This window comes from Dreissena polymorpha, chromosome 1, assembly GCF_020536995.1.
Source record: "Dreissena polymorpha isolate Duluth1 chromosome 1, UMN_Dpol_1.0, whole genome shotgun sequence".
NCBI lineage: Eukaryota > Metazoa > Mollusca > Bivalvia > Myida > Dreissenidae > Dreissena > Dreissena polymorpha.
The window spans coordinates 209,708,450-209,852,628 of NC_068355.1; the positions used below are offsets into that span (position 1 = coordinate 209,708,450).

The window sequence follows — 144,179 nt, forward strand, 5'->3', positions numbered from 1 at the left end:
TTATACATGTGATTAGGTTACATATCTATTTATAATAATAGTTGATCCACAAGGGAAATCTCTCTGTAATGGTTCGTTGACCAAAAGACATTTAGCATAAATACTCTCAATGTTGTATTGCCCTTTGAAAGGCCAGCTATTTTCCTACTGATAACATTAATAAAACAACAATAGCTATAACGAGCTAGCTATAGTCCATAACAAATAGACTCGGCGATTATACCGCCATCGGGTGCAAACAGGTACCATGCGAAATTGAAATGAGAAGGCATATGGTATCTTTTTGAAGACATGTAAGGCACTGTAGGTAGCAACATGGTATGTTGGTATGCTATTTTATTCTATTTTCAGAAATATTAAAAAATATTAGATGCTTCTTAAATTGTTATACATCGTCTGTTTTTTTTAGAAATAGAATATAAGGATAGCGTGTTTGTGAATTTAAATGTATTCGACGAGTTGAAGAAAGGTTCAAAGGTTCACACAGCGAGTCATGCCGTATCGTGGACGCCTTTCGGAGACGAATCGGATCAAGTCAAGCACACACAGACATAAGCCTAATTGTATATGTTAATGAAAAAAGAATATGTTTTGCAAACCAATTTTGTCCTACATTTCTTCAAATGTTTTGAAAACGAAGCTAGTTTCACACACTTTTTTTCCAAATTGGCACAACAAGTAAAACCTCGTCTGACATGTGTTATTAACCAAATTATTTGTATGGATTAAAATCAACATAAATAGTTTTGTTAGGTTTGATTTGTCATTATGAGTTGAAAATCTGCGCACAACAAAGGAGATACATGTGTTAATCGCCATCTTCCTTTTCCTTTTTTAACACCTGATGTAAGCAGACAATTATCTGTTGATAGACTTTTGTTTTCCGCAAACAAATTACTGACTTCTTTAACAAAGAAATCACCTTTAAAAATTCCACCTAACAATAATTATTAGATTTACAAATAATGAAGGCACGTACCCTGTACTCAATGCGTAGATTGGTCAACACAACACTTAATTTAAAACATCGCGATCTATATTATTTTGAATGGAATATCACCCGAGCCATATATTCAAACAGCTGTATTTATATTTTAATATTCAAATCCAACATAAATACGTCATATTTTAATGCGAATGCATTCCTTATTCCCAGACGCTCGCGTTCTCTAGAGCAATGATGTAATCAAGGGATTCCTTAAGAAATCAAGCGCGTGCAGTTTGTAAATTAATTTAAAAGTTAATATAAACGCTGTTTTACGAATTTCTAACTTACTATAATCATTCTTTTACTGCAAATTGATTACATTCATACATTAAATGTACATAATCAAACTTAATAATTAAACTAGCATCGTATTACGTCCATCGAATATTGATATAAACACCGGTTATATCACAAATGTACTGCCAAAGGATAGTCCGTCGAAAGAATCTATTGTGGATGACGGACAACAATTGCCTGTCATGAAAAGCTTTTTTTATACTCATATATATATAAATGATATCCACGTTTTGATACTCACACACGTTGTCTGTAACAGTAAATGGCTATCAAATATATTAAAAATATTTACACTGAAGGCGAATAATCAATTTAAACGGATGCAGCAGCGTTTACACCATTACACTCCCTTATTAACTAACCATGTATTTATTGATTGTGAAGTAAGTGTTTTGGAAATATAATCGAACGGCATCTGTTTACTCGCAGAGTTAAACAATCGATTTCGTTGTCTCTATTTTATCCAAAACATATTTAAATGTAAATGCTTTTAGCTGAAAAAGGATATCCCATTGTTGAATATTGTTTAGCTATTATTCATCGGCTGGAAAGCTCTCTTGTATCAAAATAGTTCGTCAATACAGGATATTTTGTTCAAATAGAAATTTCGATTGAAATCTTGTAAACGCTTGACTTTTTCATTTACTGGTTGTACAAACTCCAACGTGGTTTTGAAAACAAATGTATGACGACACTACATCGTTAATAATTGACCATATGGAAAGTATAAAGATACTTCAATGAGTTGGTTTATTTAAAACAATCTTTTAAAATAATTACACGACGAGTGGCATGGATAACAAGCAATGGTACATAAAGAGATAGAAGCACTGGAGCAATTCAACTCGCTTAATATAATCACCAAGAAGCCGACTGCTGTCGATACCACGTATACAGAGATGGAATGTGTTAAGGCCGTAGTTGCTGTCATCGTTTTGGGATTTCTCGTCTTACTTAACGTTATTTTCTACGTCATTTACAGACGTCTGATTAGCAGACATTTTACGTCGAATATGACGATAATTGTCAAGCCTTCGGCAAACAAACCGGCCTTTCTACAGCCATTTGGTTATAGTACTAAAAGCAGATCAATATTAAGAAGTAGAAGTGAAACAGATGTGTGTAGATTTACAAAACAACCAAAGGTTATAGAACGGACTTCCAGTTGCAGTACAATCAGCACGGTATCTACGCCTAATGTGAACACATTTAACATTTTTAAAAAATAAATGATACAACTTTTTATTTTTCAATCTTGATCAAGTTATCCTTGAGTTAAATGATCGAAGCATACAACAACAACGTAGAATGCAAATACGAGGGGATATAATAAATTATCGTTTATAACAAACAACCTATTGGAATGAACTATTCCACCAGTTTCAAGCGAGGAAACAAACAATTATGCATATAGTTCAAACATATACATCGACTTCTATTAAACACATACACATATGAAGAAATATAATTTCATGGCAGGCATCAGTTATGAACATGAGAATGTATATCTGAAACACTCTGACATTGAGTAAAAATGAATTAAAAAAACAACAACAAATAATTGCAGTGTATTCGAACCAGTTATTATCCCGTTTGATTTGCATTAACTATATTTTTGCCATTGAATAAAGTTTTAGTCATGATTGTAATGGTGTTGTATTGAGTGTTTTAAAAGTATGGTGCAGTAGCAACAAGTAACATGAAGTGAAGATATGTGGATAAAAAGAGGGTTGCCTTATATGTGATGTCTCGTAGACAACTATGTATTTCCTGATAACCTTTTTCCGGATATTTATTTTTTCTATGTAATATTCTGCATAATTCACTTGCAAAATGTTGATTATTGTGTCGTTTAATATATGTTTGCTCAGCACAAACATACCCATAAATGTGTCCTATTTATTGTATTGAACACATATGCATCGAATGTCATAAAAACAAATGTAGTATTTAATAAAATTGTCTGATATGAACCATTTTGATTTTTGATTACACATATGTCGGAGTTTCTATGACACATTTTGATAGTTAAAAATCCAAAACTTCATTTATATTCAAATAATTGGTTGTTAGTGTATGCCGTATGTGCGTACGCGCTTTCGCGGACTTGACCTGTTTGTCTGTATCAAACATATAAGGTATATAATAAACATATTATTATTCAGCGGGATGTTCAATATTGTGATGCTTTTTTCATCGTAAGTGTACTCGTATAAAGCTGGCATACTATAATTTTGGACTCGCGTTTAGGCTCTTCCAGCTATGCAGTATATAAATATATCACCGTATTTTACAGACCATACGAGACAACATAGACGTGTTCGTGGTATATAGACGTGCATTGCCAGAAAACAACAAAGTGTTATTGAAGAGACAAGAGCGCAGAGACCTTGTTACAATTTTACTTGCTCGCTGTAATGATGGACATTTACGCGCTCTTTACGTAAATGCTTTTCAATTAAATAGCCGTTCCGTAAGAAACATAAAAACGCAGAGCCGTCAATTGACGGAACAATTAAAATAGACACAGTAAACGCACTGCATTCCCCATAGATGAGCTGCCATACCCCGATATTTACCACCAACTGCCAAAATTAAGAAAGTCGTAATCTTAGATGACTTTGTGACCTGGGTTGGTTTTAAGGATGTAAATACAGGCCATGTTGTGAAGGATTTGATTCAATATTAGTAAGGTATAAGTTGTTAACAACCTTAACTACACACAATTCGAAGTTTATGTTATACGAAAAATGATAAAACAAGATATACAAAAACCAAATAATAAGGAAATAACATCATACGTGTTGAAAAACATAATATTATGACTATGTGAACACAACACTCACAAAAAGACTGCAATTGAGAAAAACAACAGCGCTATTGCATGATTCTAGACTGAAATTTAATGGTAGCCTGAGTTTTTGAGGATGCGCTACAGCATTAAATTTGTTTAACTGGTTGCTTTACGTACTTGTTGTTGGTTTGTGGGTCACCTGTGTTCGTTCTGTGTCTAACTGCATGGCCGTAGGTCCATTGTCTTAAAGTCTGAAACATCCTCAAATGACAAAGACCGTGTAAAATATTTTATCTACTTTATTTTTAGAGCCTGCACAGAAAGATTCTTTGAATTTTAGGTGCAGGTTTTTATCAATTTCTTTTTTTTTTAATTCAATATTTCTTTTGTTGAGGATTGATAAAACCATTGTCCAACCGAATAAGGTAAATACTTTGTTCGCTTATATCGAAAAGAATTGATTAACACGTATATACACCCCCGAATTAGCCATTTTTCAGAGCCGGTTAATATAACGTGACATGATACAACATAATTGCCGGGCCTTTAAAAAATATAGAAACGTAATCACAATACAAAGTAAGAATTTAATATTTTGAGCTCAGAATCAGCCGACAATACTTCACAGTGCCGGTATGATTGATAAACCTGTAATAGGAAACTACCATCAAGTTTATATCAACAAAACTATTCAATTATACAGTCCGATTCTCTTGATCATTTCAATGCAAAACACTTCACGAAAAATAGTTTCATTGTTGTATTTTGTAAAACTTAAAAATAATAGACACATATTTTAGAGAGATCGTTTTGAAAAAAGAATATATATTCACATGAAGGTTAAAAAAGAATACAGTATAGGAATTATTTTGTGTTACAGTTATATTAAGCATTTATACGCCGATTATAAAACACTGCATGACAGGGTGCACTGACGTACTGATTTATTCATCACGTTTTGCGGAACCATGTCTTTTCTAGCCGCGACCCCAATCTAACTGTAGCCGCGGCCCAAAGCTGAAAGTAGCTGCGGTAACAATCTTAATAAAACCACGGTCCCAATATAACTGTTGCCGCGTTCCCAATCGTATTGCGAACAAAATAAATATATTTTCAGTAATAATAATCATTTTCGAAAATACTGTTTGTGCTCCCAAACATATGTAAAATGTTGTACGTCTGAAGCGTGTGTGTTGTTTATCACATAACACAAACAACGTTTTATCATCGGCTTGTAGAACAAATGCGAACTAAAAGGTAATTTCTTGCCAGTTGTTGCGTTTTCAAAAAAAGATTGAATTTCTGGTAAGCGCGCTTCGCATGAAACAAAAACTACGTATAGATTTTTAAATATGTTTTATGTTTCTTGCTCGATATTGGTTGTAAACACCGTTAAACGACTTCACAATCATAAGAAACCTCCGGTAAATATTTAAGTTTCAAATTTGGTTACAGTCTGATTTCCGTTTTACAATTTAGCTCAACTCATTGGTGATATTGTGTTAAAAAAATATACGAGACATATCAAAATATTGCCATCTAAACTTTTATAGAAAGAATGAAAATGCATTGACTTGAACGACAATTTGTACGTTACAATAATGAAAATAATTATGTGTCAGTATTTTTATCAATAAGATCTGTTACTCGAATTGCTATTGAAATAGAAAATACAGGACACTTTTATTTAGTTTACACACCTTCATATTAAAATTGCGTGTTTCATTATGTTTCATAAAATATTAATTTGATCGAGACGGTCATATATATTGTAGCTTTCAATTACACTTTTCGTTCGGTATTCACTGTGATGTCCGACGAATCTCATACGGGCACCCGCTAGGTGGAATTTGATTTACTTATAACTTAAGGTCCGTTTCAACCTCTACTAGAATCATCGAACTTCAAAGGGATTTGCATTTCGGAAGAGGATTTCATATTCGATTTAATTTCAACGCAATATACATCGTTTGATTTATGTAAACATTTTTAATCAATTAATTGCTTTTAAGATAACTTGTGTTGCTCCCATGTGTTGCTTTGATTTTGTAAAACTGTATGTTGATACAATCGTATCTAGTCGCTAAAAATTCTGATGGTGCATTCGAGTTCATAACATGTTAAGAGTGGAGAACGGGATATCAGCTTTAAAAAAATAATATGTTTGTGCATAAAAAAAACTTTTAAATACAGATATATTGTGACTGTATTACTCGTCATGCAAGGTAGTTCAACCGCAATACATGGCAGATGCAGCCAGTTACCCAAATCAAATTTCTTAACTAAAGGATACACGAGACAATAATTGTCTTTAATTGGAATACACCGTATATGTAATAAATATTACTTTATATTGCGAGTTTGTTTGTGATACTTTCAGGGACCACATTGGCCGTATTTCGCCCTAAATATTTAAATCTATTTAAACAGAATATCTATACTATAACAACCAATATGATCCTTCAATAAGAATCGAAAATGCACCTACAAAAATAGCCGTCTTTTATACGAATTTGTATACCCTTTTGTCACCTTAAAGCCGCTTAAGTCCGATTATCGATAGTTCCAATTCTCGTTGCAATATTTCGTGTACAATAACTTGATAGCTGTTTAACTACCACTTCTACTTTTCCTGTTAGGCTAAAAACAGTACAAGGGTGAAAGCTTTTTATAATTCGTTAAGAATATGATGAAGCGTTTATTCAAATGAGACATTTGTCCTAAGTAGTCATTTATTTATTTTTTTATAATCTTTTGTTTTGAAAATTTAAAACCACAAACACCGTAAAGATACTCGTTTATTTGACCCATTTTATTGCCAGTGCTATTGTCTTGGGCCAATAAGACTACTGAAACTTGATCTGGGGTACACTTTATGTTAAACGAAGGTAGTCTCTTATTTAAGGCAAAGCATTTCCTCATAACGTTTTACAGCTACGAGGTACAATCATTTAAATGTACAGCTTTGATAACTTTGGTATTGAAGAGCATGAACGTAAAACCTTAAGTATTGCTTAAGTCAACTAACCGTGAACAGTAGAAGTTTAGCAAGGAAATTATTTACACCGGGAAAATTTTCATACGCATACATTTGTTCCGTAATGAGATTTTTATTATTATTATTATTATTATTATTATTATTATTATTATTATTATTAGTAGTAGTAGTAGTAGTAGTAGTAGTAGTAGTAGTAGTAGAAGTAGAAGTAGTAGTAGTAGTAGTAGTAGTAGTAGTAGTAGTAGTAGTAGTAGTAGTAGTAGTAGTAGTAGTAGTAGTAGTAGTAGTAGTAGTAGTAGTATTGTTATTATTATTATTTTTATTATTAGTATTAGTATTATTCCGTATAGTAGTACTATCTTTTACGTTTATAAGCAAATTTATATGAAAAAATAAACCATATTAAAATATACTGTATTGTTAGAGCCTACATTATCTTCAAAACTGTAATTTTTATTGTAGTTTATACTCATTTGTATTGATTTGAAGGTGATATGTTATGTTTGTCTTGTTACATCGTATTCTTTAAAGAGCTTAATCGAACAATGTGTTGTAAATATATGACCCGTGCTCGAGGAAAAATTGGCTGAATAAATGTATCATCCCAGATTAGTCCGTGCAGTCCGCCCAGGATAATCAGATAAGGCACTTTCCGACTTGTCTAGACTTTCGTTAATGAAAATATCCATTTAACAAAACATAATATCAAAGCGGTAAGTGTCTTTTCAGATAAGCCTGCACGGACACAGTCTTTCATCATACCACCGTATTAATATCTGCCTGATATAACGTTGCCTGGTATATTTTTTATATCATGGTCAACAGGAAGTTTTTATATCAGGCATGTGTGGAGGATAGTCATTTTACTCGGAATCAACTATAAAGTAATCATTGTTAGTGAATTCGAATCAGATTCAACACAACAAACAATTTGATACCAAGTTGTAATGTATTTTAAAATCAAAAAGCAACACAAACAGCAAAAAACTTTGTTTTACGAATATTAAGCGCGCGTGCACATACCGTCATTATTAACACGTCAATCGACAAATGTCATATTCTTTCCCGCTAAAATTTTAGCTTTTTAGCGATTTTTAGCGATTTTTTCATTTTTTCTTTCACTTCGGGGACGTGACGTAGAGATATGTTAAACAGAAAAACAGGTTAGTGCCTGATCTTTTTGCAATACACAGATCGGCACGAATAAAATAACGGCTCGGCAAGCCTTGCCGTAATTTTATTCTAGGCCTTGCCTGATATATTACAAAAAGATCAGGCAGTAACCTTTTATGCTCTATATATAAGACGATTCATTACGCGCATACATAAAGGTCGGTTTTCCTTAAGCGCAGCTCATATGTATACAATTTTAAACTTGTAATTTGGGAAAGTTGTCAATTGATGTTTCTTACTCTGAATTAAAGTGTTTTCTATTTAATTCCTAACACTGTTTGCTTTTTAGAAACTATTAATGATACTACTAGAAATATCTTAATTCTAGACCCGTGTGATACAATATCGTTCCTTTTCAGGTTTCCATTGGCACATACGCTTGTAGACTTTTCTATCGCAACACTTTTCAAACTTGAATATCTCAGTAATGAGTTAAGATTTTGATTTAAAATTGCAAATATGATCATTTGACTACATTCTGTGTAAGATAACGATAACATTATTCATCCGTGACAATCGAACGCTTTTGCACGTGGGGTAGGTATGGTTTCATCTTTCTGCACTTGAAAATGGTGACACGCGATATGATTCTAATTTTATTTTTAATTCTTCATTTTAGATGGGATTTTACACCAGGAAAAAATTAAGTTATTTAGACAAACAATACGGCTCGTATGAATTTTCATGAGCGCAATGTTAATACGTTTTACATTTTACATTATTTTTTTACGATGTACGATTTTGAGAATTTAAGTTTGTCAGTGATTTTTTTAATTTGTTATTTTTGATATTTCAATGTTGATCAATTTCAATTAAATTACCATGAAGTATTAGATAGGTGTTGAATTAGTCTGAGTAAAATAATTCCACAAAAAACGTTCTAAAATAAGGGAGCTATATTAATTTGAATACGTATTGCGTTAGAAAAGTCCACAAGTGTATGCCCATTATGAACATGGGATCTAAGAGACACCGAGCCGTTTACAATTAATGTAATGTATGCATATACTACTTATATATGACATGTTATGCGACATAATTATGCATAGATTGATTCGAACATTTTATGGACGTTTTATTTTAGATTATTCGAAATGAAACATCGATAAAACATGTAAATTCAATCATAACGCAATATAAAAGTTTATTGTACCTTTTATATTTAAGTATTTTTATTCGGATAATTGCTGAAGGAGGTTTCCGTCGGACAGAGTTTGAGTATGAAGGCAATTTCAGACACAGCAGCCTATACAGTCGGCCCTCTCAGGCAAGTCAGCAAACACTTATTGTATCAAGGACAGCCGCTAGCGACATAGGGGTTAGGGTTAGAGTTGCGAGATACACCACACAATGTATCAATGAAAAGTTTGTGCACATAATTTCAAACACAAATCGTATACTTGGTGTACAAATTCATTTCAAGTAAGAAACATCTAAGCCGAATCAGCGTCTCAAAATAGACAGCAACACCTGAGTGACTTGGTCCATTTGGGGCTGGTCTATTCATGAATATATCTAAGTGTCTTCAAATATCCGTATCAGCACTGTATGATATCATGATCTTTATTTAGAAGTGACTACGGATTTCAACGGAATATCAATTAAGGGCCATCTTCAATATAGTGTTTAATAGCTTCATTGTTACAATCATAAATTAAGTATTGATAATTGGCAGTTTTGTTTTGTTTTAATGGAGAACATTTAACTTTGCATGTAAATGGAGTCGGGGCAATAGATGTCATTGACACGCCCATGTTTTTAACGCGTGATCAAAGGCAATACATTTTGGCTTTGTCTGCTTATTTAAAGTTTTGTTTACCAAACTGCCAGACTGATTGCTCGCCAAATATGAGAATTTCATAATATCGATGGTTATATAAATATCATTATTTATTGAAATTGTATCTATAAACGATGCCTACACCACCGTCTTCAACAATTTGTAATTAATTGAGAAAGTAGACAATTAAACTAGTCTTATTTAAAAAAACACACACAAAATACAACTAAAATAAACCTGAAGTGGGTGAAAACAATACAGATATTCAAACAGCTAGTAAGCATTAACTCTTAGAAAATTAAAACGTAAAGAACAAAAGACTCAAACATTACAACAATTGATTGAAGCGATACGACGCGAACGTTATTCATCACATAAAAGGTACATACTAAAGAACATTATTACTGTGTTCATGTGTTATCCATATGCTTTGGGACCGGATAATTACATACAAAGTCCGCACATATTTGCAAATCTATGTTATTGTATGTGTTATAAAGTATGGTATAAACGTACATCGCACCTACTTAAAAAATGACATAATCTTATTAATAATACCATGCACATTATATGGCCGCATATGTAGCCAACGTAAGCGACATACATTTCTTTCGTGTTTAAAGCGAGTACAGGTGCGTGCAATATGACATGTTTAAAACTGCACTTTATTTTTCATTTGGTTTATTTAATAAAATTTCATTAACCGGTTATTATAACAGTTAAGCCGGATAATGTTTAGGCAACCTCGAGCATTTGATTATATGAGCCCTGACAGCGAATGAAATACAATGTATGTCACACAATCACAGAGAGCGGTACAACAGACCGTATCACAACAGTATTGTAATATTAAATTATGTATATACCTCCTTACGATAAAAACTACTGGTAATACTCTTAAATAAAAAGTATTTTATTTGAAATCGGAAGATTGTCACACAAGAAGAAAACACGACATTCTATAAAAAAAAGAACGTGTTTTATCAAATGCCCATCGAAACATTATCAATACGATGCATAACACATACATGGCTTTCCCAGCCGTTAAATTCGGAAATGGTTTTCACACTGTACATAACGGCATTCCAATCTAGTAGCTTGTATTTTTATTAGAAATAGCCATTATTTCAGTAAGAATACATATCAGATAATAATACAGAAATAAATATGATTACGCATAGGGTTGGTTATGACGTTAGCAAATGATGAGCAATTTGCACAATAATTACGTAATTCACTACACCTGATCACCGTATCCGAATTCATAATTTTTCTAAGTTATTTTCTGTCCCGTTTTTTTCGTACATACATTATAAATGTAATGCCTGAACCAAATTATGCGGTTTCGAATTATTATGATTATTTTGAATTTATCACATTCGGATACATCTCAATTTGCTTTGTTTTTTGAATACTAATTTATTCCAAGCGCAAACACAGCAATCAAAGTCTATTTTCGCGCATATTTTTATTAACACATTTGTTTAACTGGTAGCCAAAAAAAAAGAAGCCAGAGCGTGAATGTGACATAACTTTTACGAGCAACACACACTAAAATCATACAAAACATACGAAACAATATTTCATAAACTTACTTAAACATTTTGAAAATGAGTGGCAATAATAACAAATTTACGGTTGCTTTATGATTTAACAATTATTATTAGAGGTAAGTAAAACATAAAATTGTTGCAAAACGCGGGATGTCTGTCCTGTTGCGAGAACGTTTAATGCATATAGTTCCATTTGTACAATAACCGACGATAAACAAAACAGTTATTTATTTGATTAACAACCCTAAATAAAAACGTTGTACACGTTTAAACCATCGCTCGTAAATACGTTTGAAAGCTCGTTTATACCATATACATATATAATAAACAATGTAAATCGTGTTACAATCTGGATATAGGTGCATACAATCGCGTTAGATGTTCATTTTCCAGCGGCTTTGATTTCATAAATAAAATAAAATGTTCATTCTGACTTAAGTTGTGAAAACAGACGGGACTTTATTTAATATCCCTCACATTTGGGAACCACAGGTGGTTAGCGTGTGGCTATGATATTAATTATTGAAAACATCATTTTGAATGATAAATAATCATATTATAGCGAACAATAAACTTTTCTGTTATAATATGATTATTTATCATTCAACATGATGTTTTAACTAATTAATATCATAGCCACACGCTAACCACCTGTGTTGGGGACTTCGAAAATGACTTTTTGCAGTGTTGTTTTTGGTTGGTATACATATTTACAATTGTAAACTAGCTTCATATGGTAGAAAATAATTTCCAAAGTCATCCGGGATTATATTTAAAACTTGCAGTGACTGGCAATGTCAATCGGGGTTCTCTGTTTAGAATGCTATATAATTAGCTCGGCGGAACGACTAACATTTGGCGACTTCAACGCAATAGTTAATTCGTGTCTGTCAACACTATTCATTTAACCCAATGTTGATATATGCACTATGATGGTAGTACACTATATTTATAAATAATCAACACCTTTTTAAGAAACTATGTTTCAATAAACTTCTGAAAGTGTATGTGTATGTATTAACAATTTAAACAAAAGAATATTACCATTCGATAACTGACATTAACAGTGAGTTCTTTCGGTTTTTAGAATTATTTAGAAAACGTGCCCGTGGCGATCAGTACTACAATTACACAGCTGGTTTACGGCGAGGAGATCCGACGTTGGCCGTTTAGAGAAGTACATGGAGATTTTTCGGTCTTGGATTTCACGACATCCTGACACACATGAACATGCTTATGTAAATATAGCTGGCAGCAAGGCAGAGAAGCGACTGCGATTCAATAAACGCGCTGAACCATGTGTGAAAAATGATATCATTCCATACCAGACGACATTGAAGTGTACAGGATGGATACACTCGTATATCCAGGACACTTGTTTCTAGAAAAAAGTGCCTTTGTGTTACGATGTAATCATCAATGCTTTGTGTGATAATGGTGATGGAAATATTATATTAAGTAGAGGTTTATGTTTAGATGAATGTTTAAAACGTTAAATAATATTAACATATAATCCAGAACGCTTAATACATAAATGCGCGGGGCTGTCGATTCCGATATCAATTAAAGGTGTATTTCATATAGACTGTGTACCTGCACTACCTTGTCACTGCCCCAGAATCCTCCGAAGATGGCCTGCCAGACCCCGAAATTGGCCGTCACAAGTCATAGTTAAGACAGTCGTATCATTAGGAGCCTATCTAACACCAGTAGGTTTTAAGTAGGGATGGGACCGAATATCCGAATATTCGAATATTCGAAAATCGGTTTAATATTCGAATCCAAAATTCATATTCGAATATTATATATATATATATTTTTTTTTTCACATTTTTTTTTATATTCAATATCATACATACAATGTAAACATGTATATGATCATACAACATAGTGATTGTACAAAGCAATAAAGTTCAGACATGTTATACAATATATGCTAATATATATTTTTTTTTTTGAGAGAAAAGAAAAGAACAACAGAGAAATAGTTATGAAAAATGATGAGTTGTATAAAGTCGGAAGAAAGCATACTGGACTTGTGTGTTTTGTTGTATATTCACAATGATCTTGTCAGATTGAAAAATAAAAATAAAATAATAAACAAAACTATTTTAGAAAGATAAACTAAAATTAGAGTGAAATGTATATAAGTGGAAAAAACATTATGAGAATTTAATCCGATTCCATTTTTGTTCAAAGATTTGTAATGTGTCATTACTGAGGGCTATTTCTTTCTCAATCTGGATTTTTAGTTTAAGACTATGGACAAAACAATTAAAATTTGGTACTTGTTTTTTTATACTTCATGTTTAAGATAAAATATTTCATCAATATAACCATAAAATTCACAATATTATTACAGTCTATTGATTTCAATGAGTTAATTCCGAAACTTACATTTAAGAAAGATAGTTTAACGTTTAGTTGCTGTTGTTCAAGAAAAGATATTAATTGATTCCAAATAGGCTGGATGTGTTTGCACTCCCAAAAAAGATGTTCTATAGTTTCAATGTTTTCACTGCAGAAGTCACACAGATTTGAGTTAGATAATTTGCGTTTAAAGAGATATTTATTTGTAGCTATAATTCTATGGATGTATTTATATTGAAAATTTCTTAGTGTGCTTTCAATAGTTGCTTTATATGGCATGGTAAATATGTGTTTCCAATTGAGTTCATTTTCTCCAAAGAGGACTTGCCATTTATTTTGGATTTTGGAGTTTTCTGTAGGGTTTTTAATTTGTAGTGAGTAAAATATTTTATTTGTTTTGTTTTTTCTTCCAAATATGTTTTCTACAAATGTTGTTTGAGTACATGGTGTATTATTTGTATTGATTTCAGATTTAATATGTATGGGTATGCTTTTGATTAGTGTGTAGTACTTCAGAAAAGTATTTGAAGGTATTCCGTATATGTAGCATATATTATCAAAAGAGTAGAAATCCTTAATTCTGTAGTCATATAATTGGTCGACATATTTAATGCTTCGTTCAAACCAATCTTTATAGAAAAACGTCTTATTGTTTGAAGTTATGTCTTTATTGTTCCATAAAATTGTTTTACTGCTGGTTTGGGTTTCTAAGTTATGAGTGACATCACTCCACGCTGATAGAACATCAGACAGAAATATGTTTTTGTTTGCAATTTCATGTAAGATAGTATTGCTGATGTTACATTCAAAGAGTAAGGAGTCACCATATTTTTTTAGGATTTTCTGGTTTAATAATTTCCATCTACTCGTATTGGTATTATCTATTTATCTTTTAACCCAGCTGCATTTGATTGCATTTAAGAAAGAGTCAATGTTTGTTAATTGGATACCTCCATTTTCTACAGATTGAATTAACTGAGTTCTTTTTATTTTATCATGCTTACCGTCCCATATGAAATTAAATATTGCTGATTTTATATCGTTAATAACATCATTTGGTGGATTTGGTAGAACTGTTAATACATATTTTAATTTAGGAAGTGCAAAGGTTTTCAATACTGTGTTTTTTCCGATTAGTGAAACTTTACGATGAGGTCATGATTTTAAGCAGTTTTTAAAATTCTGTAATTTAGGTAGTATGTTTTTAAGAACTGTATCCTTTTCATTATTTGTGAAAGTAATTCCTAACGTTGTGGCTTCATCGAATGTCCAATGAAATTTCATTTCTTTTTTATATTGAACATTACTTTGTTTTAATTTACCTACTCGTAGCACAGTACATTTACTTTTGTTTAGTTTAAGACCCGATGTCATTCCGTAAAGGGTTAGCGACTCTATTAGGTTATGGAAAGAATCGTAATTGTCGTTTAAAAAATAAGTTGCATCGTCAGCAAATAGGGATTGTTTGATTTCTTCGTCAGGTTCTAGTGATATGCCTTTTATGTGTTTATTTGATTGGATGTGATGTGATAGATACTCGATGCAAATAATAAATAGCGATGATGAGAGTGGACATCCTTGTCGAACCCCTCGTTCGATGTTAAAACTGTTTGAAAAGAAGCCATTGTTAATGATTATACTATTAATATCGGTATAGAATAGTTTGACCCACTGAATGAGACTTTCACCAAAGTTCATATTTTCTAAGCAAGAGAACATAAATGAATGATCAAGCGAATCGAATGCCTTTTCAAAGTCTGCAAAGAATATTAGACCAGGATTATTTGAATTGTTGAAATAGTTTATGCATTCTTGGATAAGACGAACGTTTTCACCAATGTAACGTCCATATATGAAACCAGATTGAGATTTTGAAATGATTGATGGTAATATTTTTTTTAATTCTGTTTGCTATACTTTTAGTTGCAATTTTATAATCATTGTTCAGTAAACTAATCGGGCGCCAGTTTGATAAGGATTCTAAGTTTTTTCCAGGTTTTGGAATAAGTGATATAATACCTTGTTTTTGTAGCGTAGTTAAGTTTTCGTTGTTAAATGAATAGTTAAGTGAATTAATTAGATGTGTTTTAATATCATTCCAGAATATTTTATAAAATTCGATTGTGATGCCATCAGATCCTGGGCTTTTGTTATTTTGCATTTCTTTTAGGGCTAATTCACATTCATATTCATTAAGCAATCCGTCGCACAATTGTTTTTCCTTCTGGTTTAAAGTTTGATATGTATTTTTAAAAAGGGTGTTATTTTCAACATTTTTTCGTTTATAGAGGGTTTCGAAAAATAAGCGTTGTTCTTCTAGTATTTGAGTTCTGTTTGTTATATCTTTGCCATTGACTACTAATTTGTGTACAGTTTTTTGTTCACTTCTACGTTTTTCAATGTTTGCGAAATATTTTGTATTTTTTTCATTGTGTTCAACATGCTGTGCACGCGCTCTTAGTATTATTCCATTGAGATGTGTATGATAGATTCCATCTAATATTTGTTTTTTTAATGTTATTTCATTTTCAATGTCGGTGGTATCATTCGTGTTTGTTTGATGCAATTGTTTTTCAAGTGTTTCAATGGTTTTGATGGTTTCAGTTTCAAGTTTGTGTGTTTCTTTTTGTTTAAATGATGTGTATCTAATGGTTGTATTACGTTTATTTCCTTTAATTACTTCCCATAAGGTGTTTGGGTTTGCATCTTTATTATTTTGAACTGTATTTAATATTTCCTGTTTTATTTGTGTTTGATATTGTGTATCTAATAAGATGCTGTTGTTAATTTTAAAGTTTTAATATTTAATATTTTAATATTAATATTCGAATATTATATTTTTATGAAAAGACACTTCCAAAAAAGTACATGTCCAAAGTCGCAGTTTTGGTTTCCATTATAAACCATTGCTTAGATAACAGTTGCCACCAATGAACGAGGTGATAACTGGCAAACGGTAGGGTATAAGGAGAGGGACCAATCGTCAATTTTCTCTCGATTCAGAGTTATGCAATATGTACACATTCTTTTCTGAAAAACATTCAAATATGAGAGTCAATTTGTATAAAGAGTGGTTAATATTAGCTGTAGTTACTTGATTACCGCAGTTATTTACATGGATATGTTACCACCATAAAGTTTTTTTTTGTATAAACAATGGTTACTTCGTTATAACCTAACCATTGAACTTTGTTTACTTACCACTGTAAAATTACCAACAACACAATCCTGTAAATGACATCGTTTTCGCGCAATTTGTCAGACGAACATTGCCCTATATAGCCATTGACCCTGTCACAAAAGAAATAAGCGAACCTTTAGTGACCGAGAGGTGGACGTTTTTAAGAACTAATTGAAAGAAAATCTTTATAAAATCAAAGCAAATCAAGTCGGTCACTCGTTACCTAATAAGTAATGGACACCATGCTCGTTGTAGTCAGAAACTTGGTACAAGACATTATTTAAAGCCTCATTAACACTCAAAATCAACGAATATTTCGTAAACTATTTCATAACATAAAGTTAACCCATAAAAAATCAGTGTTCCTTAAACCAAAAGCCAAAATTTAAACTCTATATGTGGTCTGGTAACATAGATTTAACAAGATACAATGTTACCAGACCACATCTATCGTTGAAGTTTTGGCTATTATAAGTAACACTGATTTTGTTATGGGTACACTTTATTTTGCGAAATAATTTACGAAATATTACGAAGTGAACACAAGCACATGGAATCGAGGATTTGTTTTAACACCGGCGAGACAGAATGAGTGAACAACCTAATGACACACAAGCGAAAGTGTATGCTATTCTTAAAATTATCATCAAAGATATACTGAAACCAAATAATATACAAAAACAAATGCACTTGTATAGCGCAAAAACTATAATATTGCGTCCTATATACACAGATTGAGATATCCTCTAGTGAGCTTGCAGGTTACATGAATGCATCTAAGTGTTATGGAAACGCTCAAATAGGTAGGTTTTGAGCTTGCTCTTAAATGTTGTTTCCGAGTCAGCCGATTTCAAATGTCCGGGAAGCACATTCCACCATTATGGTCCTACCACTGCAAGTGACCTGTCGGCGATCTTTGTTCTATGCCATGGCACACGGAACTTGATGCCTACTGATGATCGCAAGCGGTTGCTGTCTTGTGCATGTGTAAACATCGATCGGAGGTAAATTGGCGCAGTGCCCTTAACGACCCGGAAAACAATGACAAGCACCTTGAACATTATTCTAGCCTGCACTCGCAGCCAATATAATCGTTTTAGCAAGTCGGAACTACGTTCTTCATACGATGCGCAGGTTACCAACCTGGCAGCATTGTTTTGAATTCTTTGTAATTTGTTCAGCTGATATGCCGGAAATGTCAGCAAAGAGTCCATTACAAAAGTCAAGATGGGAATGAATTAGACCATGAACAAGAATTTCAGTGGATTTTTGTGTCAAATGTTTCCGGATACACCGCAAATTTCTTAACTGGCAATATGAGACTAGGCATTTCTTACGAATATGCAGATCAAAATTTAAGGTACTTGACATATGCAACCCAAGGTCGCGAACATTGTCAACACACTTCACCTCACAACCATCAACTATCACACTAGTAATGTTTAGCTTTTCTAATTGTTTTTTGTCCCATAAGCTATATTTTCAGTTTTTGCATTGTTCATTTTGAGCTTGTATCTAGTCATCCAGTTATTTTCAAGACAGTCATTCAGTTGTTTAATGATGTTAGATTCACTTTGTTGATTTCTAACTTTTATTTTAAAGGCAACTTTATGGTCATCAGCATAACCGTAAAGGTCAGCTGAATAGTTTTTAACAACCCTGTTTAGCCCAGCGATATACATTCTAAAGATAACCGGGCCGGCGCAAGAGCCCTGTGGGACGCCACAGCGTAGTGGCATGGTGTATGACGAAGCATTGCCAATCTTGACCTTCATGGTTCTGTCCGTGAGGTAGGATTCAATCCACCTGAGTGCAGTGTTGGTAATACCGAAGTCATCTTGCATCAGCTGAAGAGCTGAAGGAATGTCTATGGTGTCAAATGCAGCGCTAAGGTCAATATCGTCTATAGTAATGAGACTGCGATGCAAAACCACTGATAAGTTAACATCGTTTTAAACATTCATTACGCGGTGTTTTAGATGATAAGTTAACTTATATGTGCAAAGAGCGTAACTCGAGCATATGGGTCTCGAACTTACACAAGTACCACTACATAATTCGCCATCTTCATAACAATACTCGTCTGTAAGAACGATCCAATGTGAACACTTTTGTTTGGCCGAAAAATCCATACACTCGAGCGAGTATTTGCAAATTACATTTCTGTTATGGCAGTCAAACACATATTTTTCTCCTTGCGTATTTGTTGTATTTACCCTGATCATTATCGTTTATCTATAAGACTATAGTTTTGTATTTTTGCAAAGTATGAACCTGTAAATTAGAATGTCATTGTCATGGTTTGCTCGAAAGGATATGAGCTCGTTTAAAAAACAACCAATACATATATTGGTATTGTATTTGTAAAGTGTTTGCTAAAATTGTCATGGGTATCTTTAGGCCGAATAGTAACATCGTTGTGATGTCAAAACGTAGACTTTTTAGAACATAAAGTAAAATTGACAGTAGCGCCGCAGCAGCAAATATGGACAAAGTAAACTGATATAAATTCAAAAGTGAATTGTGGACATGATAGTATTGATAAAGACTAATGAAGCCCATCAAAAGAATGTCCATACATATACACATAACAGAACACATAATTTTGAATGTTACCATTAAATAAGTGAAATGTGTGCACCTTAATTTTACTATGGTGTGATTTGATTTTCAATAACAGCGGTACGTTAAAAATTGTTTGTAGTTTATACAAGATAAGTATTGATGCAAAGCATCAAAGGGCGTCAAGAATTTCAGTGTAAAAGGCACTCAATGAAGTTGCATGGAACGATTTTTTTTCTACTGTAAATATTAATATATTGGCCGATTATTTTAAACAAAATAGAAAAAGATACTGGTATAACCATTATCTATGATTTTGTGTTATAACCCCCAAATAACCATTATCTATGATGTTGTGTTATAACCCCCAAATAACCATTATCTATGATTGTGTGTTGTAACCCCCAAATATTTCAAATTTCGTTTTATTTACATTGGTTTCTTTTTTTTTACTGGTATCTGTGTGCAGCTTTTATTAATGGAAAAGAATTGTGTAGGTTTTAACAATTCTGCTTTATCTTGCTAGCGTAAATTCATATTTTTCTCAACTTCAAGGGGAGATGATTCTGAGCTTATTCTTACGTTGCTCATTTACGATAGGGGTTGAGTACTCATTGATATGAAGACACTGTAAAAGTTTGAAAAAAAATGAATGAAACTGTTAATTGTATGAAGAAGCTGCATTTCACAATACTTTGAAATTCAGTAAAATATCATTATAGATTTATTGCTCAAATATTCATGATTTTCAATAGGGTTCGAGTAATACTGATATAAAAACACTTAACAAGTTTGGAAAGATTCAGAAGACAGTTGTGAAATCTTTTTAACAAGTGAAAATTGTTTATTTTGTCAAATTTAATAGAAAAAAATTCTGGAAATATTGTCCCGATGTTTTTCATTTTAAATGAGGTAAACATGCTCATCGATATGAAGACACTGTAAGTTTGGAAAGAATCTGATGAAACATGTTGACATAATCACCTAACGAAGCATTTTTTTAAACTTTTATTTTTAAATTCAAAGAGACATATTTCTGGACTTATGGTCCGATATTGCTCATATAGAGTTTGGGTTGGGTCCTCATTGATAAAAAAACCCTATTAAAGTTTGAGAACAAACGGATGAAAATTTTGGACTTCGAGGATTTCAAAATTTCTCAACTTCTAAGGAAGATAACTATGGACGTAATGGTCGGATAATGCTAAAGGGCCCATACCACCTGGATAACAATACGTGTCGCGCTTCGCGCTCTATATGTGGTTCTTAAAAAAAAACTCCGAGAAGTGATTGACTCAAGGGAAACGGGTTGCTGGGACACAGCTCCTCCTTGATAAGCGGCTGCTTCCTTTATCGCAACTCATTGTTACAATCAACAATACGTGTCGCGCTTCGCGCTCTATATGTGGTAGGGATAGGCCTATGATAGACAACCATAAAAATACATGGATAAAAGATGTGTTGTTTGCATTTATTTGTTAATATAAAAACACGTGTATTTTTATAAGATATTTAAGTGATGTAAGACATTTTAACCACGTTGCATCCATTATTATAATAAAAATGCCAAATTGTAGTAAAATGGATTTTAAAATGTCTGCATAAAATAAAGCTTTATTATTTTTATTAACCTGACTGAAACAATTGTCAGCAGTCGAACTGTTCCGTTCATGCCAGAACCTGGGATTGAACCAGGGGTCTTTAGATGACTGTTGCGTAAGTCTAAAGCTCTCCCAACTGAGCTATTCCGGCTGACATTCACCTATGTACTGCTATTTGGTGAAGTTGTGTATAGCGATCGTTATTATATGTCTATTAATAAACTAATACATTGTACGTTTTTGTACCACTACGCCTTCCAATAAACTTGCTTGCGCGATAGGTCGTCAAATATCGTACTACAATGATTCTCCACTAAATAAGCAAATAAGAAAAACCACAAAAAAATTTGATTATGTTTTGCTTTAATACAAAACATCATTTTTTTATACAAAACCAGAAAGTTTCGCGTATTTGCCCAGTTCCTGTGATCTTTCCCCTGTGATCAGTTGTGGATCAGTAATTAATTAAAACAATTAGCTTTGCATAAATGGCAATAAATGTTGTAATAAATGTAATAGGTACAATTGCAGTTATTTACTATATTTTACACTATAAATCACCACTATGCAAGATATTCTTAAAACAAAAATATATACATTGATCCGTAAAATAACTTCTCCTCCCATAAGCGAAAAAAAGCATTACATACTAGTCGCCGCCCTCCAGAGCGACGCCAATAACGTCTTAATATTACCAAAGAGTGGATCAATTCGACGTTTTATTTGGTATAGATAACTTGGTGATATCAATGATTTGTTAAGATAACTTATAATGCTCAAATTATGATGATTTTAATGAATAACCATAAAAAGTAATTCGGATGCAGGTGTCTGAAAATCTCGTGTTCACTGCAAACAATTTTTAAGATGCATTATTTGTTGATCTTACATATGTATGAGGATGGTTATTTGAAGGCATATTTGTATGCCCTTTTACATTTGGTATTCAGAACAGTTACGCTTCGATGTCTTATAAACGAGTTAAATAAGCAACACTATGATGGCAACAACAATCCTATTTCTTTAACTCAGCTAATTTTAAACGTATTGTTTTATAACATAATACACATCAAAGCAGACGGTATCTCAACTATAAAATATAATAATAATAACGTAATTGCATAACACTAATTCAAATAATACAATTATACCATTTCACCATCTCCTACTTACACTCCTACTTACACTCAATGGTTTTCAAGTAAAGTTTGGTACTAAAATCAATTTAATGTGTACATAATAATTATTATACAGACCTTTAAAATATTTACATAAAAAACGGTTCTTTCGAAGGACAATTAAAATGGAATTTGGATTAATTGCTGTTTTTGATGAGCACACTCATCGTTGCAAGTCGTGTACTATTGTTTCAACGCTCAACTGTTTTTGATAATTGCTTGGATCCTTACTAAATTGATGATGCTGTTTATATGTAAATAATAAGATATACCTGCTGCCATTAGTGACTTGGTTTTAGGAGAACAATTCAACACGTTGCTCGGGGAAAACTCTGAAGTTATTAGATTGTATTGTTTTCACTTTATAAATATGGGCCTTGCTCTGTGAAAAGGGGCTTTAAGGCATGTGCGTAAAGTGTCGTCACGTTCTTTTTGCCGCTGAATTCATTTTCGTATAATGTGTTCACCAATGAATTATTTCGTAAGAACCAAGCTATGCATACTTACCGAAATTAAAAAGGTTAAGCTCAAAAGGAACTTAGACATCATCATCTCAGTAGCAGCAGAGTATAAAACGCTGACCAACACTGTGAAAAGGACGGGACTGTTGAAGAGACCGTAGTTACTACCAAACATTAGTACGTGTTCTGTCTCGTGTGCTTATTGTATGATATATTCATTATTGTATGTGGTAAGGTAGTACGCTACAGATGAAATAGTTTGTAGTCTACACTTCCTGGTGTACAATTATGTATTTAAAGGTAATTTAAGCGAATTGTTTGATTGTACATCGACTATCTCCGGAACCTCCGTTAGATAGCTCTCGTGTATAATGGTCACCATCTTGGTTTGTTACTACTTTACTAACCAAAACGTTATCAGTCTATAGTTATAAAGCTGTATACGACGCGCGTGGAACTAGTGCGAAAACTTTCTACCGATATTTAGATATAAACAACACTATCAACACTCATGTATTTAGCATTTTGACCTTTTATCCAAACGATGTATTTTTCTTAGCTTATTTTGAAACGTTATTGTCCTATTTTGGAAATAAATGTTTTACAAAACCATCCAAACCTAAAGTTCAACTTTAAGTAAGCACTACACAATTGTTCAGTTTGGAGAAGAGAATCGAAAAACGGCGAACACAGGTGATGTAATATCTATGAAATACAGACTATCATTGCCGAATGTAGGTCTAGTAAAAATATCTTTGAAAGGTCATGTATTTAACTTTTATAATCGATTTAATGAAAAGGTTGATAATTAATAATATTATAAATTAATGTGCATGTTATAATTGGGTGTATTTATTTTCAGATGCCATTATGTTGTTCAAGACTACGACAAGTTTTCTTAAATTAGCATTTATGTTTAATTATATTTATGAATACAACTAGACTTTATAATCATTAATATTTATCATTTAGCATCATTATTTAATATAAACCTGAATTTGTAAATTATATTTATTATTATTAATGATGGTCAACCTTTTTTTATTCAAATAAAAATGTTTTCATCAGAATGTTAGTATTTCAGCATTATATAATATAATGTTGCTTACAAATTGAGATGTGGTAAATTAGTGAAGTACTAAATAAGTTAAATAAAAAGATTTTTAGTTAAATATACATTTCATATCAAATATGACATTGATGAACATTAAAAAAATTGGTTGATTTTCCCAATCTTTTTATTTGATAATATTTAATTTCTCAGCCATCTGTGTAAACAAATACTAAATGATGTAATAGAAACATACATGTGTTAAACTGGTGTTCAAAGTATATATCTTATAATATGTTTTTATCAATGATAAATCAATATCAATGTTAATAATAGATGTTTGCTTTGATCTGAGTTTTCTCTATTTGATAAGCAATTTCAATCATGTTATCTATATTACAATCACAGTAGTTTTCCCTACTTTTATACAAGTTCTTTAGAAATCAGGGCTTATTACTTTTATGAGTAAGCCTAAATCCTTATATTATTGCTGTAAATACAGTTACGTTACATGTTTATAATTCAATTAAAGATGCATCAAGGTTATTATGATAATTGCGTGAATTAATAAAGCATCAATAACAAGTATAAACTGTGTTATTATTTTAGTATTGTACTAAAGGATTTGAATTTATTTTTGTTCTTATATATATATTTGTGCGTTGAATTAAACCGAGTTCATGGAAATCGCTGCACAATTTATGAAAGTATGGCTGTTTAAAACGATGCACCCTGTTTTCGGGTGATTTTGAGTTCAATGCCTGGTTAAATACATATCTGATAGTGAATTGTTTTTCAGAGAAGTAGATTTTTCGTTGTAATTTGATTATTTTTTATTGAAAATGATGATTTACTATTTAATATCATAGCCACACGCCAAACACCTGTGTCATTTACCAGTTTGTAAATGTTATTGTGAAAAGTGACACTAACAAATCGACATTGGCACCACTAATATGATATATATTGTGCTTATATGCATGTTCATTTTACTATATTATTTTCCTAAAAAAAATATGTTCTGCTTAGAAAAAAGGTTTATCTACCACTTCGGTTTTGTGGCTTCCAGCAGCTGGAGTTTCACGTCTTTATATTGAACATTACCAACAAATCAAGTGAAAAATTAAGAGATACATTACAAGTAGCCACACCCAGCTCCATTTTTATTCCACCTCATTATCATTCTGACACAGAAATGTGTTCATATGTTTATATGTTATTTTAATTGTGACTGTATTAAATTTTAACCTGGACTATCAATTATTATACATCCCTTAATAATAAAGAAAACATGAAGAAAAGTATTGCAATCTATATATTATAAGTGGGGACAATATCAATGATACTTTAAGATATATAAATATCTAGATATCTTATGATACCCATAATATACACAGAGACGGTTACAACATACCAACAGGCTAGACTTTGCACTGTCCTTATCTCTAAAACTTTTTGATTCTTAATAAGAAGATCTACTATTAATATATCTTACAAAACAAATAATTTCATTATTGACCTACTAATAAGTTTTGATGATTAAGAACATCGAAAAGTGCACATGAAATTACACCATTCACTTTAAATGAATTATTTTTTATAATAAATATTCTGTAAAATATAACTGATTAAAAATTAGTGGAAAAATCTCATTATCATCATGTAAAATAAATTGATAAAAAACACAAATCTGCAACTAATTCAGACCAATTTTTTACCGATAAAGTCATACAGAATATATAACGGAAAATAAACCAAACAGGGCTCCTCATTCGTTCTACAGTAAAATAGAAAGACGTTGGCAACTTAGAGGCGTTTTCAAATTCAATCAAAGAGACCAAAAGTATAAGATGTTTCCCTATCTTGCAAAACCATATGGTGTATATTAAACTGCTGCCAATAAGACATTCTGATGATATTATGGCTATTACTTTATTTTTTAATCCTGTTTTTCAAATATTCACATTTATCTAAAAAGTATTCATAAAATAGGTATTCGTTTTGTAAGATTTTTTCTTATAGAAAGTAAATGATGGATTTCCTAAGAAGCATTTGATTTACATTTCGGAACAAAAGTAACTTTCTGATTGAAAAAATGCTTGATTAACATCATAAGTAAAGATATTGAACTTTTAGAAGAAATGTACAATGTTCACAATATAACATAAGGGTCTATACTACCAACTTACGTAAAGAAACTAGAAACCAGACATAAAGAAGAAAACATGTTTATACAATATTATAGGCATATGCATGCTAATATCTAAAATTCTTTATAGTATTAAAATTGTATTTGCAAGGTATTTTCTGTGTATAATGTTTTTAAATATAAAACTGTTTGTAAAATATATGAAAACATTTGTTTAACAACTGTATATTTATTAATTGAACATCCATGCAGTACATATACATGAACTGCTCTGTGTATATCATGCATGTATGTAATATCTTATCGTAAAAATAATAATTTGCATAAAAACTACTTTCCTTTGTGAATAAAGTTAATAATTGAAAATCTGTTCCCATTTGTACTTTGACATTAACTGTAAGAATGCTTATTACCTAAACTGGTACCCTGTAGACATATACTGATTCCCTTATAAATAGTAATTATATTGTGTACTATATTTTTTAATATCTATATTAAATAATATTGTCCCTATTTTAGTAACTGTTAAGAACAACAAAACGTTGACTTACTACTGTGCTTACTTCTATTCTGTTTACGCTTTGAGCTTTGTGTCTCTTAATATTCCTATTTTGTATCAGTATTCAATTTATTTAAACTGTTATTATGACTTGATTAAAAATATAACAGGGTGAAGTTCTTTTCGTCATCGGAACATTTGTACCCGGGCTGTGTGCAAAAACTACTGTTGATTTAGATCTTAATTTGACATCGTTCGTTTGTTTTTGGGCATGTTTTCTTTTATGATACAGCTGGTAATTGGTTTTATAAAACCATGATCAAGTGTTACTAATACGAATTATACGGTGTTTGTGCGGCTGGACGGAGTTCACAGAAAATTAATATGTATGTTATACTTGTATATTGTACTGAATATTAAAGTAAATAGCTACACTCTCTTAAAGGACATTTCGACAAGAGAGAGGTGTTGTTAAATTTATACAGAGTGTCAGACCTTTTTTTTTAAAAAGAATATACGCGCATCAGGGTGCATTGATTTAAAGAACCTATATTAGAAACAAAATGAAAATAGACTGAGAGCATTTTTAATATAATTTTATGTAGCGATTTTATGTGTTGTTTTAGGTAATAAACTGTGTACGTCTTGATACAATATTCGTGAGTTGCATGTATTTGATTTTAAAATGATCAAATTCAACATAGAATCACTTTATTACGCACACATGCGGAAAATGTAGGCATGCACATTGCTTCTTTCAAACAGCTCTTAACGTAAGATACAACCTTTGTAAGATAACAGTTGATATGAAGCCATGTGTTGCGTTAGAGTGTAAATGGCCCGTAATGAATCGCATGTGTTTATCAAACATGCTTCCGTCTGGCGAATTAAGAATTCCGAAAACGATACTGATTCAGTTCGTATAACCGTTTTGCAACACAGTTATTTTACGTGCTCGTTGGTGAATCTGCATATAGACTTTTGGATATAATTTGAAATGAAAGTGGACTTATCTTGGACATGATCTTCTTGCTTCTGATCGCGATCCAAATTGTGGGAGGACATGGGTATGTATAAGGTTATTTCGCTTTTAGTCCTGCATATAACATATATTTACAAGTTTACTTCACGTGAAATTCGTGTTTGTTTAGCGTGGACAAAAACGAAAATGCAACATTATTGTTTATGTTTTATTTATAACATAGTAATGCATTGCGTTGAACGCATACAAATATTCATTGGACTTGTGAGTTATATTATATAAGTATCATATGGCCGCGTGTCTGACACCAATATTGTTAACGAGAGAAACGGATGTAATCCGAGTTAAAAGCAGAGGGTACGTTTATATGCTTTGGCAAATCAGAGTCCAACAAAGTACGCTTTTGACATAAATTGTAAATCATCATCATCATCATCGTCGTCGCTCTCCTCCACGTCCTTCTCCTCCTCCTCCTCCTCATCATCATTATCATTATCCTCCTTCTCCTTATCATCATCATTATCGTCATCATCATTGTTTTGTTTACATTTTATGTTCGTTGAAATACAAACACAGTAAATATTGTATATTTAAGCTGACGTCACGACTATTCGGATCCATTTTGAGCTTTGAATATAATTTCTTTGTTGAACTGCGATTTGACGTTATGTTTCAAAGCAAGTACTTTGGAATTAACACGTCATTAATATAGTTTTGATCTCATAGACATAAACTTGAAAATAAAGACATTCAAAAGTAAATAAACAATACAGCTTATTATGTATAACCCGAAGTGGTGGAGATGCTTGTTACATTTAAACGTCCATCACATTATATACGACCGTTGTTTGCAATGTACTTATTTTAAATAAAGTGTTTACTAATAGAACAAACTAATTGTATAGCCTAATTATCAGAAGATACGCTGGATTAAAATTCACACGAATTCGATTTGATTTAATATCAACATTAATGACTGCATTCAATATGTTTAATAAATCTATTTATACCTAAAAAATACAATTATTAGCATCATTTTTTAATCTTTGTACTTTTTGATTAATGGTGAACAGCATTAATAACAAATAATATAAGTGCAAACTACTTTAACATGTATGTACCCTTGCGCATGAATTGATGAACTCCACAAGTGACAGGAAATGCACATTTGAATTGAAATCAAATGATATGTTGTCATTCATGCCAGCATGTTGTTCGCAATGATTTTTGTAATCTAATATACGAATAGTGCAATGTTTTCATGTCAAAAATAAGTATAGATACCAAAATACAAATGTGAATGTTTCTCGTTAAAACCATATATACTATGTATAATACCTAGTAGTAGACTACAGGCGGTGTGCGTGCGCGCGCTTGGAGCAGATACGTTTCGGATATATACACTTGTGTAGGTCTGCTATTTGTTTTAGTACTGTTACGTTACCACTATGAATTGAAAACATTAAACAAACATTCATTAGCTTTAAATTATGTAAAGTGCAGTTACGTACTTGAAAGCATTTTATCCGCGCATACAATTGAACTGTATCTTACATGTCTATATCATGAAATAAAAACTAGTTATGGTTTTGAAAATAGATTGGGGCGTTATTAGAAAAATAATAAAATGTTACTTAATACAATTACATTATATCTTACTTGTGTATTGAAAACTGAAAACTATGTTTGCTTTTGCCAAAACCATCAACATTAAACTATTTTAATTTTAAATTATACAACTTATATTATGTGATATGTATTTTGATATTGAATACTTAGGTAACTTGGGGGAAGTAATTGCCTGTAGATGGGTTGAATTATTCGTCATTATTTGACAGATTGTTTCATAAATTTTCATGAATTGAAAACATTAAGGACACTGAAAAATGAAATAAAATAACAATTTTTTTTTTCCATTGTTAATTAACTTTAAAGCAAAATTGTCCATTTTATTTTGTTTCTACGTAGTGGTGTATTACTTCAAATACGAATAAATTACAATAAACGTATTGGAACATGAATAATTAGGATAACACTTTTAATGCAATAATTTTTATCTGGTTATTGTTTAACTCCTTTTTTCGTATTCGATAATGTATTGAGTGGGAGGTACTTTCTTTAAACTCAATCGCATGGACACTGGCTGTGCGCTGCTCTTAACCAGGCCACGTTTACGAAAGGCAACCACGTGGAACATTTCGCGAACAATCACGAACTGAATAGTCGTTTTGCGATCGATAGCGAACGCACTCGGCAGTAGCTGGTGAACACAACTTAAGAATTAAAAGACGACAAGAATGGTGTTGCAGCTAAAAAAACACGTTTATGTACTTAACACATACAGTATAATTGTTAAACATTGTTGTTATAGATAATCACTTCAATGTTTTCAAAGGTAAACGTTATTTCGCAAGGTCTCTGTCATTTAATTTGAAATCTAATTGGACCGCCATCTATAAAAGTTCACGGCGGTCTTGTAGCTCAACAGAGCTAAATACGAAACAAAGTGTCCTATGCGAACGTTTGCTGAAACTGAACGCACGATATAATTCAAATACATTAGCCCAGCATTTTAGCGGTTACGTATGCTCAATACTCTACTAACCATCCACGTCCTGTTGGTCACTTGTTTTCTTGATTATAAGACTTAACAATTTCTTCTAAGAAATCGAAAAAAACTAGATGTGTTGTATTTGGCATTATATATCGTATGGAGGTGTTTTCTTTTAATGCACATAGTGATTTTGTTTGTACTCTATAAAACCGGAAAGCTAAGAGTTTGGTATCTGGAATTGAACGTTGTACGGCGGTCCACTACAAAAGTTGTTCAAACCATGCCTATTGGCTTCAAAATTGGCCCCGACATGGGAAAATTGGCCCCGACATGAGGAATACCTCCGTATATAAATGAAATGTATAAAATCCTCTCTAAAAAATTAAGGCCCAGATGTTTGGTATTTGTGATATTCCATTGAATGTGAGTCTTCTACATTTTTTTTTTCAAATCATGTCCTCGGGTTCAAAAATTGCCACGTCAAAGGGTCCTTCACTTTAACAAAGCCTTATATAGGAAAGGCCTACACTAATCTACCTGTATAAAATATCAAAGCAAACGGCTTACATGTGATTTATGAAGCATTATCTTGAGATACTCTAGACAGTTTTTCCTATTCTATTAAACGTCCATCACATTATATACGACCGTTGTTTGCAATGCACTTATTTTGAATAAAGTGTTTAATAATAGAACAAACTAATTGTATTACCTAGTTATCGGAAGATACGCTGGAATAAAATTCACACGAATTCGATTTGATTTAATATCAACATTAATGACTGCATTCTATGTGTTCAATAAATCTATTTATATCTTAAAAATACAATTATTAGCATCATTTTTAAATCTTTGTACTTTTTGATTTATCGTGAACAGCATTAATAACAAATAATATAAGTGCAAACTACTTTAATATGTATGTACCCTTGCGCATGAATTGATGAACTCCACAAGTGACAGGAAATGCACATTTGGATTAAAATAAAATGATATGTTGTCATTCATGCCAGCATGTTGTTCGGAAAGATTTTTGTTATCTAATATACGAATAGTGCAATGTTTTCATGTCAAAAATAAGTATAGATACCAAAAAAACAAATGTGAATGTTTCTCGTTAAAACCATATATACTATGTATAATACCTATTAGTAGACTACAGGCGGTGTGTGTGCGCACGCTTGGAGCAGATACGTTTCGGATATATGCACTTGTGTAGGTCTGCTATTTGTCTTAGTACTGTTACGTTTCCAAATCAATTGAAAACATTAAACAAACATTCATAAGATTTAAAATAATGTAAAGTGCAGTTACGTTCTTGAAAGCATTTTATCAGCGCATACAATTGAACTGTATCTTACATGTCTATATCATGAAATAAAAACTAGTTATGGTTTTGAAAATAGATTGGGGCGTTATTTGATAAATGACTACAATGTTACTTAATACAATTACATTATATCTTACTTGTGTATTGAAAACTGAAAACTATGTTTGCTTTTGCCAAAACCATCAACATTAAACTATTTTAATTTTAAATTATACAACTTATATTATGTGATATGTATTTTGATATTAAACACTTAGGTAACTTGGGGCAAGTAATTGCCTGTAGATGGGTTGAATTATTCGTCATTAATTGACAGATTGTTTCATAGATTTTCATGAATTGAAAACATTAAAGAGACTGAAAAATAAAATAAAAATAACATTGTTTTTTCCGTTTTTAATTAACTTTAAAGCAAAATAGTCCAATTTATTTTGTTTCTACGTAGTGGTGTATTACTTCAAATACGAATAAATTACAATAAACGTTTTGGAACATGAATAGTTAGGATAACACTTTTAAGTGCTATAAATCGTATCTGATTATTTTTAACTCTTTTTTTTCACATTCGATAATATATTGAGTGGGACGTAATTTCTTTAAACTTAATCGCACGGTCACTGGCTGTGCACTGCTCTAAACCTGGCCACGTTTAAGTTAGGCAACCACGTGGAACAGTTCGCGAACAATCGCGAACTGAATAGTCGTTTAGCGATCGATAGCGAACGCACTCGGTAGTAGCTGGTTAATAAAACTTAAGAATTAAAAGACGACAAGAATGGTGATGCAGCCAAACAAAAACACATGTATGTACTTAACACATAGAGTATAATTGTTCAACATTGTTGTTATCGATTCTGAATTCAATATGTTCAAAGGTAAACGTTATTTCGCAAGGTCTCTGTCATTAAATCTCAATTCTATTTGCGCCGCCATCTTTAAACGTACACGGCGGTCTTGGAGTTCAACGGGGCTAAATAAGAAACAAAGTGTCCTTTGCGAACGTTCATTGTAACTGAACGCACGATGTAATTTCAATATATGAGCCCAGCCTTTTAGCGATTGCGCATGCTTAATGCTCTACTAACCTTGCTCATCCTGGTGGTTACTTGTTTTCTTTGTTATTAAACTAAACACTTTCTGCTCCGAATTCGCAAAGACCAGATAAGGTGTATTTGGAATTTGGTATCGTATGGAGGTAGTTGTTTTCTTTTAATGTGTATAGTGATTTAGTTTAAAAACACGAAAGCTAAGAGTTTAGTATCTGGAATTAAACGTTGTTCGGTGGTCGTTTACAAAAGTTGTTCAAATCATGCCTATTGGCTTTGAAATTGGCCCCGACATAGTGAAAACCTCCGTATATAGAGTGAAATTTATAAAATCATCTATGCAAATGTTAGACCCAGATGTTTGGTATGTGTGATGTTTCATTGAATGTGAGTCTTCTACCATGTTTTTTAAATCATGCCATTGGGTTCAAACCTTGCCACGCCACAATGTCTTACCCTTTAACAAACAAAACTTTATATAGGAACAGCCTACACTAATCGTCCTGTATTTAATCTCAAAGCAAACGGCTTAAATCAGATTTATGAAGCATGATCTTGAGGTACTCTACACAGTTTTTTGGCCTGGTGCAAAGCCCCTAGGCCATAGTACTGATACCGATTTCTGAGACAAGCTGACTTGGCTGGTTGCCAAAACCAAATTTGTGAAACTCCGATTTACCACTTATAATAAGTGCGTGCGCAAAAATAGTAGTTCTTTGCAGATCTCAATAACCCGGCTTGTAAATACAGAACATCACTATATAACATGACAGTGTCATACAAAGTGTAAAAAAATATTATTGAATCAAAATTGTTAAGCATTGGCTACGACATAGTCTTTATTGTTTACATATTCATGCGAGAATAAGTTCCTCACTGTACGGTCTCTAATTACCGTTTCGCGGAGTTTGTCAAAACAAGAGCAACTTGTTTGCCATTAATAATAGTTTTACTTTGAACTTTAATACATGTAAAAAAATATTATTGAATCAAAACTGTTAAGCATTGGCTACGACATAGTTTTTATTGTTTACATATTCATGCGAGAATAAGTTGCTCACTTGACGGTCTCTAACTACCGTTTCGCAGACTTTGTCAAAACAATAACAACGTGTTTGCCATTAACCTAGAACTATAATCTAAACCAATAAAAATAAGTCAGTGGAACTTCAATTTTCCGTATTTTCTCTTGATTTTTGCATGGCTTAAATTATCCTCAGCTTTACTAACAATGAATACAGTAGGGCACAGTCGACAGTGACAATTTTCGGATAAACTTCCTGGTTTTTGTCAAAGGTTAATTAAAATAAGTTTTTCATTTGTTTTTCTCATTAAAAAAATCAAAGTAGGTCTTAAAGGATGGAATTACATGCTTAATGAATCTATTACACCAATCATGATGTTTGTATGAGCCGTTTTGGCGGACATAACGACGATTTTAGACGCTGTTTGTGTGTCTGTTTGTCAAGGTAGTTGTCAAAATCTTAAACACTTCTCAATTTATCATTTATTGTTGAACTTTTCTATTATGACAATATTAACATTTCGTTGAACAATTTACGGGCATATATTCCCTTAGACGTATTCTACTTTCATTTTACGTACTTAAATTATTGTATTACATTTAACACACTGTGAACTGAGCAAGGTTGTATTAAAAACTAATATTAAATTTATAATGCAAATCTTTGTGCAATCTCACAATGACAGGTTAGCGATGACAATTGAATTCCATGCGAAATGATAGCATTAATGCATATGTCAGGAATGTGTTTAATTACAATATATATTTGATTATGTTTATTGGTACATATTTAAATGTTTCTATTTTTGTCAAAATGTATAGTTTTTGATGTCAATATTAAGTGTAGTGTTCATGATCAAGTTTAACATGAAAGCAATGATGATCTAAGATTCATAACAGCAAATAAAGAAAGTAGAAAGAAAAAATATCTTTCTCATAAAGCACGACCAACTACACAAATATGTGGTAATGCTTTGAAACTTTATATTTTCAATGAATTTTAGACATGACCAAGAGGTTGCAGCTTAAGAAAACTGATTAAATGTTCTCAGTAAATATGTTTCTGGACTATCGGAATATCGTAAAGATTGTATTGAGATTCAATACTAAAGCAGACCTTTGTTTTCATTGTCATATATTATTTTCAACTATAACACAATCATACATATTTTTTTTGCTATATTTTATTTATTCAGGGGCGGAACCTACTACCTGGTAGTTTCAATGATAAACTTGTATGATATAGTGCTAAAAGATGGATGTGCCAAATCCACCTCATGAAAAACAGATTGGGCAAAAGTGGAGTGCGAACACTAAATGATGTGCTGCTAAATTGCAGGTTTAATATGATTTACACCTTACATTGTTTACACTGCACCTTCATGTTTACCATGTGACTTTAAGATCTGTGTTGGGAGAATAAGGCGCGACCCAGATAACATTTTAAAGGATGTCGTTTTAAATTATTTCACCATTTGTAATGGGATAAAGTCGAGAGCTCGCTCAATTGTGAGAGATTTCTATAGATATTATGATTTTTTAACAAATAAGAACTTTTCAGTAAAGTGCAATCGCGCGTTTGTAATAAGAAGTCCCAACACTGATCCGACATTTTCCTAACCGTTCAAACGCGTCATTGCACATTAATGAAAAAATACTGATTTGTTTAAAAAAAAATCATGATTTCTATAGAAAACTCTCACGAATCAGCCGGCTCTCGACTTTATCCCATTTAAAATAGTGAAATATTTTAAAAGAAATCCGTGAAAATGTTAACTGGGGTGCGCTTTATTCTCCAAACACAGATGGTTTACCTTTATGGTGTTAAGTATAAATACTATTTTTTAATATTAAACATTGACAATATACTATTCACTATGCATATCTTGAGGGTTCAGATTGTATTATGTACCAAGCAATAATCTTTTTTTCGTCTTGATTATATAATTTTAATAATATTTCTTGTGTTATTTTCACATAGAGTAAGTTAAACAAGCATTAAGGAAAAACTAAAACATGACATGGTTTTCAATTTCAATAAATTGTTGAAAAGCCTATGGTACCTACTTGTGATATGTATTTTTTATGTGTTTGTTTAAGGTTTCTAATCAGTCATTTTTATTTTATTTATTGCAGATCTTTACAAGTGAATTTGGCAAATCCTGATGCAGCCTGAGCTTACCAAGTTTACTGACAGTTTGGACGCTTTGTGGATGATAATATGGACAATATATTATGTTCATATTGTGTTGTGATTTTCATATTTTAACAGATAAGATTTTTTAATCCAGATTTAACAGGTGATTTTTCTTCAAAAAATAAATACTATACTTTTTTTATTGATGTGCATAAATTTGAGTACAAAATATCAACAATGTGTATCTTGTGTTGTTTTTCCAATCAGTCTGTCATCCATAGGTTATATATTAAGTATGAGAAGGGAATATGTTTTTACATTTCTGTTGTTTCTGCACACCATGTCAGATACATGAAAATATATTGCATGCCCCCAACGGGCGGCATATTGTTTTCGCACTGTCCGTCTGTCAGTCTGTCTGTCCTCCGTAACACTTTTCGTTTTCACTCTCTAAATCAAGTAGTTCTAATCCGATCTTCAAACTTGGTCAGAAGTTACATCCGGATAATGTCTAGGTCAAGATGAACATGGGTCATGCCGGGCCAAAAACTATGTCATAGGGTCACTTAGTGCGTTTCAAACATTCAGCATTGTGTCCGCTCTCTAATTCAAGTAGTTTTCATCCGATCTTTTCCAAACTTTGTCAGAAGTTGTATCTACATAATGTCTACGCCAAGTGTGAACATGGGGCATGCCGGGCAAAAAACTAGTTCACTGGGTCACTTAGTGCGTTTTAAACATTCAGCTTGGTGTCCGCTCTCTGATTCAAGTAGTTTTCATCTGATCTTAACCAAACTTGTTCACAGATTTTATCTAGATGGTCTCTAGGCCAAGTTCGAACATGCATGCAAAGAATTGGCAGGAAAAAAAACATCTACAAACTGCAGCAGATGACATATGTAACAAACAAAATTTAAATATTGAACACCTGTTATGTAGCAGACTAATAGTTAAATAAAATAAAGGCGATGTATATATCACAAACATTTACACACTTATGCTTTTATGTAGTGACAAAGTTACAGTTGGGGGCATCCGTGTCGTGTGGACACATTTATTTGATCAATGATAAACAACTCATTCATTGTGAACTAACTATAAATTATTCTTTACACGATAAGAAATACATTGTATTGTATGCCTGCTAATATTGTGGTCTTAAAATAATATCACTAATACTGTTGTAGTTCATTTAAACATCAAGATATGTGATGTTAACGTATGTGTTCATGTTATGCTTGTATTTGATTCATTTTTACATGTAAATGAATATTTTGGTGCTTAAAGTTCAATCTATAGTGAGTTAATTAGTGACGTGTGCCATTAAATATGTAGTGCTTATTGCTTTAATTTTGTTTTAGTTGAAAATCATGTTTTTTAATCTCTACATATGAAATGCACTAGTGAATTTGGTTTGACACTTATGCGAAGACTAATAATATTTTAACTTCAAATACATTGTAAATCACAAACAGCATGTATATGCAATCCACAAATTACTGTTACCATAGCAACTGTTAACTTAATGTATTTTTTCTACTTATTTTTATCAATCATGTAACAAAACTGAATTGCTAAATAAACTAAATAATGTCTGGCAGTACAGACACACAACAAAAATTGTAGCTTGAGGAGTTATTCGTTTAAGTTTTAAGTTCATAGCTGTACAAAATGTTCAATTTCTGAATACACACCTTTTTCCAAAAATGTGCATATATGTATGTATATAATAAACATGTTAATTATGTTCCATATCCGTCCAGAACATATTTTGTTGATTTTCTGTGCTTTTTTTGGCTTAAATTCTTTAAAATAGTAATAAAAATGAAAAAAGAACATTTTTTTGTTCCCATGGCAACCATGAGTATTTACGGATTAATATTACTACAATTAATTCCGTACTTCGAAATTAATTATGTTCATCCAGATACGCGATCAATGGAGATATTATCAACACAAACTGATCAGCATAACATGTACCGATACTGGTTGAATAACGACGTCATTTCATCCAAAGCGGGCATTCAGCATTTATGACATACAAAAAGTGACAGACCCAGATGGGTCATAATCTCGTTTCCAGCCACATATCTTCACCGCCTATGTAGGATGTCCATGATTTAATGATCGACTATCCATTGTGACTTTTTGAAAAATGCAGCGTCAGCCTTGATTTTTATAAACCTGTTTATAATAATGCATACACATACTAAATCAATAAAAAACTTCCGACAAAACGTCTTCTTAAAAAAAATAGTTTAACTAAGTATAAATCTATATACATAGTCGAACTATCTCTTTTTAAGAACTAAACTTCTTCCCAAGCACACTAAATCTAGCCCCAGGCCTTAAGCGCCTATGGCGCTTTGATTTCTATTCTGCAAACAACTAGCTTCAACCTGGGAGTCCCCAGTATTATCTATACTTATATGGGGAAAATCTTTAGACATATTGTTATCTGAAACCCAAAAGTCCATGCCTGTCATACCTTGTTTAAAGCCCATCTTGAAGTCCCCTTCAATGATTGTTCAAATGTTGCTATGACCAATTTTATCTAATTTTAGATTAACCCATGTATACAAAACCTAAACATCTTCTTTTTCGCCACCGCAAAGTCCACGAATTACGTCATGGTATGACAAATCATCTGTATATATATTCTACAAAGTATTTTAAAATTATACACCTGAGGTAAAAACTGGGCTCCTCTTGAGGTCACCAGTTTTACATTCAATAAACTAGTTAACATCTTTAAACATCTTCTGTTCTGAAACCGCATAGCCTATGGTTTTCATAGTCGGTATGTAGCATTACCAAGATGTTCTTAACAAAAAGCGTTCACATGATGCCTCTGGTGTCAAACTAGACCAAACATGCGTGGATTGCTTGTACATTTAGTTAATTGTACAACATTTTCAAATGTATCTTTTTATCACGGCGGTAAATTCACAAACATACAATGTTCTTATTCAGTTGACCAGTACTCAGTGCACATACGAATGGCAATTGCTGAAAACTGGCCTACTTGCATAAGAAGTGTGGAGTCGAGCAAAAAATGTCATGACCAATCACACAAGTTTAATAACAGGGCAAGAAATCAAACCCGTATCTTCGGCTTTGTAGTCCAGCGCTCTACCAATTATCTAGTGTAGTGTTGTGAAAGATTTAATACTTATGTATAGAAAGATATATGAAAATAAGCCTTTTTTCACAAGTAGTCCACATACAGGAATCTTGAATTATTTTTCACTGAGCTTCAGTTTCTTGAGAGGACAGTTATCTTCAGGGTCGTCTTGTTAAGATCTATATCAGACCTAAGGTTTGGTTTTATTAATAATAAGATATGAAATGATGGCACGTTAAAATCGTTGAAAAATCGAGGTACAATGACATTAACAATTATGTGCCCGGTTACGTGTAGATAAAAATATTCTCTTATATATTTATCCCTGAAGCGGGGAAAACAAACCACCATCGATATGTTTTGAGATATAAAAAGATGTTATCACTGTTTTGTTAGAAAAAATAGACACCGAAATAAACTCCCTTGATAAGATCAGTATTAACACAACCTCTGGTAAAGATAACAAACGAGGTCCTCTAGCACAATATTGTGGTTGTTCCAGATGAAATGTCTGCTGTATTGTATTCCGTATATTTCCAAATTTGAAATTAAAAATAATGAGATAACACTTACAAAAGGTGTGTATAGGACACACATTCGTTTTTTTTCTTTGCACGAAAACATGAACATTAAGCTATTTGTGTTAGGCTTCGCTTAGTTTAAATATTTTGTAAGTATCCAAACGTTGATCATAAAATAACTAGTTCATGTTTTTTACAGGAGATACCACTATGTACTAGCCCCAAATGTAATAAGATTCGAAAATGAAGAAACACTCGTCGTTGGCGTTTTGGGGGATGTACGACGTCAGCAAATATCGGTATGTCGGAGTGTATGTTTTGAAATAAGTAGAAGCATAGCGTTGTTGACATGAATTGAATTTATTTTGCACAATTGCGATATCGAAAACCGTCCGCTGTGTGCTTTTTACAGCAACTAATTAACGGATTAAAATATATTTGTTTGGATTAACTTCAGATCAATTTTAAGGCTATATAAATCAATACATTTTAACATATCGTTTAAATATTGCTTTTGAATACTTTATAAAACTTGAACAAATGAATGTCCATCCGACATATAGGTCTCGTTCCATTATGTCTTTTCTGTGCACACTATTTAAGACATACGACACAAATGTAAACATCGTCAATTTGAAAATATCGACTTCAAGGCAATCGTTCTAATTATGCACTGCCCACTATGCACTAGAAATAATAAAATACCATCCGGATTCACACGGGGGCAGTTCTCCATCATGTAGAAAACAGGGAAAAAGTTAGTTGAGTTGTGTCATTATTGTGACTTTCCATAAAGTCTGTAAAATAGGCTTGTGGTACATTTTGCATTCCAAGTGTAATCCGCAGTGATTTCCGTTCAATTATTATCTATGTTAACATATATATTATATGAAATACGTTTCAACATTAGAGGAATACATGTTCAAACAGGTATGGTTGGAGTATCTGGATATGGCGTTCAGCAAGAGCACAGTGATCGTACCTGACGCAGGTAGTGTTTTTCTGATTTTTACTAATACTAAATTGTATCACGTTCATCTTCTTCTGATACTTCTTCTACTTCTTCTTATTGATCTTATTGTTATTTTTACTTGTTGAGTTGTTTTCGCAGATGTAGTAGTAGCAGTATTGGTTGTTGTAGTAGAAGTAGTAATAGTAGTAGCAGTAGTAGTAGTAGTAGTAGTAGTAGAAGTAGTAGTAGTATTATGTATCCGACAGCTGCTGCTTTAATAAGTCAGTATTTCAATTCTCTGTAATAATAGCTGAAGTTGTAAACCGCAATAATGTTAAATCAAGTATCATTGTCACTGTTGCTTTCCGGTAGAACATCCATTAGAGGTTTCGATCAAAGTTACAGAACATGATTTGTTCTCTGACAAGCCTTCTTCCGTCCGTTTGATCTGTGATGGTCCATATGGTAAACAGACAAGGGATATCATCCTTAGTTACGAGTCGGGTTATGTGATCGTACAGACAGACAAGCCTTTGTACAATCCAAGAGAACCAGGTACACTAATTAAACAAGAATTGTGAAATTATTGCAAAAAAAACCTTTTGTACGTGTCTTATCTTTAAGAATAATATATGACACGATTCAAATATAAATATCTTTAAAAATAAATAGAACACATACAAATTATAATTATTGCAATGTACATTCAAATGGGAGGTGTGCAAAACAAAACCAATTGCCGTTGTTTTTATTGAACGCCGAAGAAATCGTCAGATATAAGAACACAATACGTGTATTAAAGAGAAATCCCATGTACATGTGTTTAGCACCTATTGCAGTTTATGTTCGTGTCCTGGCAATGGATGAGGCTATGAATCCAATCAAGCACAATCGATTAGAAATCGATTTGATTGTAAGTTGGATGAACATTTGATATTATCAACGATTCCATTAAAAAATATATTCGACACATAATTAGCGTTCATATAATGATTATCTGCTGTTATATTGTGTTCATGCCTTATATCAATTATCTTGGTATGGTTTAGCAAAGGGAATTAAACTGATGTATGTAATACGCACATTTACCTAAAAGGAACCGTCAACCGCGATTGACGAAAAAAGAAAAGTTCTAAAATACCGTATTTTTTTTTACAATTATTAGTTTATATTGATTAAAATATCACGACTGGTATTTTACATTTCTTGAAAAAAGTTGTTTAGTTTGCATATTTTCAGTATATTCGACAATAAATTGTACTGGGTACAGGTACCAGGTAACTACCGCTTAACTATAAATAACGCAAGTAGATTGATCATCATCGTCACGTGGTAAAGCCAGGAATGCAGATTGTGCCTGCGTAGTGAATTGTATATATTTTATATATAAAATGATCAATCTACTTGAGTTATTTATAGTGTGTATATCGTTATGTCACCTATTTTCGCTAATGTACTTTCGATTTCACATCGCGAAATTATATTACCAATTATACTGAAAATATGAACTTTTGTCAAGAATGTAATATACCAATCGTGATATTTTAATCAATATAAACTAATAATTGTAAAGTATACGGTATTTAAGAACTTTTCTTTGTTCGTCAATCGCGCTTGTCGGTCCCTTTAATTCAGTTGTAACATATTTTCTAACACAAATTAATTGAACAATTCTTTATCAAAGGCAATCAAACTTTATTTTAGAATCCCCTAAATAGGACTGTTGACAGAGTTACATTGAAGCCGGGAAAAAAGAACGGCATTTACAGATGGAAATTTGAATTTCCGTCCGTCGTAGACTTCGGGACATGGACAATCATAGCAAGGATCGGTGGAATGGTATTTTGTTCAAACTGCATACTTACACTATAAATGATGGTACCGATTAACAGTTGTTAGATCATTGATTACAATGGTTACTAAATAATTGGATTATATAAGTATATATTATTGGGTATATTTGCAGTTTGAAACGTGGGGCGTATTTTCAATCGAAGTACGGGAATTTGGTAAGGCGATCAATAATTGTGCAGCTTTTGTTAATAAATGTAGTTTTTATAAATAGTTTATAACGCCCTTGTGCAATTAAATTAAATTGTATTTATAAATGTTAGTTTACGAAAGCATGTTTGATGTAGTAAACTGGTCATGAAGATGCTTCTTGTGTGTTCGCGTTTTTAAGTGTCAAATATGAGCATATATTCTAAGTATTAACTATTCATTTTTTTTAAACATATCCTGGCTCTTTAACCTTGACTTATTGTGTAATGTGTATATGCTCTACTGAAATAAATCGTAGTCATAATACGTAACGCTTACATCTGGATTGCGTCTTGATTATCTTCAATGGAATAAACTGTATGCAAAAAGATTTCGTTTTAAAATCAACGATGTTTATTTCCTCAAGATTTTTTTATTTATTTTTACCACATGATAATTGCTTACTTTAAGTTCTTCCAACATTCGGAGTCACGATAACGCCGTCTCGAACGTACATACTTCCTTCTGATGACACGATACTAGTAGTTGTTACTTCAGAGTAAGTCATTCTCTTCATAACTTCTATATAACATACGACGTCAAGCTACTTAATGAATGGATCTGAAACGTGGAATCACTTTCTAAGTTGTCACTTACATGAATGCAAAATTAATTAGCCAAACACATTCTAATGGCTTATGATAGTAATGAATCAAACTTCGATTTACACCAAACAACGCCTTCATAGATAAATGTCCGACATACACGGATACATGCAGTACATGAACATTTCTAAGGTCATGAAGATAAAATATCAATGAGCACCTATCAATTTATAAATTAAATAGAATATTATTTGCATGAAACAAAAGTTGTGAACATAATACAGCTGCACAACATGTGTTTACCGTATATAACGTTAGTCATAAGTGATTTGCAAATGTCACACCAGCGAAACAGTTTGAATTGTTTAACTGTTTGAGTGATCATACCATTCGAACATTCTCAAGAATTGTCGTAATAGTTCTCCTAATGAGAGAAGTCCAGAATTCTCGTTGTCTAAAGTATTATATTATAGAATCGGAAATACTAACAAAGAGCATACATGGCATATATTACTTATGAAAAAAAAAGAAAATAATAATGTTTGCAGGTCCATTTATTCAACGTAGCGGTTATTTAATGCACGGCGTGTATCAAGCTTATAATGGAAATACTTTCGTTACGTAATTGTAAATTCATTGCATTCGAGGACAGATACTCGTAAATGCGTGTATACCAAATAACGTTTTCTAGTATGTCACCATGCGAAAACAACCATGTTACATTTTCTCAAGCAATTACACAAATAATTGAATCCAATCAATTTAGCATCTCGTTAAATGTATATATGTAATAAAGCTTGCAGTTCGATTGAATAACATTTTTAAACATCCTTAATCATGTTATAGTCAAGATGGCGACGTCCATGGTGAGGCTGGTATTTTTCGCAGTTTTAGACCCGGTACTACTTGTATTAATTTTTTAAAGTCCGCTCACTTTCTAGCCATATCAGCAAGAAAGTAAAAGTAGTAGTAGTAGTAGTAGTAGTAGTAGTAGTAGTAGTAGTAGTAGTAGTAGAAGTAGTAGTAGTAGTAGTAGTAGTAGTAGTAGTAGTAGTAGTAGTAGTAGTAGTAGTAGTAGTAGTAGTAGTAGTAGTAGTAGTAGTAGTAGTAGTAGTAGTAGTAGTAGTAGTAGTAGTAGTAGTAGTAGTAGTAATGTTATTTACTCGCTGCGAATTTTAAAACAAAATAAGAGCTTATCACCTTTTTACTGATATGGCTGGATTTTGAGCGTCATTTAAAAATTAAACAAAAATAATAAAAAATATATAAAACGGCGAAAAAAAACTGTCTAGGCATTGACGTTGTCATCTTGACTATCACGTGATTACCCCCTCTGTTGATAACATCATATTAATTTCGAACTACATACAGATATGTATATGGCAAAGAAGTTGAAGCCACTGTCGGACTTGACGTTGGCGTCAGGAAAACGGGGAACATATCTGAGCCTGACAGGGGTAGATCTGTAACAATGGCAAGACAACAGGTTTCAATAACATTTATGATTCCTACTTTTGACATTTCTAAATAACGGTTCTTATTGTGTTTCATTTACATTTTAAGTGCACATTAAAACTATCATTTAACGATATATTTTCTGTAAAATAGAACTAGCACAACATTGAGTAGGAAATCCTGTTTTAAATATCTTTTTGCAGTCTTTAACATATTTCGGTAACATAATAATTCGTTTTCTTTAATAATCACACAAGCATATATGTTGAGAGTGTGATTAAGTATTATTTAACCTCTTGCATTGTGCAATTTATGTATTTCACTTCTTGAATAACAAATAATGTGTCTAAATAATGAATATTGTAGTTAAAAAATGGGAAAGCGTCATTTGTCGTCGAACTTGATAAGTTGAACAACGATCAGGAAGCATTTGCCGTTGAAAACGCCGTTTTAGTGTTGACTTCAACAGTGGTTGAATCTGCAACAGGGAAAGAAGAATCCAGTTCAGATCACTCTGTCACGTTCGTGAAATACCCTTTCAAATTTGACTTATCGCGTTCAAAGAAAACTTACCGATCAGGAGTTCCATACTTTTTGCAAGTAAATAAGAAATGGTAGTTTCACCGTTGTCTGATATGTAAAACTGTCACACCGTGTCATGAAGTAATGTAGTTGAAAAAGTCATGTCACTGCTGCACATGTATGTAATGAATAGTATGCCTTTGAGTTGTTCAACCTTACATGTAATTATATCATTCATTATGATACATTATTTGGAATCCACGCTTTTTAACTAATTTTTGCGATACCAGTCTTGAGGCTGCGTTAAATTACTTAAGCTTAAATGAAATTGAATAAAAATAACGATTCGTTTAATTATGTTTAGCCTTAAATACTTGTTTTGAAAATCAAGTGAGTCTAAATGATCGTCAGTTGCATACATACTGAATAATCACATGAGTTTAGTTATTGTACTATTAAGATTGGTTATCAATACGAAAAAGAAATATTAGTGTGCTATGTTTGTACTCATATATTTTCAATGACAATATCACCATTACGTTCATTTTCATTTGGTTCTCAAATACACACAATTGTTATTTCTTATCTATACCCCAACTGTTTAGTTATATCGCATCATGTTCCATATAAAGCCCATTTCAAACGGTTCGATGGTATAAGCCATCCTTAGTTACAGTTTCTAGTACATATTGTTTTAAAAGTGCGCATCTGACGTAACAAGTTTGCGACAATAACAACCAGAGATATAACTGGATATTAGTATTGCATAACTGATATAAATATTTGTAAAAACTCTTTTATATGATATATTTAGTGTAAGTGAAGTGGTTAACAAACATTGGCATTAATGGACAAACATGTGAAACGACATCGTTAAAAAGATATCGCGAAGGTTGCCTACGTTCGTGTACAGTTAATTGTACTTTTTATTTAATAGGTAGACATGCTCTATCCGAACGGAACTCCAGCTAAACGGTATGATTTCATTCTAGAGGTTTATAACGGAGGACAATTGGCTTCAAACACAAGTCATATAACAAACAAAAAGGGTCAGTGTGTTTATTTAATAGCACCAGTGTTCGAGGAAATGGATCGGATGTTAAAAGTGAGTAAATGTCAATTGTATACGTCATATTATTTGTATAAATTTCACCTCTGCATTGCACACATTGAGCGTTTTGGATCACCTTTTAACCGTCTGAATCTTGCATAATCATTGGCCAAAGAGCTAGCTTCAAATCTTTCTGGTTCCGGTTATATCCCTAGGGCTATAAATATATTGTGAAATAAAAACCTCAAACACTTATCATATACCGAAACGCCATGAGTTTTAATATGTGGTGTGAATATTGTATTGTGGTCATCTATAAATAATTATCGCTGAAAATGTTTCATAATATACAACTTCGCACCATTGATTTGATTATTGGAGCTTTTTAGAGAATATTGCCTTAATTAAAAAAGTATATAATCGACCAGATGCATGCTATCAGTGCTTCACTTATGTATATATATCTATTTTCAGTTGTATGTCCGCGGCTTTGAAGAGTTTGCAATCGAATATCAATTAAAACACGACAGTCGAAAGAAACCCCTTATTGTTGAGCAAGTTCAAGAAGTAATCACATTTTCATCATTATGATAATATCATGTGTTTTAACCAACGGTACATTATATAAGGCATTTAAATGATCAATGAATATTGACACGTGAATGTGCTCTTAATAACAAATCTAACTGAATTTTCGACTGATGATATATCTTTATATCATTTTTATTGGATTCTTTATAATGATATTTACCATAGCCGAGGCTGTAGAACTGCAAAATGATTCTTTCTGTGTTTTCGATAGGGATACGCGTCCTTTCAAGTGACAAACACCGACTTCCGTCAGGTGCACCGAATGTCTGGGATAATAATTCTGGTAAGTTAACTATTGCGATTGTTGTATTGACTCCCTCTTCAATTCCGCCACTAAAAAGATCCTGCTGATGCCTTAAGTTTTACTTGTACACATATTTTGTGTTTTTGGACCCCACTAGTAGGATTGCGCAGTAGGAGTCTGTAATTTGGAAGTATTGCCTATGATCAAGACAAAAAACATACTGTACTCATGAGGACAAACGATGAGTGGATAGAGCGGTGTGCAGTTGTGCACATAATGCCAGTACTTAATGAAGAAATAAAAGTAACAGATGCATAGGGAACATTCTTAATTCTAAGGTACGAGATACCCTGATAATCAAATTATGTAGTGGACGCAGTATAATTCTGCACGTTGCAAATGTTGCATATACGTAGGCTCGTCGACACTGTATAACAGCGAAACCTTCGCAAACAACATCGCGACTCAGTGACATAACATTTATACCAGATCAGCTACAACGTCGAGGACTTCCAAACATAAGGACTATAACACGACAATTGGTCAAAAGAGTACCGGAATACCATGAACAGCTACGGATGTTAAAAGCATATGGGTTCGACCACAAAACTGATTCTAGACTGTATTAAATTCATAGAATTTGAACATGGACATATTACATCACAACGTGACAATACATCTTTTGGTCATTCGAAAAAAAAAATCGCTGAAGAAGGCGGCCAAAAGGCATCCAAACTCCGATGGCGTTTTTTAGACATATGGGCATAACATCATCATAGTAGAAATCACTTTTGGTTGTACTCTGTACCTCTGTAATTCTGTTAAAATCAATGACTCTGATTACATATTTAAATACTATTTGTCTCTGTAGGTACTCTCTAGAGGCAAGATTGTAGAGAAATTCTACTCAAACGCTCAAAAAACAGTGGTGAGAAGGTTGGATGAAACGGTTTTAAGGAAGACTTTCCCTCGTGGGCGTGTGATTGCATTTTATGTGGACAACAGGACCAACGAAGTGTTTGTGGATTCGTCTACTTTTAATGTAGATTTAGCATGCAATGGACAAAAGGTAATGGTGTTTTGATTTTGCTATGATGTGTTTAACACAAATACGAACATTCACCTCACCAGAGCATGTCATGTTTCGTTGGTACACCGTCATGACCGTTTAATATCCGCCCGTGCGTGTAGTAAATGTTGATCTAAAACAAACATTGTTCTATATCATTTGGCAGATCCAAGAAAAAATGAAGGACTGATTATTATAGTTCACTCTTTAAAATCGCCAACACTTTGTTAGTCCTATGCATATGTAATAAATCAGACGAATAAATTTAGTATGTGCAATCGTATGCCGTGGACCTTTTCAAAGTTTATTCCAATCAGACTCCTTTGATCAAGACTGGTCATGTCCCAGCGATCATATTGTTACAAAAACTAAAATGAAGAAGAATAAATTTAACAAATGCAAATCATATAGTTGCCCTATACTAATTATTTTCAATGCACGATCATGTGGTCAAATTTGGAAACGCTCGCATTGAATTTAATATTGAATGAAAAACTATAGATTGTGCAATATAACCATATAACCACCAATCTTCTTCTCTAAAAGACAACATTACCCATTTGTGTACTATTTGGAATGAAACATATTTATGTATTAGCATTCTACTACGTAAAATCATGATTATTATTGCACAGTTTGACATGACAGGGGTGGCTCAATGTATAAAGAGTTGTTTATATAGTTTTACTTAGTAGATGAACATAAACACCTTATCTGATAAAACAATTAATGCTCGCCGCGTTGATATTTTGTTTTTTTACTTGACATCGGATGATGGCTCTCTTCTAGGATTGCTCAATTCGCCAACACTTTTTCCTTTTAGTCTTTTATAATTTTTCTAATGCAAAAAAAACGTAGCAACTTAAATGTCGGTATGGCACTTAGCTGCAGAGGGGTCCCAAATGATAAATGTATTACACATAGCATTTGCCTTGTGAGCCCAAAACCATAAGCAAACGCCGAACATTTCTATACAAGCACATTCCATTATCTACTTGTAAGAAATCAAATTACCAAATGCGCTACTCTTTTGCACCTAAACTAGCAATTACATTTTAGCTGGAATTAATTCCGAAAAGACTGATAGTACAGCCAGGATCGGTATCCAAGTTAACTGTCAACCATCATACCGGAATGTTGATTGGATTAAATGTCATCGACAAAGCCTTGCTGCTCCTAAATAGGGAGAACATTTTGAAAGTGGACAAGGTAAAACGTGTTTGCAATATTTATTGTTGTATACTATAAAACAAACAATCAAACAATCCCCTTAAAACCAGTACATAACACTACGTACACATATTTTAATGAAGAACAAATAGGTGTGCTGTATGAAGATAAATAATAAGGCCATCATTTAAGGTTTATATTAGACCTCAACATATGACACAAGTTGTTACTTTTTCTAATTGTAATAGAATCTTAGTTGTTTCAAAGTACGAAGAAATTGAATGTATATTTGTTCATCATTTTATCAGCAGCGATAACCACCGAAAGGTTAAGTACTATCACGCAATTTTATTAAGTTTTTATAAAGTTAATGATGAGCAATTCCTAATATAATATAAATAATAACACTATGCGATTACATTTATCCAATAAGTATTTTTTATGCGGCTATGTTTTGGTGGTAATTAATCGGCGTATATGGATGATTTTTACACTAAAATTATTAACTATAGTTCGTATATATAAAACATGGTTTGTTTGTAAACTGTATAATGATGCAAAAACTTAATGCGACAAAGATACTTCATAAAAATTCAATTTCAAGCGATATTCACATATTTATATGTGTCGCGCACACGACGTAAATAAACGAGATATAAATGATTTGTGATCAAAATAGCAAATGTTCTATTATTGTTAGATACAGCAAGAAATGGAGTCTCATGACCTTGGTTGCGGGGCTGGCGATGGTGAAACTAGTGAAGATATATTCACGGTATGTTATTTACTGTAAAACAAATTGAAGTTATTACTGTTGACGTGCTGACTCTTATGATGACATTTACGTTTAGTTACTATAAAACTGTTTAAACGATCATGAAAACATTATTTTCAATGGATACCTACACGTTAGAACATAGCTTCTCTACAGTTCATTGTAGCTAAGATGAACATATGAAAATATTGTGTTATTTTTAATTGCCAACTTGTACTTCTGTTCAGAACGCGGGGCTCACCATTCTAACGAATGCCAATATAAACGCCACACGCATCATAGAAGAAACAAAAGAGTGTGCTGACAAGAAAAGAGCTCGTCACTATGTTTACAAAACAAGCGGTAAAGATCTAGATTTACATACAAGTTACCAATACTATAATCGATGAAATTGCCATGTATAAACATTTCACAATATGATTTATAGAAATCGAAATATCAGCATTACTGCCTTGCAACTGAAATCGAAAGCTTTTTTTCACAGCAATTTAATGACATCCAACTCCACAGTTAATGCTGTCTTTAGATTTAGATTCAATACAATTAATGTGTAGCATCGATACTTTGTATGGCTAGACTCATATGGTGGCATTCGACGATACGTGCCGTCAAACGATGATCAGCAACTGCTGGATAACATTGGGTCATGCGGATATGTATCGCTTAAGAAAGTCCGAGACAACTTTAATACCACTGTCTTGTTCGACGAAATAACACCCCGGTAAGACTGGTTTCAAGCTACATTGACAAAGCAAGCAGAAAATGGTGGAAAGAGTAAAATAACCCGTTTAAAATAAAAAAATTATGAAACATTTTTAAACATTGGCGGTCATCTTTTTAAAATAATTTTTTCAATTCAATATTGATTTCAATATGTGAGGCTCCCAATTTGTGACGCACATCTATCAGTCTGTCTTCTGTCCTGTCTGATCTGTCTGTCTGTCTGTCTGTCTGTCTGTCTGTCCTGTCTGTCTGTCTGTCTGTCGTATGTATTATGTATGTATTATTAATATTATATATTTATATATATCTCTTTATCACTCATCACAATGGACTCTATCTATTATCTATCGATCTATCTATCTAGATCTACGATCGATCTGTCTATCGAGCTAGCGAGCGAGCGAGCGAGCGAGGAGCGAGCGAGGAGCGACTAGCGAGCGAGCGCTAGCGAGCGAGCAGCGACTAGCTAGCGAGCTAGCGAGTCGAGGATCTATCTATCTATCTATCTATCTATCTATCTATCTATCTATCTATCCATCCATCCATCCATCCATCCATCCATCCATCCATCCATCCATCCATCCATCCATCCATCCATCCATCCATCCATCCATCCATCCATCCATCCATCCATCCATCCATCCATCCATCCATCCATCCATCCATCCATCCATCCATCCATCCATCCATCCATCCATCCATCCATCCATCCATCTATCTATCTATCTATCTATCCTTCTTTCTTTCTTTCTTTCTATCTATCTTTCTTTCTTTCTTTCTTTCCGTCTATCTAACTATCTATCTATCTATCTATCTATTTATCTATATATCTATTTATCTATATATCTATCTCTATCGATCTATAGATCTCTCTCTCTCTCTCTCTCTCTCTCTCTCTCTCTCTCTCTCTCTCTCTCTCTCTCTCTCTCTCTCTCTCTCTCTCTCTCTCTCTCTCTCTCTCTCTCTCTCTCCCTCTCTGATCCAACCATTAATATTTTTGGCCGATTTGGTTGAAATCACGTGTGTTTGCCAGAAACATTACTTATTATGTAAACGTTTTTCTTAGGATTTCTAGTCTGATAATTGTTCTAGAGTGTCATCATTTCTTTATTTTATTGACGTTGAAAACGAATTAGAAATATGAATTAGAAAAACATAATCATTTTCAGAAATTTCGCCTTATTGCATTTTCTGTATTACCATGTAAACATTACATTAAAATTTAAAATGCGGTTGTTTGTTATCAGCGAAACCTGTTTTGAAACCAAACTAAGTCATAGCGATTCAATTACAACCTGGACAGTTCAAGCTATAGGTAAAAGCTTATTTTTACATGATTTATTCATGTCTATTACCAATGTTACATCATTTGTTTTAATGAAAATATTGACTGACAAAACATGACCATAGAAGTGTATAGTCATTATCATCTCGTGTTTGTTTGTAAAACTTTTTTTGGTAGACCTCGCCTATATTAACCTTAAACGTTTTCACTCTATAAGCAAACACAAACCACTTGTGAAGTGAATTCATACTCAATCTAATAGGGTCGCGAGCACAACAAACTAAATGCCGAAATACTTGTTACTATGATATCTCGTTCTATATTTAGAAATATTCAGTACTACAAGTGTTACATCCATTACAACGATATGTAAAAAAGTATTGCTTAAAGGTCAAGGTCAGGTTAATGTATTTTTAATTGAATACAGGTATATCCCCAAGCAACGAGGCCTGTTTAATTGAGACTCGGAATGAAGTCAAAGCATTCAAAGAATTTTTCATACAGGTGAACGTGCCATACAAAGTAACTCGAAACATAACCTTTCACGTTCATGTTACGGTATTTAATTATTTACAGAAGGAAATAAAGGCAAGTATATGTTCTTTATGTTCATGTACGTTACATATTTTAAAAAAGTGTGTAAATCATTAAAGCATTACTTATATGTGTTATTGCATTACATTTGAGAAGGTGACGGATTCGAAATGCTATGCGTTCGATTTTTGACAGCTATTTACTGCTCTTCAAATGATATTTAACAAAGTGTACCAAATCTTGATTTGCACAATAAAGCTACTTCGCAATACGTATTTCGACCTTTTTATAAGAAGATCTTTATTAATTAAACATTTTTCAGGTGCGCGTGTACTTGAAAACCGCAAACGAACTTTGTTATGGCATTTCGAATGAAGAGACTTTTCAACAACAGCTCCTACACATGGTTGAGTACTCTCTTAATTTATTCATTTGTTGTGTTTATATCTGACGAATAGTTAGGTGAGATGATTAATTTAAAAGTACGCAGTTTAAAATGGAAATAATGGTGAATTTCATTAAAATGTTTATATGGTGAACATATATCGAACATTTTGAACTAAAAACAATACTATTGACAAGTCCATTTTTAACGATATATTGACATAGCGAAACGAATGGCATACACATACGACGGAGTTAATTTGCTGCTTTATGTAAATCAGCCATGCAATAAACCACTTACATATTCACCCTTTCATGACCAACAGTTACTATTCTTATATTTAAATCATCATATGTTCCAGCTTCAAAATCCAACAAAATCGCCGTGTTTGGTCCTTGATTGTATGACATTATACATTCCAGCTTGCTTTCAAACATGTCGTTCTCAATGTCTGTCTCAATACAATTGATTGGACATTTACCTATTAAGATCAGAGTCATTGATCGTTTTATCTCGACAAACATGTAATACGACATTTCAACAGTAGTTTATTAAGAAGGCGTTTATGCAGTTGAAAATCCTTGTGTTTTGATTAGGTTATGGCTGGCGTACCTTACTTGGTACTGTTATGTGACCGGTTATCGTCGTACTTTCTGTTCAATATTGAGTCTCTGTTAATCACATCTGGCAACTTAAAAGTAAAAAATATCTTCTCTTGTTTCTAGTCACAAAACAGCGCTACTACTTTAGCGTTCCCCTTCGTTCCATTGGAATACGGTACCTATCCAATCATTGTGTCGGCATTTGCTTCGAACGAGCACACATCCATTTCAGACATTGTGCGTAAAGAAGTTGTTGTGGTAATACTTTTTCTTATTACAAAAATGTGTTTCAGTAAATTGCAATAACTATTTAATAGGCCGCAAATTGCGCACTGTTAATACAAAGTTACTGTAATATTGTCCTTCTTATTTAATATAAATTCCAACAATCGACTAATATCATATGTTAGACATAGTCATGTTTATATCTAAGGCGGAATTCGCACTACGGACATTGCCAACGGTAATTTCAACAATCGACTAATATCATATTTTAGACATAGTCATGTTTATATCTAAGGCGGAATTCGCACTACGGACATTGCCAACGGTGAACATCATGTAAAACAATTAACAAATGCAGAATCAATATTGTTTGCGTACACAACTAAAACATGTTCATCAATATATATGTTTTTAATATACGTGACAGTGTTTTATTATATGATGAGTGAAGATATTGGCATAGATAAACCGTGATTATTTGACCTGCGAACTTTGTAATTCAATCATTAGCTTTGTGTGTATAGGGTTGTCTCTAAACGTTGACCATTGTTTGACAATTGTCTAAATATTCATTTTTTTTATAGACGACAGCATTTATTTATAATCAAGGACACTTAATCCTCATTAGCGCGTATTTGGACTGGACTCGGGTTTTAAACGATACGTTTTTGCCATTCAATTTGTAAACAGCTTGTAATTTTAAACTTATTATTTGTTAGAAATAGAATTTTAGAGTTAAATTGATTTGTAAATAATTTCGCTAATATTATTTTCTTTATTTACAATAACATCACCAGAGTTATCAATCGCTGTTAAACGTCTTGAGACTCCTCGGACATTGATCCAAACGATTAAGTTGACGTGACCAAACCTTGGAGTTTTAAACTTTGACAGTGTGTCAAGAATGTAATTTTAAGCAATTGAATTAAATGTAAGCTCGTGATAATGATTTTGAAGGTTTTGTTCATTGAGTCATGTATACGATCTGTGATGTGGCAGTTTCATTGGTTAGAACATTATATGGGCAAGTATAGTGCCATTATCAATACTATTCTATTTTCTATCAAATTACACATTAAACGTTTCGACCTCAGTTTGTATTGTTATGTGTCCTTGTTTAGTCAGAGGCAAGACCAATGACGGTCACTGTCGACCATTCAAACATCTTTAATATATGTCTTGATACCGATGAAGAGCCTCGATGTCAGAGTTCTCCAGACGGTGTTTTAAGAGGTAAACTTGTATCAGCTGGTCTATGGATGATTAGTTTGTCCTTATACATGATTCGGAATTCATGTAGTTCCAATTTTAGTTTTAAACACTCATAGTATGTAGAACATTAGTAGAATAATATTATGTAAACTAAAAAATTAAAATGACTGCATGAAGATATACAATTTCAAATATCGCATGTTGTCAATTGTCAACTGGCCTTTCAGCTCATTCAAACATGGGTGAAACACCAACTGTATCGATTTATTTTGAGATACCCCTTCCTGAAAATTATATTCCCGGTACGAATAAAGCAATTGCACACATTAAGGGTGAGTATATTTAGTTTGCTATGTGAATGCTATAATTTATACAAAAAAATCGTTTTTAATTTTCCTTATTATGTTTTAAGGTTACACATTCAATATACTTTTTATACTATTTCTACAAATTTAGCAATTCATTATCTTCATCACTGTATTTATTTCGAATTGGGTTTTCCATAAACAAAATAACATAATGTTTTACTATTAAATTGTTCTGTTTTTCTTGATCTTTTGAAATGTATGTGAGTTGAATTAAAAGAGTGAAAACAAATATAACCAGCATTTAAATTAAAAGTACTTCCAGTGCTCATTTATTTACGATGTATGCAAACAAATTTCTTACAAACACTAGCGAAATACTGCGTGAAAAATGTGATATGGCGTGTATTTATGAATAATACTTTTTTCAAAACGTATGCATGTTGCATTCGAAGTAATTTAAACAATGAAATTATTGTTTAGTAAGAAAACCAAGTTATAAAAATTCAGTATACGTTTGATTTCAAAGGCTATGACTTATGTAGTTGATTTCAATACATGTCCAATAATGAGTCATCGTTAAATGAATGTTAGTTCAAATTTTTAAACGGTACTGTTTTTGTAAACAGAATATAAGAGTGAACAAAGGATATGGTGTTTAATTAATGGCATTGGAGGAACATTTTATCAGCCAGGAGGAAACGGAGCAACAACTATGAGATACGTTTCCCCTATCGCCTATGGATTGGATTTTCTTAAATATACAGACACACTCGATATACAACAAATGGAACAATGGACTGGGTATTTGAGACAAGGTATGTACATTACGATCTGCAATATTCTCATACATAAGACTACTAGAACAACAGTGTATACATACTTCCCAGCACTATCATGAGGATACACTTTTGAAAGCGATTGTCCGTGAACAAAGAGAAGCGTAAGAGAAATCAGTTCAAACTTCATGGACATATTAACTAAAATTATAAAACAAAAGTAAAAGAAAATGTATAATGGTCTCATGAAACGAATTTGCACAGTATCCATTTACTGATCCTGTATCACACTGTACGTTGTTTATATAAGTTCTTACAACTAATAATATAGCTTTTACTTAAAATAGAATTATATAGTTTTAGAACAAACACGCTAGTTCTTATCCATCCACACATTATATCAAAATGCATTTAGCGATCTAACAATATAGCAAACATTGATATTACAGAAATTATGTGAGGAGAGAAGTTCTTGTGTTTTTTGACTACTTATTTACTAGCTGTTAACATAAAATGATTAAAACTGGATACACCGTCTTCGAACGGCAAATGTATTGGTGGTTTACAACGGTTCAAAGACTGGCCAAAGTTATGTACTGTCCCTAACAATCAGAGAGCGAGAACATTTTAGCAAGATATACAAACACAAATTATTTTCTATATTTTTACGATTGATCTGTAAATAAAACCTATCTATTTTATTCTTTCCGATGGTTTATAGCAAAATATCAGTGAATTAAAACTACAAATGACAGTGAAAATTGTCGATAATTTTCATTGTTTAAAACTATTTTAGATATCTTTGGTTACCCCATTATGACCCATCTAATGTTACCAATAGCGATTACTTGAATGTTTATAAAAACATACGGATAAGCATCCCTTGAACATATATGTTATAACATTTCGGGGCGCCCAACGGGGAATTATATTTTCCGGAAATGCAAAAATACAAAAATAAGCGTTTGTAAGCATAAATTAAAAAGAATATTTGTTGGATTTGGTGGAATATCGATTTTAATTCACTCGTGATCATAGAAATAAATATATTTTCACTCGTGTCGAAAATATAATTTTCTATGATCACTCGTGAATTCAACTCTATATTCATCCAAATCCAACAAATATCCTCTATATATTCCAGTCCCTTTTTAGAGAAAGTCTTACCATTATAACTAAGAGCAAAAAGGTCGTGTTATCACATAACTTAATAGTAGATCGTGGATGTATTTCTGCCATCATAACTTTATTTTAAAACCCGCTTTGTTTTGTTTCAGGAATAGTTCGAATGGTAAACATGTACAGAAACAATGACGGCTCATATTTCGCTTATAACGGCTATCCTACCAGTTTATGGTAAACGCAACTGTCTGACCTAGTAGAACATTTAAACAACGCGACCGATATGCGCTTACTGAACTACTTTTTTTTTAATGTGTTGAAAAGCGTTCATAAAGAAACACGCTTTTTAGCTCAAGCTTATATAACTTCAAACATTTTTTTTGTAGAAACAACATTTCATTATATTTATATCAAAATTTCTTGATATTAGTGGAATAGAGACTTAATTGTACGTTTGGTAAGGATGTATTATACTTGTTTTTGGATTAATTTGGGCTGGGAATTGACATTAAATAAAACTGACATACGTATTGAATATTATTAAATTCTGATAAACATCATGATAGGTTGCAACAATACCACGATGAAATACGATCATTACGAGAAAATGACAGGCTTACGGTATACAATCCGTCCGCATTTAACTTCGTCCACAGCTAGAAGGATTTCGGGATGGTTATTTGCTTACTGAAAATGCTTAATTCTTCCTTACATAGTTTTGTGTAAACTGTGTTTGAATCCAACAATACAAATGAGAATTAACAATAATAACCAAACGTAATAAGCAATTACAATGATATTTGAATCAGTCATCCTGACAGGTTTTTTAGATCGGTGCGAAGAGATTAAATGCGTAAACTATGTTTTGTTAATGAGATGTTGCTTGCGGTCGTACTAAACACTTTAATGTCAATTAAAGTATAGAACGTACACATAGTAAGACATAGTCACGCAAATTTTATAAATATTTGCTATTTTGAATACAATAATAACGACTTTTCTCTGCTTAAATCAATGTAAACTTGGGTTTTATGATACGAATTTAACAGAAAAAGTGAATATTAATAAATTAAGTTTAATTTTTTATACGTTTGATAAATGCAAAGTTAAACAATGGTTGAATCCGCTCATGATTAATATGCACTGTTTATAGATATCCCGTTTACTAGCGAAATATCGTCATGTATGCTACTTACTTTAAATAAATGCTAAATTGTTCATTAAACCATCATGTGCGGGTTTTATGGTTGAACATGTAACGAATCTTTTTCGAAGTAAATTGTTAAACACGTCTGTTTTAATAATAGTACAGCTTCAACTGACATTTTGAAAGGCATTCTAAATAAGAAGCATTTAAATACGCATACACGTTTTGGAAAATCGGGCAACAATTTTTACTGAAAGTTCAAGTACAATAATCATACATATGCCCGTCAATATTGTAAAGGTTAGAAATATCAAGGAGTTATGATTTCGAACGATGTTATCTGTGTGTTAAAATTGTCTGAAAGTCATAAATCATACAATTTTATTCAAAATGAAACAATCGAAAGTACCTATAACGAGAATTTCTTAACATGTTTATTGTTCACTCAAGCGAGCGATTTTGATGCTGGGTCAGACAATTAGCACCATAATCGTACTTTGGAGGATACTTTACATATTGTCTTTGCATTTTAATTAAAAATGTATCGTAATTGCTCCTGTGTATTGAGTTATCTGTAGATTTTAGTCAAACTAAAATACTGATTAGCATCTTAAAGTAATTCATGTATAAAAAGTGGTAAATGAGGCGAATAAAATGAATAGCTCTGACAGAAACTAAAATTGATTTGGCTGTAAAACTTAAGTTAGACTTACAGCAACTGCATTGTATGGAAAGAAACATTGAAAGGGGATTGAAGGGGATTTTAGGTTTAAAACGCGGTCAAGTCACGCGGTAAAACATATCATACAAATGAAAACATTTTTTTTCTGTTTGCTTATGTTGGAATTTCATTCTTTAAAAGCTAAGATTAATCTTTAATAGCGTGGAATGGGTTTTAACCTTTTCGTGACATACCCGGATATGTCGATTATTATAATTTAACATTCATTGCAGGTTAACGGCATTTGTTGCCAAAGTATTTTGCAACTCATATAAAGTTGTGAAAGATGTTGGCTATACTGAAACTATACCGGGAACGCTTTCTTACATGGCAAAGAAAAACAGTTATGGAGGGGGAAGTTTTCAAGACGATTCAAGCTATCAATATTTGCACTATTTGCAAGTATGTTGCATGCCCGTTTATTTAACGCACTGAAATGTTTTTTCAACTTTATAATTTATAAGAATGTAAACTGACGCAAACACATTTGAGAACATCTTAAGAAATAGTACTTGAATAAATTCACTGGTCTCCAGAAGTACAATTTAAATTTATCTAGTGATTACAAATAAAATAGTAAGGAGACTAGAATGGACTCCTTCAAAGCTGTTATTGGTTGCTGTTTTTCTAACTAAAACTAACATAGCCCGCGCCAAATGTATGTGTCATCATGAATTGTGCTTTTTAATAGTGTATATGCTAACTGAGCATGACGGTCCACGAAATTTTTTTTAGTTCATCGTTGTTGATGTTAGCTATTTATATTTCTAGGGCGCGTGGGGAATGCAAAGTGACCCCCAAAATGACCCATCATTGACGTCATTTGTTCTCATATCATTTCAAGAATGCAAAATTTGGAACGAGGTTAGTAATTGATGAACTAATAGAGTAATATAATTTTTACTTCGTCAATGCAAATATCCAAGCAGCGCCACGTAATGTACATTTGTTTAAAGAAACGTTTAGAGATTTAATCCACTGCACGTTTTTCCAAGGTTTCTGAATCAGTAAATTGATAATTTAATCAATAGTTATCGCTACTAATTATACATAAAGCAAAACGTTCTTAAGTTAGAAATAGGATCAAATAATCGTTTTCTGGTCATAATAAAATACTTTTAAAATCAATATATGATTTGAAACATGAATTGAGTAAGTGTTTCATGCATCTCTACAGGAGATAACTAATTCCTCTCGAAGAGCAATGGCATATCTAGAGCAACTTTCAGAGAAGGCATTGCGAGAAAATCCTTTTCTTCTGGCTATTACAGCGTATGCGTTAGCTTTGGCAAACAGTGATAAAATGGATTTTTTCAGAGACTTGCTATATGACACCCGATCTGAGGAATCAGGTAAATCAACTATATGACTAAATTGAACAAAATACCTGATAACAAGAAATGTCTTTATATAAGACATTACTGTTTTGAAATTTAATACTTTGATGATATGAACATAAAATACAAGATGTTCAAGATGACAGGTAATGTGACTTCTCAAAATTCATAACATACCACACTTCGTGTGATCTGTACTGAATATTTCATCTACGCAGATGATAATAAAGTAACATGAATATAATATCGATGCATTACCATAGATCTTTAATTACATCAAATTGCACTAAGTACATATTTAAATTCCATTTATGTTTTTATATTCTATAACATCAACGGTAGGTGTTGAAAGTAAGATTCAATTATGACATATATTTTTTATTAAAATGCAACCACCCATCATATATAAATAACAGTGGGTAATGAGATTTTAATTCCCCATTTATTGAAACACATGGAAGGATTAATGAGTCCTTATTTGCAAACTGACGCTTTTATTTGAGCAAACCTTGAATACACATGGTTTGTTTAATAAATTACAACTAGTTTTTTTCACGGGTTTTAGCCTGTTACCCACATACACAAAAGAACAGTTATTAAAGTACACGTGCCGCGATTTAAAGAACCCGTAAACCCACTTTATTTATCGAATTTAGTGCATATTCAAACCATTTCACACCTCACTTCAATTTAATAACGGTGTTATTAGAGCGAACGAATGGGGCAAAGTCGTGAATTTTCACACATTCCGATCTTCTCGTCATTTTCATTCAAACCGTAAGTGACGTCACTTTCTCCCTTTGTTCATTATCTCAATAACGAACCGGCGTTATATGGCTTTGGATGTATTAGCTCTCGCAACTTTAGATAGAAACAATGATGAAAAAATGAAGATGGTAGTGATTATGATGAGTTTTCTGTTCAACCGTACATTTATGAGCGACAGTCAATCAGTTTTTTCTGATTCTGACTCGGACAGCGAGGATAATTTTGCCGATGTTCAAGACGGTATCCGGAGAGGCGCCCCCTCGAAATCTGAATTGGTGAAAAAAAACATCAATTATTGTTTTCAGATTGCATAAGATTGTATTAAATTGCATGCTAATTGTTGTTGTTTTTTTTAACTACGGGGAAAATATCTTCGAATAATTCAGCCGCGAAAACTTTTAATAAGCGAAAAAGGAATTTTTTACTTTGGTCACATAGAGGAAAATCACGTGAAGATGGCGACGTCCATGCCGAGGCAGGTATTTTTCGTCTTTTTATACTCTTTATTAATTGTATTTATTTTTGAAATTTCGCTCACTTTCCAGCCATATGAGTAACAAAATTACTGGCGTTTTGTTTTCATTGTAATACTCGCTCTTTATATCGACTTTACTCGCCGCGAAATTTCTTTATCTAGGGGGCACTTATCCGGGTCATCAATTCTAACAAGAGGGCACTTATCCGCCCCCTATTTTTCAACAGGAGGGCAGTTCTCCGCCCTAAAAAAACAGTGAGGAGGCTAATCTCCGCCCAGTGAAAAATCTTTGAGGGGGGGGGGGCACTTCTCCGGGGGGGGGGGTGGGGGGCGCCTATCCGAGACCCGCTCAAGACGACCATCGTGTTGGGAATACGGATTGGTAAATATATTATTGTGTTTCATGCAAGTGTCGGGAAAAAAATCTTCGATTGTTATTCTACAGTACAAGCTTGTTGAATATGACTAGGTTACACAAACACTGGTTAATAATAAAAAAAGAACGGATACTTGCACCAGTGCTGATAAAAAGGAATGTAAATATTTCTGATAACAAGAATTTAAATTTGAAACATTGTTTCTATTAATGATATTATAGTTTCATGTGAAGATTTTTATTAATTGTTTAAAGAAAATACAAGAATATTATTGTTTGTTGATATAATTGGACTTGGGCTAATCTCTTATCTGAAACCATACTCTGTCTGCAATAATCAACTTGTGATATATCCACAGATAAGGCACATTTCAACAGCCAAATAGCCACTAACTCCATGACACTAATGGCAGCGCTGTATGGACTAATACACAACCTTGGTAACTGGTGTTAATTCGACTGGTAGCCATGGAAATGCTCGAAACATAAGAAACTAAGAAATCAATCATAATATCTATGTATACATTGTTTTCTAATACTTTTAAAAACTGGAAATTCGAGTAAGAAATGGAACTCATCTTCGAGAATGTTAAATTGTTTACATATAAACCGCTTTAGAAGTTGAAATATGTGTCTTTATTTAACTTGTATTTATGATAGTATGCACAAAGTAAATTCAGTTTTCGGCTAATTATAGGTGTTAACCTTTGATCGGCGTATACTATGTTTTAAGGTTTCGCATGTTATTGTATGAACCAATTGTCGTGGCGTCAAAATTATGTATGAGCGACTGTCCGGGTTGTCAAAACTTTGTAGGAGCGACTGTCCGGGTTTGTTAAAAGAATGAAGGAGAGATTGACCGGGTTGTAAAAAGCATGTAGGAGCGACTGTCAGGGTTGTCACAACAACGTAGGAGCGAACGTCCGCCTTGTCAAAATTAGCGTAAGAGCGATTGTCTGTGGGAGCGATTGTCCGGATACCCATTTCAGAGAAATTACAATCTGTTCATTTTTTATGAATTCAATAAAGTGTTCTGATAATTACAATCCATGCACAAAACCCTTCTCAAGTTACATTTTTATCTGAATATTTTATGATATCATACTGAATGGTGTTAGTAAATAATATTAATAAATTTTATGCTATTCCAATTCCATTTTAAAATGTCTTTTAATAATCTGTGTAATAGACAGTCATTTATTTAAGTTAAATATCAGTATAAGAAAGTTTACATATTTTTTTTTACCAACATTTTGATTCTCTCATACTTTCTTAAGTCAGGGAAATATTATTGAAACAAACCCAAATGATATTTTTGATTCTTTCTATTGTTTGGTTAGTTAGCTGTAGCCCTATTTATTTATCAAATGGAATGCATTTGTAATAGAAATTAAATTATAACTCTATCAAGCTTTTTAAAGCAGCACGTATGATACGATTTATTAGTGGCAATATGAAATAGTACGTTGCTCCGGACGGTCATAAGTTTGGACATTTTAATATAAGGTTTAAAAATCGAATATTTGAATATATTATAATATTGACAAAATAATATTCGAATATCATTTTCAGTATTCGTTCCCCTCCCTAATTCGTTTCTTTTATTGCAGTTCCACTGATTCACCTATTTGTTCCTTATAATACAAGAAGGGTTGTAATTTATTGTTTTTTACTAAGCCATTTATACATGCATGCGTCTAATATATTATTAATCCATTTCTTACGAGTAACATCATCCATGGCAAAACCGAAAGGTCGCTTGTTTTCCTTTCCGCACGTTCTTTGCACCCGAAAACAACACACTGAACCATGTCAAATAACGATTGTCATGAAAAAACACACAGAAGAAGCACACGTTCTTAATAAAACTTGTATAAAAAGAATTGTTTTAACATAACACGCGCGATATTGAGTGTCAAAGTTTACGTTAAGCGTGAAGTGCTCACGCTTCGACCCGTAATAACAATAGAGTTTCCGTGTCATGCGCGTTGTTAAAAGTGACGTCACAACCACAATAGGTGGCGGAAATACCCGAGTTTACGGGAAATAAAATCATCGTTTTAAGTATCATAAAAGGTTTTGCCATTGCATTTGATGATATCACTCGTTTTTGAATAGACATATTTTTAAACTAGAAATGGCGCGGCAGAGGCCGACGCGTATCCCCACGCTGAATATTTGACCTAGGTGTGCCCCAGGGTTGGTAATGGGGCCATGCATAGCTTAGATTGACCGTATTGTCATAAGAGAAGTTCATCATCAATTAGAAGTGAATTGGTGTAGAAATGAAGAAGTTATAGTAAAAGGCAATTTTGGGTGGGTGTGACATATGTGGGCAGGGCCCCCCAGGGTTGGTAATTGTGCCATGCATAGTTGAGATTGACCGTATTGTCATAAGAGAAGTTCAGTATCAATTTGAAGTGAATCGGTGTAGAAATGAAGAAATTATAGTAAAAGGCAATTTTGGGCGGGTGTGGTCTATGTGGGCGGGGCCCCAGGGTTGGTAATGGGGCCATGCATAGTTGAGATTGACCGTAGTCATAAGAGAGGTTCAGTATCAATTTGAAGTGAATCGGTGTAGAAATGAAGAAGTTATAGTAAAAGGCAATTTTGGGTGGGTGTGACATATGTGGGCAGGGCGCCCCAGGGTTGGTAATTGTGCCATGCATAGTTGAGATTGACCGTATTGTCATAAGAGAAGTTCAGTATCAATTTGAAGTGAATCGGTGTAGAAATGAAGAAATTATAGTAAAAGGCAATTTTGGGCGGGTGTGGTCTATGTGGGCGGGGCCCCAGGGTTGGTAATGGGGCCATGCATAGTTGAGATTGACCGTATTGTCATAAGAGAGGTTCAGTATCAATTTGAAGTGAATCGGTGTAGAAATGAAGAAATTATAGTAAAAGGCAATTTTGGGTGGGTGTGGTCTATGTGGGCGGGGCGCCCCAGGGTTGGTAATGGGGCCATGCATAGTTGAGATTGACTGTATTGTCATAAGAGAAGTTCAATATCAATTTGAAGTGAATCGGTGTAGAAATGAAGAAATTATAGTAAAGGCAATTTTGGGTGGGTGTGGTCTATGTGGGCGGGGCCCCAGGGTTGGTAATGGGGCCATGCATAGTTGAGATTGACCGTATTGTCATAAGAGAGGTTCAGTATCAATTTGAAGTGAATCGGTGTAGAAATGAAGAAATTATAGTAAAAGGCAATTTTGGGTGGGTGTGGTCTATGTGGGCGGGGCGCCCCAGGGTTGGTAATGGGGCCATGCATAGTTGAGATTGACTGTATTGTCATAAGAGAAGTTCAGTATCAATTTGAAGTGAATCCGTGTAGAAATGAAAAAATTATAGTAAATGGAAATTTTTGGTGGGTGTGGCCTATGTGGGCGGGCGCCCCAGGGTTGGGAATGGGGCCATGCATGGTTGAGATTGACCGTATTGTCATAAGAGAGGTCCAGTATCAATTTGAAGTGAATCCGTGTAGAAATGAAAAAATTATAGTAAATGGAATTTTTTGGTGGGTGTGGCCTATGTGGGCGGGCGCCCCAGGGTTGGGATTGGGGCCATGCATAGTTGAGATTGACCCTAATGTCATAACAAAAGTTCAGTATCAATTTGAAGTGAATCCGTGTAGAAATGAAAAAATTATAGTAAATGGAAATTTTTGGTGGGTGTGGCCTATGTGGGTGGGGCGCCCCAGGGTTGGGAATGGGGCCATGCATGGTTGAGATTGACCGTATTGTCATAAGAGAGGTCCAGTATCAATTTGAAGTGAATCGGTGTAGAAATAAAGAAGTAAATGTAAAATAACCTAAAAAAATGAGTGATAATTTCTGACGCGGCCCCACCCCAACCGCTATAAGTTTTGACCCAGGGGTCAGATTAAAATTCCAAATAGTGCAGGGTCGCACATATGCTCATAGCTACCATGTGTGTAAGTTTCAAGGTTCTAGTGCTTTTAGTGTAGGAGGAGATAGTGGCCAGGACGGACAGACGGACGGACGGACAGACGGACGGACGGCGGAGATAACCACAATATCCCCACCTTTTTTTCAAAAAGCGTGGGGATAAATAGCATTTTTCGTTATAAAAGCGAAATTGGACGCGCGGTCCTAGCGCACCGAACAGATGCTACGGTCTTGGCGGTTATGCTTTTGTTTAGATACCGGCCATTAAATTTCCTTTGCCATGATTATTATACTTTTTTTATGGAATATATTGAAATATTTTGCTCACGAAACATATCAATAAAGCTTATTATTAATGACGCTTAATAAATTAACGATTTCAGCTCTTGTTTTTAACACAGAAAGGATGAATGTTTTGACACCCATTTTATCTGAAGTAAGCAAAGCCGAAAACTATCAAGAGGGTCCGCTATATACGCTGTCTCATCATAAAATTAACACCCTTCCTGTGTTATAAAGCGGACCCTCTTGATATTTTTCGGCTTTGCATACTTCTAATAAAATGGGTGTCAAAAACATTCATCGTTTGTTGTTTATTTTGCAAGAAGGTAATTATGTACAATTATATGAAAGGTTATTTACCTTAAATTATCAATTCATTAAAATTATGTAAAGAATCTTAAATATCACGGCCGAAAAATATCAAGAGGGTCCGCTATATACGCTGTCTATCATAAAATTAACACCCTTTCAGTGTTATAAACACAAAAGCGGAAATCTTTAATATATATATGTGTCATAGGCTACAGAAATCAGTACAAACGAGGAAAAATCACATTTTCGTTTTTTTTGTCATTTTGTAAAAGATGAATGCAAGCATAAGTCAAATCCAAAATTTTAGGTTTCTATCTATAATAGTTTTTGAGATATTGAGTTTTGAACACATGCACCCTTTATACGATCTTTTAGCTAAATAATGGTTTTCTATATCAATTGACATTGACAACAAACTCTTTTGTAAATACAGTATACATGTATTTACCGTATAGCATTCACACATAGATTCAATGCATGAGCTACACTGACCATTATTTTTACATTTTATGTGCGAACAAAAGCAATCATTTGAATACAGCGGTTGATATGGTAACGAATTTACATAAAATACATTAATTTCATTAAAATTGTTTAAATATCAGGAAAAAAACTAAATATTTACGTTTTTGTCAAATATATGATAAAACTGCTTATAGTCAATGATCTTAATTTCAACATGGTGTTTATTTAATACATAGTAACACAAAGAATCTAAGAAAATAGGTTGAGTTAAAGTGCAACATGTCCTTTTTTTAGAAAAGATCCACATATTTGACAGTGTATTGATTTCAATCCATTTAAGACTTTGCACAACGTAAACATCATATATGTAATTTAATAGTGCCATACATATATGCTGGTAAAAATGTTTATGTACAGACATTTTGCTGATGGTAACCATGGCAACAAATAGATAACATATCCATTTTAACTGTTTTGAACAGCAAAAACACCAAATTTTATGAGTAAATCCTTTCCCATACATATCAAACATGAAAAAGAACAATATTATTTGACCAAACAATTTAACTACAATTTGTTTACGAAACCCACATAGTAAAACCGCCATAAATAAACACAAATAATAACAACATGTACTTCTAATTCAGAACAATTAAAGATGAACAAGTATTATTTTTAAGGCATTAAGATACCTTCTATAAATCAGTTAAAATAAACATAATACCATTATCATATAAATAGAATTAATTCCATCAACAAATAAGTAAATGCCAAAATAATGTTTCCATAGCAACCAACATTCTTATTTTACATGTAAATGGGTTTCGCAATCATGGGTATGATGAGCTTCAACAAAACTTATATATTTCCACCTGTCATAATAAATGAACACACATGGACAGTGGTTTATTTATATGGCTAAATGTTTTGACAAAAATTATAAAACATGTTTCAAGACATGACATTTCACATTAATAGCATCACATCATAAGTTTCAATTTAGAAAATACCATGCCACAGGCCAATTTAATATTAAAATTTTCACACTAGTAATTGTTGCTGAAAGTTCACCAATGAACAGTTTATATGGTAAACAATAACATAGAACTTGGTAATCAAAACAAATAATCTAAGGCTATTTGAAAAACAGGATCATACAATTTTCAACCTTAAAACAAACAAAGATAGGATAGGGCACATGTTTTTTGCAACTTCTGAGTTACACGGACAGTTTTTGTTATTATTACTTCGGCTTGGGACAGGTAGCTTGTCTACTGAGGTCCGATTAAAAAAAGCTGCCCTATTTCCTCATAAAGGTACCATTGTCAGGCGATACTGAGTCAAGGTCCTTTTATTCAGGCTGGGCAAGACTGGCTAGACATTGATGGTAAGAGGTCAGCACTCTTTAAAGTTTAACAAACAGTGAGTTTCAACTGTAGATTTTTCACTTGTTTTACAAAATACCAAGCCTGCTTTACCAGCATCAATGAGGAAATGTTGGTACTTTCAAATGTTCTTCAAGGGTATGAACAACTGGGCAATAAAAGTTTTCCAATCGTATAGGTGCACAGGCTTCTCCGAATCATCAATCATGTGCAGCACATTAAGTCCAGACCTTGAGGAGGTGGATACAGTCTCAGCAACAATTTCGATGGTCTCTGCATCACAAAGTCTGGAAAAGTGTGAGGCATGAACATTGGTTAAATATTGCAGAGCTTTATTTCCTTCAAAGAGAATGGCAGTTTTTCAAACATTTGATAAGCTTGTGACTCAAATGTTCACAATTTAACTATTTAACTAAACTATTTTTTCACAATTTAGAACAGTTCTAAACTCATTTTTTCACAAAATGAAGGGCCAAAGGCCACTTCACAAAGATGGGAAAAAGTACATGTATTAAAAACATTTCTTATGAATACAGGAAGTAATAATTTTGCCAGTGCTCATTGCAATATGTATACTAACATTATCAGATGGTAAATTATTATCTACTGATGAATATACCTACACTTTGACTTCCATAATCCAAAATGCCAATCAGGCTAGAACTTGATGTGGCCTCAGTCATCATCATCGAGTTTCTCATTCGAGTGTGCAGCCCTAATTGAAAATGGAAAGAATATAAATATATCATTTTCACAATCTGTAAAAAAAACTAATAAAACTTAAACACAAATAGTATGTCTATTCTAAGCCCTTCTTATTTGTTAACCAAACAAAAAGCATTCTCAAACATTTTTAATATCAAATATTGCATTAATTAATATGAAATCTATTTTAACATAATTATATGTAAATAAGGAGTGATTTTATTTTTTTTCCAAAAATTTATCCTTTAAGATGCAAAAATGGTACCAAGTTTTCATGCAATAACATTGTATGCATAAGTAAAAGTTCTTACCAACACTAACTCTCCACAATGCATACCAAAGTACACAGTTGTTCTTATTTTGTTCAGCAGTTGTCAAAGTAGAAAACTGCCTCTTCCTTCCCTAGGCCATAGTGGTGAAGCTAGTAATGCACATAGCTAACAACAGTGTTGGCGCCTTTCCCGGGTGATTCACCCTCATTCGCCAAGTAAAACACCTGTTTTCCTGCAAAAGAACAAGAAATGAAAATAAGAGCAAAATGACTATAATTGTTATTTGATACAGAAATATGTATTTCATATTTCACCTAAAATAATGACAGTCACACCAACACATTTTTGCATATTTAAGAACAATATGGGACATGTAACTGATCTAGAAATTAATAATCACACCTACCTGTACCTTCACAGCAAACACCAAAGACATCACATTTTTTCGCAGTCTTGAAGTAGTTTGGTCCAACCTAAGATATATTTAAGTTTTTAAAACAATTGTCAAGATTGAAAAGATAAATATCTTTCACTTAACTTCATAGCAATATAACAAAATAATGCAATAATAATAATCATCATTAATAATAATCATAATAATTAAGTGTCTTTAGGAGTTTCGTAAAGTCTGGATGTTATCAAGTGGGCTTTTATTACTATATCCATTTCATCACGAGTGAGTTCATGGCAGTATTGTCTAAAAGAGATTGCTTGTTGAATGTTAATGACATCGCTGCACGGTTTGTTATGAAATGAATAACAGCCACATGTTAGAATTTGGAATTTGTTTTGCTTTTCTTGTTCCTTTAATTGTTTGAATCAAACAAGGAATTCTCAATAGGGACAGACACATTCTGACCCTGTGAGATTTCTGTGGGATCGTGGTTGCTGAACTTTCTGTGACATATTTACAATTTAAATAAGTGCGCCATTACATTTTGTAACCAACAACAAAGTTTTCGTAGCAAACTATTTTACTTCCGGGTTAACAGTTTCATTTTCAATGTTCTCTAAATAGGACCATTTTTTTACCAAAATTAATGATTGTCAAGTTTATTAAAATATCTTACCTGATTTTAACTACGATCCTTCAATTGAAGAAATTATTGTAAGGATTGATTGACAATTTATTCCAAAGGAACTCGCAAACAAACGGTGAACAATGTCAATGCGTGGGCTAATTACGACACGCCATTTTTAGTAGAGGTCGCTCAACAAAGCAACGGTTACTTCCAACCAAATAAAAAATTATAAGTGTACATTGTCGATCAGAGCTCGGGGGCATTTCATTCTTCGAAAATATGCATATATCTCAAGTTTCAATAGGTTTTTCATAATATAATTATAACTTTATTTCCATTTTTATAACGCCGCGCTTCAATCACGCGTAGCTTAAAATAACGTCGACCGCGTTTGTACTGATTTCTGCTGACGACGTCACACACACATATATATATATATATATATATCACGGAGTGTATATTGACAGGAGATGAATCGAGTATTTGACCCTTACTGTAGTAAATTCAATCTTATGCAAAAACTATTCATCCGATTTTATTGGTTTATACGTTATCTTGTTGCTTATTAATTCCTCTTTCAAAAAAATATAACTTTTAGTATATTCCCGTTGTTATTAATGGATTTATAGCGAGTTAAACACAAGAAATACACATTTTATGTTTTACCACCGCGCGTTTTAACGTGTTGTGGCTATCGATCTTTTACGATTAGCGTACAGCGAAGTGCCGAGGTTATACATTTTGATGTACCCACTCACGTCTTTTGTTAAATTATAGTTTCATTTCTCGACCGATTTTGACAAATTATATATCATTAGAAAGCTTACGTTACGTAGTAAACAGATATATCAATATATATTAAGTTTTTCTTCTGATTTCGACAGCCCGGCGAGTTATAACTTAAACTTTTGCAAATATCATACCGTTATGGAGTTTTAGAATCTAGATTTACGGTTGACATGTTCGTACTTAATACCAATTTGTAGCGTTTATATTTGGAGTTCAGTTTTAAAAATTACATCTTGCTTAGGAGAATAGAATTCTGTATACGATAGAAAAAAAAATTGTTTAAAAACGAAAGTAATTAAGGAATGAAGGCGGGAAAATGTAGCGCGCGTTCCTAACGCACTGAACTGATGCTACGGTCTTGGCGATTATGCTTTTGTTTAGAAACCGGCCATTTAATTTCTTTTGCCATCTTATTATATTTTTTAGGGAATATATTGTAGTATTTTGTTCACGAAACATATCAATAAAGCTTATTATAAATGAATCTTAATAAATTAACGATTTCAGCTCTTGTTTATAACACAGAAAAGGTGTAAAATTTATGATGAAACAGCGTATATAGCGGACCCTCTCGATATTATTCGGCTTTGCATGCATACTTAGATATACAAATGGGTGTCAAAAACATTCATCGTTTGCTGTTTATTATCAACAAGGTAATTATGTATAATTATTTGAAATGTTATTTACCTTAAATTATCAATTTATTAAAGATTCTTGAAAATTACGGTCCGTGTTACGCATTTCGTATTTTGACATCAGGGCATCATGTCCAACTATTGAAAATCAGATTTTTTTCACCGGGACGATAACGGCTTGGATTTAGACAGGCAGACAGATATTTTATTCAGACTTAAACAACAGTACATCGTCTTCAACTCAAATATATAAATTATTTTAAGACGAATTGTTAGGTGATTACACATATAGCAGTGATGATTCTGAGAATGTTGCCATGTTTTTTATCCGTGTAATCTAGAGTCCATGGTTTGAGCATTTTTATCGCGGTGTTCAATAAAAGATATCTCAATAATCTTGTTTATTGATAGATCTGTGGTTTTATTGCCCCTGTGTTCAGCACAAGCCAATTATCTCGTTATGATCAGATACTGTGCCGACCAATACTAAATAACACTATGGTGTCATACGCCACAGCAGGGACCTATACTTGTATATTGGTCCCTAACCACAGGTGGCAATGTCTGGTCAGTTTACACTTTTTATGATACCTCCATGTCTTCTCGTGGTATTAGTGGTCATTTCTTGGAGTAATGTAACGCCAAATACTCAATTTTGCGTTTATAAGATATGTAGCGTATTGAAAACATTTATAGTCATCTGCCCATACAGATTGCCATAAACAAAATACTGTATAGATGTCAGCCAGCTAAGTCACAATAATTATAAGTGCTTAATACCTATACATGTACATTTTAAACATTTAAAAAATCTAATACTTAACATTTAACGTATTTAGCGGGTACCGGTAAAAAAACTCCGTCATTTCGTAGTCCTATAAAGAGTGTATGGTAGTGTACGGAACAACATAATTAAAAACAGCATTCTCATTTGACCACAACGGGGTTAAATAATCTTTTCGAAAAATATAAATAATACAGAGTTTTAATTTAGAATTCTATATATTTATAACTCTGTTAACTTATAAAGATATTTCAATATACATGCATAGACAGTTGACCGTGATTTTCAAGAATCTTAAAATAATTTTAATTAATTGATAATTTATGGTTAATAACCTTTCATATAATTTTACATAATTACCTTTCTGATAATAAACAACAAACGATGAATGTTTTGACACCCATTATATTTGAAGTATGCAAAGCCGAAAAATATCAAGAGAGTCCGCTATACATTTGTATACGCTGTTTCATCATAAAATTAACACCCTTTCTGTGTTATAATCAAGAGATGAAATCGTAAATTTATTAAGCTTCATTAATACTTAGCTTTATGGATATGTCTCTAGAACAAAATATTTCAATATATTTCATAACAAATATAATAATCATGGCAAAGGAAATTCAATGGCCGGTATCTAAACAAAAGCATAATCGCCAAGACCGTAGCATCAGTTCAGTGCGTTAGGAACGCGCGCTACATTTTCCCGCCTTCATTCCTTAATTACTTTCGTTTTTTAACAATTTTTTTCTATCGTATACAGAATTCTATTCTCCTAAGCAAGATGTTATTTTTAAAACTGAACTCCAAATATAAACGCTACAAATCGGTATAAAGTACGAACATGTCAACCGTAAATCTAGATTCTAAAACTCCAAAACGGTATGTTATTTGCAAAAGTTAAAGTTATAACTCGCCGGGCTGCCGAAATCAGAAGAAAAACTTAATATATATTTATATATCTGAAAACTACGTTACGTAAGCTTTGTAATGATATATAATTTGCCAAAATCGGCCTAGAAATGAAACTATAATTTAACAAAATACGTGAGTGGGTACATCAAATTTATAACCTCGGCGCTTCGATAGAAGATCGATAGTTACGACACGGTCACGTGACTTAGACACAACAAGATATTTGGCGTAACGGTCCCGTTTCATATCCGTGTAATCTAGAGTCCGTGATATATATATATATATATATATATATATATATATATATATATATATATATATATATATATATATATTATATATATATATATATATATATATATATATATATATCTATATATATCTATATATATATATATATATATATCTATATATATATATATATATATATATTTTATTTATTTATTTATATATCTGAAAACTACGTAACTTAGGCTTTCTAATGATATGTAATTTGTCAAAATCGGCCGAGAAATGAAAGAATAATTTAAAAACAAATGAGTGGGTACATCAAAATGTAAAACCTCGGCGCTTCGATTTACGCTAATTATTAAAGATGGATAGTTACGGTCACGTGACTCAGTTTCGAATAGATATTTTCCGTACGGTCCCGTTTCTTATCCGTGTCATCTAGAGTCCGTGATTAATCCTAGGGTACTGAAGACAGTAAAAAATCGATTTCTGTATATCAAAGCAGAAAATACTACCTCTACTTGTAAATGCATCATTGCTGGTGTTCCCCAAGGATCTATTTTAGGACCTCTTCTATTTCTTATTTACGTTAATGATCTTTCGCTAGATCTTACATGTGATTCTGCAATGTATGCTGATGATACAACTTTGCACACTGTGGGAACAAATATTCAAACAGTTTGAAATAAGTTACAAACAAATCTTTCGATTGTAAACGATTGGTGCGGAACTAATAACATGATTATTAATCCACTAAAAACTACTTGTATGGTTTTAGGGTCGAAACGGAAAGCTCAAAACGTAACAAATCTAAAACTTAAAATTTCAGATACTGTGATCAAAACAGTAAATTGTCAAAAACTACTTTGCCTTTATATTGACAATACTCTATCTTGGAAACTACACATAACAGCGTTTGCTCTAAAATGTCATCACGAATGTTTCTTTTGCAAAAAATAAAACCATATTTAATCCTTGAAATGCGTAATCTCTTCTACAATGGTTATATCTCACCTATATCCGACTACGCATGCGTTACCTGGAGTCCAGCGACCAAAACGGAAATTGATTGAATAGTCAAAATACAAAAGCGTTGTGGTGCACATATTTTTAATAAAAAGTACAACACTAATTCAAAAACATTATTTAAAGAGCTAAAATGGTTTACTTTCGAACAGCGTAATCACTATTTCACGTCAGTTACTGTATTTAAAGCATTTCACAATCAAACCTCAACATACATACGTGACCTTTTGACACATTCACAAAATAATCACTATAACTTGCGATCTTGCGAAAAGGGGGATTTAAAGCTAGTGCGGATACCCAAAACAAACTATTTTAAATAATCGTTTGAATTTTCTAGCAAAAAAAAATGGAATTCGTTACCCCAATCTATTCGTCAAACTAACAATTTAATTACATTTAAGAAAAAAATTAAAAGCTTATCTTTCTTCCACACTTTATGAAATAAACTGAACATGCTTCACGTTGTTTTAGTAAATAACATAAGTATAATGTTTGAATACTGTTCTTGCATAAAATAGTTATTGTAGCTTTATGTCTGTCATTTGTTTTTAATTATAATATATATCATTATAAGTGTGCATGCATATGTGATTATGTATGTTTTGTTCTTATTGCTCAAAATGAAATATGATGTATTTGTTGTAAATTGTATATTGTTAGAAGACCTTGTTGAAAATAAGAAATGTATTATATACATTGCATATTATGTAATTTCATCTGATGTATTTCTTAACAAGTTTATCTTTAAATAAAGAGTTTATTATTATTATTATTAATATTATTATTATTATTATTATTATTATTATTATTATTATTATTATTATTATTATTATTATTATTATTATTATTATTATTATTATTATTATTATTATTATGTGAGCATCACAAGGAGAAAATGTTTTTTAGTTGTATGTAATTTCTAATCTTATACATAACAGTGATTGAATAATGAACAGCAATGCTTAACTTGCGAATATGACACAAAAAACAGCAATTTTACATATGAACATTTTTAACTACAGCATAATGTCCAAATTATTAGTTTGCGTTTAAAAATTGTTGTTTATGTTTCAAGATTTGCTATTCTGGAGTAATCGCGGCGATGCACCAAATGGTTACGGTGTAGAGACGACTGCTTACGCTCTACTGACCTTTTTAGAGGTTAAGGAATACCGAATATGTACCAAGATAGCAGCCTGGCTCTCAAAACAAGATACCTTAATCAAAGATTTTGGGCAAAATACAATGCAGGTAAGATTATAATGCATAATATTTATGTTCTGTTAAGTCGAGGACAATTCGTTAATTACTTGTTTTTCTTTTACCGGTTTAATGTTTTTTTATGTATTTAATCATTTGAATTATGGAACCCTCATAATACTATGTACTTTTATAACTAAGGGACGTCTGTAATTCTACGTTTCCTAGAAGATATGAAAATTGTATACATGGATATATAATGAAGAAATTTAAGTCGCAATAATCGGTTACATGGAATGTTCATGCATGGTGTATCCAGGAGCCGAGAGATTTGAACTTATCACGTCTGTAACGTTAGGGCTGTTAGATGGTGCCAGAATCCATCAACCTGTGTAATTATGAAGGGGTTGTTTTAGGTAATGATTATTCATCAAACTGAGAATTTTGCTTACTTGTTATACTATTGTTAATGATTTCAGCATATAACTTATACATTTAGTTACATCAATTAATTCTCAAATATAAATCTCGAACTTCAAGTTTAATAGCAAGGATAATCGATTGTCGCATTCTCGTCATGTAACCTCCTAGATCAATCTACTAAAACGCTGATAAATGTAAAATTACCATATTGTAACATAATGCAGTATGATATAATAACGCTTTACATTTTTTCCACAACGGTATACATCCTTCAACAGTTATGTGAAAAGAGGTGTAAAGGAGAATCATCCAGTAAACTTGGATGAAACAGCTTGCGCAACATGTTTGACATAAGTGTTCCTGGCACGCAACACGTGCATTGTTATACAACAAAAGTCGACAATGTTATAGATTAAATCCCGTTCCAATTTACTGTATGAATGATATTTTCAGAATGCAATCCCACTGCAAGCCTTGGCTAAGTACACTGAACGCATGTACAGAATGAACGAAATCCTCGAAGTTCGTATTGAAAACGGACCGTTGGTTTGGAGTGGTCTTCTATCCAGTATAAATGATCATGTAGCAGAAATCGATGTACGTTTTACAATCAATAAAAACAACAATCAAATGTGTACTATGTTGAAATAATCCAAGCTTTTACAAATACTATTTATAGTTATATAATTTTAAAATAGGCAAACATTTATAATTATGTCTTGTCACTTCAACAGAAAAAATGTGTTGCCCTAAATCATGGCTTACTCTCTATGTGTACAATTTTACCCGAAAAAGTAAAAATGCAGTTTTTGTAAATGATTTGATTTTTACTCGTTGTTTCGTTATTTAGCTCCCACTGACAAACAAAAGCAATCGGTTTCAAGTGACGACAACCGGGTTTGGCAGCGGTACTTTGACAATTGAAATGTCTTACAACACAAAACCAGAAGATGATACAATTAACGTACTCAATAGTTACAATATAAGCAATATTATCATTAAGGATTCACTTATACTCAACAATCAAAATGAAAGGTATTTGTCTTACTTGACCCGTAAAACATTTCGTATGAATAGTGGCATATTATAGAATACACCTCTTAATTAATATCATATATGTAAGAACATATGGATACACTTGGGTTCGATATTTAAAACATGTTTCACATATCACTCTTTATCAAATACAAGTATTTACGTTTGCAGCAAATGTGATGTTTGTGGTTATTGTGAAGAGCCGTCACAGAATGAAGATCGGTTGGATGGTGAAAAACGTCCAGACATACAGATTTCAGCGCGCCTGAAATGTGTGCAATTTGCTGTCAAGTACGGAAACATTGTATTTTCCATACTGTACATATTTTGTCTTTAGTTTTAGTTACCTGCCTTTAGAGGCAGTACAGCATGGCGATACAAATGTGTTATTTGCTAACTTTATTTGCTTTTCATACTTAACACTATTAATAACCAAGTTTGTCATTGGATTTAATAAGATCCCCAAATGCGTTTTAAACGGTAAATTGTTTCAAAACGAGTTTTCAATTTTGTAGAACGACCTCCGGTCATAATTACACAGGGCTGTCCGTTGTAAAGACTTACCTCCCAGTCGGGGTCAATATTGTGCCGTCGGATATACAGAAGGTAATTGCAGGTTATACTGAATCAAAAGACAGCTGTTATACAGATGAAATGCAAAGAAGTTCAATTACTCCCTGTTTTTAATTCAGGCGAGAGATATAACACGTAATGTTAATGCCTATTATACTACTTCTGCAACTACTGCTTCTATTACAACTACTACTACTACTACTTCTACTAATAGTTCTATTACTACTACTACTACTTCTACTACTACTACTACTACTACTACTACTACTACTACTACTACTACTACTTCTACTTCTATTACAACTACTACTACTACTTCTACTACTTCTACTACTACTACTACTACTACTACTACTACTTCTACTTCTATTACAACTACTACTACTACTCCTTCTACTAATAGTTCTATTACTACTACTACTACTTCTACTACTACTACTACTACTACTACTACTACTACTACTACTACTACTACTACTACTACTACTACTACTACTACTACTACTACTACTACTACTACTACTACTACTACTACTACTACTACTACTACTACCACTACTACTACTACTACTACTACTACTACTACTACTACTACTACTACTACTACTACTACTACTACCACTACTACTACTACTACTACTATTGCGACTACTACTTCTTCTGCTACCACTACTACTACTACTTCTACTACTACTACTACTACTACTACTACTACTACTACTACGACTACTACTACTACTACTACTACTACTACTACTACTACTACTACTACTACTACTACTACTACTACTACTACTACTACTACTACTACTACTACTACTACTACTACTACTACTACTACTACTACTACTACTTCTACTACTACTACTACTACTACTACTACTACTACTACTACTTCTACTACTACTACTACTACTACTACTACTCGACTACTACTACTACTACTTCTACTACTACTACTACTACTACACTACTACTACTACTACTACTACTACTACTACTACTACTACTACTACTACTACTACTACTACTACTACTACTACTACTACTACTACTACTACTACTACTACTTCTACTACTACTACTACTACTACTACTAATAATGATAATAATAATAATAATAATAAAACAACTACTACTACTAATACTATTACTACCACTACTACTACTACTACTACTACTACTACTACTACTACTACTACTACTACTACTTCTACTACTACTACTTTTTGCTCACAAATAACTCGGAACCATATGAATAACCCATATGTAACTTATCTTGGTATCCACGTGGGCTGTATGAATTGGTCCCATCCGGGTCTCATATGGATTTTTATAAGTGTCCTGGGCCCTTATTCACCAAACAAGTCTAAGACTTAAGTCTAAGAATACAGAATATTTTTGTAATTGATATATTTAGGAATTGCTTAAATCTTTAGTTTAACTTGGTATTAAACACCACTTTCTATATAATTCTCCATGTAGAACAATTTGTAAATGTCATTATTACAAGTTGAGACCTGTATATATTCAAGCACTCAACGCATTGTTTTGGTTCTAAGTCTATTCTTCATTCTTAAGTCTAAGAATGGGTTGGTGAATACGGGCCCAGTGTCGGTTACATATAGGCTGAATATTTGTCATATGCGGGTCCCATATGAACTGCATGTATTCCTCTTGCCATCTTGAGCTCCTTGTCTCGAGTCTTCTTGAACGTCCGTGCCCATGTCCGTTCTATTTTACAATGCATGTGTACATAACCTATACCACAGCATAAGAAGCAAGTGTGCTTAAATATTTACGCAGTCACGGCCGTTATTCACGGGCGCCACCTCTTTTTGGGGATGCATTAATAAATGAGCCGATGCTACCTACGAGGTGGCGCGAGAAGGACCGGATGTTTTGACATTTCAAGGATAATACTGCAGGTTGCATAGATTGTATATGTTGTTTTAACATATTTCGCATTATTTTAATAATCAGTCAATGTAGTTCGATTCAGCGAAGATTAATTCATCCACAACTGCAAAGAAACATACAATCACCATTTATTGGGAAACGCGGGGACCTTTAAAAGTTGTGCCATGGTGGAGTTTTTGAAAGCAAATGGATGTTTTGTACCTGTGTAACAAGAAAATGTCCACCAGATTGACACGCTTATGCCAGAAAACGATTCAGTTCAACATATACTAGTTCCTACATGCACAAACACATTGACCTCTTGCGGATCTAATATATAATTTTGCATTTTTCCAAAAGAGATGGCGCCAATACCAAGGAGGTGGTGCTAAGCACAGTAGGTGGCGCCAATGCACGATCCATGAATCAGCATATGACTTACATGTAATAAATAATGTTCCTTTTCATATTTCTTTTTATGTGTCAACATATATACATTAACCCAAATATCTACAGAACATATAGATATTCTATATAAAAAAGCAAGTTGTAAATATATTTATAACCAACTCAATTAAGATTTCGGCAACCTGAATAAAACATAGTGTACGATAAACCCAAAATATGTCTTCAACAAATAAGGAAAGCTCTTTCTTGAATCGTAAACTTTCGTATTTTACTCCAGTTTTATAGCATATTCAATGACCAAATTCACAATAATCTTTTTGCAACACAGTCATGTTTCTTCATAAATATGTACATTTAACTTGTTCGATCATATTTCACTATCACATAATAAAGTTAAAAAGATCGAACATTCAACCTCGAATCCACACAAATAACGTACGGTCGGTAACGAAAATTAAAACAGCTAGACTTGTGCATTAGCGCCACCTCCTGTCATTAGCGCCCCATCCTTGGCCCTGGATCCGTCTCTTTTGGGAAATAGCAAATGATCTGTTAGACCGACTAGGGACCGATGTATTTGTGCATGCAACAACTTGTATATGTTCAAATTTATTGTTTAATGTTGTTGGCGTTTTAATTGGATGGACATTTGCTCGTCACACAGACCAAATACATCCATATGCTTTTCAAATGGGCTGTAATTTTGTGTTTTTGTAGATGTGTGGATGAAATAATCTTCGCTGAACCAAACTTCATTGTCCGATTTTTTAAATAATGCGAAATATGTTGAAAAACATATAAATCTTACGCAACCTGTAGAATTTGCCGTGAAATAAAAAACACATGTCCTTAGCGCAACTTCGGAAGTAGCATTGGCTCATTTATCAATGCATCGCAAAAAAGATGTGGCGCCCGTGATTAACGGCCGTGGCAGTGCATCAATGTAAACCTCGTCTTGAAAAGATATTCAAACAGTCTGATGATGTGATAATGTGATAATGTGGGACATCAAAGTTATGAAGAAAACGTGTGCATGTAGATGTAAAATTTTGAAAACGGACCATGTGTACTTCATTTACGCGTCACCGGGAGGGTCATACTTTAAATTTAAGGGATATGTTATACGCGTTTAGAGGCCCATGTTGGTTCAAAAGGATCATAAATTTTAATATATTGGTGTTTTAAAAACGTTTAAATACAAAATAACTTTTCCTTAGAACCGTGTTCACAACAACAAACGCAAACGCAATAAGTTTACTATAATATGTTTGTAGAAAAAAAATATCTAGATAATTTGTCTGAATTGCACCAATGATGAAAATACTATTGCGTGGACATGTAGACGTATTACGACTTGAATACTTGACTTTGTCAACGAACAAACAACTGTAGCAGACAGCATGTTTGAAACCATAACGATATCGATAATTTGTAAAAGAAAACCCTATAACATACGTATCGGGAAGTATAAATATAAAATCCCAATATTATATCTTAGATAAAACAGTATTTTAGAAACAAACATGACTTAATTTTTTTAATATTACCATTTACGCATGTATTTTAATCCCTCATGAATAAGCTCGAAGGTATGCAAATGGTTGAATTGATCGCATCAAACAAGCGTTTAAGATCGAAGGTTGTGTGACTGGGTGCGAGACGCCTTATTAATCAACTTCACTTACCATTACAATTCCGATTTGAAGAAAAAATAGAAAGTCAAACCTATTTGTTTTGTGTTAAAAAATCTATATACACTCAAATTCTACGAATCCTTCATACAATAAAGTTAACCCATTAAAAAGCAGTTTTCCGTATAGCAATAGCCAAAATTTAAAAGCTTGAAGTGGTCTGTAACATTGATTTAACGAATTATCAAATGCTCACTTTAGTTTTAGAGGAACAATATATTCCATTTCAATTTCCTACGACGATATGCGTACATTTACGAGCAAACGCGAGATTGGTTTCAGGCAGCGTCGGAAGCATGACGTAGTTCTCATGAATAATCATTATATTATTAATACGCGGAGCTCAAGCGAGGAAGCCTTGCTCTAAGCGATTTAGCAAGAAAATGAAACGTATGGGGAAATCAAAAAGCATCAGCTCAAAGTAATCATATTGTTGGCACCAATTTTGATTCACTGCAAATATTGAAAATTTAAGGTCGTGATTGTAGATATACACGATTAATTGAAAATATACATGCACATCTTGGTAAGGAAGTGATAATGCTGGTTGAAACATAACTTTGAAATGGTAATTACATATATTTTATTAAAAAACTGTTTAATATTACCTATATGTGATATTGCCGTACCGGTACTTAATTTCAGATGTTCAATGAAGGTGTATTTGTTCGATATGAAATGCCGAATGATGGAAAAGGTTTTGTTCAGTTTTACATGGATAAGGTACAGTCTTTCGTGATGAATAATTCGTGATAACGGAGATTTACTAGCCAAATGTTGTTTTTGAGTATCATAATACTTGTGTCATCTTGAGTGTAAAAGTTAAAAAATACTAAAAAATATTGTTTCGTGCTTTAAATATGTATACCAAACACAATGAGTACGTTTATTGTCAATTGTTTGAAAACAAATTATTTAACGCAAGAAGTGTGTACAGTTTGGAAAAAAACAAACACAACTACACACCAAATAATCTTAAAAGGGTTTTATTTAAAGACGTCACTTAATACTTAAGTTTTTTGAATATACGATTGTACTTAATTATAACTGTAGGGCATATTACTTTCCTTTTGCAGATTTCAACTGACCCTAGTGTATTTATCTTCAGAATTGAGGACACATTTTCTGATGACTTTTCAAGCCGTTTTGTGCTCTCAGTTCTTGTGTATGACTATTATAACCCAGGTGGGTCTGGTTTTTCCAAGTGTGCCACCGTTTAGTGCTTTTTTCGTCGAATCATGTTTGTGTATGAAAGAGAGCACACAAAAATAAACGATATTTCATTTTGAAGAAATTATGTAACACATTGTTTTTAACATTCAATAACATTCTGGATATTGTTTTGATTATTATAGTAACTTGTATGTGTCAAATCGCACAGTCAACATAGTGTTTTCAAAATGTGAATGTCAGTAAATCTGTTTTTGATTCTAATTGTTTTTTAAACGCTTTTAGTGCAATTTAAGCTTTTACATCGCTTTGACAGAGACATAGTTCCTTGGTAATCGCTACTGTATATTAACTTGTGATCCCCCGTTATGAACGTCTATGTATTATGTTATATTGTGCAAGAAAATTGTCTGATAGTACCGACTCAATCGACCTACTGGATTGGTCTTACGCACACGGTTAAAGATTCGAGTATTTTACGTGGCACATTCTGACAATTTGGCTGCTGTTTTTTAATATTTTAGAACGCTCGAGTATGAAGCACTACATGATTGGCTCAGGTAACGGACAGGCTTCCCCAGTTGTGTGTGATGATGGTGGTGGCCAGTGTAAATGCAATCGCGGTAAATCTGGTGTTTATTTAAAAATAAAGTTATTCTTCGTCTTCCTATTAAGTGCAGGGATCCTCCGGAGTTCGTTTCTTGAACCAGTATTAAGTGTCTTTACGGTAGATCGAAAGAACGCTCTCAAGTGGGGATCGAACCCGTGACCAACCGGTCGATAGGCTGAAGCCATATCCACTACGCAACTGCCACATACAAGTTGAGGGTAAAATATTTCTCCGAAAGTATTTAATTACGTTAACTGTATATACACACGTTATAACTAGAAAACGGTTCATCGCAAAGAATAAGGCAACGCAAATTGTTGTGTTTGCTCAAGAATAACATACCAATGGCGATAACCGATCTCAAATTAATCCTTGTTTTCCATATTAAGAGCGATTGTTTATCGTATATTTGATGTTTGGCATTAATATTTGAATTATATTCAAAGCGTGTCTATTGTTTTTGTTTACGGAATCATGGTAGGTATTTAGTACGTTTGATGATTGATAACATCCGATCTATAATTTATTTTTATTTTTCATTATAATTTATAGTTGTAAGTAGCGACTCGGAAGAGATATTCCAGGAGCCAACGCCAGCGGACGCACTATATGACCATAAACATGACGGTATGTCTGTGTGCACTGAAATTATAAAATTCGTGTGGTATGCTCTACCATCGATTGTTACATGACAGTTTTTGATTTGCTGAAGACAAAGAGCGTCACATTGCTGTTTAACTACTAATAATCAATTTAAAATAAAGATCGGATTATGAGCAGAATATGCTCAGTTCCCATTTCGATTTCATGTTTAATGCTCTCGGATCGAATGATCGGGAAAATTGTTTTTGGCCAATCTGTCTGTCATTCATTAATTCATTGTGTGTATCCCAAAACTTTAACTTTGGTCCTAACTTTTGCAATATTGAAGACAGAAACTTGATATTTGGCATGCATTTGTATCTCATAGAGCTGCACATATTGAGTGGTGAAAGGTCAAGGTCAATGTCATCCTTTAAGGTCAAAGGTCAAATATATGGCTTCAAAGCGGCGCAGTAGGGGGCATTGTGTTTCTGACAAACACATCTCTTGTTTTTTCGTGAATCGTTCAGATTATGATTCGTTTCCAAGCCTTGTCTAACGCATTACTTTTCCAAATCGTTCAACTTGCATGGAAAAAGTAAACATGTAATTATTAAATCGGTTAATACTACTTACCTCAGACGAAGTCAAACGTGCTAAAGAGAACAGTAATCTCAATCTTATATGTATATAAAAAATAGTCTGTAAAGTACTAGTCATGTATGCTTGACATTTTCTGAAATGTTTTCAAAGGCGAGTGTCATGTGACTGGTTGTTATTGCCACTCTGTTACCGGCGATCAAACGTGCTGCACTCTGTTGAAGAAGAAACCTACTTCAAAAGATGGAGAATAAGAAAGGTGAAATATTATTTATTAATAATAAACTCAAAGATTAAATAAACTTAGCGATAGATGATTTTATCGGTGAGTTGGTTTATGAACAAACAATTTCATTATAATTATTGGCTCCCATGTACATTAACTGAAACAAACACAGTACAAAATAATCATTGAATAATGAAACGGATATACAAATAGCTTTCTTTTTCGTTCGGTACGGTTTTGTGACTGTGGATGGCTTTATCGCATATCAAATACTTACACATGACAAAATGTGTTTGAAGAGGTTAAAATGTTTTTTTTTTTCCAGATTGAAACCAAATCTCTTCGGCACAGAAATGTTATCGAAACGGTTCCAATACAACGATCAGGTGTTGGTATCAACACATTTGACGATTTTTTCAGAATGTACAAGGAATTAGTTTATATACCTGCATGAAACGATTGTCTTTTTGTGTGAACGTTTTCTTTAGAATTGAGTAGTTGTAATCGACGACCACAATTGGTAGACATGAATAAACATGTTTTTGGTGACTTTGAATAGACCGATATATATAATCCAAGTATGTATCATTATCATGTTGTTTAAATTCAATGTATACATTTTAAACTATATTTAATATGTATATATAAGATATACATAGGACATTTGCGGATTCCGTCATTGCCAATTGTTTGAAAAAAAACAAGAGATTTGGTTTGGACTAGTTTCCACTTTATATATACATGCTATTTGAAGAAAATGCACCTTCTACGGGAGTCTCATATTACAATATGGTCAGTGGATTCTCTGTAATTTCCAAAAAAAATTATAGCTATATAACATTTATAATTTCTAAAAATTTTCCTTAAGTGATCTACAATGTCATTATTTGAAAATAAATGTCTCTAATCAGGAATAGAATTATTTTAAATTATTCAATATTTGTTTGTAAGAATATGGTTGCTTTTGTTTTTTAGAAGCATCTCATTGTGTCCAGATGCATGTAAAACGTAAAGTGACCGACTCACTTCCGAAAATATTTTTTACGCATCAACAGAGAACCCCGCAATAGTCATTAATGAAAAATTATTCTAAACCTCACAATTGGCTTCGAAGAATCATTGGGACATGCGTAATATATTTAAGTCCTTGAATATTTGTGTTTTAAATGACTATGGCCCAACAAATTTTGCAAGTAAATTGTCGAAGACACATGACTGACTTACCATCATACACATCCATCCAGTAAAATGACATTTTATAATACCGTGATATGTTGTACACAACTTAGAATATTATACATTTATTTATTTCGGTCAAAACAAATTGACCAATTGTTGAACTTTTAAACGCCTTACAAACAGCTTAAGACTGACATTTACAAGAAGGAAATTTAAACTAAAACTTTCAAGTTCGAAAAAGGATGATGCCGATTGCAATACACATGTTCATTACAAAACGTCTTGAGGCGCGTGAACGCCGACAAATATTATATTCAACTTGTTGTAGCTTTGGAGATCTCATATATTCAGAGACTAAAGAAATTTATACAAATAACATACACTTCCATTATGATATTATTCTAACCTAAACGCATTGATATATTGATGTTGTTTTTTTAAATGGGCATCGATATACAACAGCTTGCATGGAGTTAACAAGTTAATGTAAAAGCCTGGATATGTGTTTATACAACAAAGGTTACTGGTACAAGCTTTTTGGTCGATAACTTAATGTTCAACATAATCAAAATAACTCATTGACAGCAATATGTGTATACAGTATGATAATTCACGGTTTATATATAAAATTATACTACTTCTTGAAACGATTATGTGTGTCCCTTAATCCAAATGCTTAATGCAAAAACATTCAACGAATCTTAATTAGGCTTATAATTGTTGTTTTTCTTCACTATCAACTCCAAAATATGAAGCTAGGTCGGTCTTTTTCCGTTAACTTTTTTGTATAATACATGTTTAATGATCTTATCTTATAAAGACTAATGTTTAAATCCAGATAATGCAAGATAATTAAAGTGAGTGCTATTTAGAAATGACTGGAAATTATTTAAACTAGTGTACACATGACTGTCTGAAAGTGGAGAAATAACAACTATTCTACACACACACCGACATATGATAAGGTAAGAAATTATATATAAGTTGTTTGTATATTTGATGCTAGATCGGATAGTTTAACACACTTCAATTGTGTTATGGTTTATTTAATATTTCTACATCTCAATAGGTGTCGTAGATACTATTAACTGAATTCATAACAGATTAAAGTACAAGTAAATGGGGTTAATAATATACCATTCAAAATTTGCTAAGGATCACGTTTTATAGTATGTGCAATTTAAACTTCACACCTAGCTAGAATTATCCAACGTCACGCGTCAATGATAAATCAATACATAAAAATTAAATCAAAAACATACAGTCTAATATAAAAACCTGCAAAATAACAATTTAAAATGAACGTAAAACAAAATTGAAGATATTGTGAAAATAAAAAGTGATCTTTAGCACATTTCGAGTAGTAGTATAGTAAACGCTGTATATAGTGTTGTGGCGAGGTTTACACCGTGTGTTACTAGCTTGGACTATATTTAATTATTTTACTTTGTAGCAAAACAGACACACTCTTTGGGTGTGATTTTTCTTGATCTTGCCAGTTATAATAGTATCGTAGTATACTTTTGCACACAATTTTCACAATATTATCCGACTAAAGTTGAAACTTGTACAAGCGATCTTAACTTTTTGCTTATCTACATAAAATGACCATACATACCGTAAGACATTGCCATTCACTATTTATAAACCGACTTAACATATTTTTACTAGATTTTAATATCTTAACATCTATGACAACATATACATGTATTAAATATTTTTTAAACATAATTAGGTACCACCTTATTACAATATATAGTACAAGATACAACAGCAAATTGGTTTTTTCAGTATAAGACATACAATGATGATATTTACATCACAAATTGAGTCGCTTTAATTATTTTGTACAATATAATATCCATAACCAATACTTATACATAGATTAATTACATGATTTTTTTTTTAAGTTTACGATATACCATAATATATACAACATACATAAAACCAAACACGTTTTGGTTGATTAATACATATACACAATTAACAAATAAGGTGAAGAATAGTATATACGGAATATGTATCTAACTACGTATTCAAAAATAATTATGTTAAACCTACATCTGTATTTTAATTGTTTGAACTCATAAATATGCAGTGTTTTATCAATTTGAATTGAGCTCACACTACACAGATATAAAGGATATGTTATTTTTTCCTCAGGAACAAAATGCACACTAAGAGACACCCTTATTTGAAAAGAGGGAACACAAATGACTGAAACTTGATGATTTTCTGAAGTTATCAGAAAGTGAATTATATAATTTACCAGTGGTAAATCTGAAAGACTTTATTCCATAATGTTTTGTAAACGTTTTAGAAAAAGAAGTCATAGTGGTATGCCTACAATTATATGAGGAGTGTTTCAATTTGACAAGCTCATGAAAATAACTTGGCTTTTTGGATTTTGATCCGGACAAGGAACAGTTTGAATATTTTCTATGCAATGCTTCTCAGAAGCTTTTTAGAGTTGGCAATCAAGATGAAGACAAAAGTTTCTTATATGAACTATGATAGTCGTTATAAATTAACCCTGTCTGTTCATGGACCTGTTTTTATTGTTTTGATATTTGTTTCACTTGTGAAATGCCATTTGAAAGGGGAATACTTTAATTTGTTAATCATGGATGAATCAAATAAGTGATAAATGGTTACTCGTCTCAATATACTTTATAACTTAAACTCCCGCTGAGTTTTCATTCAAATGCTTGAAGTGTGACTGTTAAAATTAAGCATATAAATATAAGCAACCCTTATTAATTTAACAGCATATTCTCCATTGGATTTGAATATTTAAGAAAATAAAAGTCAAGTAAAGAGAGAATGTGTCTTTTTACCGAGAAAGAATAGCCTGGATTTCGCCAGGATCTGTCTTTAATGATTTTTTGAAAACTTGAAAACTTAGTTATTTTACCGAATTGCATGCATCTCATTCACTGTGTATAAGGGTGCCTTTTAATTGTTTACTAACTTTGCACCAGCATTATCTTTTCATGTTAAATTACAGGCAAAATGCATCACTAAAAGCCATCATTCAATAGTTGTAGTAGACAAACTGATAGAAATATCTCTACCATGAATGTTTTGTTACTAAAATTGTAAATCTAATAAAACATGTAAATGCTGTGGCACGTATACGAGTTTTTTAAACGTTATTGAACAACAACATGTGTTCTCTATAATCGTGTGTTGATGTTTATTTGGATAATAAATAAACATTTCATTTCACACATTATATTATGTTTCCGAATTTTCATCTGTTCTACATACACGATGCATGTTATCCTACTTTGAGCATGTGGTTTACCCAAACGAAAGTTCATTAAAATAATATTTTTACAAAAAACAACGTGTCTGGTAATCTGGTTTATTGCTCAAAATATAAGCTTCAAGCACGATTCCCACAAAATTGGTTAATTTTCAGAGAAAAACAGCACGCTAACAATTCTTGGAAATAACCGAGGCGGTGTTCAAATAAGCCTCAGTCGGACGGGCAAATGAAACGCAAGGCCGCCGTGTGCCGCTTTATAAACAGATGTAAGCGCGCGTCTGCTTTAAAATCAGTTCAGTGTTTCAAATGGGATTTATCAGCATTTTGCTTTTCGCTGCGTGTTTAAGCAGCGTAAAGGGGTATGTGTTTTATAATGAGGTTGATATCTTATGATATTTCTATATGCAAATATATTTGATAAATTATGTTCATTGCATGTTTGGAACAAACGTAATTTTGAACTATTTCGTTTCTTTATTAATTTATCATGTAAAATAAATCATTAGACTGACGCCGTCTTTCTGCCCAACATGTTATACATATAACTAGGAATGGTTTTACTTTGCTTCTTATGTTCACTGCTTATCGGGATTATATTAAATGTCAGCAGTTGTATTTAGTGTATTCATTAGAATGATTAATTATTAAAGACTATTAGATGGTAACAATGCAAAACATGCAAGCGGCTCTAATACAGAGTTCATAAGAACTTAGAAAATCTCGGAAAACCATGTGCATTTTACTTAATATTAGTTTAGCACTGTTTAACAACTTTATAGTTTTTTAATATTTGTAATGTAACCAAATGTAGCAGACAAGAGAGAAATGCAGCAAACACACAGTGGATTATGTCGTGTCACTTTTTTACATCGTCTAATAAATGTAAAACACTGTAACTGCTATGCTTTGGTTCCAAAAGATATTATTTACATTCGATCTTCTACGGTTAGAAATCTTCATTATTTTTCCTATTTTAAAAACGATAAGATTTGAGATCCCACCATGCGTAAATTATGTATGTTCGTTTTAGTCCTTCAGCCAAGTACCCAAAATTGAAGTGGGGTGTACCAGTATGGGGGGCAAAACTACACCTATATATCTTGGAAGATGCATGCCAGTAGCATATGAAAATGGTTGATAACAGTCTGGTACTGGCAGCTTTTGGTATTTTTTTCTCTTTTGAAGATGGGGCCTCAATCTGCTTAATTTTCATACATTTTCTGGGAGAAATTGAACCGAAGTAGGGTCAACATACACTTTGACCCCCTCCCCCCCCCCAAATTGCTACAAAACGTATTTTATCTGATCCTGGTAGGGTAGAAGGTCCTTAAAAACATATTAAAAGTTTACCACCATCGGACCTCCGGAAAGTTGTGCTTTTTTTAAGACCTAAAAATGATCATAACTATGTAACTATCCAATCAAATTTGACGAATTTGGTGTCTATACCTAGGTTTCAAGGGGCAAAGAACACATAATGATCATCAGAAATTGTTTAAGTTTAATTTAGTACACACAAATTCATCATGGCGTCGACAATGGCCGCCAAGATGGCCGCCAAAATCTATTTATGATCATAACTATGTAACTATCAAAATTATTAAATTTGATGAATTTTGTGTCTATACTCAGGATTCAGGTGGCAAAGAACACATTAATATCATCAGACAGAGTGTTAGTTAATTATGTTACACAGAAATTTAACATGGCGTCCTAAATGGCCGCCAAGATGGGCTTTAAGATGGTCGCCAAAACCTATAATATGATCATGACTATGTTACTTTCCACTCAAATTTGACGATTTTAGTGTCTATACATAAATTTCAGGGGGCAAAGAACACATTAAGATCATCAGACATTGTTTACGTTTATTATATTACGCACAAATCCAACACAGCGTCAAAAATGGCCGCCAAGATGGCCACCAAAACATATTTATGATTATAAAATATAACTATGTAACTATCCACTCAAATTTGATGAATTTGGTGTATATACACAGGTTTCAGAGAGCAAACAACACACTAATATCACATTTATATCATCAGACAAAATGTAAGCTAATTATGTTATACAGAAATCCAACACGGCGTCCAAAATGGCCTTCAACACAAAAGGAAGGACCACAAGTCCATAACTTGTTACTCAAACGTTATGGTTGTTATGTAAAATGCCATAGTTAAGGAGACAAGAAACACTTTAATCGAACTGAGGTCATCACTAAGGAGTTAAATACTCATAAAATCCAATATATGACATTTGGAAGAGAGAATGAACCAGCATATTACTTCATGATAGTATCAGGTTTTACTTACTTCTGTAGACTTGATTTTTTACCGTTGATTAAAATCATTGAAGATTAATAACAGCCTGAATAAGCACTAGTTTTTTCAAAAGGTTAATATTATACGCTTTGCGTTCGACTATTTATTTACATAAAAGCGTAAGTAGATGGTCTTATTGCCCCTTTCGGAGTTATGCAGGATCAATATGAGCAAATATGCATCCTCGCCCACCAACGTTGTGGTGCTACGACGGGATCGTTATATTGAATTTAACAATTTAAACGTCTGCATCCCCTAAAGACAGAACAACATAGCATCACATTTTAGTCAGAGGTGTGCTGATAAGAGCAATCATGCTGGCCTTGTTTCTGTCACGAGACAAAAAGTCTGCCTTTTTTACATGAGCATTCTGTTTCTTTGCTGAAACTCACAATATGATTTACGTTTCCGGTGCGTTTTGTCTTTGTTATAATCACCGTCTTCGCAGCCATCGAATCCCTTTGTCGCTTGGCCGTAATGCCTTTCACTGAATCTACATAAGACTCGGCTATTGCGTTATATAAGTCGCCCTTCTCCATGGTTAACGATGCAGCAAAGTGTCACCATCATGCATCTGTTTTATGAATACAGTTCATCACAGCCTCACATGATGTGTCTACAGCATACTCTTAAATTGCCTGAGCGATCTAAGGCTTATCTGCTGAACACAGTATGTTCTTGGCTTCAAAGAAGGCAGCAGGATGGGAGCTCAGTTCATAAGACAATACGACTGCAAGGGAAGGATCTCCATATTTTGACACCACCAGAAAACGCTGGAACAGAAGAGCAGGATCAAAAGCACTGTCAGAAGCGATATTAACAGCCAAGCTATTCCAAAGAGATTTGGCTCTGTATTTTCTCGTGAAATTTATAAGGAAAGACCGACTTTCCTATGATATCTCTTATGATCGTTTTTCCAAGCGCCTCATTTGCATAAACATCCACATGTGACCCAGCCACTATCCCATTGACCATGTTTCTGAGAGTAGGGTCAGCTGTATATGGTGATCAGCTTGTAATCTGTGTCTGCATTTTCTCTAGATCAGAAGGATGCACGCTTCAGTTGAGTCTTTATGTTGTGGACTTGTAGTATAGATCAGGTCTGTGAAATCCTGCATCGCACTGTTGTGCTCGGATGTTGCAGATAGTGTCCAAGGGGTTTGCATTTCCTCAGTCATTCCACTGCCGCGAGTTAGATTACGTGTGCTCTATAAAAACATCATTAATGTTTGCTCAATAACGAGATCAAGTCCTAGCCCAGCCCAGCACTGATGGCTCCTACAAACAACGTGAAAACCAATACCGAACTTTCGATAAACGTCCGGTCGCGCTTCCTCTAGGTTGCTTATTTGCTGCAGATATATGTAGTAATACGCAGATTGCAGGTAATGTAAACAGCAGCAGCAAAGATGGATAGCAAATTGGGCACTGCCTTATGCATCATCCAACACCTAGTACGTACGATATGCTTTAATCAACACCATTGAACTGTAAATTATAAGCCAATAATTCAGCCATACTATGCTTGTCTTTGAGGTCTGGGCAATTTCATGTTTCTACTTCTGTGTAGCCCTCTCGAGTTTGATCAAAATCGCATAACATATCATCTGCTAGCGTCGTTTTGCCCCTGAAAGGGGAAGAGTAGAAATCCTAAACATGATCAAGCAGCATCTGAATGTCTGAATCTTCCTTGGTCATTTCGGCTGAAAGCTGGCTGTGTATGCACTTTTCAACAACAAGATGGTCCCGTGAAGCCCTCTGGACAGCTTTTCGTGTCACATTGTCCACAATTGCATTTCTCAATAGACAGCCTCAAGTGTGTTTTTGAGAGCGGTTTCTTCCATGATGGATCCTTTGCCCCAACCTCGCAACTCCATACGTTTATGAAACATCCCTTTGTGGCGCATCAATGATGATTTCGGCAGCTTTCCAATGCTAGGGTTGGTCAAACGTTACAATGGTGTGAAGGTTGTAGCAAGGTTGCAAACTTAGACTTATGTTGACAGAATGCACGCTTTGTCCTCATATGTACATATTTATCATAGGCAAAAACTTAACGGACAACAGCCCAGGGTACTGGCTTTGCTGATGCAACAAAATCATCTAATCTGAGTGGATAGTTACACAGTTATGATCATTAATAGGTTTTGGTGGCCATCTTGGCGGCCATGTTGGACGCAATGTTGGATTTGTGTGTAATATAGTAAACTTAAACAATGTCTGATAATCTTAATGTGTTCTTCGCCCCTTGAAACCTATGTATATCCACCAAAATAATCAAATGTGAGTGGATATTTACAAAGTTATGATCATTAATAGGTCTTAGCGGCCATCTTGGCGGCCATTTTAGACGCCATGTTGGATTTGTATGTACTATTGTTAACTTAAACAATATCTGATGATCTTTATGTGTTATTTGCCCCTTGAAACGTATGTATAGACACCAAATCCATTAAAGTTGAGTGGACAGTTACATAGTTATGATAATTAATAGGTTTTGGTGGATATCTTGGCGGCCATTTTAGACTCCATTTTGGATTTGAGTGTACTATAATAAACTTATACAATGTATGATGATGTAAATGTGTTCTTTGTCCCTTGAAACCCATATATAGCCATCAAAATATTCAAATTTGAGTGGATATGATCATTTATAGATTTTGGCGACCAACTAGGCGGCCATTTTCGACGCCATGTTGGATTTGTGAGTGCTATTGTACACTTAAACAATGTCTGATGATCTTTATGTGTTCTTTTCCCCTTGAAACTTAGGAATACACACCATATTCGTCAAATAGACACCAAATTCATCAAATTTGATTGTATAGTTGCATAGTTGTTATCATAAATAGGTATTGACGGCCATCTTGGCGGCCATCTTGAAACAAAACTTTCCGGAGGTCCGATTGTGTTAAACTTTTGATATGTTTTGAAGCTTCTACCCTACCAGGTTCAGTTAAAATACCTTTTGTAGCTTTTTTTTTGGTGGTTGAAGTTTTTTTTCCATATATTGACCCTACTATTTTGGAGGCTCGCTGGTTTTTAGGAACTTTTCTTGCAATCTAATTAATATTCATAGATATGCAAATGTACTAATTTGCATATTTAACTGCAGATCATACTAGGTAATATTCATAATTTTCATTTTAACACCAAACTTTTTTTTCTAGAACCAATTTTGAAGAAATATTTGAAAATTATACTAGCTAAACTAGCTATTTAGTCAAAGACTGACGGTTGCCATAGAAACAGCTCAATAATAACTTATAGCTGCCCAACTGAGATTGTTATCACACATTTCGTTTCTTTATATTGAGCATACAATCAAGTAAGATAGGTGTTGTTTTGCCCCCCTGAGTGGTACAGCCTAACCCATCTGGCTGATAGACTATTTAAGGAACTACCAATATGTCCTGGCACCCAACGTTATCTGTCTTGAAAACGAGGAGACCCTGCTTGTTGGCATTCTTGGGAATGGAGTAAATCAGAATGTAACGGTATGTAGTTATATATTTCGGTTTACAACTCATCATATGTAATGAGAACGTCTGTTTGATTTAATTACTAGTGTTATTTCGCTGATTAACAATATTGCATGGGTTTTAATTAATCACTTGCATTATATTACTTTCCGTTCAATATAATCTGTTCGATATTTAAGAGTATGCATTATATATTTTGAACGTTTGTTGTGTTTGTTTTGTTCTGCAAATCGCTTACCGTTTACATATTTGTTTATATGCGTTTAGCTTATCAGCACTAACTGATATCATCACGGCAGTTGCAAATGTGAACAATTTATCAAAAGCTTTAATGAAATTAATACAGCATACCTGTAAGTGCGAATAATTAGTCAAAACGCGTCGTAATTTGATTTCACATTTCATTTTGTTTGTATTTGTTAATCGCTAATAACCTTTTATTAGCGATAGTGACTATTTTCGCTTAATATAGGTAGTCTTAAACGCATTTAACAAATTATTATAATCATACCGGATCCTTTTTTTTTACATATTTTATGTTTTTTTATTCAGCCAATTGTTTGCAAACGTGTTTCTGTCTAATCGTTTTTCATCCAAAGATATACGCAGTAAATGACACTTGAAATGTTGTTTATAACAGGCAGGCCAAAAGTGCTGATAACATAGTCGGCATCTTCATCTTTTGCCAGATATAAGCGTACAGGCAGTGCTTTTTCAGGATGCCAACTTTTTTCTTCCAACGTATCGGGCCGTTTTTGATAACGGAATGACGATTAATTGCGTTGTAAGGTCGGAGCCGTATTGCAAGGAAGTAATGGTGAGGCTTACACATTCAAAACATTACATATCTTTTAGGTATACTTTGAATATCTGGACAGGAGGATCTCCGAAAAAACAACAATGATAAAAGATGCAGGCAAGATTTCTTGTGAACCTTATATCTTAGTTTATTTTGCTTAACAACTTTAAAATTAGGTCTTTTTTATTTATACTTTAAGTGATTGTTGAGCTTGAATGCATTTATTTATGTACATTTCTTCCAAATGAAAAGTCTATATGAAAGAAAAGTATATCCAGGTAACCTATGTATCTGTGTTAACTTAAAGCACATCCTGTCGAGGTCATGGTCAAGGTTACCGCAGATGACCTGGTCAAAGACATCGACGCCAGTCCAAAGTTCAGAGAAAGACTGAAATTAATCAAATTGGTCTGCAACGGACCAAATGGGATTCAGACCCGGGATATAGCTCTAAGTTTCACATCCGGTTATCTGATCGTACAGACGGATAAACCTCTGTACAATCCTGCTCAGCCAGGTATGTAGGCTTGTTAGGCATGATTATCTGTTTTTAGATATTCGAGCAGCAAGAGCGCTTTTAGACAGGAGATGTAATTTTAGGTAAAAAATCACAATCTTTGCAATACATTGTATAAATCTTAAATTTAGTTAAATATTAACACGATTGTTTTTGTATTGCCTCTCAAAACAATTCTCAATTGCCATTATTTCACTTATTACTACTATACATTCTATGAATCTTACATCCATTTGATTTTTTTGGCGTAAAAAGTATGTCGTATTATGAATGTTATTTTCCGAAAACTGTTGTTGATTTGTATGCTTTATTTGTGCAGTATATGTTCGAGTTCTCGCAATGGACGAATCTATGAGGCCAATCAAGGACAAGCAATTGGCAATAAAATTGATAGTTAGTAATTCTGTGTTTCACCTGTGCATTAAATGTCGTGTACACAAGACACACTTCCACCATTTGAAATCAATTGCGTTACATTATGATATGTATAATTCGACACTTGAAGTATAATTTATATTCTTTTGATATATGTAGCAATAGTACATTTCAATTTACAAATCATCATAATGTTTTGTTTTAACCATAAGGTGGTAGGTTTGATAAGGCACTGTAGTTAGTAGTGGCCGGTTCGTCCTTGTCGACTCAGGTACTCCTCTGAAGTAACCCGGGTCCTTTTAAGTATACTACAAAGTACCTTGGGTCTTGAAATATACTTTAAGTACCCCGAATTGTGCGTGCTTTTAAGCGTATTTTTTGTAATCGAGGTCCATTGCAAAATACTTAAGAGTACCCGGAGATACTTTTAAGTAGTCGACAACGAAAGTCAGAATTGATATGTATTGATGTTTACCTTTGTAGTATAACTGTGGTGTGCTTGATTCAATGCAGTTCTTTTAATTCAAACTTTGGGATTAGGGGCAAATGATCAACAAGCATTAACTAAGGGGCTTTGACTTTGTGGCATAGATTGAGTAACAGTGACCGAATGTTAACCTTTATGAAACTTATGATGTAGCATATTAGTGTATACGTACAAATTAAAACAAAAAGTATTTATCAATGAGGACATTGAAAAATAATTATTTTTTTACGCCTGTGATAGCAATAATACACACTGAACACATTTACAAAATACTAATGTAACCATTTGCTTTAGCATATCATTGAACAAAAAGAAGTTATATTGGAAAGTATTAAGCTGGTGCAATATATATAATACGTTTTTGAGGAGAAATGTTTCAAATTATCATTGCATCTTTTATTGGACCTATTAACGGAACATTGTAGAGCCTCACAAATATGACTGTAGGCAGGGTCAACTTTGAACCCGGGAAAAGTCAAAATGGCTTCTACAATGGAGAGTTTGAGCTACCAGCGTTTCCGGATTTTGGGACATGGACGATCAAAGCTAAACTTGGAGGAAAGGTATGATTTTTATTCGTATCAGATGTAGAAACTCACAATAATTACGGCAAGTTGTTTATTTGAATCTTTGCATGTTATTACCATTGACATTGTACTTGTCGGGCAGTATTATGTTATGTTATGTACAAAGTGTTGAACTTGTTTAGATCTCTTTTTCACCCTCAATTAATACAAACCACATTGAAATATCTTAGTGCTAATGGCATATATACATAGCGTTGTGCTTTGTGCATACTTGGTGAACTTTGAGGCTGGTAAATGAAACAACACGAATCATAACAACCAAATCGTCATCTCTTGATAGAATGAAATGCGCTTTAATCTTAACCGAGCATGAACTATTAGAGGTGAGATAGTGTGTGCAAAAAAGTCACTTGATCAAATGTTATGAAAACTCTGTTTCTTCTCTAGAGGTCCTATAAAATGTTGATGAAATCCGACCCGAATATTTATCTCGACAGTTTCCAGTTTTGAATCTGGTCAAGCGTGCGTGTTAAAAAACAAACTCGGTTAAAATATCAGAAAAAAACTTACCAATGTATAAGACATATTAAGAATGCAATCTTGATGCAACTTTGTGACTTGTTAATTTTCACAAAATCTGGCACAAGTTTGTTTGGGTAATGGGTGTCTAATCTTTAGTTCAACAGATTAAATCTTAGAAAAAAATGTTATTATGATTGAACTTAAACTCTCTCGTGAGTAGACGTGAACATAATATTTTTCTTGTCAATATTTTATAAATATTGTTTTGTAACAAGTGTGTCTTAAACAAGTAACACAGCATTTCAAAGGTTAGAAAAAGAGTATCACCTCTAAAGCCTTATTTATGTCTCAATCTTGTTAAACTTGGTCTGAATGTTTATCTCGACAATATATAGGACAGATTTGACCCTAGAAGGCATGTTATTCCATAAGTCCGGTCCTCAGGTCACATCTTAGAATAACTTTCTTACAACTATAGAAGCGTCTTAATGACTTAATGTAAGAAAACCTGGTCTTAGCAAAGTTTAAATGCGTGTTGTATGGTAAACTAAATGTCACCAGGATAAGCCTTCGACATTTGCTGTAATTTAATATCTGGTTGCCCCGTAAATGCATCAGGCTCTCTTGTTTTGTTTTATTAGGTTATCCGTATAGTATCAACGATTCCTGCAAAGTTGTATTTCATGAAAGGTGTTTATGGAATAGAGAACAAATGCGTAGATAAGACCGTACAAAGAAGAGTTTCTGTTAAAGAAAAGTCATATAAAAAGTCTGTATATTGCGTCGCATTCATTTAACAGTATATTATTTATAGTCGGAGACGTATGCCATTGCTCCTATTAAAGTACGCGAATTTGGTATGTTTCATTTTGAAAACTGCTTGATTAATATTTTGCAATACTTGCCTTTATGTGATATGTGGCAGGCTACAAGAAAGTATCAAACACAAAAAGAAAGACGTCTTTAACTTTTCAAATACTGTTTTCCAAATCAGTGGCATATATGGTGTTAGCACTATTATACAATATTATTTATTATTAGATGCAATATACAAATATCCATAAAATTGCCTGATAGCTTTGGTAACTTACAACGTAAAATATGATAAAGACCGACAAAGATCTCATTTTTTTACAATGTGTACGATTTGAGCCAAAAGCAAAGAAATTTCATAATTAAACTTAATTATTCTGAAACAAAAATTATTCTTACGAAAACTCTCTCATTACACTTTCGATGTTTATACTTGTTTTCAGTTTCCTACCTTTAGGTAGATATTATAATACGTTTTTTTTTCGCTTATGGGAGGAGAAGTTAATTACGGATCAATGTATATATTTTTGTTGTAAATTAGTGTAAATAAGTACTGCATTTGTGCCAATTACATTCACTACACCATTTATTGCCAATAATGCAAAGCTAATTATTTTAATTAATAACTGATGACAGGGACTGGGTAATAATAAAAGATCACAGGGACTAGACAAATACGCGAACCGTTGAAGCTTTCTGGTTTTGTATAAAAACAAAACTTCTTTGTTCCACTTTCCTAGCAACCACCTACTTACTACTAAAGGCGCTATAGAGCGCGAAGCTCGACACGTATTATAAGTTGTAATAATAGTTGTAATAGTCTTGAAAGGAAAGGAAGCAGCCGCTTATCAATGATGAACATCATCACAGCACCCCAGTGTCATTACTATCAAGTCTTACTACAGGTTTTTTAAGAACCACATATAGAAGGCCGCAGGCCTGACCCGTATCTTGCCAGTGGTATGGACCCTTTGGTATGGACCTTTAACCCCGCTCACTATCCAGCGTTTTTACTTCCGGGTTTACATTTAAACTGACTATTAATAGCTTATTAATATCTTAGTTAAAAGGTGATTTTGCAAGCGGTTCCGTATTGGAGTGGTTACACGCTCGCTTCACGTGTGAGAGGCCCAAGGTTCGAGCCCTAGTAGAATCAAATTATTGTATTTGTGGTCTATATTAACTTTTTGTTTTGATGTAGACATTTAAGTTTAAATAAATATGCTGTTTAATTGTAACTATTTTTTGTTTTTATTATGCCCATGAAATATATGTGTGAGAGGGGGGTTCGTAAACACATTTAACCTTTTACAGTGTTTTCATATCAATGAGTACTCATCCCCTATCGTAAATGCGCAACGTAAGAATAAGTTCAGAATCATCTCCCCTTGAAGCTGAGAAAAATATGAAATTACGCTTACAATATGAACCAGATTGTTTAAAACCTACACAGTTCTGTTCCATTAATGAAAACTGCACACGGATGCAAGTAAAAAAAGGGAAACCAATGTAAATAAAATGGACTATGAAATATTTGGGGGTAACAACAAAAATAATAGATAATGTTTATTTGGGGGTTATAACACAAAATCATAGATAATGGTTATTTGGGGGTTATAACACAAATTCACAGATAATGGTTATACCAGTATCTTTTTCTATTTTGTTTAAAATAATCGGCCAATATATTAATATTTACAGTAGAAAATAAATTGTTCCATGTTACTTCATTGAGTGCCTTTTACACTGAAATTCCCGACGCCCTTTGATGCTTTGCACCAATACTTATCTTGGAGGGGATGATTGCTATACAGTAGTCGATACTGAACTGTTTGTGGAAATAAACGCAGCTTTGTGTTCTACGACACGTTCATGTACTTAATACTGCTTCTTCCGTACAAGCATGAATAAGAATCCGCACCTTATAATTCATTTCCAATATACACAGATACGTTTACGGCAAGACAGTCGAAGGGCTTGCAGGACTCGAAATCAACATCCGGAAGAAGGGGGATGTGTCGGATCCAAAACGTGTTGTTACCATGGGGAGACAGAAGGTAGGACATCTGTACCATCGATATAATACACGTGCTATTGGTGTTTTATATTAATTAATCAGAATAATTTTACATACACAGAAGAAAACGGAGCATCTTTGCTTATGGCGGAGGGGTTTTGTACAATATGTTGCATTTATGTACATTTGACGAAATTAAATATTTCGAAAATTTATAAAATCTGATTAATTTGTCACTGCGCATAGTATTGCCTTCACTATACATATGTTTTGCAGTGTGCATTTAAAGCTTAGAATATAATCACTAGATTGATATCATGTTTTAAATCTCAAATCGATTAGAAGACCATTATTGAAAGTCAAAAAACCGTTTACCCTAGTCATTCGATCTTATCAAAGCTAGTGCTGCGGCATGCGTGGTTATAAATGTCAGAATGCATTAAAAGCACAGCATACTGCCAATAACTACACATGTTATCAGTTAGACTACTGTGTTCAGTAATGGAACTTATTTTGACATTGTTATTGGGGAGAACACAGCAACAATCGCCTGGAGCTTAAGGTAAAGGGGTAATAAATGATAAGTCTGAAACCAAATAAATTCCACCAATTAATTCGAATTATATTAATTAACATTACAATATCATTCATTATCATTCCATTATTATTCAACAAATATAAGTGAACATAGACCAAAACTGTAATAATTTGTGAAACATAAATGTGCATGCATCGCAGCCTACGTTTTATTCATTAATTAAAGCTGATATATTATCCATACCATTATTTGACATTGCAGAAAACGCCTGCAATGTTAACTGAAATAAAATCAAAAATAAACTGTTTTGTCTTACTTTAACTAACAAGTGTCATTAGTTGTAATTTTAATTATTTTTTGCCAATGTGATTATAAAACCACGAACCTTTCACTGCACATGATTGACAACTTGTTCTACCGTTGGTTCTTTATCTATGACAAGGATGCTTTTGCAAAACAACGAGACACAAAACAAATTTACTTATTAAGACTCACACTTATACAACACAACTGAGTTTACCGCTGGGATACGAGGAATGCAAAGCATTATGGGTAAGAGCGGTTGTAAGGAGCAACAAACCTGACACTTAACCCAGAACTATACATAAAACATCAAAGTGTAAAAACGAACTTATTTCATAGCATTATGAGTAAATGTAAATAGCCATAAAAGAATACGCATTCCAATTTAATTATACATTTAATTACCATTTAATTACTCAATTGTTTAATAGAGACAAGCGTACCAGAACCGTACCTTTCTGAAGCTATATAAAATAAAATAAAAAAAGAGAATAAATATATATCGTCTTAATTAAAAGCTTTACAGACATAGCATCATAAAGTGCAACATTCAAATGATCAGCGTGTTATATAAAAAGAAGCCGCAATAAGTCAATTAAAGGCAAAATTATTTAACTTGGTCATGTAAATCTGTATTAAGCCAGAAATAAATTGTTTTTATTACATACCAAACTTTATTAAATGCTATTCATTAGCTTTGTGTACATACACATATATGTAGCGTCTATTTTCTTTTAGCTTCGTAATGGCAAGGCATTCTTCACGGTCGATGTAAAGAAACTAGAACAAGGTTTAGGGGGACAGTTTTCTTCGGATGCCGTGTTATAATTGTCGTCAACTGTTTATGAGTCGGCAACAGGAAAGGAAGAGACGGGAGCAGATGACTCCATAATGTTTGTTAACTGTCCTTTCAAGTTTTAATTCTCGCGTTCAAAGACTACATACCGGAAAGGCTTCACATATTACTTGCAGGTGAAAATTCTTTTATGATATATGGATACATACATTAAATGTTACACTAGTGTTTTGTTTGTTTCGTTTGCGCAAGTTTCTATGTTTTTTCAGTTATTATGTCTTCGTAGTGTCAGTTTGTAAATAAAACTGACCTTGTAAATAATTGTGTAAATTTAATTAAAATGCAGCACGAACATCACAATGAATATATTTATCATCAACGCCTGATTTGTAAGCGATACAAAAAAAACGTCTTATTAAGATGAGGAAAGTTGAAGTTTTATTGATATCAAAATAATAAGCGCGTTGTATTACCTTTAACACATCTTGTCGAATAACGTAAACAATTAGGGTCGCCTTAATTGCTGAATGTTTCAAATGTTGCTTCTGTATTAATAAATGTGAACAATTGAAGACCTTATTCTTTAAAATCTTGTAATTTGCCATATTGTACACATTTGAGTTTACACCGAAAATAATGTCGTACACATTTATCTGATACTTTATTTGTTTCAACTGGCAATTCAATGTTCTATCGGAGAACAAAGTAGTAAAACTTATCGATAATGTTTACTGTTATGTCGTAGTTTTGACGTAATTATTAAGCATATCGAACATTTAAACTAACTCTTATATTCCATAAAAATACAATTTTTTGTTTATGCTATTTTATTTTAGTTTATCATGATCATACACAAAAATAGTTTTCTCTTAGTTGAACAGCAGTTTCCCTCCTACCTGGGCCACTCGTGAAATAATTTCTTTCTCTGCTGTCTCATAAACTAATATCGTTGATCTTCCAACCCATACTTATATCGTCACTTTTATTACATTTCCGTAGATTGACATTCTACACGCAGACGGTCGACCTGCTCAAGAGAAGGACTTTGTTATCATAGTTCATGGTAAACAAACACGCAGAAAGACAAGAAAAGATGGTCAATATTTGGAACAAATCACATCTGTACAAAGCGGCATCATAAAGGTTAAACTTATTGTAGTCATCAAAAAGCATATCGCTGAATCGTTTCATTAAATTTCACCAACCTAATAAACTGAAATATTAAATTATATTTATTTAAAAACTCAAAGGTAGTGCAACACTGTCTTTTTATTTTTTATTTAAAATGCTTGTTTAAATTGATAATTTTATTTAGAAATATAATACATGAAAAACAAAACGGTGAGACAGTTAAAAGGACCATCTTACGGTTTGGTAAATTGACATACTTGTAATTGATAAAAACATGTTTTCGATTTGAACATTTTCGTTTTAGTTATGACATTTATGAGAAAACAGTAGTACTTAGCATTTGCCATTCTCTCAAATATCCATATGATTCATCTTTTGACGAAATAAAGCGTTACAAACGCGACACGATTTAATACTTTTGAGAGTTCTGTTTTTATCGTTATATTTACATTTTGTGGATTGATTATATACAGTATAAAATACTTCTCTTATGAAATCAGTACGGATGGCCGGGTGGTAGACTTTTACTCCGAAGATCAGTGGTTCAAGCCCAGTTTTGCATTACGTTTTCTTTCTTTAATTTTATTCTTGTGTTATACTGGAGCTATTTATCTGTGTAAATGTCCCTTTAAATCCGTTTTATACAAAGAAGCTCTTTTAACGTTAAATTATTTTGCCTTTTATAGTCAAATCTAATAGAATACTAGATAATGGCAGACGCATACCATCTTCTTATTATGTTTCTGGGATTATTGTCGTCATTTAACGTAAAGAAAATGGTAAGCTTTACTTAACAAAGCATTTCTTATTTTGCTCGTGGCTTTTTGTGTAAACAAATATATTGTTATATTTTCTGCTTTGCTTTCCCATGAAATTTTCAATGGTTTTCTTTCACTGATTTCTTTCAATTTAATTTCAATACGAGTAGTAGACATTTTGAACATTTTTTTAAACAATTGTTTGTGTGAAATAAATTTATAGACGATCCTCAGTTTTGTTCCACTTTACCTAATTGCTAGACATTAACTTTCAAATTGAAATCACGAATCATACAAAATAAACTTATATCTGAACCGACAAACTGGTCCTTTTTACCGAAGGTATTTGCCCCGGGGTTTGAAAAGTTTGCAACCGAGTTGGTCCTGAAGCCGTATACTGGAGCCAGTCAAATTGTCGTCGAGAAAGTAGAAATGGTAAGAATAAAATAAGATAAGGTAATGATAAGAATTATAGCCGTTTACAATAATGTTTTATGCAGGTTTAAGCTGATTCGATATATGCAGGTTTATATATTTGTTTCATTTCTTCAAGTTCTTACAGTACATTAAAGAAACATTTTGGCCAAAAGTCAATAAGCAACCATCTGAAATAAGTTATCGAATATATTCAATTTAAATGTCAATGTTTTATATGCTTTGTGTCTTTCAATTTTATTAGGAAGGTTCCTCATTTATACGAGCCTACGCAGATATCAATATGGACCAAGTAGCCAAATACACGGGTATACTAACGCTGGTAAGTATTTCATTGTTTGACCAGTGTTGTATGTCTCTACATTAACACTTAAACGTTTTGTGATGGGAATTTAATTTTCACTTTTGCGCGCCCAAGTTGTTACCCTTATGGCATGTTGTGCTTTGATATCAGCTTTATTCATTGGTTTCTATGTTAGTCATTTACTTTTGACCCGTGTCTAATGTTATGGCTATAGGACAAAAACCATCGTTTTAATGTAAGTGTACGTGTCTTAGGATACACAATTCAGTTTATATTAAACAAAAATTAAAATATATTTCCACCAGGGCATTTATATTGCTAACATATTTTCAATATTCCAGTTCTATATATAGCGTTCTAATGCAATTTTATCTGAAGAAAAAAAATATTTTAAAAAGTGAAATGTATTCTGCACTAGCAGAAGAGAAATCTCATTAGACTATGTGGCCCAGTGAGTTTGACAAACAGTAAGATAAAAAAATGAACTAAGAACAACACACAAATACACAAACACACAAAAATGAATTCAACTAGCTCGTAGTGGTCAATTTAAAATGTGGGGTTAAGCAGTTCTAAGGAGCTCATTGTATCAAGCTAAGTCTATAGCGATTTCCAACACATTTAAGTTTATATAAAATGTCATGAATTTTATTTTATTTTATGATACTGTTTTCTTCTGTTTGTCTGACAAACTGTACATGCCTTCAATCGGCACGTTTTGTATCTCTTCGAGATCGTATGTAATAAATGTTTGGCAATATATATTCGAGATCACGTGCTATAAATGTTTGGCCCTTTGTGTATTTATTCGAGAATGTAAGCTTTAAATGTTTGGCCGTTTTTAAACGCACCCAGATCGTATGCTATAACTGTGTGGAAATCGTTGTATCTCCTCGAGATCGTTTGCTTTAAATGAACGCACGATCTTACTGTAGATAACATCTCGTGGTAAAATTGTGAAGACAGTATACTCTCCGCCGATGAGAGATTCATCGTTCAAGTTGGAGCCAGACGATGAAGAGAAGATGTCACCAGTCGGCCGATTGTTGGCTTTTTATGTGAATAACAACCAGCTTATTGCGGACTCGTCCTTTTTTCGCTTACAGGCAAAATGCCGAGCACAGGTGATACATTTGATTTGTGGGGTATACCTCTTAAACAAATTCGATACAAATACAACCATTTTTGTAAATAATGCGTGGCTCTATATACAAAGACAATCTGATTTGATGATATGTTGTGGTATAACTTTTATGCTACATGAATGATTTAGTTTTATATATAGCTAAAAACATACCAAAGAATCAGATGAAACGTTGAAAACAGTTACAATGGTTATTCTTACAAATGTATTGTTTGCTATTTCATGGCTCTTTAATAAGACACACAAACATGAAAGTAATTAACAAGCCGTTGTCTAGATTTGCAATAGTGTTAGCAGATGTTTAATCATGTCTGCTCGTGTAATTATTATCTCCTATATGTAGCGAAATGATAGTATTGTTGTTCACGCGTTAAGAACCGACGCCTTTTACATTATTATAAGTACAAAATTAATATGTCACTGCCAATTAAGCTTGAGTTACAACCGCATACCGTCATAGTGAAGCCAGGAGATGCGGCCAACTTAACTGTGAAGGGTCCCTCTGGAATGTGTATGGGGTTCAATGTCGTTGACAAAGCGTTGCTGCTACTGAATAACGACAACGTTCTAAAGGAAGATGAGGTAATGGTGTGCTTATATACTTAAGTTGGATTGAAATATACAACGAAGGTTATGGACTGTAGACGGACACTACGTTGATTTTAGTGATTGCAGAACAACATGATCTTAGATAAAATTTCTCCGGTGTTTTTTCGATGTCATTGACCGTTTATCGCCTTACCGTAAGAAAATAGTTCCACGGTTTTTGCAAAAGTATTTATATTAATAATGGCGATGATGCTAGCATGTACGGAATTATATTTGAGATGCAAACTTTGATAAGAGACGTCAGTGTGACATGTTAAAGTCAACTGTTCTCTGCACTGTTGCATCACGGTGTTATATATACGCAGGTATTTGAAAAAAAAATCATTTCAATTATGAACACAAGCACTTTATATATGTTGTGCAGACAGTGGCAATTTATTTTTCTTCATAAACACGCTCGATCAAATAAATTGCCTTAAGTTTTGAACTTGTAGTTTGGAATAGATTGTTTTCTTTAAAGAATTTGACAATTCATATAAACATTCTTAATTTAGTAACACAAGAGTTATTGTGTTGTAGATCTTTTAGGAAAAGGAAGCTCGTGACCTCGGTTGTGGCGCAGGAGGGGGAACAAACAGCAAAGAAATATTCAAGGTCAGCATAAAATCTTTTAAACACACTATGACTAAATACTGTATTTAAACCATTATTTATTAACATCAGTTGGAAATATTTATTTATCAATTATGACCGTTTATAAAACATTTTATCATATGCCATACCCTGTTTCCCATGTAACAAAACCATTACGAATATGTTTATCTTACACATGTGTAATATACTTTTAAACCGGTTTCATTGGCTTAGTTTTCGTTCCATCGACCAATCGCCTTTTGTTATATTAGTTTAGTTTAAACCTATTTGTTTTAGCTCAATTGCATCGAAAGCCTGAGACTTTTATAAACGCTCTTGAGTCCGTTTCCTGGGCCCAGAACCAGTACTTGGTGTCTTGGGGGAGATCTAAAGAACGCTCCCACGGTGGGGAGCGAACCCGTGACATCCCGGTCGCTAGGCGGACACCATATCCATTACACCAGGGCGACCTTTTGTTATTTTGCTGAAATTACGTTGCGACGTCAAATGAAGTCACAAAATGTAAACAACATTCGGGATTTATCATTATGTTTGCGTAAATATTTATTTAATCTGCTCATTTTAAAGCGTGTGATAAAAAAGATCTGACACGTGTTGTCATTTCATACCATATGTTATTAAACTCGTCCAGGAAATTCGTTAGAAACAAAATTCCAGAACGCGTTTAATAAAATATGGCATGATATGACAACTCGTGTCAGATCCTATATAACAATTATGAAAGTTTATAAAACATTACATTTTATGTATGCGCTGCTTACTCAACACGTATGTCATTCTAGGTTCTAAAAACTATTAATTCTAGGTTTTAAAAACTTGTAATTCTACGTTTTAAAAACTTGTAATTCTAGGTTCTAAAAACTTGTAATTCTAGGTTCTAAAAACTTGTAATTCTATGGTCTAAAAACTTGTTATTCTAGGTTCTAAAAACTTATAATTCTAGGTTCTAAAAACGGCTAAATACATGTAAATTGAATTTCTGCATGTTTTGGTTGGAGATCATTTGGATAGTTACATTGAATCAATCAGCCATGCCCATCTTTCATGTCTGGACCACGGGTAGGAAATTTGAGAACGTTATTGATTTTCGTTCAAATAGCATTCTTTTTATGACAAATTAATACAAACATATTGGTTCGAATGTTTAGTAAAATATCATTAATGTGCAAGTTGGTGAAATCAGATTGATCGATCAATTAATCATTAAAACACCACTGTATTTGAAAATCACCTCGTGACATACGTGCAAAACATTTTGTAATCGCTTCAACATTTTACCTGCCATCAAAATAAGTCGTTTCGTGTAAAAGCACGTCTTGTGTAGTTTTTGGATCTTAATTGGATCAGTTTTGGATGACCAATCATCTAGTATAGGGTTTCGAAGAGTAACATAATTCAACATTTTATAAGACCAATGTATTTTGCAACTATTAGCAAACACTTATTTAGTACGTCAGTTTGTTAATAACGGTGTAAAGTTCGTTCACAAAAATGTATTTTTTTGTATGGTGTCATTTGTGTTTTTGTCTGTTTGAGTGGTATTTCTTTATAAAGATAATTCATCATATCGCTAATCAATTCTGTTCTGATATTATAAATGTGTTAACATTTGAAATAATGTCCGTGGATCGTTAGTCAAGTAATTATGACAAATGATGTTGTTGCGTTATAATTCTAGTGAGTGCATATATGTATTGTTGCTTTAATTTATACATTAAGTTCGTATATTTTAGTAATTTTATTTAGTGATATTGAGATAAATACATTTCCTTTGATAGGCAAAAAAAACATGCATACATGTTATCGCATTAATTAAAAAGCTTTGTATTTCGATTTAGTACTGTCCAACCACGCATTATTTTCGGCTGATATATTTTCCAGAACGCGGGTTTAACAATTCTGACAAATGCTAATGAGGATGCTAAACTAATACAAAGAGAGACGACTGAATGCGACGCTAAGAAACGAAAACGACGCTCTGTCAATGAGGAAAACGGTTAGTCAAAACTATAATAGTTATGCTCGTTTCTTTATACATTGTATACACGTATTCTTTTTATCATATACATATTTTGTTAAATTGAGATGCACTTATAAACTCGTTGGTCCTTTTTAGGTTGTTATTATGGTGCTAACCTAGTGTGTTGCAAGGGTGGCGAACAATATGCCTTAGATGAAATATACGAATACAAACTGGCCAAGGCGCATAATTTAAAACCGGACATATCGGAGCCCGTGCCATACATTCTATGCTATTCAAAGGCAAAGAACCTTGCCGAAACCCAGCAAGAAAAGGTGCCATCTAAATGTCCGATGGCGTTTTCGAGGCTTGCGTTGTCACGATGACGGCTGAACTAAGCAGTATGTATACTTTATAATGGGGCCTGTCTTAAAACATATTTTTAAGACAATTTTAATGAACGCTTGATTTATAAGTTCAAAACTAAAATGAATAGTCTTTATCAATATATTTGGTAAATGAAGGTCATCTAAAATTCTTACTTTGTTAGTTAAATGCTAGTTTGTTATTGAATACATCAATAATTATTGAATTGGCATTCAATTCAAACTGTGGTTTACTACGGTGCTTAGCTTATTAAATAATTTAATACAAAATCTAAATTTGATCTTGGTTGTAATAAAAGAAACATACATTAAAATCGTATTCGTAAACTGAACATTTGCATAAAGAATATATATAACCAAAGAAATGAAACACGTTTTTCAGCCTTGTTTACAGAGACTGTGTCTAGACATACATGTATGTGTAGGCCTTTTTACTGGATATGTGTTTATAATTTAGCCTAAAAAGGGAAAATCACCACATAGACGATTGTTTTTGTATCGACATTATTTCATTTTTTCAAAACTCTGTAATATATTTATCCATTTGCAGACAGCTTACCTAATTGTCTAATTGTCATCAAGACATCATATTACACATTCTGTCAATAATAAGTGTTGTGAGCATTTGTAAGTTACTAGCGTATGTAAGTGCACTCACAGGTGGCTAGCGTGTGGCTATGATATTAATATGTAAAAACATACTGTTGAATAATAAATAATCAAATGATAACGAAACATTGTAGCGATTTCCATGAACTCGGTCTTATTCAACGCAGAATTTCCTTTCTGGAAATGTACATATCTTGTAATAATTTTACAAATGCTGGGTCAAATTTTAAGAAATAACACGATACAGAATGCACGTGATCTACTTGTCATCGATCAGACCAGATTTAAGTATGCAATATTCAGGAGTAAAGACACATCTTCGCGTTGGACCAATAAAATCAGTGTGTGTTTAAAATGTTGGCCAGTTGAAATGTATGATGTTGGTAAACAAATGTTTCAAACGGCTCTGGAAGTTAGTTTTGATGCATAATATAACGACAACAACGGTAAGAATTTTTTTTCATACGTTTCATTGAATAATAGCACCGAGGTCCGTGAACTTTGCAGGGAAAATGCACTTACTGGCACTAGCAGTACTGTCTAAACGTCACGAACCCCATTAGGTTGGTCATACGTATACGTCGTTAATTTAGTCGCGTTTTGCAAAATTAGGATCCCTGATGTGCTACAAAAAATGACTAAAGAATGTCGGTGTTGTGGGCTCAATGTCTGGACAGTGTCAGGGCACTGACTGACCGCGTAGAATTAAAATACTTGCAAGACTAATTCTGCAGAAAAATTATGTTGAGTACAAAAACATAATCACATACAAACCAACTTTTTTTCTTTTCCATCTGGATTTGTATTTAAACTTCTGATACTATCAGGCACTTTATATATGCTTTCCTTGCTCGATTCCTCAACATTCCGTTAATTGATTTGTTCAGTCAGAATGATAAGTATAAAGTTTGACTTCTTTGAAGAGAGTTCATGTAAAAAGCAGGTGTTATGTTCATTTATCTGAACACGTAACTAAGCACACTGTTCTGTCGATTTACTTAACATAAGAACACGTTTTGATATTATGTTCTTGTATGGTGCTATGTGTGTTCAATTTAGAAATGGTATATCAATAGTTAATTTAAAGTAAACAATCGCATGTCTTATAGCAATCATCAACATTACATGTTTATTGTTTACTAATTTTTATGCAATTACAAATTCACAAAAAAGTAATCCAAATTAATACTCAATCCAAGGTAAAGCAATACTCCTTTCACCAGTATTATATTTTGAAGATTTAATACCAATTATCTAATTATATTATTTATAATAATGCATGTCGTTCTTTATTGTGTGATTTTCCCCTGTATCTAAATAAAAGAACTTTAAAGTTACAACTGGATGACTTTGATGGTGATGGCAATTGATTTTAAATATATGTACTGCCTCATTATTGAATATGCTCCAATATGTTCAGCGTCCGATGATGCCCGCGGCAGATCGATATTCAATGACCAAGATCAATATGCAAAGGACGTCAGTGCGTTAGCAGGATTTGAATTCCAATTGAACGTTCGAAAACACTTCGAAACATCGTTCTTTTTCGAAGAACATATGATAAGGTATAACATTTTAAAACTTAATCTCAGCACTTAATGATGTATTCACAACATCTACGAATATGTGCAAAAACTGATGCAGTCGAGATAAATTAAATTAAATTTGTCCCATTAGCATCTTGGTGGGCCGGGGTCGGAACCTAATTAACTATTTTAAACTAAGGAATAGCTTTTGAATATTTTAATAGTCAACATTTACCTTACCATCATGGAACTTGTTCTATATAATTGCTCCTATGACATGTCAGCACATTTCGAACAAATAGCAACACGGGAGCGGGGCACTTTTTGTCTAAATTTTTTCCAGTATGTAAACTTTAAAAAAATGAAAATATTTTAGAAGCCACATTGTTTTAAAACACTTGTTACGATAGATTCATATTGAATCTATGTCGACTCATTCAGCATAAAACATGGCTCGGTACGGTGTTCTTATGCACTTTATTAAAGCATTTAGAAGAATCAACACATATCAGATTTATATAATCTTTATAAACCTTTCTCAGAGGATGTGTTCTTAGGAGAGTTTGAACATACCTAGCTGGGAGGAGTCGATGCAGTTTTCCTTGTATGACAAATAATTAGTACCAGGCTTTCATAGTGTAGCAACTGAGACCCTAAATATGGGACCAGAGTAGTCTATGAAAGCCAACAGCAAGTTTTATATATCAAAATGTAGGTCTAAGTCTGAATTTTATTGTAATGGGTATTATTTCTTCCGTAAGTGTTGGAGTTGCCATGGAAACAAAATGGCGTCAAAGATGACCGCCAAAAACAAAAACACACCTTAAGTTGAATAGTTGTCCATATAAAGCATTCTTTCATGACAATTTCTATATTTTATCCTATAATACATAACAATATACATTAAAATAGACGTTTTCAGTGAAGATAGCAGTAAAATTCTTGACATACATATTTGTAAACCATTTATTTGAAATAAAATAAATAAAAAACACTTATGCGGATGCTGTTTTTAATAATATCTTGATATATAATAAAATATATTGAGAAAAACACAGTTTAAATTATGATTGGTTCAATTATTTAACTTAATTTTCAAATAATCCTTTAAAAAATGTAAAGTATGCATTTACATCAGGATCTTGTTCAACCCCATGTTCCGCCCCTAATTTGTCAAATAATTAAATAAGGTCACGCAAGCGAGACAATGGAATAAATTACTTTGAGATATAATTACGGTATTGAGAAAATAATGTAATTATATTAAAATTGTAGGTATAATTAGGTTTCAGTTTCTTAAATTTACTTTTAAATAGTTGCTTTCACCAGAAAGCTCTGTAAGTCTACTGTAGAGATTAACATGTATTGAATAAGTAATAAAAGACTAGTTAACACAGGCATGTTTTTTGCTTTGCTTTGTTTCAATTTTATGTCATTAATGTTGAAATCTTATTAAATGATAAGAAGTCTTTAAATTAAAAAAAACGCAATTGCAAACTATGTTGTGTGCGTGGACTAAGTTCAAACATAGCTGTTTTTTACCTCAGACAGTAAGTGTGTGATTGCTTCCCTTTGTTATTATTAAGACATGACCTTGACGTTCTGTCTGCAGAAGATGAAACAAAAAAAAAATTGGCAAACATGTCATACAAAAGGTATGTATATAGTTTGTTTATTTGTATAGTGCTAAGCCTAATACATATATATGCACCACTTTTAAAGAAAGAAATTTAGAGTCTACTTGGAATTAAGAATAAAAACCTAGGCTTAAAGGCTTGCTGTTGAAAATCGTAGACCAGTTACCCCCTAAATAAGCTAGTAATTTGGGCCTGTTTGCTACACTATCATGTTTTTGTTCCACTTTGGCCAACCAGTATTTGCACTTACGAAACACAACTTAATATACTGCCATCCATATACTTGATGCATATGTTTTTATTTGTTTTCAAGGAATTAACCACGTCCATAAAATTCAGGGACTCCATTACCAGGTGGTCACTTCAAGCCATAGGTAACCTAACCAAAGGAATGAATTACAATTTGTGTCTTATTACTGATTAACGTTTGCACTGTGCATACACACTTTGATGAGTTTTCTAGTTTCGGTATATCTTTGGTAAATCGTCACAACAAGAACTTACGGCTGTTAACATTATTTAGTTAGTATTTTGCGTAAAATGCCAAATTATGTAGCTATCGTTGTCATCATAACCTGATTTGTATGTGTAGTGCCTTGAATAAGGAACTCGCTTACATGTTTATTGTTGAATAATCTTCAATAAAATATTTATTTTAATCTAATAAACAGGTATAACTGATAACAATGGCGCCTCCATCGCAACTCCTAAAGAAGTCAGTGCATTCAAAGAGTTTTTTATTCAGGTCGATCTGCCCTACAAAGTATCACGAAAGGAACATTTCAACGTCAAAGTGACCGTGTTCAATTATATGTATTATATTAATAAGGATATGAACGTAAGTGTTTTGACGTTACGCATTTCTGTGTTACAGTGAATGCATTTGAAACATAGTTTCATATTTCACGACCTGATGATTTCAAACCATACATTTTGCCGCGGAGATTACCAAAATGAAAAGAATGCCATATCAATGACTTACGTCAACGTTTGTTCGTGCTTGTTTGATTTTTAATGCCGTAAATGCGTATTTACCAACAGAGCTTTTAAAGTCTCTATAACGCTCAAAATCAACGAAAAAGTTCGTAAAGTATTTCGTAAAATAAAGTTAGCACCTAAACAATCAGTGTTCCTTACAGCAATAGCCACAATTCCAACGCTAGATGTGGTATGATTTCATAGATTTTTGTAGATACAAAATGCTCTTTTTTATCTATTTTTGACCACAATAAATTCAATATTAATTTCCTGGGAATATATCGATTGATACGGCATACGAACACTGAAATGGTACCATGTTAAAGCCATAATAAAAACGAGCATTTTGTATCCACAAACATCTATTTTACCAGACCACATCTGGCGTTGAAATTTCGACAATGGCCATAAGGAACAATGATTTTTAATTGTTTAGCTTTATTTTACGAAATATTGTACGAAATTTTCGTTGATTTTGAGTAGCAATGTTACTTTAATAGAAAAGAATCACAATAATGAATCAACGTTCTTACGATGCTTTAACAGAAAATTTTAGATCTTTTCGAACTTTTCCTATGCCGTTTTCATGACCACAAACAAAATAAACATTTATTTACCGATACTGCCGTGAACCAAACTAAATATACAAAATATTGATACAAAACTGACAAAACAACATAAACGGGCAACACATACACCAGCTTTGACTAATGTTTTCTCATATTTTGTGACTTTATACATGATCATCAATTGAAAGCCATTATCCGTTGCACAATTACGCCATGTCTTGTAACATTATTTTTATAGGCTCGTGTTTATCTGAAAGGCAGAAGAGGGTTTGTTATGGCTCCTTACCCGGCGAGCAGTCTCCACCACAGCTTGTCACCGTGGTAAGTAACAAATGAACCGCCCTCTGCGAAAATGGGGTTTTCGATAGTCCTCACAGGCTAATCAGTGACGACAATCTCCGTCCAAAGAGAATTTTGCCAAGAAGAGACATTCTTTAAACGAAAACTATCATAACAGCGAACAATGTCGTCCCTTATTAGCCTGGGCGGATTGCCTTATAACAGAGCGAGGCTCCTATTGTTGTATAAACCTCTCTTTCTTCTCAAAAATAGATTCGCGATAAGCGAGCCCCCGCAGCAAAACAACACTTATTATTTGTAAATGAGCGAAGTGTCATAGAGACAATTACATACTTGTATAAATAATCATACACATATTGAAAGTTTGGACATACATACATGCAATTTCTATATACATTATTAAATTTTTATGATGAGCGAGCATTTAACGGTTTAAAAACAAATGTAACAAAGTGCTTTGATATTCAGACAATGCTACATTTAAATGTTTTTTTGTTTGTTAAAAACACAATATATGTATATAATCGTTATAATGTATTCAGTTTTCATTATATGTTTGTATCGATTGTGTCAAAATCTGATCCTTAGCCTGCGAATGGCGCTAAGACTCTGTCGTTTCCTATGATCCCACTGAAAGCGGGACGCAATCCAATAACTGTGTCGGCATTTCTGACGATAGGGGACTCACCCAACGCAGACATCGTGGAAAAAGAACTTCTTGTTGTGGTATTATCTCTTGCTTGAAAGATATATGATTCTTCTTCACCGTTCAGAAAAATAAAGACTTTTTTAGATGAGATCTTTTAAGATCTTTTTATTGATCTAATGTTGTAATGCACAATATACCCATTTGTCAATAAAAACGTAATGTATAAATTTTAGGTCAGCTTTTATAATATTTAAAGGTAGTCAGTACTAATTGAACTGTGTGAAGGTTCCGGTAAATAATGTGTATAGGAACAGAGATGACAAGTGGGACACTAATCATTAATCTATTAAGAATAAAAGGTGGAATAGTTCAGCTAAAGCATATTGTATAATTATTATGAGTTTACCCTTATATTATCTCGAACAAGTGTGTCAAGTTTACCATGCTTTAATCTATCCATTATATGCATCTTTTGACGATTTAAAAACCTGAAAATTATCAAGCACTTTCACGCGATTGAATTATTTGGAGAGTTCTGTTGTAATCGTTATATTTTGTGATACTGCGTGTAGTAAATGAAGTTTCAAATACATCACTCATTGTATGAGCAAGGATTGCCGAGTGGTGTAAGCGATAGACTTTTACTCCAGAGTCAGTGGTTCGAGCCCATTTGAGGGTTACTTTGTTTTCTTTCAAATGATTTATTTTTGTTTTTTACTGGAGCTCTCGAGATCCAATGTTTACAATTATCAATATAAAGAATTTAATGACAAACTTCAATGCATGCCAAAGCTGTTAAAAGGCCCCTTTAAAGTGAATATATATTCCGTTGCAAAAACCTCAATAAAGAGAACTAACAAAATAAAACCGGTACATAATTTTGCGGAATAGTAGGTCAGAGGTCTGGACCGTTGGCATTGGTATCACATTTTCCCCATATAATACATGTATGAAATTTCTTTTTTCAAACAACACAAACAAGTACAGAAGATGTATCTTGTTCAAACTTGACTTTTTCAACCCGTTTAGGTTTTAACGTCGATAAGTGATCTTAAATGTCAATCCCAAAGACATGTTAAAATTGTTATTATTATTATTATTATCATTATTATTATTATTATTATTATTATTATTATTAGTAGTAGTAGTAGTAGTAGTAGTAGTAGTAGTAGTAGTAGCAGTAGTAGTAGTAGTAGTATTAGTAGTAGTAGTATTAGTATTATTATTATTATTATTATTATTATTATTATTATTTTGTTTAGAACGAAGGCATTCAGGAAAAGATGAATTTTACTGTATCTATTGATCCAAACAACCAAATGGAAAACTGCATCCAGGGCAAAGAAGTGAAACACACATTTAATTTGATGGCGTTTCAAAGGTATTATTGTGTGTTGAATTTGTTGGTAAAAGTAACAAAGGTTATACCTTTTTAATGTTTGTCGAATAAAGGTTATGTTGGTTCATGTATCCTTATTGACGATGCTGCGAAGCATCGTCTAAGTTATCATACCATGAAAAAATGCTTCACAATGGCGACCTTTGTAAAAGACCGAACCGGTCCAATTGAGATAGCTCGATTTTTCTAATCGGCATACCTCGCTGATTATCATTGATAAATAATATAGGAAGCTCAGCTATAAATAGGACAGCATATTCTGGGGAAAAGATTTAATAATAGTTTGAAAACGTTAATTTTAAATCAGTTATATTCAATCTATTAGATGCTTATAGATCAATGAAACAACTATGCAATTTCTGAATTGTATTTGACATTGGTCTAGATTCAGTAAATACATTTCGAATTAAAACGTGTATTATTAACTTTCAACGCGATCATTAGTGTAAAGAAAACGAATTATTTCGAACCTGCCATTTGTAAACGTTGTAGCGACACTTGTATATAAACAACATAATAGCAGTAACATATCTGTGAAACTCGCTCTTATGCGTGCTTTCTCATTTTGCATATTTAATAAACTTTTCAAACAGAAATTACAGAGCCACGTCAGTGCACATACTATGTTTGATAATTCATTCGTTTGTTGGATATTGTTTGCTATTATAAACACATATTAGGTCATATCGCGGAGTTTTAGTTTACCTTACCATGTGTTCATGGCGAACTCACGTATTCAAGTGCTCTTACGACTATGTGCTCATACCTACTTTCGGGAATCATCATGAAATTATTGCCGTACTTAGCGAACAAACATGTCTAAGCTTATTGATTTAGAGAAAAAAATAATCAAAAGAGAAAAATTATATGTTCATGCACATGGGCATGTGAAATCACGTCCGTACACATAGCATCATTAACTTAGGAAAGAAAACAACGAAATATAACGTTTGGTATGATATAAAGGCGGGTTACATTCTCGATCAAATATAACAAGAAATATCTTTAAAAAGATAATCGACGTGTATTTTCTGTACCACTTATCTTTGAAAACGTTCTGTTACAGTAAAACTTTTGTGGGTTATAATATTACGTTTCAGCAAATACATTCGTCGAATGGATCAAGCTCCCCACGGGTACTACTTCCCCGTACATCCAATTTTTCTTTTTTAACCATACATTTTTCGTACCAAATGTTTTTCGTTCCCATTTTTTTTCCTACCTAAATGTTTGCTCGTATCCATATTTTGTTCGTACCCATTTTTTTTTCGTACCCAATTTTTTTTTCGTAACCAAATCTTTTTTCGTAGGCATTTTTTTGGGCATAATTTTTGTATCCAAAATTTTCGTACCCATTTATTTTCCTACCGAAAATTTTCGTACTCAAATACACAATTGTGGTGATGTTGATAACCTTAAATAGATGCTTTTATATAAATCCTTTTTAAAAGCATCGTCACACCAGTACTTTCAGTACTTTGATTTTAATTATGTCAATCGTATCTAAAAATGTTATCAAGTATCTCGCTATGACCCAATCGCAGTAGCACAACATGATGTTAAAGCGATTTATATTGACGATTTAGTTGGTTGCCGTTAAAACTCGACTTTGATATACGATTGATCTGAGTAAATAATAATATCGCAGTCGCGAAGGAAAATTTATTATTGATCGCGAGTTGTTAACTCAGAGAAAACCTCTTTTGTTCTTTGTTGTTGTTGTTTTTTTTGTATCCTTTTGACCGTTTTGTTTTTATTTTGTAAAAGTGCTTTACTTCGCATGATTACAAAACGTCATGACGTCAACATTATGACGTCATTCTAAAGTGAAACAGCGAATGTTCAATGTATTTCATTCACTGACATGCTATAATGAAAGCTCAATTTCATGCTTATGTTACTATTAATTTTATCCCATTTTCACCGCGACATTTACGGTATAAGAGCTTATGGAATATCGACTACTAGCCTGTCTCCAACACTGTGGGATATACCTGTCGCGTGCACGGACTATTTTTTAAATTATTCAACCACTGAATGAGTCGAGAAAACTTTGGCTTTAAAATTATAAATACAACCTACAACCTTTAGATCTAGTCGCGGGACATAATTTTTCGCCATCCGTAAAATGAATCAGCTGATTGATTGCGTCATAAAATGACATACTTATTGCGTCATTTGTGTGATGTCATCTTTAGTAAACTTTAGGTGTACCCGAAACAAGTATGCGATGTCTGGGAATAAAACATTGGAGACTTGCATTTTTTTCGTGTCTATGTATCGATTCGTGGATGTAATTATGAAAAAGTGCATATATGGACTACTTACCTCGGATGGATCCGGTGAGACGAAGGATTTAGATCTACATGTATTTCTAGCTGATTCGTGTTATTGATTTTCAGAATAAGCGTACCTATTTTGATGTGAATTTGTGTGTGTAGAGCATACTGATGGTGTGTATTTTGGTTCAGTAGTCTATTCGTTTTGCTTTTGGAAGTAAGTAAACGTAAGGGTATTTTTGATGAATAAACTTTGTCTTTGTGATTTTATCAAAGAAAGTCTATTCGGTAAGAATAACCCGTTTGCAACAAGCTTTATATAATTTTTACGGATTATCTTGTGTTTGGATCGCAAACTAAAGGATGTGAAGGCTAGATCAAGACGCCATCAAAGTCTGCAGCGTCCATGAACAAATAAGGCGAGTAGTTTTTTGATAATTTATGTTTAGAACGACTCTGTGTGTGAGTTGGCATGGACATCATTTTGTCAGGAGCAATCGCCGCCATATTTGATTTTGATCATTTTCTTTCGAAAATAGAATTAGTAAAATCTTCCTTTCGCGGTCGTAATGTATTAAAATGTGCATGCTGCGTAAAATTAAATCGAGGCATATGGTGATGTTTTTTCTCGTTGTACAGTTTTTGTGTGATTTTTTTAAAGACTATTTTGCGCACCAGAACAAATACATTGTATATCACTACGCATGGTTGCATTTGTTAGATTTAAAGCACTTTAAAGAATAAATTAAAATAATTGTTAACTTAAGGTTATTAGATCTATTTATTTTAAATGTCACGTTGAAAAAAAATGGGATAAATAGAATACAAGGTTAGCGTTGAATACAGAGAAGTTTATGTTGCTCGGCTCGAACTCCGAAAGCGCTCGCCAAGGCTCGCGCTCCCGGCGTTGTAAGCCTCGCAACATAAACTTCTCTGTATTCAACGCTAACCTAGTATTCTCTATGTGTTTTATTTCTAGCACGTCTAAATGTTGGTGACTCCCCGTCCGTGAAAATGGAAGTAGAACTACCCTTGCCAGTGACAGCTTTGCCTGGAACTGCGACTTCAAACGCATAAATTAAAAGTAAAAACGCGTACTAAACTAACTCCTTATTATTTTGGTTGATGCATTTTGTTAATAATACAGCTATTTAGGCCTTTTAAAATTGCTCTTTACCGTTGTCGTTAAGGTAAAATGCATATGCGCATTGGCAACCAGAACAACTTGATAAAAGACCATAAATAACACTACGATGCTGTCCGGTAATCTTGCGCAGTAAAGGATCAATTAGTTTAAAAACATGTTCTTTTATAAATTGGCAACAAAATATCTAAATTTATTATGAAAATAATAAGTTCATGTGCTTATTAACACAAAAATATCTAATTAATTCAGTGAAGAACTGTCCGATTAGATTTCAAAACAAACATGACTCACCTCATTGTCAAACTATCTGAGTGTCCGGTAATCTTGCGCACTTTGTATAATGACCTCGTTTACGCAAAATTTCCAAAATTGTAGACATATGGTGTCCAATTATTGACAAACAAACATTCCAGAAAAATATTTTTAAAATCAGTTTGTCAAACCATTGAAATTAAATGTGGATTTCTAGTGCAGTTTTTGTTCACTACAAATCAATAAATAATATAGTCACTAATAATAGTGTACAATTAATAAAAAAGTACCGGTATGCGTGAAAAAAATGCATAACAGGTTTGATACCACGATCATGCTTCCATAGTTTATAGAAAATATCAAAACTAGGTCATTGCGCATGCGGAGATCATACCAAAATGGTTTGACAGAATGGCGGGAAATGATGACTATGTCGTCTGATGCGATATATTTTTATGGCAAAAATACCAAAACTGATCGGATATTGTGCAATGGAATAATAAATTACACGTTGGATATATGAATTCAGAATTTAAAGTATGAAAACGTTAAAGACTGCAGGGAATTTGTGATTCATTTTGAATTTTTCGTAAGAAGGCCAGTGTTTACGATGTATAGGGATGACGCAACCGGTGTTTAAATGAAATGATCAAATTTAATTTTGCATGGAATAAGTAACTTTTAAAGCCGTTAATTCTTTAAAATGTAAAATTCCATCTTTATCACTAAAGAAAACCATTCGTCGTCTGCGAGATTCGCAAATGCGAAGTGCGCAAGATTACCGGACGCGCAAGATTACCGGACTTAACTGTATGTATAGAGCAGTGGAAATTAACTTTCGTCCCTAAAAAATGGGGAAAAGGAGAGGCTGTCCCTTTGAGATGTCATTGCACCCTAAAGTGTTTGGTACACTTTGAATAGTGATGCAAAATACAATTGTGACGGCAAAACTGGAGGAGGAGGGGGCGGAAAATATCTCTGTACAGTTTTACCGACTTAAACAAAATATTTTAGAAATGTTTGTATTGGTGTTTCAATACTCACATGTAAAAGCACATTTACTATTTGTATTCACAATATTGTTAATGTAGAATAATATACAATCTACATATTATCATGGTGTTAAGGTTCTGGAACTTAAAGTTTCTTCGAAAAACATTAATACTTAAGTATTTCTGATTGTGAAAATACTTACTTGAATGCACCTCTTGTACGTTGGGTCAGGTTTGTTAACAAACAATCCTGGCTTAAAAATAATCGAAAACTGAAAATGCTGGCGGGCGTAACTAGTTCGTTAACAAGTTGCTTTAAAGGTGTTACTCATTGTCTGAAAAGTCTTCCAAGTCCTGGTGAAATGTTTCACACATTTACCTTAGAGGGTACATCTTCGAGGGTGCGTCACGCAACATTTTTATAGCCCTATGGTTAGATAAGTGACAATTGTATACCAATGTTTAGTAGTAGGTCCTCTGGTCAACTGTTACGGGTCCGCTCCATCAACAAGTCGCATAAGCTAAAAGAGAATTTTCGTTTCAATTGTGTATGCATGACATATTTTCTTCAGTTCTAGTCCAATGCTAAAGTAATAATATGCACATGGTTTCGCTACAATGAACACGGTGTTCATCATGGACCAAAGTAGATATTAGTCTTATTAAAAGTCATATAAACATATCAATACTGTCAAAAATAGGTAATATTATGGGTGAACCGATTAACTGTGTACTGGAAGGCGTGGACAAGATGTTTCATGAGCCCATTGGCTGTGGTGAACAAAACATGATACGCACAGCGCCAATTGTCTACGGGATGTACTTTCTGAAACAGACAGGGACTATGGAGGCAAAACATGAGGACTCAGGAACGACAAAAATGAGAAATGGTATGCATATACATGGTCATTTATTGACTGCATATTCTGGTAACCCTCATTCGCTTAAAAATGTTGTATGAAGTATTCTTAATTAAGATCGTATACTGGTATGCCCGTAACAAAGGTATTAATTTTCCTATCGTCGATTAATTTGCTAGGCCCAGCTTACAAGCTCCTGTATGTACCACTTTAAAACTTCATACAATCGTTAAAATATTGTTAGAATGAGTTCAAAACGCTCGAGGTATTTACGTATTTCATTTTCCGTGAGCGTCGATACCATCAAAATATTAAATGTTATAAAGTTTACTTAGTTAATTTTAGCTACGTTATGCATTAGTTATACGTGTGCCTCTTTGCCGTGTATCTTTTCACACTTAACGATATCATGTGCGTAAGAGTGCCGCACCGCTTTTGCACCAAAAATTAGCTCTGCATAATTTTAATATATTTTGTTTGATACATTTTAGTACCTCGACAAGGACTATTTTATAAATGTGTTCTTTTGCAAAGCTACAATATGAGTAGAGAACTGCTTATTTATGTATTAATAAAGTATTTCCTTCGTGCCGCATTCATGGCAGCTTTTGGCAGATTATTTAACTTGTTATTATTTAATATTTTTATTTCAGGTATCACAAGACAACTATGAATGTACCACAATGAAGATGGATCATTTACAGTGTGGAAAAGTCACCCGAGCAGTTTATAGTAAATATTATACAACTTGTGTTTAAATAAAAGCTTACTGTAGTTGTTTGCTACAAATATTGCGAACGTGGTGCGACTATGTATAGTATGTATAGTACTTTTAATGAATTGTAATTAAGATGATTATTTAAGATTATACCAGATAACAGCGAATAGACCAATGACTTAACTTATGCGTATCGTAACTGTGCAATATTATCGCGTAGCAATGCATACGGCGTTGTTTGACAAACATATTTATTTGTTACAATCCTCTGTAAATTATTATTGTGTTGTTTTAGCAAAACACGCTTTTGACCATTCAATGTTTATTTTGATTATTCATATAGGAAAGTTTCGAAGCCTAGTGAAATTTACTGTTACTTACCATTATGTTATATGAACGTGCTTATCGTTCAACGGAGATCAATTTAAGAAAATGATGCATAAGAACACGAGGTAACATTTGCCCTGTAATAATGGGCACCTACCAAAATGCAAATTTAAAATCTTAACTGATCGTGTATACATGGGTTTATTTACATATTACCTAAATCATTGGAGGAACTTAAAATATCGTCAAAATGCTATTATCATCAATATTAAGCAATTTTAAGAATGTATATATTATTTTAAAATCACGTCATAAAAACAAACATTACACACTGATATATCTCGTTTGTTGTGTAATTGATTTTTGAGAGCATCTGTGGGCAATCGTTTACAACATTATACTGATTTGTTAAACCCTGCATTTGATTTAACAGCATTTAACAACTTCACGATGGTAGAATATGAGATGTAAAGTTACTTCGTCTATCTCAAAACAACCCATGGATTTGACAAGAAGTCGTTCATTTCAGCTGCTTTTGATGTGTATTGGCGTACTTTGATTATATTGAAAATAGATAAACTTGACAATCAATATATATTGCATGTACGTTATTTACCGATTTGCGTGCTATTATTTTATATTTAATAATTAACTAACTATATTTTCATTTGTATTTTACTGTGCAAGTTGTATCTACTTACACATGACTGAAAATGACTGTCAATACTGCTGGCACAATGGGAGTTTTCATTTTATGTTGTAAAATATTTGAGTACGTTATTGCCTTGGAATTAGAACTGTTTTTCTTGTCATACATGTTAACAGTAAAAGATCATTATTTAAAACAACCAATGATTAATAAACAGACGACATTACACTCTTGTGTTGCCTCCTGATCAGTGAGTATCCATAGGACATTTATTTGTATTCCGAATAATAATGTGTACGGTAAAAAATAGATAAAAATGGACTTGTCTATTAGTGATATATACATGTTTCTATTCAGGCTCACAGCGTTTGTTGCCAAAGTATTTTGTCAGGCAGAACATGTTGTTCCAGGAATTGCCGGAAGAGATGTCATTCAAAAGATATTGTCTTACATTACCCAAAATAATAAAGAGGGAACTGGGGATTTACAGGACGACCATCCAGTTTATCATCGTGAAATGAAGGTTTGTAACTTCTGAAACAATATCTTTACTAATTATATTCCTGTTTACTTTGAATGATGCTTATATTTATTTTAAGAGCGACATTTTACCAATATTTGTGAACGTGTTTAAGTATATACAAATCGGTTATAATACTGAGGGGTTTCATTGAAGAGGCGTATCGACAATAACTCTCTTTTATTGAGACATGTGTTACAAAAATGATCATTATAACTTTTCACTTAGTTTTGGAACACAACAGATGTGCTTTGAAGAAATCGTAAAAAATACGTGCTATGCATTTTTTTGTAAACAAAACATGTGCTCTATACACGCCTCCATAGGGGATAAAACCTACGTTTACAAAACGCTTGCTCTTATATGCGAATTTCATAATGCTATAAAAACGTGCTTGTTAATACGAGAATAATCAGAAAGTGCCCCGGGAAACCGTTGTATACTCTTTAAAGTATATATTTTTATCAACAAATTACATTGCCTATATGCTGAGCACAATTTAATAAACCGTCATTAAATTGTAATCGTATTGTTCAGATTATGAAAACCGCATTGGCCGTTGATATGCCTCTTTACATTAAATGTTCATTGTTGCAGCTGAAATTAAAACTTCTTGTTTGATTTGTTGCGATTATTTTTTGGAAGAAATTATATATGAAGAAAACACCGGTAAAGCATGCTAAACATATATAAGTGTGCGATTATTGCGTTCGAATGTTTTTGTTAAAGCGTTAATGCCCTTTTTTCATGAAATAGAAGCCTTGAATATTTGTTTTGATAGCAATTTTGTGACTTGTGTACTTTAGATCTAAACAAACACAATGTATCTTTTAGCTTGTGTTTTTCAATGCCTACACGTCTATAATCATATGTATAGTGCTTATGATTGTATTGTTATGTCGCATCTATTGTAACTGCTTGACCTTCAGGATAGAGACTTGTGCAAAATCACTAACAAGGTCCTGCAAGCAAATAAACACTAAGTGTATTTTCACACACAAAAAATCAACATATCAAATAAAGTATTTCACTCGAATGAACTTATGAGCTTTTTAATCCCAGTTATGTATCAATAATACTAATATGATGTAATATCCAAAAACCACGTGTCCGATAACAATGTACACAATGCTGCCTAGCGTTCCTTAGCAAATTCGTGAAACGTTCCACTTCCACTTCAAAGCGCAATATGGAAGTCAATGATCAAATTCATTTGTCTTAAAGCTACGATTTTTAAACCGTTGTTTACGTGTTCTTGTTATTTCATAAGCGTCTAAATAGTGATCCGCCATGATTCCGCTCCACTGCACGTGATAACCGGTTAAAAAACAACATAATATGCATTTCATTTTACTACGCTTTATTTCAGGGTGTTTTAGCCCAAGGGGACAGAAAATTAGATCCCTCGTTAACTGCATTTGTTCTGACGTCATTGCAAGAATGCACTGATCGAACACAGGTAAAATACGATGTGGAATACAATCAAGCACAAAATACGACACCATCTTGGTTGATTTTTGTAGTGTCATTTTGCATTTATTTAATTCGTTATTTAAATAATTTTTATGATAAAAATTGATATATAAAATAAAAAATGCTGTGCAAGGGAAGCCTTTAATAAAAATAAGTTATATGTTTGACCCTATATGACCTTTTTGTCAGATTTTCTAAGATTAAACCATATCTTACCTAGTTTTTATGGCATTTGAACTTTTCAGGAGGTCGAAATATCTGTGCATCATGCCATGAGTGCTCTTGAGCGAGTTTCAAATAATATTATACAAAATAATCCGTACTTACTAGCAATTTCAACCTACGCGCTGGCATTATCTAACAGTTCCAAAAAGGAAGAATTTAAGGATAAGTTGTATGGCATCAGAAGGAACATATGAGGTATCGATTTTTATTATATGAATTAATGCAGTTTATGTACAAAACGTGTTTACATTATGTACCTTTAACCTTATTCGCTGTTCGATTGATCTGTAATAACCTTCTATGTCAAACTGAAATATTCCCTATTATGTTCCTTATTCAACTAAATTTTCAATCCTAATGGGAGATAATTGTGTACTCTTGTCTTCTGAAAACAAATACAAAATACTGCAGTCTAATTATATCATCAGTACCAAACCACATGTAGATGTCAATATAGAATATTGTTTCAGAGAATGCATGCCTTTCTGAACATATGCTGTCACGCGGAGGTACACCATTCCATTCAATATACAATCTATATACATTTTCCCAAAATAGACAGAAAAAGGCCTGCGTTAAAAATATTTCGGTAGAAAACGCACAATACTCAGATATACAATATTATACACTTTGATGATCTAGGGTGAATATATTCTGGTCAAATCATAACGGCGCCCCTAACGCGTATGATGTGGAGACGACGGCATATGCTCTTCTGGCGTTCTTGAAATTTGATGACTTTAATACATGTTATAAGATAGTGGCATGGTTGACCCAACAAAATAGTGCAATTGGAGTGTGGTATACAACACAGGTTGTAACAGCTATTGATTATTTCTAGTAACGTATGCTAGTTATGGAAATAGAAAAAGAGTTGTAATTAAATGTTTTCTTTACGTATTTTTAAATTAAATATTCCCATCACATTATATGAAATATGGGCATTGTATATTGATCTTTACGTTTGAATGGAATATGCAATTAAATGTGTAGGTAAATGCTTTATAGGACACTGTTGTCGCCATGCAAGCCCTCGCAACGTACAGCGCACGTACATACAATCCAGACACAAACCTCAAAGTGAAAATTGAAAAAGCAAGTGCTGCTTTGAAAAAGGAAACTATTGTAAACACTGAAACGTCACGAATTCTCATTCCAGGCGTAAGTTCTGAGGCTTTGTAAAGTCCTAAACAATTTCAGTTTAGACCTTGCGAATTCGTTTACGTATGTGTAATATTCAGGTCCTTTTGGCTGTTGTAACTGTCTGATTTTTATGTAATTTTCATAGTTTAAAAATACTTTTGTTGTTAATCTATTTTATATACGTAACATTTTCATCTCAAATTGCATTTTATAATTGTATTATATGTCATACTTTATATGTACGTGTGTGAAGTCTTGACATAAAACATGTTAGACAAAAAAAAATCAGTTCCTTATCGACCAACGAAAAAGAAAAACACTCATGCTTAAATACATTTTGCCTGTCGGTTTTAATATCTAGAAAAAGCTATGCATATCTTATCTTGTACTTAAACCTTTCAGCTTCCTGTGGAAAAAAACGACAGGAAATTCGATGTCACGGTCAGTGGACGGGGGTCGGGTGTACTGAAGATTGAAATGTTTTACAACAGAAAGGCTCGGGACGACGAACTGTGCCCCTTTGATATCAGCCCGATCAGTGTGAAGGATGTTGTTCCCGCTATTGCAAACAATCCAGATGCGCAGTTTATTCTTGCTGTAAGATATGTTTGCATTTAACTTTTAGCAAATCTAAAGACACTTATCTTTAACTATTTTTTTGATTTGTGTCTTACTAATTGACAATGAATAAATGGTCGTAATATAAGTATAGTTAATATATGGAAAAAATGAAAATGTATATATATTTAAAATGTGCCTTGCACAGAGGATCAATTTTGTTGCATTTGTGTATATGTCGTTTTTATTCATCGAAACGAATTAATCGACCACTTGTATTTGCAAACATGTAAAGTATTTTATTGTTTACGTATGGTATCGTTACTGTCATATTTTTGGTCACGATATTTAAGTTTCGGGATAAACCACTTCAAATTAATCTTCTCCATTTAATATTCAATTCAATAAGCAAATTAACTGCGTATAAACTAAAAATAATTAAATCATGTTATACCATCTATATCACTATTGCTGAAATTGTTTCTGCTCCTTGTTTATAAGTTCTGTACAATTTTGTAGAAAGGAATATTGAAAATATTTACTTTAAGTGTTCAGCTGAAATTATTTTCAAATAATAAAAGCATTATATTTCTGGGTAATGTCAATGTAGACGTTTACTTAAACGTCTTGCATGCGCACACTATGACGAGCATACCTTTGAAACAATAATATTGGCCGTCATCGTTTTCAGGCAGTGTGACGTGTGTGGGTATTGCAATGATCCTGATGATCCTGACTATGAAGACGATATGATCATCATCCAAAAGCAAGAGGCAATACAAGGAGTGCAAACTCAAAAATGTATTCAATTCACATTGCGGTAAGGATGCCCATAATGGAATAATCAATAGTCTATTTATAAAGTATTTGTTTCTTCGCTTTAGTTATTGTTGTTATCAGTCTTATCGGTATTATACGTGTTAAAATATTACTACTACTACTACTACTAATAATAATAATAATAATAACATTTATTATACTAATTATGATATTATTATTATTATTATTATTATTATTATTATAATTATTATTATTATTTTTTTTATGTAGAACAGTGTATATCAATACGTTCCGCTGCTTACTCATAGGTCTAAGTTGGCCAGTAATGACGCAGGTATGTCAATCGTGAGGGTCAACTTGGAGACAGGAGTCCGAGTTGTGGAATCCGACTTGATTTTGTGAGGAATAAATGTAATCTGCTGCCGAGACAATATGCGTATGAGCCGCGTTCTGCGAAAACTGGGCTTAATGCATGTGCGTAAAATGTCGTTCCCGATTATCCTGTAAGGCCCGCACAGGCTTATCAGGGACGACACTTTCCGCTGTAATGGTATATTTCGTTTAAAGGAATTTCCTTTTTACCAAAAATCTAGTTAAAGCGGAAAGTGTCGTCCCTGATAAGCCTGTGCGGAGTGCGCAGGCTAGTCTGGGACGACACTTAACGCACATGCATTATGCCCAGTTATCTCAAAACAAGACACGTATTTTCTTAATCTAATATTATGCTTCCCTTATTGCGTTCAACATTGTCGTGTAAAAGTGTATTTACACAATTTAACGTGACACGATTTATGAAAGTCTGAACACAAGTCTTAAAATTGGACTTCTTATATGCAATGCTGAGTGTGGAAACATGCTGTACGTTTGTTTTCATTAATTACATACTGTAAACATTAACCTGCTTAATTGTGCATCCAAATCTAAAACTCATTATAAAAATGCTGATAAAGCTTTCAAATGCTGTTTAATCCCAAGTGCAATGCTTAAAGGTGGATGTTTGTGTTCTAGTTCGTAGTGTTCAGCTTGCATCTACGCATTCACACAAATGCGTATTTTTAATGTATAGAGTCACGAAATTCAATAACTTTAAACCGGAATTATTTTTGTTAGAGTTTCTTGAGTGTCATATTCCCTTTTTTGCATCATAGATGCAGAACAACAAGGTCTTGCCGCGCTATGAGATGCCGTCAGACGGTCAAGGATTTATCATCCTTTACCTGAACAGTGTACGTATACATGTTACGCCTAAAGGTTAATTGATGTTACCATTTCAACATTATGTATAGTGTGTTGGGTAGATATCTTACCGAAAATGCACGTTTTTACTATATATTATAATGCATTTAAAAACAAATTCCGTTACATAAACCTTTTCCGTATTTGTTTCAACACTCGATTAGATGTTTATCCATAATCTACCCCTTTCGCAGTTAATTAGTTGAAACACTTAACTTCCGAATCTACTTGATTTCAACATATACGAATAATGCATATTGTACAAATTTATTTTATTTTTTAAATAACCTCAAGTATGCAGCGTTATCAAGATTTTGCATGATTTCATTTCATTTGTAACGCATATTGAGCATCTTATTCATGTTTGTAGATCACGAGTAATGCAACCAACCTTATATTCAGACTAGATGATCATTTTTCTGGCAACGATTCAAGTCGTCAGCCGGCATCTCTTAAGGTGTACGACTACTACAAACCAGGTAGTGTTTTGTTTGCGGAAAAATAATATAAATGTTTTCGAAATATCCTTTAATGTTGAAACTTATTGGTAAAGACTACATGTATGTCCGCTCTCTACAGGGGTCACTATGTTTTACATGTTCCAATCAGTACGTATGGATTAGCATTCAGGCTCTTAATTATCCAGATGTTGCTGTGTACCTTGTAATGGCTGTTTCTTGACACGCTCTTTCTTTATTAATAAGTAAAAACGAGATTCATGAGTAATACATGTATGCATATAGATTTTCTTTAACGTGTTTCTACGAACGTCAAATGTATAGAATATTTAAACAAAGCCAGCCTGGTCGTGTATAGGGTTCATTCAGACGTTTTTACAACTTATAATTATCTCGTTTAATAAATGTGCATTGCTATCTTTCTTACATGTAATGCGCAATGTAATTTAATCTTTTATAATAAGACGTGTTATTTGTTGGCGATTTCAAATACCACAATATATTTTCTGGATGTTTAAGGTGCATTTGTATATACTTGTATACCTGATGATTGTCCGTACTGAAGTTTGGCCTATAGGTGCATAAACATAGATAAGTCTATACTGAAGGAAAATCAAAACTCTCTAACTTATTGCATAAAATGTAGCACTTAAAGGAATCTTTAAACAGATTTAGGCATGTATGGATGTTGTAATAAAATGCTTTAAAATGATAAATGTTAACATTAGAACTACATAGCCCCAGTAAAATCATGAACAAAATTAAAGAAAGAAAAATAAATCCCAACTTGGCGCGAATCACTAACCCTTGGAGTTAAAGTCACGCATTTAAACCAATCGGCCACCTTTGGTCAAATAGAGAGTGGTGTATATCTTTCTTTATATAAACAATACTCGTAATGTCTTAACATATACAGATAACAATAAAACTCTCCAAATTATACCATCGCTTGTAAAGCCGTATAATTTTCAGGTTTTCAAATCGCAAAATTTGCAAATAATGGATATTGAGAGCATAGTCAATGTTCAGTATTACGGTTTCCTCGCACATATCATTGCTAAAAAGAACATTTGGAAACTTGAAACATTTTTTTTTCAATTTTGTCAATTTACCAAAACGTGAAAAAGTCCCTTAAAATTAATGTTTTATTTAAGAACGCTCCTGCATGAAGCAGTATGGCATTGGCCGGAATCATGGACAGGAAATAAAGTACAAGTGTGACGACGGGAGCGACCAGTGTCAATGCATGCACAGTAAGGGAATAACAAATATCTCAACAGAAAATGTCTATGAAAATAATAATTACCAAAATGATGTTAATATTGGTAATGTTATGTGTAGAATAAGTGGAGAATCGAATGCAATGAAAACTTTGTGAGTGCAATAAAGTTAGAATAAAATAGATATGATTTTTCGCCTGCTTACATCAAACTAATTTTAAATATGAACAAAAACGAATAATTTCAATGGTTGTATAAACGTTACCTTTAACACTTGTTTTCGATGAGACGATATCTATTGTTTAATATGAATGGCATCCATGTTGTGTTATATCCATTAAGCAAATGTCACGCGTTTTGGTTAATAATCATCCAAAAGAATATAGAGAAAGGGTGTTTATATACATGTTTTTAAATCGTGTATTTATATCAGTTAATAAAAATATTTTCATTCCACAATTTGGAATTGTATACAATGATGAAACAACTCTTAAATTCTAAATGTTTACACTTGCACAGATAAAAAAATTGACACATATTTGAACATGAGGGCATTAATTGTAAGAATAACCTACCGACTACATGTTCATTTTGTCTGTGTTTTATTTTGTTGGATTAGTTCTGTTTTTCATCTTTGAGAAAAACATATCGCTGCTTATTTAATAAATGTAGGCAAAAAAACACATTAATATATTACAGAGGGTACCGATTACAGAAGGTAAAATTACTTGTGCGATTTCGATACAAAATTACGTTTTCTTTTTTACGGTTAATGTGTGTTGTTGTTGTATTCTTTTACAAATCACATTTCTTAAATGCACACGTTTGCCCAACGAGTTTTCTTCCGAACAGAAAATGCGCATTTTTAAAACATTTGCCTAAAAAATAATACTCACAATCTAGTTCCTTTTAATTACCCGTGTATCTGGACTGTGTTTCTTGCCTTCTTCTTCCTTGTAAAATCATGTCTTTTAGCTTTAAACATTATGCTTATATTTAAGGCCAGTGTATAAAGCAAGTGAATCAGGAGCTGTTCGATATGGCTTTGAAAGTCAATCAGGCGAGTCCGGCTTAACGAAAGAATCTTCCCAAACCAGTCGAGGCATTGATGATGGACTACGCGTGCAACTTTGAGAAAGCTAACTATGGTATAGTAGTCCACAAATTTTACACATTTTGCAGGTCGTCGGAAAAATGATATGACACAATTTCCATTACACAAACTCTAGAATCACTGGCAAATTGGGGTGAACTAAGGTGTTTCGTTTACTTTCGTAACAATCATTTAAACCCGCCCATGACTTTAATTATTAAGGTCCCCAACGTGTAGATACACTATTGACGATGTCATAAAGTATACATTTACGACTCGTGAAAAAGCCTGTTTGTCGGTGGGGAAAGTTCGGTAAACTAGGGGATTCCCCATATTGGTTTCCTGATCGGGAAACTCATGGACAAAATTTAGATTTTTTATTCCCCATCGGGAAATAAAACAGCAATTTTATGGTGGGTTCATAAATTTGACTGGGGAAAACCTTTAATATACACGAAATCTGTTTTCAACACTACCTTTCTGTAGAGGAAATACATATCTAAATTTTTACCGCGCAAAATATTTTATAAGGCCCTGGTTTTCTTTCAATATAGTTACAAAATCTGTATAATCTACGTAAAAATGGTAAAACCAGTGGTTTCCCGAATTAGAAACCAAATTTCCCGATCGGGAAACTATCGGCATTGTCAGTTTCAGAGGTTTCCTGATTGGGAAACATAGTTTCCTAATCAGGCAAAAGTACATATGTATCCAGTTAATGTATACATGTATTATTTGTAGACATAAACACAAACATGGCATCAAAAGTTGAAGGTGGACGTTTTCCTAAAGAATGTGGCACTTGTTTCATGAATTCATACCGGAAAATTCAGCCTTATCAGAAAATTGTCCAAAGAACTAAGATCAGAAAAGTACGAAAGCCCATAAGGACCACTGAAAATTAAATAAAATTGGTTCAAAGTCGTATTAACGTAAATAAAGGCGTAACTACGATAACAAACACGTAATAACGCAAACAAAGGCATTATAACGCTAATAAACGCAAAATAACGCTAAAATAGGCGTAATGACACCAAACTGAAAGGCGTACAAACGCTTTAAAGGCGTCATAACGCTAGAAAAGGCGTAATTACACTAAAAAAGGCGTAATAACGCCAAACTAAAAGGCGTACAAACGCTAAAACAGGTGTTATAACGTCAAACTAAAAGGCGTACAAACGCTAATAAAGGCGTAATAACGCAAACTAAAAGGCGTACAAACGCTTTAAAAGGCATAATAACGCAAATTTCAAAGGCGTACAAACGCTGTAAAAAGTCGTAATAACGCCTTTTGTTCTATATAAAGTGATGGCATCTTTGAAGACATTAAATCAAACCAAAACGTTATGGATACAGTTGAGTTTAATGTTTTTGTAAAGACAATTTATGTCTTTCTAGAAATCGTCCCTATAAGCCAGAATAGGCAACCGACATTTGTACGGAATCCTGTTAGTACAATCCCCTATGAATGGGTTGATTTTATGCCTATAACTTTAAAGAACGACAATGCTGTTAGTGCAACCATTCACATAGAAAGGCGACAGTACGTCAAATGAAGTCAAATGATCACATGTACACGTGTAAATCTTTTTTTTTTACTAATGACTGAGATATTCAAGTTTGAAAAGTGTTGCGTTAGAAAAATTTCTAAGTGTACGTTTACGACAGCTAATTCTATTCGGATTAAAAAGTCTATAACGATATGTGAGACTAAATATTGTTACGTGAAAAAACACTTTATTTTCTGTGACGTATCTTTCTTTTTTGTCCACTGTAAATTAATTAAAATGTTTTTAATAAAATGATACCTTTGCAATGTAAAAATATATGTCATATAATAGCTATATTCCTGGATGAGTGATTTAGAAAAATAAATAGTGTTTCTTTAATAGGCGTACATGTAGCTCTTTTACATCGCGTTTGCCGTAGATGACTTGCCATAATTTATGCAGCATGAGCATTGAACACTAATTGAAATAGGAAAACACGTGGTGATTAATATTAATATAAGGGACGTATAATCGAGCTAACAGTTACACAGTTACAAAGTTAGTGTTTTATACGCGACAAAAGGCTTTATGCTATTGGCTTTTTGCTATTGGGTGGTTGTTTTGCAAAAAGGGTCATTAAATATGGTTACATGTTAAATGCATCAAGATACTAAAGCGCATACATTTACATGCTGAAACTGTGTTTTGTATTAAAATTCGCTTTGTATCTCGACTTTACTCCACGCAAATTTTCTTAGTGGATCCCTAATTAATTAGGTCATCCGGCTAAAAATTTCGCACCGAGTAAAGTCGAGATATAGAGCGAATATTACTATGAAATAAACGCCAGTAAGTTTCTTGCTAATATGGCTGGAAAGTGGTCGGAATTAAAAAAAATAATACAAGTTATTAAAGGGTATAAAACGGCGAAAAATACCGGCCTCGGCATGGACGTCGCCATCTTGATAATCACGTGATTACCCACTCTGTACGTAGACATGATCCAAAATATCCAGACGCTCAAGTGGACATGCTGGTTAATATATGTTTATACAGTTTCATCGCTCAAGCAGCATTACTTATTATGAGCAACACAAGTTCATATTGTATTTTAACTGAAAATGTGTCATCTCTAGTTATGTTGAATAAGAAATACATTTGAAATAGAAGATATTTTGCGTATATCTTGATTTCACAATTTTAAGTTTAAACTGTACGTTTCTAAATAATTAAACTGATGACACAGATTTGATTGTCGTTTTTTAGTTGTAAGTTGCATTCATCACATACAAATAAACTTGTACATTTCATTTCTGTTTATATATGAAAAATCTAGCCACGATATTTAAGATTGAAATTTGAAATCAAGCTGTCTTACTAACTGCAAACAGGCAAATGTACGCAATCCTGATATGGATATTGCCTATGAACGGGTTGATCTTAAACGCAATAAACGGCCACCGGAAAAACTTTGCGAAACCGAAATTTCGCAAACTTAAGTACCCTTTTTCTTAAAGATTTGCTACTTTGAGACATAGTATGCGATAAAAGTCTTATCGTTGATTAATAATTGGTTATTTTCACTCAAAAAACGCGTTTTCTTCACTATGAAATTTATAAGCAAAGTTGGGGTTTCCATGGGATTTTTGCATTTTCCCATGGGATTTTCGATTTTCCCATGGGATTTTTTCTCCCATGGGATTTTTTTTCTCCCATAATTTGCAAATGGGAGAAAAATCCCATGGGATTTTGAACATTTTAAAAAACGTGTTTTTTTTGCGTTTGCAAGTATTTTAACGTTATTTAAGGACTGTATATTGGTTTTATGCCAATTATATATAAAAATATTTAGAAATAAAAAAATCCCATTTTAAAATGGGAGAAAAAAATCCCATGGGATTTTTGTCTTATTTTGAGAGATTTATTCATGAAACTTTCAGAAACATCATATTTTATGAAATGATGAACAACTACGATATTTTAATGCGTTTAGTCGTGTATAAAAAAAAAACCATGGGATTTTTTCTCCCATGGGATTTTTTTCCAATGGGATTTTTCAGTTTCGTAAGCCGAATAAGTTTCTTAATGCGAAAAACAACAATAAAGGAAATAATAATTATAATTTTGAATAATAAATTGAATAATATAAATAACATGAATATTTTTAAAATGAGTTACAATTAAAGGTTTATGCTAGTAGAACTTATAATTTCTTGTTCGAGCAGATGGTTGAGTCCAATTGGTGAGTATGCCAGCTTAGAACCAGTATAAATGCATCGCAGACAGACAACGCTGTCATACTGTACACACCGCTGAGTAACAATCTTTATTGCATTTCATTTTGCAACAGAAAATGAACTCCGTAGTATAATTGATCTTATATATGCCCTCTGCTTTTGAAAGCGTGCAACACATTAACATAACAATAAGTCCATGCCAAAAACTATGTGCAAATTCCATTCAAAGCTATATACACATTATAAAGGTCAGATGACCCGCGTCATGCGAAAATGGGTCTTATGTCATATGCGGCCGAAGTTGGTCCATCCTAGCTTGTCCAACCGCGCAGTCTGGTCAGGTACTACGCTGACTGATATATAAAGTCAAGCCATGATTCGTGGTCTCATATTCAAACTCGGTAGCTCCTGTGCGAAACTTTCACCGGAAACGACGGCACCGAGACGGGCGCTCGAACTTTGCGGATGCGCGTTATATGTTATATATAATAGCGCGATGTGTTATTTCTTGCCTCAAATTAGTAAGCCCAATCAGCGTTTTATTGTGTTCTTTGCTTCTACTATTAACAAGAACTTCAACTGATACGAACATGAATTTAATTTTATTATGTTTATTTAATACTCGGAAAACTCATTGTATATTTAGACTACTACTTATAAAACAAAGTCGGGTTTTCAACATCTGTTTTCGGCATAAAAATTGTTATTCCAAACCAGATTTTACGCACTTTACTGTACAAAATACCGTTAGGGCCACCGTGGTTACTCATTAAAATCCAGAGGGCGAGAATGCGAGAACGCGAAAGTACGATGACGACAGTGCGACAATACGATGGCGACAATGCGTTCGTACGATTGCGAAAACGCGCTAGTACGATGACGACAATGCGACAGTGCGACAATACAATGGCGGCAGTGCGATAGTACGGGGGCGACAATGCGATAGTCATATCGTACTGTCGCCGTGGTATCATCGCAATGTCGCCATCGTTCTATCGCATTGTCGCCATCGTATTGTCGCACTGTCGCCATCGCATTTTCGAATTGCCGCCATCATACTATCGCGTTATCGCATTGGCACCATCGTACTATCGCACTGTCGGCTATCGCCATCGTATTGTCGCACTGTCGTCATCGTATTTTCGCACTGTCGTCATCGTATTATCGCACTATCGAACTGTAGTATTGTCGCCATCGTACTATCTCACTGTCGCCATCGTATTGTCGCACTGTCGTCATCGCACTGTCTGATTGTCGTCATCGTATTATCGCGTTCTCGCATTGTCGCCATCGTACTATCGCATTGTCGCCATCGTATTGTCACCCTGTCATCATCGTATTGTCACATTGTCGCCATCGTACTATCGCGTTCTCGCGTTCTCGCCCTCTGGATTTTAATGTGTAACCACGATGGCACTAACGGTATTCCGTAATACTGCTAAAGCACAGTATGATTAGGTCACTCCCAATGCTCAAATCTCTATGTCTATTTTAGTAACAACACATGTCTATGGAAGGATATTTAGGTAAAAGTTACATCATTCGTGGTGAATATTTACATTATGACTGATGATTATTCTAATTTGCTTTATGACAATTCCAACATGCTTGTTGTCTATTCGTTTATACTTGATGATTGCTGCAACATTACATCATTCATGAATAATATTTACATTATGCGTGATGTTTATTCTAACATGCTTCATGACAGTTCCAACATGCTTGTTCTCTATCGGTTATACTTGATGATTGTTTCAACATGCTTGGTGACTATCCAATGTTTGTGTGTTCATTATTCCTGAAACCAGTCATAATCGGTTTTGCCTCTAAGCGTCATAAACAACGGCAGTTAGCAACAGGCAGTAAGCAGAATGCAAGTTACTAAATTATGACATCAGGTGGCGCGCGTTTATTTTCCGTATGTTGAATAAATTACTTTTCGGAAAAAAAAGCGAAAACATCCGAATCATTTTGACTAGTAAACTGAATAAGCTGAATTAGTTCCCTTCGTTATATAATCTCCATTAAACTAAATACGTTCATTATTGCCATGAAGACCAGTAAGTTTACACAATGAATTGACTGCCGTGAATGTTTTTGATATTTGTAAGATGCAATTGGCACTCAAGAAATTATACATGTATTTTATTCAGAACATAACGGGGCTGATGTGTTGGAATTGTGGCCCTTCCCTAGTCCAAATAATTACAGTAGACGTAATCTACCGATGTGCATTGCATATCGACCTCATATTTATAAAGTAGCCCAAACCCCCATTGCCACAGACCTGTGCGTGAAACTTTCAGATTTCTCTAGTCTGTTTACCATGCTATAATTACAATTTCTATAAACACATATTTATCATTTTATGACTATATAATGTCTGTGGTATACAGAGAAACCTGAAAGTTACAAGTACTCGTGTCTAGTACTGTACAACTATTGTACTCCTCGTTGAGAAAACAACTACTTCATCTACATGTATTAAAATATCATAAAACATAATTTTCAATCAAGTTGGAAAAAATCAATAAATAAATGTCATATAAACAGGTTTGTCATGAACGTTGACGTCGCTCTTGGTTACCAGAAAAATTCCCACGCACGGATTTCAACCGTCATTGTTTACAATCAATTAAGTGCATAAGTACTTGAATTTGTATAGTGTTTTTTAAAAGTGTCCAGCTACAGGTGGTTAGCGTGTGGCTATAATACTAGTTAGTGAAAACATATTTTGGAATGATAAGTAATCATATTATAACGAAAAATCAACTTTTCTTAAAAAAAATAAGTTAAATATATATTCAACAAGGTATCCAACTCGAAATCATCCGAAAACGGGATGCATCGTTTTAAACAGCCATTACTTCATCAATTTTGCAGCGATTTTCACGATCTTGGTCTTATTCAACGCAGAAATAAATTTCCTTTCTGGAAATGTATATGTCTTGCAATATTTTTACAAATACTGGGTCAACTTTAAAAAAATAACACGATACACAACTCGCGTTACCCAGCTGTGATCGATCAGACAGTATTCATGACTGAAATCTTCACGGGGAAATGGGCATTTTCCCTGCAAAGTTCACGAACCTCGATACCATAATTCAATAAAACGTATGAAAAAAAACATTCTTACCGTGCTTGCCGTAGAATTATGCATCAAAACTAACTGTCCAGCGCATTTTCAAACCTTTGTTTACATACATTTCAACCAACTGACATTTTAAACACAAGAGTGATTTCATTGCTCCAATGCGGAGTTGTGTCTTTACAACTGGAGATTTCATTCATAAATACGGTCTGATCGATAACAACTGGGTCAAGCGAATTATGTATAGCTTTATTTCTTAAAATTTGACCCAGCATGTGTAGAAATATAACAATATATATACATTTCCTAAAAGGAGATTCATTTCTGCGTTGAATAAGACCGGGTCATGAAAATCGCTGCAAAATTAATTTAGTAATGGCTGCTCAAAACGATGCACCCCGTTTTCGGATGATTTCGAGTTGGATACCTTGTTATATATAAAACGGTAGTGATTTTTTTTTATATAGAAAATTTGATTTTTCGTTTTAATATGATTATTTATCATTCAAAAAGATTTTTTCACTAATTATTATCATAGCCACACGCTAACCACCTGTGTGTCGAGCACGTGTGCCGGGAGAACAGGGCTTAATGTATTTTTTGTTAAGCTCTATAATATTTATATCCAATCTGTATGAAAAAATGTCGGTGAACATTATTCCGGTGTTAATTTTTGAAAATATTGAGGCATTCGTTAATTATGGATCTAAAACGGAACATTAATCCGCAAAAAAAAACACCGGGCATATTGCATATTAGATCGGACACATGCAATTATTTCGAAAGAAAGCAATAAGAGTTTCAATTCTACATGAGTAAGTCTCGCTGTGCACGATTACGCTCTTACTGCTCGTATATATTTGACTCTTGGCAAATACCTAGTGTTTTATTTTGCTTAATCTAAATTGTGTCATGCATCTATATGTACTTAAAGCAGCATGACCAACAGCTCTTTCATATGTGAAAGAGATTGACACGAAATACCTACCCATCTATAATAAAGTTTATATGTGCACTTCAATATTATAGTTTTAAAGCATTTTATGTGGTGCAATATAAAAGTACTCTAGTAAATTTGAAATTATGTAATCGATTTCCTCTCAACATACATGCAAAGTTCCAGATAACTTTTCAGCAAAATCTTGGTTTACACTCTATAATAATCCAGCCTTAAAGTCTATTATTAATTCTTTTTTTTCAGGTAAATATAATTTTTGGCACATCCGCATTTAGGTTTATAGTCTAAGAAGAGCTAATGACAATTGCCGGGTTACAGAAGACTTTTTGCGATAAAAGGACCAGATAATGGAAAACGTTCGGCTTTTCGACTGTTGTAAAGATGGTCTGTTATTCATAATAACGTTAAAGTGCTGTTGATTTCATAATTGTAATGAGGGCCTAGACGAGTGGGAACTCATTGATAAAATGTTTACATAATATGCATTGATATTGAGTTTTACGCATGATCACACATTTTGAATTCTTATTTTATTTTTCCAATGTGTAACCGTACGCACATAATTTAAGTCTACTTTTTTACTAAATTTAATTCAATTTTTTACGACTTTAAGCGTCTTATCTGGAGCTCTGCATACATGCATTAGTAGCATATATTGAAATATATCCATAGACTTTCTTTGGTTATTGAAGGTAAATTACTGTACAAAAATTATGGTTAGTCATTAACCAAAAAAAAGTTAAGTCTACAAACACGCGGTTAATTTCGGTTCAGTAGCAAATATCTTACAAAGGTGCGCAACTTCTCCTATGACATAAAATTTCCGTTATACGCCGTAAATTTCCGTAGTCCTCCGTAGCATTTCGGAATGACTGTCAATTGACATCATTGTATCATGCATGATAGTATGTTGCTTTGTGCTTGGGTGAAACTCACATCTTACCATCGCGTTAATTTATTAAACGCATTAATATTTGATTTCATTATGCACTGCGCCTATTGCACAAGTCTCTCTGCACAAACCAACATACACATATGCAGCATGCAATTAACGAACAAGAATGTTGCATCTGTACACATGCATGATACCATTAAGCAGAATGTAAATAGACATTGGACATCAGGCAAGATGTAAGTGTCATCAAGCATGAAAAGGTGTCTACATACTAATTGAAAGTACCATCAAGAATCATGACACAGTCACAAAGAAGGATGTAATTTTTACCTAAATACCCTTCCATATTTGTCGGCACTGTGTGTTTGCTTAATTTCACTGAAGAACGTCTACTGGTAAATCTTACAAAAAAAGTGATAAATAAGACTGAGTAGCAATTTTTTCGGCGTTGCTGTTTGACGTCAAATTTGGCCTTTCAACGAACTTCTTAAAAGCCCATTGAATTTTAATGAAGAAGTTTCCCGCTTGTAGGTCCGAATGAATTAAATCAAATTTTGTAATTGGCAATTTGATAGAAATCCCCATAAAACATTGCACATAGCTTTCTGAAATAAACAGGCCACATTGAACGCATTTACATTTAAAAAAAAAAGCGTACAAAAAAGCAAACATAAAGTTCTTCGTAAGCTTGTTTTAATCTTAAAAACACATAATCGACAGTCATTCCAGTCAAATACAATACTAACAAGCAATAATCATACATAATACCAAAATATAAAACTAACAAAATGACAACACTCTCGCTTAACGCAACGTTCAGAAGCACGCGCACTTAACAAAATTATTGCAACTAATGCAAGCTGTAATTAATATGTAACTACTTTCTATACAACCAGTATCATGCGAAAATTGATCTTATTTAATTGTGGTTCCCTCTTTGAATTTATGTTGCCTGTCGACTTTTAGAATAATGTGTCAGTAAGAAAATGTATTGCTTGCTCTACAACCAGCATCATGCGAAAATGGATCTTATTTAATTGTAAATCCCTCTTTGAACTTAAGTTGTCAGTCGACTTTTAGAATAATGTGTCAGTAATAAATGTTTTTCTTCAGTTCACATGTTTTTTTAAGAAAATTTAGTGAAAGATGCAAATGTGTCTTATTTATTTTTTTCTGTGTCTTCAATGTATCTTATTTATATGTGACTGCGTGCTTATTTTTTTTCAAGAAATAAAAGATGCAAATGTGTCTTATTTTAATTGTATCCATGTCTTAAATGTGGCTTATTTATATAAGATAAAATGATATACTGCCAGTGTCATGCAAAAAAGGATCTAATTTCTTAATATCCACATTCACGCTTTGTTCTTTATTAGCACCGTCTTTAATTAGGCTATCTATTTAAAGTACAGATTACTGTGAACTTAATAATTGTGCAACGGTGATGTTGATCCATTATCGTTGTTAATTTAAAATGTAGACAACAAGTTAGCAATTAATGAAATCAGTTATTTTGGAAGTAAATCTATTTTTTTCTGTACAGTAGCCAGGTGGATGTGTATTGAGCGGATAAGATAGGGATCACCACAACAAGTTTCTAATACACAGTATAGACTTCCCCTATTATTATTAATTACCTGATTGGAATAAATAAAGTGTTAAAGATCATTTCATGTGAAAAGCAGGATTTCTGACATAATTTCAACCGTTTTGCTTTTATACA

General features: G+C 33.1%; 5 protein-coding genes, 3 long non-coding RNA genes and 1 other non-coding gene across 9 annotated transcripts in view; 7 read left to right on the forward strand and 2 right to left on the reverse strand.

The window, feature by feature from the left end:
* Nucleotides 1-21,367: 21,367 nt before the first annotated feature.
* On the reverse strand, nucleotides 21,368-21,448 carry Trnav-uac (transfer RNA valine (anticodon UAC)). Its single transcript is given in 2 exon segments — nucleotides 21,368-21,403; nucleotides 21,412-21,448. It is a non-coding gene; the product is annotated as a tRNA-Val (tRNA).
* Nucleotides 21,449-27,554: 6,106 nt separating this feature from the next.
* On the forward strand, nucleotides 27,555-40,365 carry LOC127864835 (uncharacterized). Its single transcript, XR_008042307.1, has 3 exons — nucleotides 27,555-27,702; nucleotides 39,553-39,652; nucleotides 40,284-40,365. It is a non-coding gene; the product is annotated as an uncharacterized LOC127864835 (long non-coding RNA).
* Nucleotides 40,366-42,009: 1,644 nt separating this feature from the next.
* On the forward strand, nucleotides 42,010-42,838 carry LOC127864836 (uncharacterized). The gene is made up of 3 exons (XR_008042308.1): nucleotides 42,010-42,144; nucleotides 42,272-42,314; nucleotides 42,757-42,838. It is a non-coding gene; the product is annotated as an uncharacterized LOC127864836 (long non-coding RNA).
* A 903-nt stretch (nucleotides 42,839-43,741) lies between these two features.
* On the forward strand, nucleotides 43,742-46,509 carry LOC127866191 (complement C4-B-like). Its single transcript, XM_052406619.1, has 5 exons — nucleotides 43,742-43,761; nucleotides 44,262-44,376; nucleotides 44,712-44,945; nucleotides 45,805-45,972; nucleotides 46,393-46,509. Exons 1-5 carry the CDS (start codon nucleotides 43,742-43,744, stop codon nucleotides 46,507-46,509), a joined length of 654 nt encoding a protein of 217 aa, XP_052262579.1.
* Nucleotides 46,510-49,696: 3,187 nt separating this feature from the next.
* On the forward strand, nucleotides 49,697-56,669 carry LOC127866203 (CD109 antigen-like). Its single transcript, XM_052406629.1, has 11 exons — nucleotides 49,697-49,767; nucleotides 49,995-50,109; nucleotides 50,344-50,488; nucleotides 51,738-51,805; nucleotides 52,203-52,363; nucleotides 52,632-52,715; nucleotides 53,420-53,554; nucleotides 54,643-54,754; nucleotides 54,961-55,065; nucleotides 55,668-55,856; nucleotides 56,614-56,669. The coding sequence occupies exons 1-11, from the start codon at nucleotides 49,705-49,707 to the stop codon at nucleotides 56,667-56,669; spliced, it is 1,233 nt and encodes a 410-aa protein (XP_052262589.1). The 5' UTR covers nucleotides 49,697-49,704.
* Nucleotides 56,670-59,579: 2,910 nt separating this feature from the next.
* Nucleotides 59,580-85,827, forward strand: LOC127866211 (ophiophagus venom factor-like). Its single transcript, XM_052406639.1, has 13 exons — nucleotides 59,580-59,671; nucleotides 59,985-60,159; nucleotides 75,573-75,748; nucleotides 76,574-76,717; nucleotides 76,971-77,155; nucleotides 77,327-77,446; nucleotides 77,671-77,761; nucleotides 82,372-82,449; nucleotides 82,803-82,911; nucleotides 83,421-83,519; nucleotides 84,059-84,133; nucleotides 84,842-84,947; nucleotides 85,240-85,827. Exons 1-12 carry the CDS (start codon nucleotides 59,591-59,593, stop codon nucleotides 84,940-84,942), a joined length of 1,434 nt encoding a protein of 477 aa, XP_052262599.1. The 5' UTR covers nucleotides 59,580-59,590; the 3' UTR covers nucleotides 84,943-84,947; nucleotides 85,240-85,827.
* On the reverse strand, nucleotides 66,634-70,296 carry LOC127864834 (uncharacterized). Its single transcript, XR_008042306.1, has 5 exons — nucleotides 70,160-70,296; nucleotides 69,496-69,562; nucleotides 69,129-69,321; nucleotides 68,736-68,827; nucleotides 66,634-68,399 (listed from the first exon to the last, which is right to left on the reverse strand). It is a non-coding gene; the product is annotated as an uncharacterized LOC127864834 (long non-coding RNA).
* A 3,803-nt stretch (nucleotides 85,828-89,630) lies between the features above and the next one.
* Nucleotides 89,631-103,009, forward strand: LOC127864832 (complement C3-like). Its single transcript, XM_052404723.1, has 6 exons — nucleotides 89,631-89,723; nucleotides 96,026-96,486; nucleotides 96,806-96,879; nucleotides 97,774-97,911; nucleotides 101,159-101,267; nucleotides 102,807-103,009. The coding sequence occupies exons 2-6, from the start codon at nucleotides 96,294-96,296 to the stop codon at nucleotides 102,812-102,814; spliced, it is 522 nt and encodes a 173-aa protein (XP_052260683.1). The 5' UTR covers nucleotides 89,631-89,723; nucleotides 96,026-96,293; the 3' UTR covers nucleotides 102,815-103,009.
* Nucleotides 103,010-127,949: 24,940 nt separating this feature from the next.
* Nucleotides 127,950-144,179, forward strand: part of LOC127864831 (uncharacterized) — a 23,186-nt gene continuing 6,956 nt past the window's right edge. The window contains exons 1-9 of the mRNA XM_052404722.1: nucleotides 127,950-128,108; nucleotides 128,303-128,455; nucleotides 128,840-129,034; nucleotides 129,687-129,815; nucleotides 130,046-130,109; nucleotides 130,924-131,001; nucleotides 131,382-131,490; nucleotides 132,624-132,722; nucleotides 133,691-133,837. Of these exons, the coding sequence (XP_052260682.1) occupies nucleotides 128,985-129,034; nucleotides 129,687-129,815; nucleotides 130,046-130,109; nucleotides 130,924-131,001; nucleotides 131,382-131,490; nucleotides 132,624-132,722; nucleotides 133,691-133,764 (603 nt within the window). The 5' untranslated portion in view covers nucleotides 127,950-128,108; nucleotides 128,303-128,455; nucleotides 128,840-128,984 and the 3' untranslated portion in view covers nucleotides 133,765-133,837. The remainder of the gene's footprint in view (nucleotides 128,109-128,302; nucleotides 128,456-128,839; nucleotides 129,035-129,686; nucleotides 129,816-130,045; nucleotides 130,110-130,923; nucleotides 131,002-131,381; nucleotides 131,491-132,623; nucleotides 132,723-133,690; nucleotides 133,838-144,179) is intronic.

Bases quoted from the DNA above. Each gene is read 5' to 3' on its own strand.
- LOC127866191 (XM_052406619.1), top strand. From the start codon at position 43,742: ATGGCGACGTCCATGGTGAG. The intron at 43,762-44,261 runs GCTGGTATTTTT...AACTACATACAG, and splicing joins ATGGCGACGTCCATGGTGAG to ATATGTATATGGCAAAGAAG. The intron at 45,973-46,392 runs GTGAGTAAATGT...ATCTATTTTCAG, and splicing joins AAATGGATCGGATGTTAAAA to TTGTATGTCCGCGGCTTTGA.
- LOC127866203 (XM_052406629.1), top strand. From the start codon at position 49,705: ATGGAGTCTCATGACCTTGGTTGCGGGGCTGGCGATGGTGAAACTAGT. The intron at 50,110-50,343 runs GTAAAGATCTAG...TTGTATGGCTAG, and splicing joins CTATGTTTACAAAACAAGCG to ACTCATATGGTGGCATTCGA. The intron at 52,364-52,631 runs GCAAGTATATGT...AACATTTTTCAG, and splicing joins ATTTACAGAAGGAAATAAAG to GTGCGCGTGTACTTGAAAAC.
- LOC127864832 (XM_052404723.1), top strand. From the start codon at position 96,294: ATGGTCAAGGTTACCGCAGATGACCTGGTCAAAGACATCGACGCCAGT. The intron at 96,880-97,773 runs GTTAGTAATTCT...GGAACATTGTAG, and splicing joins AATTGGCAATAAAATTGATA to AGCCTCACAAATATGACTGT. The intron at 97,912-101,158 runs GTATGATTTTTA...CAATATACACAG, and splicing joins AAGCTAAACTTGGAGGAAAG to ATACGTTTACGGCAAGACAG.
- LOC127866211 (XM_052406639.1), top strand. From the start codon at position 59,591: ATGCAAAGTGACCCCCAAAATGACCCATCATTGACGTCATTTGTTCTC. The intron at 59,672-59,984 runs GTTAGTAATTGA...GCATCTCTACAG, and splicing joins AATGCAAAATTTGGAACGAG to GAGATAACTAATTCCTCTCG. The intron at 83,520-84,058 runs GTAAATCTGGTG...TATAATTTATAG, and splicing joins CCAGTGTAAATGCAATCGCG to TTGTAAGTAGCGACTCGGAA.